This window comes from Thermobia domestica, chromosome 11 (assembly GCF_964235325.1).
Source record: "Thermobia domestica chromosome 11, izTheDome1.hap1.1, whole genome shotgun sequence".
NCBI lineage: Eukaryota > Metazoa > Arthropoda > Insecta > Zygentoma > Lepismatidae > Thermobia > Thermobia domestica.
In genome coordinates, this window is record NC_137464.1 from 29830298 (window position 1) to 29974476 (window position 144179).

The window sequence follows — 144179 nt, forward strand, 5'->3', positions numbered from 1 at the left end:
TCATCGCTGCTATTCTTACAATTGACGCCGTGTCTTAATTTTTCAGCGAACGTCTTTAGATAAACTCTTCTTTGTATATTATTTGCCATTGTATCTTTGTAGATAACCCACGCGTTGCAACACCACAAATCCACCACATGGTATAAGAAGTAGCTTGGCCGTTTTCTGGAAGGTCATTTGATGATATGTTTTTTCCCCCCATTTGTTCTAAAAGGTCTAATCCATATTTTCTATTGTTATAAAAAAATAAATATCTCAGATTCTTTTTCTGAGTAGGTAAAAATTAACATGAAATTATGCATAATACTAACAATGGAAACACTCTTATATCGTTTGCACTTACATATATACTTTAGTAGTATTAGCATACTCATTACGATTAATATTAGTATGATGTAACTCCTTTTCTTTCTGGTCCGGAAAATCTATAGGAAGTTCTCTCCTATTTTGTTCGATAGTATTGAGTGAACTGGTGTTTTTGGTTTTCAGAGTTTAAGCTACATTACCTGTTGGAAAGAAATTATCAAAACTAATATTTATCCCTTTGTTCTTCAAAGGATCAACCAAGGCTATCAGAACATACTCATCTAACCGTATATCTACTGCGCGCTCCAAGTCTTTAAATAATTAGGGAAATTCGTTTATTACATAACTAGGCTTTGCATCAGCTAATAATCTGAATTTCACTCCAATCATGTGGCTAATTAGACACAATGTTGAATAAATTTACGTCTTACTTTCGTGATACAATTGCTGAACTGAAGAATTTTCAGCGACAACATAACCGGTTTTGGAAAATGAAATCTATAAGTTTTACGTCCTACAGATATGCCGACTAGGCTAGAGAAGATGATGATTAAAAATGAAAAAAAAGGTTGGAATAAAGAAAGTGACAGGAAACGAGAAAACCCCGAGAAAACCGCCCGACACGGTGTTTGTCCACCACAAATCTCTCTCGGCGTGATCTGGGATCGAGCTAAGGACCTCATGCACCAGAGGTGAACGCTCTACCACTGAGCCACCGTGGGCCAATAACCGGTTTTGAAGTTTTTCAATAAGTGAGTTCTTTGAAGTCACGTTATCCTCTTCCACTTGTCATTCAATCATAAATGGGTCATTCTCATTTAACTCCGGCAGGTCATACAAGAAAAAAAGTCAGAAATCACTTTCAATAAATAACAAAAAGAACATTTTGTTATGATCCTTAGAACTTCTTAGTAAAGATTCCATATTTTGGAGTACACTTTTCATATCGATTTTACGAAAATTTAACGGTTTTAAGAAGATGTCATAATTCATGTCACTTACATTAACGTATGCGGTCCTTCACTAAAGCGAGTTATTTTATGCTTGTGGAAGGGTTTGGTTTGCAAAGCTAGACATGATATGGATTCTCCTTTAGCCTAACCGGCATAACCGTGGGACGTAAAACTTAAATGATATGCATTATAGCGTGAAATAAATACGAGCTATGCATTGTGGCGTATTTCTTAACGGCTTTTATTGAAGGAAATTTGCTACAATGTACGAAAGTAACATATGTGACAAGCAAGTAACATATGTGACATGTACGTACAATTACTGTACTAAAATTCAGATTTTAGTAGAAGAAAGAGAAGAAAATTAACTTCTAAAACACTTATCAGACTCTATATTGAAATTTTCCATTTTCTTCCGTCCCAGTATCTACCTATTTGTAGATAAAAACACCAAGTGCGCAGAAAAAGTTATGTTCTCTTCATTACGCTTTTAAATTAATTAACAATTCGTTTGCATTTTTAAAATATTTTTGAAAGTTTTCTCTTATATTTTAATATGAAAGAGTAATAATAATATACTGTATGTTTTAAATAATATTTCCGGTACTTGATACGTTTATAAAAAAATCCAAACAGGTTAGATTATACGTATAATGAAATGGTCCATAAGAAAGTCATGTTTAAGAATATGACCAACATTTAATTTGAAACATAAAAAAGACTTATTTGAACTTTTGCAGCAAACGCGCTTTCGCATTTAATAATTTCAGCACAGTAGTAGTTCAAAGAAATCAGAAAACTTAATTTTTATGTTTAAAAAATCATGAGCCAATCTGACGAATTTTACTGCAAATGCAAGTCTGTCGCTTTTCATTAGATTGAAAGTGGAAATTATTCATCACTTTGGAGATTGTTATTTATTGAGCTGAGCGAAGCGAAGCTCTTATACTCGGGTTAGCCGTTTGGTTGTCCGCGAACTCCTCCTAGACCGTTTGGCCGATCTCAACCAAACTTAGCACGCTGATAGAGTATGTCGTGCTGAGTGACAACATAGGTCGAAATAAAAAATCCGATGTACCATCGAGGAATAATCACCGAAAAACGCTTACTCCTAGACCGTTTGGCCGATCTCAACCAAACTTAGCACGCTGAAAGAGTATGTCGTGCTGAGTGACAACATAGGTCGAAATCAAAAATCTGATGTACCATCGAGGAATAATCACCGAAAAACGCTTACTCCTAGACCGTTTGGCCGATCTCAACCAAACTTAGCACGCTGATAGAGTATGTCGTGCTGAGTGACAACATAGGTCGAAATCAAAAATCCGATGTACCATCGAGGAATAATCACCGAAAAACGCTTACTCCTAGACCGTTTGGCCGATCTCAACCAAACTTAGCACGCTGATAGAGTATGTCGTTCTGAGTGACAACATAGGTCGAAATCAAAAATCCGATGTACCATCGAGGAATAATCACCGAAAGACGCTTCCTCCTAGACCGTTTGGCCGATCTCAACCAAACTTAGGACGCTGATAGAGTATGTCGTGCTGAGTGACAACATAGGTCGAAATCAAAAATCCGATGTACCATCGAGGAATAATCACCGAAAAACGCTTACTCCTAGACCGTTTGGCCGATCTCAACCAAACTTAGCACGCTGATAGAGTATGTCGTGCTGAGTGACAACATAGGTCGAAATCAAAAATCCGATGTACCATCGAGGAATAATCACCGAAAAACGCTTACTCCTAGACCGTTTGGCCGATCTCAACCAAACTTAGCACGCTGATAGAGTATGTCGTGCTGAGTGACAACATAGGTCGAAATCAAAAATCCGATGTACCATCGAGGAATAATCACCGAAAAACGCTTACTCCTAGACCGTTTGGCCGATCTCAACCAAACTTAGCACGCTGATAGAGTATGTCGTTCTGAGTGACAACATAGGTCGAAATCAAAAATCCGATGTACCATCGAGGAATAATCACCGAAAGACGCTTCCTCCTAGACCGTTTGGCCGATCTCAACCAAACTTAGGACGCTGATAGAGTATGTCGTGCTGAGTGACAACATAGGTCGAAATCAAAAATCCGATGTACCATCGAGGAATAATCACCGAAAAACGCTTCCTCCTAGACCGTTTGGCCGATCTCAACCAAACTTAGCACGCTGATAGAGTATGTCGTGCTGAGTGACAACATAGGTCGAAATCAAAAATCCGATGTGCCATCGAGGAATAATCACCGAAAGACGCTTACTCCTAGACCGTTTGGCCGATCTCAACCAAACTTAGCACGCTGATAGAGTATGTCGTGCTGAGTGACAACATAGGTCGAAATAAAAAATCCGATGTACCATCGAGGAATAATCACTGAAAAACGCTTCCTCCTAGACCGTTTGGCCGATCTCAACCAAACTTAGCACGCTGATAGAGTATGTCGTTCTGAGTGACAACATAGGTCGAAATCAAAAATCCGATGTACCATCGAGGAATAATCACCGAAAGACGCTTACTCCTAGACCGTTTGGCCGATCTCAACCAAACTTAGCACGCTGATAGAGCATGTCGTGCTGAGTGACAACATAGGTCGAAATCAAAAATCCGATGTACCATCGAGGAATAATCACCGAAAGACGCTTCCTCCTAGACCGTTTGGCCGATCTCAACCAAACTTAGCACGCTGATAGAGTATGTCGTGCTGAGTGACAACATAGGTCGAAATCAAAAATCCGATGTACCATCGAGGAATAATCACCGAAAAACGCTTACTCCTAGACCGTTTGGCCGATCTCAACCAAACTTAGCACGCTGATAGAGTATGTCGTGCTGAGTGACAACATAGGTCGAAATCAAAAATCCGATGTACCATCGAGGAATAATCACCGAAAAACGCTTCCCGATTACGTAGTTTAAGCTCGCTCAGCTCATTTCATTGCAATCGGATATATCCATTGCATTCCTAGTATCATAGTCCTATAGAATGACAATTATTAATGAAATAATTCTTGTTCAGAGTCATTCTTTAAATTCACAGAAGTAACTATGGTCATCTAAGTTACTAAGACATTTGGTAACGTATTTGACATTTTCTATATTTTAAAGGAAAACTTATCAGATTACTAACTTTGTATATATATATATATATATATATATATATATATATATATATATATATATATATATATATATATATTTAGCAAGATACAGTCCTGTAGCATTGGTAACTTACGTGACACTGTTTTAAACCTACTTATACATTTATCTACATGTTTTCTTAGACAAGATCAAACACGTATAACATCCATCAACGCTACTGATTACTCTGAAGCATGAAGCATTCAGAGAACAAAACTAACTGTGCCACGTTGTATTTTCAATCCTGCCATATGTTGGAAATTCATAGAACCAGAGCAACTTAAGTGACTTAAATGACCAGAGTAACTTAAGAGGACAGAAGGTGCATTTTTAATTAACATTTTAATTTCATATTTTTCATTTCTATAAAAATTTCTGATTACGATGTAATGATTATATTTTGAATCTCATACTTATCAATGTAGAATAACTACTTCAAACTTTGAAAATGCTATTGGGATAGTTAACTTATGTGACAAAATTAGTATTTTTTATATTATTTTAAAATAACTCTGAGATACATTTCCTTGCTGATTCTGTTCCAAGGATTAGCAGCAGCTATCCTGTCTCCCTTTAAAGTAGAAACTGGATAAATTAAATTCTGAACATCCTATACAATTGGACATAGCGTGCCGGAGTTAAGTGTAAATGACCCAAATATATACATTTTGATTTAATAAAACCTCTTTCTGGACAGTGTTTTTTTGTAATATGGTGGTGCAAAACTCTTCAGTTCACAGTTTCTTGATGTCAATTTCAGAAGACCAGTGGCACCCTCTAGATAAAAGAACATGAACGCTTGAATTTTAGAAAAAATTAACTACCAAGTAGAATTTCTTTATTTGCCTATGAGCTTCGGAAATTGTACATCTCTGGATGTGACGAAGCATTTTTCATCATTGCGAAGACGAAAACCACTAATATAGTCATCTTCCACAACGCTGCCCTTGGCATACGTTGATGTACTCAGAAATCTCGAATAATGTTCTCCTTGGATGCAGTAGCTACTTCTCTCTGTCCTCTTTCAACTTTTTTTCACCTAATTCTATCTAGAGCCACTCCTGTAACTCGTTCCTAGCATTTTCCTAACTAGCATTTCACTGACTCCATCATCCTCTCTTTGCGAGAACACTGCTCTTATATTAGAATACTATGTTGGCATCATGATCATAATCCTACCACTCTTAGATTATACGTTGACATCATGATCATAATCCTACCACTCTTAGATTATACGTTGATATCATGATCACAATCCTACCACTCTTAGATTATACGTTGATATCATGATCATAATCCTTCCACTCTTAGATTATACGTTGACATCATGATCATAATCCTACCACTCTTAGATTATACGTTGACATCATGATCATAATTCAACCACTCTTAGATTATACATTGATATCATGATCATAATCCTACCACTCTTAGATTATACGTTGACATCATGATCATAATCCTACCACTCTTAAATTATACGTTGACATCATGATCATAATCCTACCACTCTTAGATTATACGTTGACATCATGATCATAATCCTACCACTCTTAAATTATACGTTGATATCATGATCATAATCCTACCACTCTTAGATTATACGTTGACATCATGATCATAATCCTACCACTCTTAAATTATACGTTGATATCATGATCATAATCCTACCACTCTTAGATTATACGTTGACATCTTGATCATAATCCTACCACTCTTAGATTATACGTTGACATCATGATCATAATCCTACCACTCTTAGATTATACGTTGACATCATGATCATAATCCTACCACTCTTAGATTATACGTTGACATCATGATCATAATCCTACCACTCTTAGATTATACGTTGACATCATGATCATAATCCTACCACTCTTGGATTCTAACATTGACATTATAATCATACTTTTCGCCAATCTTCATATTTAATGGGGGCAAAACCAACACACAAGCGCAGTCGTGAATAGACACACACATATACACCCACATTTTGAAACATGCATACACTGAATACATTATATTAAACAACAGTTATTTATATAAATATCCTTATTAACTTAGTAATATTCCAAGAACTGAACACCGTTCGAAAATCTCGGGGCAACTACTCCCCTTTCCCCCGCTGCTGGAGGCCATGGCCGACCGTATCGTCAGGCAAATCTCATAGATTTCTTAGAAGCTCTTCTAGTTTCATTGCAGCTCAATATAGCACTTTCAACTGGTCAAGAAAACATTTACCAGGTGGAATGCATACGCACGGTTTGTATTATAGAAATAGATTAGAATCTTATGTTATTGAGTACAGAACTCAATATTCAGTGTATTAGTAGTGCTGATTAGCTCCATCGTGGCTAAGCGCTTAGAGTACGTACCTTTAGCGTGAAATACCCGCGGTTGATTCCCGGCGGGAACTCGTGTTAAAACGGATCTCACGTTGAGTTCTAGGTTCATGTCTCATATAGCCTTGCAGCAGAAAGACACACTAAACTCAAATTCGAAAGTAATGGTGATACACAACGCTTGGAAGAAAATATTTAGGTCATATTTAGAAGTCAATCTGAATTTTACATCCTATCTGTATGATTGTTTAAAGAGGTTCAAGTGGAACTTTGAACATTATGAGCCGCAGTTAAGATCAACCGACTTAAGTTAAGGCTCTATTACATTTTAATATCGGAAGCAGTGAAACGACTGCTTCATACTTCTGGGTGTAACCAGGGGGTAAAAGTGAGGGGGAACACGGGTGGACGTAGTCCCCCACTTCCAAAAAATATATATGGTGTCCCCTCACTTCCTAAAAAGTTACTATGGGCAAAGATAGGCACAGGGGATAGCGTGACGTCATGCGTCCCCCAACTTTTTCAGGTCCACTTTTACCCCTGGGTATAACCAGTGGCGTATTTAGGGGGCTTCCGGGCTTAAGCCCCTCCCGAAATCTTACTTACTATAGTAAAGTATATGAAATACCTTGCAGAATTTTCACATTTTCAGGCAAAGCCCCCTCCCCCCGAAAGTTAGCAAAGCCCCCTCCGAAACAAAATCGTAAATACGCCACTGGGTATAACTAACACTAACGCCACATATATAACAAATAAAGTTTGAAAATTAAAGAAAGAAGAGCAGTCTCCCTAAAATGATTAAAGAACTATGACAATTACATTTTTAAAAGGTTGTCAGAGTGATCACTTAATACTTGTAGTACTAAAAGTTTGCGCCATTATCCGACTTCAGGGTATCCCTGTTCTTGCAACTAATATCATCAAATGATAATAGATGTCAATGATTGTTTATTAATAGAATTGGTTTCAGTACTCGCTTTTTCTGTAATGTTTGTCACTTTAAACAAAGCATTAAGAATATAAATATTAATTTTTCTTTCCTAGCATTATGAGTTCTTAAACAGAAAATCTCAAATATGTTTCTAAAACTATTTCTATACAGCATTACTAAAAGTTGTGTTTATGTTGTACTATTTAATTGAAATGTAATTCGTGTAATCAATTTTCACAGAATGTCGCTATTTATTCCTCTTTACCGAGTAATGTTTTCCTTGTCATGATTTAATAGTATTAGAGTGACAGACAAAATAAGGTTAAAATCACACGCTGGTACGGAATATTCGTTCCGTCTTCACGACGGGATTGAGTGCCGCTTCTCTCACTATTGAATTGAGGAAGTTCTGTATTGACGTCAGGGGCGGATCCAGAGGGGGGCGTCGCTCCCCCCCCCCAGAAGAGGAAACTTTCTTATTTTATATATATAAATAAAACCCATCCCAGACTTTGAAGCTCTTAAAAGTAGCTCTAAGTAACAGTATGAAAGTCCCCCCCCCGCCCACCAGAAGTCGATCCTGGATCCGCCCCTGATTATTAATTTCTGGAAGTTGTAAAACAAAAAGACAGGAAAAGAAAAACTTTTCTGGTTGCGTCCGATCATACAGTAAACAAAAAAGAAGTAACGTATGGCAACAGTTATAAGCATACAATGAGAAGTTTTGTAAACTTAACAAGGCTTTCTCGAACATCGTATATTGAGCTTCTAAGCACCGTAAGAGACAAATTAACTAAAAGCATAATTATAAGATTCATATTTGTTCAGGAAAAAAGCTATAGAAAGCATAATGTTATTTGTGTATCTCTGTCTTCTACGTTTCTCAATCGTGATCTTTTTTTTTTTTTTTTTTTTTTTTTTTGTAACTGGACATTTCGAAATGATTTAGGTGAAAATTTATAGTCCGGCATGGAAAAAAAATATTTCATTTACATGTATTTATTTTAAAAGAAAAATCTTAATGGATCAGTAAAGCATATTCAATCAATCAAAACAAATCTTTGAGTGAAACGTCCCACAATTTTGCCCGTTAGGCTAAGGGAGACGATAATTAAGCCAAGTGAACGATCATGAAAGAATTTGCGAAATAAGAATATGGGAGAAAAGTGAGTACCCCGAAAAAAATCTCGGACACGGTGTTGTCTAGCACAACTTACTTGGCCGGGAATTGAAACAGGGACCGCAACGCACCAGAGAAGAGTAGTAACACTGAACCACCGTGTCCAACTATATTCTATCAATGTGACTTCGTGTAGATACTTCAGATTAGCATAAAAATAACTGCGATGTATACAGGGTGTAACATAAATGCATGGCCAAAAGTGACGAGGTGATTGCGGACATCCAAATAAGGAAAAATGTTCCTGTAAACATGGGTCCGATGTGGCTTCGTTTTCGAGATATAGGGTCGAATAGAGTCCCTCCAATGTCGAGTCCCTTCAATAGCCCGCCATCCGAAAGTGACTGGAAATGTTCAATATTACAGGAATAATACAATCAAGTGGTATTATGCCTGTGCAAATACATTTACACTGACATAGATAATGAAACTACAGTGTTACCAAGTCAGTACAAAGTATTATATTTTCAAATAGCATTAGACGTCCACACGTTATCATATGATAGTTGACAGCAAAACATTCATAAACATGGGGCAGATTCCGTTTTGTTTTCGAAAGACAAGGCGTCCAAGTGTGAAGTCAATTAAAGGCACAAAATAGGAAACAACGGTTCATGGATCACAACACTTGCGTGAATGTGATCTCTCATGTGTTATTATGTCGTTACAAATGAATTCGCATGAGAATAACTTACATATGAAGCCACAAAGTAATTAAATGTTAAAATCAACAAAATAATGTTATTGGGTAACAATGTTGTCCACTTCGTATAAAGGTTATATTGTGTTTACGAGGTTGGCAACACTGAAAACTCAATACCTCAAATGATGGTCAGTTTCATTCACTATGTTAGTATAAATGTATTTGCACAAACACAAATCCTCTTGATTGTGTTTTTCCTGTAATATTAAGCATTTCCATTCACTTTCTCATAATGAGCCATTCGAAGGACTCGATATTTGAACATCCTGTATGTCGGAAACAAAGTGGCATCGGACCCATGTTTATAGGAACGTTTTCACTTATTTGAATGTCCGCAATCACCTTGTCACTTTTGACTATGCATTTATGTTACACCCTGTAGTATTTCTTCTATTAAAGAGTCCAAGGAAAGCGAAGCAAACTTGCCGCAGAAAAAAAACTTAGGTGCCGAGGTTAGTGAGGCAAGCGTTATTGGAAGTTAATTTCACATACAGTAGAGCAAATATGCACAGGCACAGGTCATTCATAGGAAAATGCTTCCAAACCGATGATTGCGTGTAATTTGATTTGTATAATATATATAATTTATACCGGATTTCACGGTATTATAATGTGAATGTTTGGGAAATGAAATAACGGGTGCCAAGGGTGCCCGGGATCTTCATGAGTTTAACAAAATTCAAAGAAGCAGGGTGGAAGGTTCTATGAAGAGTTTCTAAAGTGATAGCAATAAGTGAATCGTTCTTTGGATTGAGATAATTCACCGTTCATGAGATTATGTATATATGTTTCGAAAATCCAAGTCAAATAATGGTATTAATGTTAAATTTCATCATAGGTGACACTAGCACAATTTGTTTACTAATTGGACATATTGAATGTCTCTCAAATAATGATAATAAATCTACTTTCAAAATAAACTAAACGTATCTTTTTCATAAAACAGCTTGAACATAATCAAATATTTGCAACCACAAAAATGGCAAAATAATTCTGAACCCTGATTTCTCCTCCTGGATTACCAACGCATTTTCTTAGGTTTCTCTCAAGATTTTCAAGTCATCTCGTATTCCCAGCAATTTGTTGTGTATTTTTTGAAGGGCACAAATGGGTGAAGTATATCCATGTCCAGCATATGAAATAGCGTCAGGGGCGTCATTTGGGGGAGGAAGGAATCTTTTGCCTTCCTGAGTTGAAGATTCACTTGCTATGTAATAGAATTGTATACTAATAAACCCGTGAAAATCTTATGTTGGTGGTCAATCTTGCCCAGTGTATTTCAATTAAGAATTACGACTTCAAAACATTGACAAACATACCATACTATTCGTTTGTGCAAATAGTGCAGCAAATTTTCATTTATTATACCACAATTCATCGGCGCAAATCTGTCTTCAACATTGGGGACGAGTAAGACCGTTCCCATAAATGTTTTAAACGAAGGAATGCTTTGAATTGAAAACTATAAAGTGTGCCTATAAACACTGAAACAGGAAATAAGTAGATCCCTTAAAGATGTGACTTTTCCTATAATTCTACTTACTAATGGCTATGAAAAAACAAATTCTTACTAAATAAAGATTTGAGATTCGTGTACCTAGACTATAAATAAAAATTGCAGATGAATTGCAAATGTCGATTGATGTAAGTTCAGCAAAGTCTTTCTTTTTCGTATAGTAGTGTTTACCATAAAGCTGGATCATCATTTAAAAATTGCTATAATTTTGTAATTATTGTACCACAAACGAAAATTGTTTTTGTACAATCGTGAAGAAATGTAGCACAAATAATTGATATTGTTTATTTGTCAAATTTTGAAAGTGGTGGTACCACATTCATATGACATTAATGTCTCTTGAAAGGCATGGATTTAGTTTCCTAAGTTGGAGAATTACGCTTTGGAAGAATAACCAAATAAATTAATTTTAAATTTCATTTTAGTCAAAATTTTATTTCCTTCTAAACGAAATTATCGGTATTTTGAAACTAAGAACATTGGAACTATGACAAATTATTTCCAGATGACAGCTCATGACATTTTCCAAATAACCCTGAAGAAGAAAATCTTTACGTATGGCACCATAGCTCCCCCCCCCCCACTTTAGAAAATTGAAACAATGACTAGGTCATTCCTTTGTACTACGTTTGTACCGTTTGTACCGAAAATATTTTCGTTTGTACCATTTTCCTTATAGGGTGACTTGAGAGGTCAACTGGGGGCTATCTTGGCGCCAAGATAGCCTCCTCCGTATCACAGCACAAGAAATTGAAATACACAATTCGAAAACAAATCGTTTGTACAATTTGTACCGGAAAAAGTTTTGTTTGTACCCTGATAGTTTTCGAGAAAGAGGGGATGACATGATGGCGCCCAGATAGCCCTTCCAAATATCATCCCCTCTTTCTCGAAAACTATCAGGGTACAAACAAAAATCTTTTCGGTACAAACGGTACAAACGATTTGCTTTCGAATTGTGTATTTCAATTGTTTGTGCTGTGATACGGGGGGCTATTTTGGCGCCAAGATAGGCCCCCCCAGTTGACCTCTCAAGTAACCGTATAAGGAAAATGGTACAAACGAAAATATTTTCGGTACAAACGGTACAAACGTAGTATAAACGAACGACCTAGTCATTGTTTCAATTTTCTAAAGTGGGGGGGGCTATCTTGCCATGCGTAAATCTTTGGCTACTCAGAATCTCTCTGTTCCTTAACGTCATGAATTCCTCCGTAGCAAAACCTTTAAATTGTTTTATAGGACTGATTTTATTTTCGGTAAAAGTTCACTCGAATGAGAATCCGTGTTGAAATGAATATTTCTTTTATTGGTATGTTTATTCACTTTCGACCATACTGTTGAAAAAATATTCATCTCCAAATTTTAAAAAAATGATGACATATACATTCCTTCATAAATATGACAAATAGTATATTCTGATATATAAAATTCTGTATTGTGTATGTTTTAACTTTAGCTAAACTTAATACTTTGGTTAAATAATCATTCCAGTATCAAATGCGTTGTGAAAGAATAAATTCAGAACCTATTCACATTTAATTTGTCTGTGATTTATTACTTTCGCATAGCAATACCAGTCAATAGATTTCGACAGTAATTAAATATCCTATGCGACTGAAGACTTCTGCCTTGTCTCCTACCAAAATACTTTTTTGATTGAAAAAGCTAGTTCCCCATCAGGATCCTGCCGCCTACAGTCGGACAGTTTGTCCATGCTGACCGGATGCCGTGTTCGGATTGCCGGCGCTGGATACCGGCGTCTTTGCGCGCGATTTTCGACCGCGATGAATAGTTGCGATGAATAGTCGGCAAACAGCCGGCAATGAGCATTAAATGCGCCGGCGCCGCCGTCGAGAAGAGGCCGGCACAAGGAGTCGGCAGAGGGTCGGAAAGAGGCCTTTCAGACTGTTTTGCCGACTCTGACGGTCGGCAACACTCGGCAAAGAGTCGGCAAAGATCATTTTACTTTACGATTTTCGAACGCTTGCCTCTTCGGCAAAGGGTCGGCAACTTTGAACAAGTAGATCGTCGTGCCTCCGGCGGCTCGTCACTATCGAAGGCGGCAATCCCTCTTTCCGACCGCGACTTCCTGATGGGGTTCTCTAAATTCCACCCAAGATAATTCCAATGAGCGATAATCAAATTTTCTCAACAGCTGCTGGCCATCCTCAGTTGTTTAAAGCCTAGGCAATGCTTTATTGGTTAGCAGAGTCCTGGGTATAATTCCCGATTAGGAATCTTGAAATTTAAACTCGTTATTGTAGTCGAATTCCACGCTACACTGTATATCGACGTCTTATGTACCCTTGGTGCTGAAATGGTTCACTCAACTTTATCGAACTAACTAATATCTGTAATGTCGTCTGCGAACACCAGGTTTCTTCAATCCTCCAAATAGTGTGGCCCACATTAACAGCTCCGTTTATGCTCATGGGTTAATAACTTATACTACGGTATTAAGGATTGACAAGAAACGAGACGAGACAGAACTCTTCAAATAGAAAAAAGATATACTTTTTGAATCTTAGTATCACTTTCACGAGACCTTTTCGAGACGAGGATGCTTGAACTCTTATCTCGTAAGCAACCATGATGTATTTAGACACGTAAGCTGCTGCCACTATTTTTTATTTAATTGGATTTTCATGATACCTACTTTTGTTTTGCAAAATAGTGCGAGATACAGAAAACAGTTCTGCACGACACTCTTAGCTCACGGTCTATGCGTTGAAGGCCCCTGAAGCACAATAAACATCTACTTCTACTTCATAGCGAAATACATCGATCGAGGCTACAATTGCTCAGAGAGTTCAACTCTGATGTGGGCTCCTTGGTTTGATGCAAGTCGAAATAAGTTTGCGGTCTACTTCAGTGGTTCGCTATTAATGTATCGGGTCGTACTACCTTTGGATTCCTGGTGATAATTTGGAATTTTAAAAAATCATAAAACATTTAATAATGAATTAAGAATGTGTAAAATTTACCCTGAAAAAGGGTTTGGTCGCGATGTTAAATCAACTACAGTCGACCCTGCCGATTTCAATTGAGAAATACTAACTAAAATAAGATTAACTAGGAAATGTGTCAATTTTAGACTTCTGCGATATGACGGTCACTGTTCTGAAGTTATAACATTTTTAAATTCAGTTTATTAGTCAATGGTATCGCCGTTACCCCCTAAAATGTTCGTCCTTTCTTACGTGTCAAATATTTTATTATTAGGTAGAATTAATCCTTTCTAATTTTCCAACCACTTCCTCAAAATCTCAATTAAAGTATTTTGAATGGCAATTGACTCTCATTCCTCAGTCATGAGTGGATCGAGAGAAAATAATGTTAAACGCTATAACGCTAAATTTAGTCATTAGGTTGAATAAATTAGGATCGGACCACAGAATAGTATGTAGGTACTTCAAGTTCGGAAACACACATGCAGATAGCAGGGAGAGCTTTTGTCTTATGCGACAGTGTACTGCCTTGCATGGGAATGTTGAATTTTCTTTTCCAGCTTTCTCGAATATTAAAGGCAAATACCATTCTCTTCCACCGAGTCGGTCATTTTAGAGTCTCAAAATCAAAATCACTGATATTTTATGATCTGGTCTTACTCAGCATTCTTTTCAACGTGTAGACTACGTGGATTAGTTCTATTTTCATACAAAACTTCAATATGGAACTTCAATCACTTCAACAAATGGTTACTATCAGTGTTGCCACAGTCCTAGCTCTGGAGTGGGCTGAAAAATAGTACCAAATTGAAACAAAAAGGGCTGAATTATAATTATTTCATACCAGTGTAATACATGGCTCTATAACACGAAACTAAAAGGGGTAAAGTTCTATAACACTCCTCCCCCTCTTCGAAGAGTCCAAATCAAGAAAGTGTTATTTTTAAAAATTACTTTTTAAAACCAACTAAATAGGAGGACCCGGTGTAGAACCCTTTTCTTGTAGAATCTTTGCAACGACACATAAATTACAGACTTACTTTAGCACGCACTGGTCTTCTTCAGAACATTCAACGTGTGTGTGTGTGTGTGTGTGTTTTTTTTTATTATTATTATTATTTCAAGTTAAAATTTCCACCACACTGCTTCTTTCTTGTCTTCATGCGCGGCGCGGATGAGCTCATCTAGCGTCATTTGTTTCCCAGTATATTTTGAATTACGAATATTCCACAAAAAGTTCGTAGCGTTATGCGGTTCAACGTCACAGAATGAATGTTCAACATCATTTTTTTAAGAGTCCAACACGCAGTATGGGTAACGTGAGATGTAGGAAATGTATTACTGACACTTTTGAAAATGTGACAAGTATTTGTTAAATGGAGCTGAATTGGGTAGAATTGTACCAACTTTTTCACAAAAGGGGCTGAAAATGCCAGCGTAGTACCAACGGGCCGATGAATGACAATTAGGGCTGAATTTGGTACAATTGTACCAAGTGTGGCAACAGTGGTTACTATATTTTATCCGGTGAATCAGAATTTCTTACTATTTTATTTTCTACTGTCATAATTCTATCCCTCTGATTTCGCTAACACACCATTCCATACATTTCCTCATCTTTCTCTGTTCTTTGTATTTCCTCTATTAGGCCTCACTTTTACCTGGAAAAATCTGTCGTGTACTCCATGAACTTCTCCTCATAATTTCTTATGTGTCTTCCTGCGTTTCATTTTGTTTTCGTAGATAATTATATTTTCTCTCACTTTTCCTTCCTTCATTTCCTTCAATATACGATACGTAAACTGTGTCCCTTAACTTTCTCTATACTCTGTGGCATCTATCCTTGTTTCCTAGAGACTCGTGCAGCATAGTTCTATATGTTCTCACAGCTTCTTGGTAATTTTGTATGTTTTTGGTTTTACGTACTTGTCTTCGAATTTCTGTACGAATCATTACTCACTTTTTATCTTTAACCTTTTTACTCCGCAATTCCCTCTTCCCTACTTTGAATTATGTCGCGTTTGTGCTTTCATCTAAACTTCATACAACACATCAGAAGACATCACATAACATTTCCAAGGGTATCAGATGAAATACCCGATGATGCATTGATAGAATTTAAAGTTGGTGTACGTTTGACTGTTTTCCAAAAATTTGGTGTACACCAATCCTTACACCCTCCATTATATCCATTATTTAAAGTCAGTACAGGATGAACTATAAAATTATTAGGTGGGTGCATGCCGTTTCCTCTTTATCCTCCCGCACATCCCTAGAAACGCAAGGTTTGAATGTGGTCTTCGTGTTTCTTGTCTTGCTTCATCTTGTTCCGTTCGGTACATCTGATCATCCTAGAGCGTTTTGCTGTAATATTTGTCTTCGGAGGTTTCTGAATTGATGTGTTCTATCTGCAGAAACTGATTATCGCTTTCCTCTCTTATTTCGTTCATGCAATCGACTATTGGCTCCTGTATTGTTGTCATGTCTGAAGAAGAGAAGAATCAGGGATAAAAGTGGGAGGGAACGCGGAGTGACGCCGTCCCCCGACCACAAGAAAACATGTACGTCCTCCAGTTCCTCAAAAATTACAATGAGCAAAGATAGGCAGGAGGACGGCGTGACGTCATGCCGCTACTTACCGTCTCGCTGCCTTTTCAGATCCACTTTTATCCCTGCTCAATATACAAAGCAGGCCCAGAAAGTAAGTTTCATTTGCAGATTATGCTGCAACTGCGCTGCAATCGTAAGATTGCGCTTGTTTGTAGAGTTCTTGGAACTATCAATTTTCCAGGAATATCAATTTTAGATTATGCGAACGTTATACATTTCGTAGTCGATTCCGATAATATTAAAGAAAATAATAAAACTCTCTAGCAGTTGAAATTCGCCGTTGAATTGATGAAGTGCATGGTGAACAGACCATCAGCGTATTAATGGTACGTAGATAAGTATAACAGTTTAACGAAGCACAGAACAATGTACATGATAAGGAACATTTACAGTGGAAAGAAAATTTCCTCATCATCCACATAGAATAGGTCTTATTTCGCTTGATTTTCCATATCCTTTCGCACCTCCTTGCTGGCCGGAGCTTCCAGGATGACGATGCATTTAAACAAGCTGTTAACAGCGTTTCATCATAGGCGGCATCCTTCGTCGATACGGAGATAAGAAATAAGGTGTTCCGTTTAGGATTATGATTAGCAATAGAGTTCTGGGTTTTCGGCATCTACGGCCATATCATCCTGTCACGTATAAGGAATGATGTCCCACGGTGATCACACTATCGGGGGGAATGGGGCAAAGAAAGGAATGGGAATGGAAGAAACCGCCTTGGGACCATTGTGTGAGATACAATCTCGACATTTCCCTGATGTAAATGAGGAAAAACTGTGAAAGCCTTATTCGGGAGGGCTTTTATATCTTTTCGACCGAACAACGGAAATTGAACCAAAGGCGAGTTCATCGTTAGGTACTATGCTACGCGGGCCACGGGATTCTGTTTGAAAATGAAATATTACAGCTTAACGTCTAACGATTATGCCCTTTAGGTTAAAGGAGACTGTGATATAAGGCAAGATAATGATGATGGAAGAAATTATGGAATGAGAAAGTGGTAAGAAATGGGCATACCCTAAAAGAGCCCACAGACACGATATTGTCCACCACAAACTTACTTAGCCGGGGATCGAAAGAAGGACCCCCTACTCTACCACTGAGTTGTTCCGTTTGAGGCAAGTATCACAATAGAAATGATAAAAATGTTGAAACGTACTACAATACCTGTGCTTCAGTCACTTCCGCGCTATGCTTCCATTACTTGTTTTTAACCTTTTCGTGCGCCAATTTTTTCTACAAGTGATCGAACGATACCTCCTCCATGTTACCCAACACGCATTCAAAACAACAGAGCAATCAAAATAAATTATTTCTCTAGTGCTATTCCCATTTCCATGGTGAAAACGACTCATTACCAATGGGAATATCGCTTCCCACTGGAGCAAAAAAGATCATACTTATGTTCCCTTGACGGGAACTATTCTTCCCATTGCCCACGAAAAGGTATTTGCCCACAGGACTTCCTCCTGGATCTCCATGTATGTTCAGATATATCACATGCAATAGGTCAGATACTAAAAAGGATTCGAAATAATATAAACATTATTAAATATATTTCTTGGGATGACTTCATCTGATCGAAGTCCGGTGGCAGTCGATGTCATTCTGCCGAGAAATATAACAAAGAGAAAAAATACGATAAGACATTTCAAGATGAAAAGTTGACAGAAGAGAAAACGAAAAATAAGCTAGTTCGAAGTTACGAATACAACCGTTTAAATCCAGAGCAAAGACAAAGGGATCAACTTAACCTTTGTGTGCAGCAAGCTTTGAAAAAAGCAGTAGATACACAGAGTAAACTCATTTAATTTGAAATTGTGTCTAGATAAATTCATTATTATGTTACTATTCACATCAGTTAGCCTAAAACCGGAATTATCGTATTTACACATAACACGTAAGAAGTAGATCTTTGGAATACGTATCACACAGAGGGAGTGCTATAGAACTGAAAGGTATACTTAACGCAAGGATCGATCAAAGAAGGAGTGGGTTGAGTGTGTGAAAGGAAGACATGACGCAGTGTGGTATCTCACTAGGTGTGACAAGAGATACTGAAAGGTGTGGATCATCGATCCATAAAGCTGACTCCAGGTAAGGGTGAGGTGACACTTAATGGATTATAGATGAACGTTTTTCTAGGATGAAGCAGTGGCGGATCTAGGCCGGGAGTGCCTAACCCCCCAGTTTTAAGCTATTATTTCTATATTTTTCGAAGTATATAGCAAACTTATGATATACCTACCATAGTCTGGATTCTGACTGCCTCCTTCCCTTCAGTTTTCAGCTCCTAAATCGGCTTCTGGATAAAAGATAAGTGGATATGTCAACAGTAGTCTTTGTCAACAGTACTAACTTTGAGTTTAACGTCCTGTTGCATTATCCAAGATTCTCCTTAGCTCCGTCCTCTACTTACGGTAGGTCGGACAGTTCCTACCTCCTGGTTCTGAATTAAGGTAGTGGCTCCTCTATAGAAGAATAATTGTACTGAAGCTTGTACATTATATACTACGAACATCTATAGAACCAGTTATAAACTCTTAAAATTAAAGTAAGAACTTCATGGGTTCTGGAGTGCCTTTGAAGGTCCCAGAGTAAAAGTTCACTAATCCTTTAATAAAAATGTTGATTTGTATTAGACCTAAGTCTGGTATAAAATCGTTGTGCTGTGATATCCCAGAGCACAAGAGCAAAACAGAAAGGGGCAAAAGTATGGCTAGATGGAGAGAAAATCGAAGACGTTAAGACGTTCTCTTATTTAGGAAGTCTAATATCCTCGGACGGAAGAAGTGAAAAATACATAAGTTCCAGAATAGCAAGGCTAAACAAGCACTCAATAGGAAAAGAGGACTACTAACATCAAGAAATGTGTCGCTGGATGTTCGTAAATGATTTATTAAGACACTAGTATGGAGCATGGCGCTGTACGGATCAGAGACGTAGACATTGGGAAAAGCTGAAATATCCAAGCTGGAAGCATTTGAAATGTGGTGTTGGCGCAGAATGCTGCGCATATTATGGACCGAAAGGAAAAAGAATGAAGACGTAATAAGGAAAGCTAATGAAGGACAACAGATCATGAACATAATAGGAAAGGAAAAAGAACAAACAGCATGCTTGGTCATCTTATTCGACACTCCGGTTGCATCACTGTGCTGTTAGAGTGAAAGGCAGAAGGAAAACCAGGAAAAGAAAGACCAAGGATAGAATATCTAGATGCAGTTACGAAAAAGAGGCCTTATCAAAATATAAAACAGCGCTCTCAAGGGAGAGAAAAGTTTTAAAATTTCCATGTTGCCCACCAACCTATGGTTGAGGTGATCAAGAAGTGTCCGGCCGGGAGACACAAAATCTCAAAAACCAATTGCTGGATCGTCATCAATTTCGGATAGTGCAGAGGATCAAAACCTGGAATTCAAGATCATTGATGGATGTCACCTATGCACTTGATCCCAATAGACGGACAATCAGAAATTGGTTCTCCATGTATTCTTAGGCCTACTGCTTGCTGGCAACGGCAACAGAACACTTGCCGGGCATTTGATTTTTACAATTTGACGGGATTGTACACAGTACGATGGACTTCCAAGAATGTGCTATTGCTCGTGTGCTAATGCTAAATTTAAGAAGGAAAAAAAGAAGAAAATGAAATGCTGGATGAATCCTATATACAATGAGAGACTGCTGAAGGGAAAATTTTACGTGCTAATAGTGACTTACCCAATTATCCCTCGAAGATCATTCCAGTTTCTTATAACAGTGAAACACACTTTTCTCACAATTTCTTTTTTTAATTTATATCTGAATATTCTTGCATACTTTTTTTATATAACGCTCGACGTTTCTTTATTTCCACCTTCATCGCAAATTTAAGATCTATTAAAAATTTCCATTGCAAACACTTATTTTTACGCTTTGCACACGGAACGAACTGTTGTGTGATAAAACTTGTAAGAAACATTGTGTTTTTATTTCCCGGCTTGGAGGCACCTCGGCAAACTTTCTGTTGCCATCGTCATAGTGATCGAACGGGAGCAGATCAAAACTCTCATAGCCAAACTCCCACACTCAGAAAATGTCAAAACGCCCACACAATCGGTCATAACTCCCACACAAATGGACAACTCTCCCAAATGCACGAACGGTCATAACTCCCACAGTCAAAACTTCCACACAGGTAAGCGGTCATAACCCCCAACGGTCATAACCCCCAACGCTCATAACTCCCACACAAATGGGCTAAACTGCCACACATAGCAACGGCCACAATCCCCACATAAATGGACAAATCTGCCACACAAATGGACAAAACTCCCACACGCAGAAATTGTCACAACAGCCGCACAAATGGACAAAGCTCCCACAGCCAAAACTCCCACACTCGAGAAATATCAAAACGCCCACACAATCGGTCATAATTCCCACACAAATGGACAAATCTCCCAAATGCACGAACTGTCAAAACACCCTTGGACTTCTTTTTATTATTTTCAGCGTGTGAAACTTACAAGACGTGCAACCAGGATCATTTCAAAGTGTGGGAGATTTCTCCGATTGTGTGGGGGTTTTGCCCATTTGTGTGGTGGTTGTGACAATTTCTACGTGTGGGAGTTTTGTCCATTTATTGGGAGTTTTGTCCATTTATGTGGGTATTGTGACCGTTGTTGTGTGTGGGTGTTTTGTCCATTTGTGTGGGAATTATGACCAATTGTGTAGGCGTTTTGACATTTCTTAAGTGTGGGAGTTTTGGCTGTGGGAGTTTTGACCTTGACCCGATCGAACTCCCATAAGACTCAATGTATTTTCAGTTGTTTCGCAACTGTTTCGTCACCAATCTGTTGCCCTGCTTGGCGACATCACGGAAACTTTTCTGTTGCGTCGCCTCAGTGAGCAGACTCCCATAAGACTCAATACATTTAGCCAGAGCAACAAGATAGTTACTCCACAGAAAATTACCATTGAGCGGTAAGCCTTAAAAGACTAATTATAGATACCATCCTTGCCTAATAGACTACCTGCAGTTTAGTTGAGATTAGTGGGATTGTATAATATTTAGGATGCCAAAGACTGATATGTCCGTGGAATAGAAAAATAAAATGAATATAAATTATTTTATACTCAACAGATCTATTAAGACTTAAATATTCACTCATTTTAAAGTACACATCATTTAATTTGAGCTAAAATACTATATTAAGGCTTAAGCTCGGTAAAATTTAGTTTGGTTTAATGAAAACCTAACCAAACTTTGTTATGTGGTACACACTATGGCGCTGTCGCTTGTTAATTACGTTACTACTGTTACTAGGTTTTAACTTTAAAAACAAACATAAATCGTTATATAAATACTCCTTACTAGCTTAGCCAATTCATTGAAAACTGTTCAAGCTCGGAAAATATAAAAGGGTTGCAAACGGTTAATTTGATGCTTACTAAACTGTAAGCAGATTAGTTAATATTTACGTAATTAATTGTGTTCCAGAAGCTAAAATAATCAGAATTTATTGCTGGAAAATATTATCCGACACTTTAACTCTATCTGTCCTCAGATTAGTTTTATCCTCTCAGCTTGAAATGAAAAGAAAAAAAAGAAAACTTTTCAAAATGTTAATTATAATACTTTATTATATCCGCTTTCGGACGTACTTAACGTTTAAGTTCTCAGTTAAGTTGGAACATGTGTATGATTTCCCAAACCTTTCGACGCTCTTCCTCAATCTCCCACCAAAGCATCTGTGAATCTTTCCCACCCAAACTTTCCCGCTTCGTTCCCCGTTCACGGAGCCGAGAATGTTGCAAAGTGGACTAAATCCTGTGGGATCCTCTTGTCTTCCGCTGGAAATCTTGCTGGATCAGCGCGGAACACGCAGTCAATTTGTCATACTTTCAAAGAAGCTGGCTCTAGGCGATATAGTAGTCCTATACCCTGAATGAAACTCAAATCTATGGTCTTTCCCCTCAAGACACACTAACAGAAATCTTGTGTTTTTCATTATACTAAACCAATCAGAAATATGCGTCAGCTTCTACAATATATTTTCTTTACTGACTTACTCAAACAAATCTGGTCGCCTTTGTATGTATAGGGAGAGTATATAAAACAAACATAAAACCCTCTTTACGTTTTTATCAAAGGAATTTCATTTGCAAGTCTATAGAAGGTTGCACCTTATTTGTAGGAAGCCATATGGAGATATTAGATGTTTAAAAAAATTATCAAATGGTCATATTATTATTGAAGACATAAATAACTGACTCTATTTTCAATGGAACCCGAGGGTTCAATGATACATTCACAAAATCTTTCTCTTACACTGCAAAAAATACAGAAACTGCTTTTAGACCCAGTAGGACACTGTAACACATTACCGACACTCTTTGAACACCCCCAGATTACACATATTCACCCCTTGTAGATACTGCGTTGTCCAAGTATGTCATAGATGTATGTACAAAATGTGCAAAAAGTATATCATTACTCTGTCTTCAAACTGTTTGCCGAGAAGAAGTGTTTTAAGAGGTCTTATCACTGCGAAATTAAAATACCGCTAATTTTACAGTAATTATGTGATATCTTCAAGTAGAAAAAAGATAATCGAAAAGTGGAACAAGACCTCCCTAGACAATATTATTCTGCGTGAGATACCGTTATTATGACTCATTTATCTGCTTTCGATTTCCAGCCATTTAGAAAATCGGCATTTATTTTCGCGTTTCTAAATAACTGCAAACGGAAAGCTACTAGGTGACTCATGACAACAGTACCTCATTGAAAATAACATCGTCTAGGGAGATCTTGATCCACTTTTCGATTATCTTTTATCTATTTGAAGATATCACATAATTACTGTAAAATTAGCGGTATTTTAATTTCGCAGTGATAGGGACTCTTAAATATGTCATACTAGATACTGTTTTTGGAGAATGGTCGCTTTTGAACACGTGAAGCACACTTTATAAACACACACTTGATATATTTCTCCCTCAGCATCTGTATTAAAACATTCAACGCTGTTTTATTTTTACAATGTGACTTCTGTCCTTAGCCAACTTGATCCACTTTCTACTTCCTATAGCATTTCTGTTCTGAAAGATACATCTGAGCCTAGGTCTTCCAAGTAGTCTTTTCCCAATTGAGTTTTCAGATCAGATTTTGAAACCGTTACTACTTTCTTCCATTCTAGCTATATGAGCTCCTCAATACCTAGTAGGAAAAATCGCTCATCCTTGGATAAACTTCTAATTGTACTTTTTACATTAACTTGAGAATACTAAATTCAATGCTATTATCTTTAAGCATTGTGATCACGAGAAAAATAATTTTAAAGCTTCGATCTTTAAAAAATTACTTACAAAAGTAGTAAAAGTTCCCACGTTTTTATATATTTCTAATTGCACTATTTACACTAATTTGAGGATCATAAGTCCAATGAAATTATTTTCAAACGTAGGCTATGTGTTCACGGGACTCCTCGAAAAATGACCTCAAATGCAAAATATAGACAAATATAAATATTTATTCATTTCGTTCCATTTATTCGTTCAACTATTACTGTATTATCTGCTTGTGTAAACCACTCATACTTGCGACGAAAATTAACCTCTACAGTGATCACTGATTTACTTTCAATTAACCAAATAACGCATTGTACGTGCTGCTTTCTCGACTAGATTCGGCATCACACTGCGCGACCGACACCGTGATACCAAAAAGTGTTACTTTAAGGCAAGTGAGAGTGAAACTTAATGGGACAACATAACTTTTCCAAAGAACAAATTCATGTGTTTCTTCACACTCTGCAAAAAGCAAAATGCATTACTTCAGCACGTAAGACAAATGCCAAACGTTTAGAATCCCATGATTCTTTTATCAAGGTGTAGTTGTATGTATCACTCCTAGGATTATAGGTGTTTATCAGAAGACAAATATAGATACTAGATAGTATCTGGTACTTAACAATGTATTATTTACGTACACAATACATAAGTAAACAATATGTTCGGATTCAATTTTCTGGAAAAATATGCAAAAGAATTAATAAGCTGGTTTCTATCTATTAATCTATTAATTGATATACCTAGGTATGTATATATATATATATAATAGTAAGACTATCCATGGCTTTGGATTAATTATTTTAACAAAAGAAACACTGACCAAAGTTTAAAACACACTTTATTTTAAATTACAATTTGTAACGGTCTGATTATTGTAACGGTAACGTTACAAATTATAATTTAAAATAAAGTGTGTTTTAAGCTTTGGTCAGTGTTTCTTTTGTTAAAATATATATATAATCTTTAAGTAATATTATACTAAAATAAAAATTAACATTTAAAATTAGTATATATTTTGGGTTCGTATCTCATCAAAAGTGTTTTTAAACAAGTATCTTTCTTTTTACAGGCTGAGACTTAGTCTCACACCAGCCTTTGTTCTGGAGTACGCTGTAAGGAAAATCAAAGACAGTAACCAGGGTCTAGTGCTGAATGGTATTTCACAGGTTATGGCGTATTCTGATTATGTGAATTTAATAGGAGAAGATAGGAGAACTATAGAAAGAAATGCAGAGCTCTTATTAAAAGCTTGTAGGGACATGGGTTTGAAAGTAAGTGCAGAGAAAACTAAATATATAGAAGTTCGTCGGGAACGTAATACTGAAAATTATGGATGTGTTAAAATATCAAATAATACTTTCGACAAAGTTAATATTTTCAGATACCTAGGATCAATATTAACAGACCAAAACTATATCTATGAAGAAATCAAATGTTGGCTAAAAGCAGGGAATTTGTGTTATTATTGAGTTAGAATATTTTGTCTTCGCGAATTCTGTCAAGGAATTTGAAGCTTGAGACATATAAAACCATATTCAGGTCTGTTGTTTTGCATGGTTGGGAAACATGGTCGCCTACTCTGAGGGAAGTACACAGAGAATAAAATCTTGAGACGAATATTCGTACCCAAGAGGAACGGGAATGGGTAAACGCGGGAACTTCATAATATATAATTTATACCGTTTACCAAACATTGTTAGGGTCATCAAGTCTAGAAGGCTCAGGCGGTCAGATCATGTAGCCAGAATGGAAGAAAGTAGGAACGCTTTCAAAGTTTTAACTGGAAATCTAATCAAAAAAGACCTAGGGCACAAGCTAGATCAATATTAAGATGGATCTCTCAGAAATAGGAATACAAAGGATCAACTGGATCCAGTTGGCTAAGTACAGAAGTCAATTTAGAGCTTTTGTGAACGCGGCATTGAACCTCCTGGTTGCATAGGCCATAGATTTAGTTAGTTACTTCATCAACTATAGTGTATAATGTCATTTTGCTATCGCAATAATAGAAAGCTGAATAAAGATATACTTCAGTTAAGAGTTTCATGTCAATAAGGAGAGTGGTAATCAAACAGCATATATTTTTTTAGGTTTAAAAATGGTTCTTGATTATCTCGAAAACTAAGTATGAAGATGTAACATGTTTCCAGATCTGCTTCTGTCGTCCAACCATTTGATACTTTAGAAACAGCTTAGCTTACCTGGTTAAGACATCGAAGAACATTTCCAAAAAGGAATTACAGAACTCTTCCCTGGTTGTTCTCAGGTTTCCACAAAGAAATGAGCATGAAACACCAAGAGTTTTGAATGTCTCGTCTCGAAATCCTCGTGGACGTCCAGAGGATCGCTCAAACTGCGATACGCTGTAATTCTATTCACACATGAGACGGACATTAAAAAAGTTAATTATAGGCCTATTTATTAGAGTCACTATATATATATATATATATATATATATATATATATATATATATATATATAAACAAAAGAAACAGTGACTAAAACTTCAAGGACGTACGCAAAGGGGTACCCCCGAAATTTTGACTTTTGTGTAAAGTTAGTCTAATTTTAGGGGCAATTTTTAATATAAAATAGCCTCATGTTGAGTTTGGACCAGCCGAAATAAATTCCTGCGTACGCTACTGTATGTAACGGTTTCGGATATACTGTTACATATTATAATTTAAAATACAGTGAGTTTGTAGGGTCAGTGTTTCTTTTGTTAAAATAATCAATCGAAAGCAATGGTTAGTATTGCTATGTGTATATATATATATATATATATATATATATATATATATATATATATATATATATATATATATAGAGAGAGAGAGAGAGAGAGAGAGAGAGAGAGAGAGAGAGAGAGAGAGTTTCAAAACAACACTGACGACGTTTGGAAGGTGATTCCTGACACCAAAAATTACAGACCAACCTGGGTGCACAAACGCGGGTCATGACTTCACTAAGGAACTAATATGTGCCCTATCCAAATATCCATGTTTCAGAATTTTGCGGTACTTCCGCAACAATTTTTATAGAGGCAGTTGGTGAGTACTTCAAATTATGTACCCTCAGCCAAACTATATAAATTTGTGTAGAAGAAAATGATCACAACACGATCACTGGTATGGATGTGGACAATTAACTACTTTGATAAACTTCACTTCTCAAAAACACATAATAGCCCTTGTAAATCTTTATAAGATATAAGCACGAATAAAATTTTGTATTTCGAAAACTACTGTAAGAACTTTTCTCACATCACTCACATCACATTGAGGTTAACACTGTGGGGTAACACTGGGAGTGGCCTCACGAAGTAGATTCCAGACTGCTGCGATGAGACTCCAACTAAAAATTCCCAGTGACAATTCACTGGAATGAACGCCTGCTGTTGCAATGTATGTAAAATCCAAATGGTTGATAGGAACCGATAATTACTTATGCGAACTTGGTCAAAGGACGGGAGAATTCACTAAATAGGGCTATTCGCTAACAAAGTCCTTGGGCGACTCTATTGTAACTTGTGCCACTTCAAGTAACTACTGTATATGACGAACCAAACCAGCATAGTGGCTGCGCCGATACGTAGAGAGAAACTCCCTGAGTAGAAATACTCGGGGTAAGAACTGGACTGACTAACTGATCAAGGTTGGTAGTTTATTTTAAAATATAATCTGGTTTTAGCAACCTGTGTAGATATGTAAATCAAACGTTAAAATAATCTGCGTTAATTCGCAGTTCACTGGTCACAATGTAGTAGAAGAGGTGATTAGGTCAAACGTGAGAACCTTGAGATAAGAAAGTGCTGGGCAATATTGATCGGCCTCGGTCAGACGTTCAACGCACCTGAAATGCTAGTATTTCCATAAATAATCGAAGAAAACAGTTAATTCAGTTCCAAAAAATACATGCCGTAGCCTATGCACATTAATGAGTAAGAAGTACAAATGTTCAGATACTCAAAGTACGATTCTCAAGCATATAGCTCAGAAAATGAATACCATCTTTGTTACTCACTGAACTCTTTTTACTGTGAAACAACGTTTCGGATACATCAGTGACGTATTTGGGGGGCTTCCAGGCTTAAGCCCCCCCGAAATCTTACTTACTATATGAAATATCTTGCAGATTTTTCACATCTTCAGGCAAAGCCCCCCCCCCCCAAACAAAACCGTAAATACGCCACTGGGATGCAGTATTGGTGAACGATGAAAGGTTCTTTTGTTCTTATTCATGAGAAAAAGTCAAGTTGTCGGTCGTTTCCGTTCAAGAAAAGAAATGACTTTCGTTACAGGAATACTATATAAAACGAAGAATGGTTTATGTTCTTAAAAACTATACAGAGCGTACAAAAAATACTTATATAACCCTGTAACGGTTACACTGAGAAAAATCCGTACTCCAGACAGCAGTATATTGTATATACAAATATACTGAATCCTCTTGCTTACTACAGAAATCTGTACGGAGCATACGTTATCCGTATGTTGCATAGACATTGCCCTTAGATGTTACATCATGCCGTTTCATGATGTCTGATATCTAACAGTCTCCCTTATATTACATACATATATGTATGTTACCTTCGTCAGCTATATTTTATATATGTCCATTTGCATGTGAAATCCTCATCGCCTATATTGTTTCATACGAAAAGTACGTATAGATGGAATACTTATACAGAAAATATTATAAAACATTCGTTTTCAATTATACGTTTGCTGTGCGTTAAGTTAAAAAAAAAACTACAGGATTTACAAATGTGACATACGATTTTAGGTACGCCACATACACCTTTTTCTCAATGTATAAAGATTTAAACTCATCCTCATCATTTTGATCAGTTTGATTAAATCTATTGACTAGTACGTAATTCGTCTTTTCATTAAAAGCTAATAATAATCTAAAGAATATCATAATATTAGACCCTACTTTTAAAAATATTAGTTACCTGTGCAAGTTCTATAGTTCCTTAACCTGATTTAGCCTCTTTTTTTGAGTATGTATGTTTAACAACTTTAATTTTTGGTAAAAGGAAAGCAAGAAAGTTTTTCTATCGTACTTATAATTTATTTATTTTAAAAACATATACTACTAGCAAATTGTCCGTTCTTCGAACGAGGAGGATGCGTTTCATTCTTGACATAAAGAGCAATGGGAGCTGAATTTGTATTTAAACAGCAACGGAAGTGATACTGTTCGTCTCAACGACCCCGCAAACTATGTATTCGACACTAATATCGATAATTTTTAATAATTTTTAAATATCTCCTCCCTCCCTCTTCCTTAAGGTCTACAGTGAAAGTAAATATTGATAATTTTTAATCATTTTTAAATATCTCCTCCGTCCCTCTCCCTTAAGGTCTACAGTAAAAGTAAATATTGATAATTTTTAATCATTTTTAAATATCTCCTCCCTCCCTCTTCCTTAAGGTCTACAGTAAAAGTAAATATTGATAATTTTTAATCATTTTTAAATATCTCCTCCCTCCCTCTCCCTTAAGGTCTACAGTAAAAGTAAATATTGATAATTTTTAATCATTTTTAAATATCTCCTCCCTCCCTCTCCCTTAAGGTCTACAGTAAAAGTAAATATTGATAATTTTTAATCATTTTTAAATATCTCTTCCCTCCCTCTCCCTTAAGGTCTACAGTAAAAGTAAATATTGATAATTTTAAATCATTTTTAAATATCTCTTCCCTCCCTCTCCCTTAAGGTCTACAGTAAAAGTAAATATTGATAATTTTTAATCATTTTTAAATATCTCCTCCCTCCCTCTCCCTAAGGTCTACAGTAAAAGTAAATATTGATAATTTTTAATCATTTTTAAATATCTCCTCCCTCCCTCTCCCTTAAGGTCTACAGTAAAAGTAAATATTGATAATTTTTAATCATTTTTAAATATCTCCTCCCTCCCTCTCCCTTAAGGTCTACAGTAAAAGTAAATATTGATAATTTTTAATCATTTTAAATATCTCCTCCGTCCCTCTCCCTTAAGGTCTACAGTAAAAGTGAATATTGATAATTTTTAATCATTTTTAAATATCTCCTCCCCCCCTCTTCCTTAAGGTCTACAGTAAAAGTAAATATTGATAATTTTTAATCATTTTTAAATATCTCCTCCCTCCCTCTCCCTTAAGGTCTACAGTAAAAGTAAATATTGATAATTTTTAATCATTTTTAAATATCTCCTCCCTCCCTCTCCCTTAAGGTCTACAGTAAAAGTAAATATTGATAATTTTTAATCATTTTTAAATATCTCCTCCCTCCCTCTCCCTTAAGGTCTACAGTAAAAGTAAATATTGATAATTTTTAATCATTTTTAAATATCTCTTCCCTCCCTCTCCCTTAAGGTCTACAGTAAAAGTAAAATAATCCCATTGCATCTATGTAGCAAATTTGATCGATATCGGTCGGGTAGTTCAGGAGTTATTTAATCACAATCATAGTCTTCTTAATTTTTATTTTTATAGATAGATTTTTAAAAAATACTATTCAGAAAATTAATTAATTGATCTAATTATTACTTTACAGAATCATATGACCGAATCATCATTTTGTGGATATTTTGCATGTAGGCTGCCTTAGTGCTGGACGGGTCGAAAAGCTAAGCTGTAGAATATCTAGACTCAAACAGAAGAAAAAAGATGTCGACAAATTCTGAGAATTCAATGAATTTGTGGAACATATACGATTCGTAAAATATCTATAGTACATTGAAAGAGTAAACTATACATTATTGAAGTTATTAACAGATAAGGTCTTCAAAGGCAAAATAGCGAAAACCGGATTATTAGCGATACACTGACTGATATATTCCAAAATTTAACGTTCGATATTTTAAAATGTATATACTTATTGTATACTGTAGTTATTGATAGTGCCAATGTGAAAGAACTTCTTAAACTTCAAATTGGTTTGAACGAGGCTAACATAATACACACGCTACGAACTTACATGTTAAAGCTCAGAGCTACCCCAGGATTCCTCAGCAAATTCATCATCCTCATCGATTTCTTCTCTCAACTATTACCATAAAGTCAAGAAACCTTTTCAGCACTTTATTGCTTGCTATAAGATGATTTTTTTCTTGTTTCATTTCGTATTGTTCTGTAGTTTTGTATTTTGTAATTTTATATTATACCCAGCCAACACATCAATACATAAATAAATCCTGTAATCCATCTAAAAATGAAACTACAAATAAATTACTCCTGGCTCAAGAGAAGGCATTCATTATCTTCTGCGGCTCCTCCATCTTCAGATGGGAATGGAATTGCACTTTTAAAAAATATCAATTAATTTACTACAAGTTAAATCTGTTTTTCTTGCAATTACAGTTGCTTTGAGAAATTATCAAATCATTAATTTTTTATTCCGTCATTCGGTTTTATTTTATCGTTGATCACTTTTGACACAAAACATTGGCAGCTTTTAAGGGAAGTCCTGCAGATAAAAATTTAAATTCTATCGCTGCACGCTAAGGGGGAAAATGCTTCATAAGGAATTAAACTTCAGAAGAACGCATGCAAAAATGAGTAATATGTAGCCCTCTTATTTCTCAATTTGTTGCTCGTATTCATTTTTTTTTCTTTTTTGCGACTCTTTGAAGAGACGTCACTGAACTTATACTCAAGTCTTACTTTCTGAATAGCATTAACAGCATATATATATATATATATATATATATATATATATATATATATATATATATATATATATATATATATATATATATATATATATATATATATATATATATATATGTATGTATGTATAGTGTGAGCCACTTAAAGTGACCCCTTGTTATAACTTTTAAACTAATTAACAGAAAAAGCTGAAATTTTGCACAAGGCAAATATCAGGAGGGTAAAGTAGTTTGACATATTCGATTATACCACCAAGCCAGCAGTGTTGGCATCTCAAAGTAAAGTTTTATTTTTTTTAAAAAAAAGCACTACGTCTGGTTATTACATATTTGTAATTGAAACAAAGGTTTAAAATATCATTCCTTTTTATTCAGTGTCGCGAACTAAAAGTGATAGAGTATCACAAATTTCCAAGTTTCGGAGCATTCTATAACAGTAATACAGCGCTGTGATGGACGGAACGATGCGTATCTAAAGTAGCTTAGTGTCGGACACTATGAAGATCGTATGACACATTTCGAATGAATATGAACAAAATTACAAGGAATTGAAAATTCTAATCTTTCACAAAGGATTTATTTCGAAAACCTGCTATAATAAGTACCGTATATAAGGAAGTACACAGTTTCCAATAGACAAAACAAGTATGACGCTATTTAGTATCTCAAACCGTTCCAGAGATATGATAAACATGGGTAGAGTTGGCAACACTTTTAAAATGACGTATTTATAGTAAATGTTTAAAGTTTCGTTGATTTTCTTTGATTCTAAGCATAACATTATAGCGATAGCTTTTTTCAAGTTGTAATTATAGTAAATCCTTGCAGTTACGTAATTTTAGATATGTATCGCCTGGTTCATCTCGCCTTCTTTATGACTGTTGTAGTGTCGTCCAAAATTTTGATTTTGTGCTACTGTAGCATTCTTAGTTGGTAAAACTGAATTAAAAAAATGTAGTAATGTACGGTTTCGTTATAATGTACATTTGAAGTATGTAAATAACCTGACGCAGTGTCATTTCAAAACAATAAAATTTTATATTGAGCTGACACTACTGTTAATCGAGTGATATGTCGAGCATGTCAAACGACCTTCTCCTGATATTTGCTTGATACAAAATTTATGCTTTTCCTGTCAATTTACAAGAAGCAGCACAGAATGTTTACATGAATGTTTAGCAACTACAAGAAGAGGTCACTTTAAGCATTCTACCCTATATATATAGGATGAACCATTTATCTTGATATGTCGAAATACATTTCAAACTAATGAGCAAAAAACACTGAAACTTATTAGCATGCAAATATTGGCAGAGGACATTGCTTGGCGTACTCTGATATCACAAGGTTAACAGTGTTACCAACTTAACATAAAGTTGTATTTTTCCAAGGGGCACTGCGTCAGGTTATCACATATTTCAAGTCCTAATGAACTGACATACAGTAAATAGGTACTTCCGGTTGATGTGGAAAGTTGAAATTTGGCATGATTGTAGTTTTCTGGGACCAACTTCCATAAAATTGCCGAAAGTGAATATTTTCAATTTTTGTGGAGCTCTAAAGGAGTAGGAAGAAATTTTTCATGTGACAGTAGAGCGTCGATTATCCGAAGTAATTGGGGGACATGGGTGTTCGGAAAACTGGTTTGTTCCGATAATCGAACTGTACTGTACTGTACTGTACTTCTACAGCCAGTGCTAAACCGACAGAAGTGTGCTGATTGTTGAAACACAGCGACTGGCGGCTTGGCCGGTCAGCAGCGCCTTATGAAGGCCCCATTAGAAGCAATGTTCCACCAGCGGTGGCTCAGTGCGGCGACTACTGTGGGAAACTTGTTTTGGGAGTGAGGGGGATGATGGACGGTAGGGTGGGAGAGTAACAGGTGCGAGCGAGTACACAGTTCGGTTAAGCGGTCGTTCGGTTGACCGACGTTCGGATAATCGACGCTCTACTGTATTTTAATAGGTCCTTTTTGAATCTATAATCTCATATTTTAAGAACTTGAAATTAGAATAAGAACTTGAAATTCGGTATGCTTGTACACTTTTCTTAGCGTTACCAAAGTGAATCACCAAAAATTAATATTTCCAACTTTAAAGTAGCTTTATGGGGAACTGAAAATTCTTTCCCATGTTATTTCTATGGGACATCTTCCACACCCCAAAATGTTTAAGCACTTCTGGCAGGATTAGAATGATGAAATTTGGCATGATTGTAGCCTTCCGGGACTAACTCACATGAAAATTGCGAAAAGTGAATATTTTTAGTTTTTAAGGGAACCAAATGGGGATAAAATTCCCATGTTATTTAAATGAGTGTTTTCTTAGGATACAAAATCTTATCTTTTAGATAATTGAAGTTGGAAAAGAAACTTAAAATTCCGTAGAATTGTGGGTCTAAGAGGTACAAGTCCGTAGGCCGAGCAAATGGGGGACCTGGGGGCGGAGCCCCCAGCTAGCCGAAGGCTAGTCTACATATAAAATTAAAACTTACAACAGGAAACTGATGACTCTACACGATCACAAACATCGAAAAACCACAAAATTTTGTTAAGGTTTACAACAGTAATAACAAGTAAAAACATGTGGAATAATGCACATCTAAACTACCTAATGTAGAACGCTATGGTCACCATATGGCGTATTACAAACAAGTAGAAACAAAAGTTAAAAGGAATTGAAAAACCTGATTTTTTTTCAAAAGATTTATTTTTCGGAAAAGTGCTTCAATAAGTATCACATCGAATTACGTACATGCCTTCCAATAGACGTAAATATTATAGTGTCATGGCATCTCAAACCATTCTACGATTATGAGAATTGCTTAAAATAGTGTATATTTGTAGGAATGTTTAAACCAAACGTTTAATTTGCTTTGCTTCTATAATATTAGAATACCTAAGCCCGTTAGCGTTATATCTTTTACGTGGGAGACCCGAGTTCGAATTCCTGTGGGAGTTTATGTGTTTCAAATTTCACGTTAAGCTGTAGTCGACATCTCATATAGCCTCGCTGCTGAAACGGACGCTAGATGCTAAGAAATCAACCAGATCAAAGGAAACAAGATTACTAAAGCTATACTCTCTTACGATGTTGACATCAAAATAGTCAAAACAAACAAGTAACATACTATACTTCAACAACCTGTATTCTTCTCATTCTCTAGCCTATCCTGTAAGCCCTAATATGAAAACATATCTGCTCTAAATCCAGGGTTGTCATTTGGGAAGTTCTCCCCCTGCACCTGGGTTTGGGAAACATATTATAGCCTATTATATACATTTTAATAAAGTGTATACTAAAATCGTATATATTTCAAGTGTGCCTCCGGAAAATATGTAAAACATACTTCGCTTTCATCCGCCTCCCTTTGATGGAGGAAATTCCTTTGCCTTTGGGAAAACAACTCGTCCGCCTTCAATTACTGAAGGATCTCGGCCACAACAATTTGTCCCTCCTCTTTTCAGGGAGATACGGAAAATCACACATCGACAGCAGCGCCAGTAGAGGCACAGTTGAAATAGAAAGTATTTTTTTTAATGTACTAATAAAAAACGTGAAACTTATCTCGGAGGACATTCTTGACCCCCTGACAAAATTTGAAATGACGCTACAGCCTAAATCCCCATGCATTTCTTTTAATATTTGATATGCAAATAACCACGAGCGTCATTTGGGATTCCAGGGGACAATTAACCCCTCCTCCGAGTTCAAAATCTATATACATTTTAACCAACAGAATAATAATATGCTAATGAGAAATGTGAAACTTTGTTCATATCGGAGAGTTTTTTCTCGTCTCCCCTAAGCAAATTCGGAAAAAGACGCTGCTGCTCAGAGTTTACATACTTTTCCTGCACAATCTGGTAACACTTATTCTAACATTTTTTTCCTTCCTTTTTGCTTACATTTAATCTAATCTTACTCGTCTGAATTGAATTCAACGTACATAACACACTAATAAAAACTCCAAACTTTCGGCGATTGTTACACCCCTCTTTCGTTTTAGGTGAAACGGGGGGAGAGTCACTAATTAAGCCCGTCAGTTAATTGCGCTAAAATGATTTCATGCTGCCTTCTATACTTTGCCACCCTTCAACTCGTAGCCCCTTTTACTCTTCTTGTCTCAATGAACATCACAACTGGTTCGTTTGGTGAATCTCGTTATTTAGTTCTTGTGAAAAGGTAGACAATCCACCAGGGGGTTGGCTGCTCGTTTAGGGTTGTAGTCATGGGGTGGTTGCGCATTGATTGGAAAGTGAAAGGGTTGCAATGCGGGCGGTCGATACACTGCAAAGAGGTAAAGGCTAAAAAGAAAGGAAGTGAAAAAAACGGAAGCACTTTTTCTGTTGTTTACTGAAGTGTGAGATGTTCACAATCATTACTACTAATAATATCAACTATTGAATTGTTACATGCATACACTGACAATAGTATTTGCCTTTTGAGCATAGCCGCTTGCAGTGGGAGCAAAGGGGGTTGGTTGCCACCTGGATTTTCGAGAAATATTCAGTTCTTCGAAATATATATCGAAACACCCTAATTTTTCTTCACTTATTATATTTATACTAGCACAATAGCCGTTCTTTTCATGGGAAGGATAGTTTAATTTTGGATAGAAGATACCGAGGACGGAATTTTGACTTAAATGGCATCAGAAGTCTCAGTGATAATCTCATTGACCCTGAAAACTATGGATTCGACACTAATATCGGTCATTTTCGATCATGTTTAAATATACCCCCTCACCTCCCTTAAGTTGCACCGTTAAAGTGAAATGATAAGTAACATCCCAGGATCGAACCTCATTTATGTTGAAAATTTGATCGAGATCGGTCGGGTGGATTAATCGTTATTATGTCGCAAACATAGTCACTTTCATTTTATATGTATACAGATTACAGTATTATAATTTGTTCACTGTTGTTAATAGGGGTACCTGCGTAAATAATTGTTTTATATGACTTATGTGTACTCGTATATCAAAGTGTGTGTGTATTCATAACTCTGTGTGCTGATCATTTGCTTCCCCTGGAAAAATAATCTGGGCGTCCCTGCTTTTGGATATCCAATGTAAGTCACATTTATGTTCAATAGTTGGGTACTGAGACTAATTTCGATTATCTACAGGTTAAGTTCTTTTTCAGTGTTTCGCTGAACGCTGTTCGTCTCCACTCACTTGATTTTCTCAATTCTTCCATTTAAATTCACTTACATTATTATCTCTTTGTCTTCCATAACGTACACGAAATATCTAGAGACAAATTAATTTCATTTTCAGATTTATGTTATTATTTTTTTCTTTGTATTTTTGGTATGTCAGTATGCCTTTTTATCGTAGGAACATTAATCGATATTTGGTTTGATTCGAAAAACGAAATGAAATCTAAGTTTTACGCCCCACAATTATGCCGGCTAGGCTCAAGAAGATAGTGATGATGAGTTTTGAAATGAAATGGTGGGATGAAGATAGTGGAAGGAAACGGGAGAACCCCGAAAAACCCACACACATGGTATTTGTCCACCACTAAACTCATTTAGCGCGAGCTGGGATCGAACCGAGAACCCCATGACCAGAGGTGAGCTCTCTACCACTGAGCCACTACGGCCCCAGATTTGATTTGAGTTTTTCGTCCTTTTCATCATCAAGGCTATGTAAAACGTGGACCTACAATTAAAAGTTCAAATCTGAGGCAACATAATGTGTTCAAATTTCAAGGCTTCTCGGGACTGGGAATCGATCCCGTGACCTCAAAAGCGCGCGAGATAGCAAGTAGATAAGCGAGGAGGGCATTCATCGCTTTTGCAAGTTAATAATCCGTGTCATGAAGAAACGCACTGCCCAACTCTACTGTAACAAATATAGGTAGTATCAAAATTCCCTCCGGGTTTTCGAACATTGAATCAACCGAGAGACACACACACACATATATATATATATATATATATATATATATATATTCTAGAAAATTGCAGAATTTGCTCCAAGGTTGCATTAACTAGGAGCGACATGAAGTAGTTGTAGATTTAGCCACTAGAGGGCAGGGAACAACAAACTAGGAATGGCCACTTTCTTTCGGAAAATATCTTCATCTATTAAAATATCAAATAATACTTTTGATAAAGTGAATACTTTTAAATCTAGAATAAATATTAAAATACCAAAATCATACTCATGAAGAAATTAAATGTCGACTAAAAGCAGGGAATTAGTGTTATTATTTACTTCAAAATATGTTATCGTCCCGAATTCTGAGGGAATTTGAAGCTTAAAATATATAAAATGCTGATCATGCTCGTTGTGATGTATTGTTGCGAAATATGGTCACATATTCTGAGGAAAGAGCGTAGACTGAAAGTATTTGAGAACAAGATCCTGAGACGAATATTTGGACCCAAGAGGAACGGGAATGGAGAATAGCGCAAAATTCATAAAGTGAACTACATAACTTACATCGTTTACCGAACATTGTTAGGGTCAACAAGTCTAGGAAGCTCAGGCGGGCAGGTCATGTACAGAAAACGGAAGGAAGTAGAAATGCCTTCAAAGTTTTAACCGAAAATCCAATCGGAAAACGACCAATAGGAAGACCTAGGTGCAAATAGGAGGACAATATTAAGATGGATCTCGCAGAAAAGGGAATACAAAGTAGAAACTGGATCCAGTTATCTAAGGATAGAAGTCAATGGAGAGCTTTTGTGAACGCGGCATTGAACCTCCAGGTTCCATAGGCCATTGAGTTAGTTAGTGTGTATATGAAAGAGGATAAGATAAGGTATTAAATTTTACGTATGGAGGAATTTTTCCAATGTAGAAAACTTGATTACAAGTGTAACGTTACTAGTGGAAATCATTACAAAGGCTACACTAGGGTTAAATTAATGAGTGCATTAATTTAACCCTAATATATTAAATTAATTAGTAGGGTTAAATTAAAGACGACTGTATAACGTACTGATTTCCACCTGTGAAATATGTCTGCACAACGTAGGAAAAGTATATTTTATGTTTCCTAGTACAAAATAACCATTAACATAATGCTTCAAACATTGACACACAGACTCTTAACAGTGACACAAATACTTTTAACAGTATCACATATAATTCTAGCAGTGATGCCAATACCATTTACTTTTTGTCTTCACCTCGTATATAAGAAAGAAAGAAAAACTTTAGATGTTTTTTTTTTAACAAGTAATGCATGGGAAAACAAAATAAAATGGAAAATAAATCAATGAAAGATTGCATTATATGGATTACATGGTTGATATTTTTCTATATCCACTTTCTGTCAGAAAGATCTCATACCATTTTCCCTTTAACCATATGAGAGTAAAAAGCTCAGTGCCACAGGGAGTTAGATAGAAGAGTGGGTACCTAAAAGAAAAAAAAAGAACAGGGAGGACTGTAATAGGCTTTCGTAGATCAAGGGGACGGTAGGAGACAAATGACTTGTCGAATCTGTGACAGACGGGGTCCATCTTCTAAGTCCAGTATCCCAGTCCCTCCTTCCCGACCGTACGTAATAGCTTATATGCTCTCTACTCCGCTACACATATATGTATACACTTTCCCCCTCTTCGCTGGAGGGTGGATGTTGCCGTGTATCCTGGGAACTATGTCACCTGAGAATAACGGACGATCAGCTGGAAAACAGATTACTTTCAGATTATAGTAACGTGGTAAATCTTCTCTAACCGAGGGGCTTGGAGGAGGATTTGCCACAGTCGCTATCTCTTTTTTAGCCTATTCTACGGTTTACACAGGGTCAACCGTAGTTTTTTTGGTTGTTACTTGCTGATCCTTACGGAAGACAGAACACCATCCTGTTCAGGAATTACTAGACGCGTCAATTGGATTTATGTTTTTCTATTATCCGTACTTTTTGCCCTCTCTTGATACTTGTGTGTTGTGTCTATTTGCTTTCTCTTGTTAGACAGTCCAGGATGAGATTTTCTCAGAGAATCTGTCAAAACTCAAGCTATAATAATAAAGAAAGGAATTCTGAACTTTCTATAGATACATCTTATTGTTCCTGACGTCATCGGCTATGGCAGCTGACGTAGCAAGAATAATTGTTTCCGACAAAGCAGATGATTTGCCAATTTGATGAATAATTGCTTACAAACCTACTTTTAAATAGATTAGATACCTAAATTCAATTAACCAAATCATTAAATATAACTGCTGTAGCTCATACAATACAAACTAATTTATTATTAATTACTATTTTAAATTACTTGAGAGGCCGTAAGTTCCACTTTCAGCATGAAAGCGTCGATGGAACTCGTGTTGTGTTTGCCATACGTTTCTTAAGTCAAAGTCACCGGTTGGACTTGAGCCCTTAAGGCCTTCAAGGCCAGAAGTTTTAGATTTAAGTGCCACTTAGGTACAGAAAAATGTGAAATAACATAATACTCTTACCTTTAGATTGGCAGTAACTCTATCGCCAGCTATTTATACAAGTTGGAACTGTTGTTGATTTGTTGTTTAGGTCCCTTTCCAGTGCCGATGCTATGTGAAATGTGCCTTATAACTTTACTGGAGATTCGAAACATATGAGGGGGGCGCGGTGGTTCAGTGGTAGAGCGTCATCTTCGGTGCTTGAGGTCCCTGGTTCGATCCCAGCTCGCACCATGGTGACTTTGTGGTGGACAAATACCGTGCTCGTGGGTTTTCTTGGGGTTCTCCCGTTTCCTCCCACTTTCTTCATTCCACCATTTCATTCATTTCTCATCATCACCGTCTCCTTTAGCCTAACCGGCATAACCGTGGGACGTAAAACTCAAAGATTTCGAAACATATGAGGTGGCTAAGCGGTTAGCGTACGAGCCTTTGGCGTGGGAAACCCCAGTTCGATTCCCGGCGGGATCGCATGTGGTTCGGATTCCACGTTAACCAGTAGGTCCGTGTCTCATATAGTCTCGCTGCTGAAAGGGACGTTAAACTCGAAATCAGCTTAACTCGAAACATATGAGCTCCCACTAACTTCAAACCTGGGAAGGGAGCTTTAGCTGTAAGATAGAAGTAAGGTTCAAGTTTTTGCCACTTTAGTGAGCATTTTTTGTTGTGGTTTAAGTTTAGTGTCCTTTCTCAGTTCAGAAATTATATAAAACGTGGAATTTCAATCACCACAATGCATTCAATGTTCTTTGGCGCACTCTAGCCACTTGACTAGCGAGGAAGACTGAACTTACGTTTTCTTCTTCCTCTTAAAGTCTTCTTTTGTACACCAAGCAATACGTTGTTGTTTATTGTAGATTATGTAGCGTGGGCTGCCCAGAACTAACAGCTTCCGAATGAAAAAGATGAAATGAAATTTTTGAGTTTTACGTCCCACGTTTATGCCAGCTAGGCTAAAGGAAACGGTGATTTTAAGAAATGAATGAGATGGTGGAATTAAAAAAGTGGGAGGAAACGGGAGAACCCCGAGGAAACCCACGCACACGGTGTTTGTCCACCACAAAGTTCACTTGGCGGAAGCAGGGTTTGAACCCCATTCGCCAGAGGTGAACGCTCTACCACTAGGGCACTGCAGCCCCAACAGCTTCGGAATGAGTCCCCGTCGCTGGTCTATTTTCTAGTGCCCTGTAAGACGAGGTGGTTAGCAGAGAGGTTACTATCAACAACTTAGAAGTCGATGATGACTATGAAGGTCAGCAAATAAGTAGATGGTGGCCGAGGAGAGCGCCTAGGATGTCGACAGAAGGTTGACAGGAGGTTGCAAGTGGTCGAGGTGGTCGACCATGAAATTGATGGTGACCGATGAAATAAATCGTGAATTGAAAGGGTGTTGGAAATTGACGAAGGAGGATGTATGGAAAACAAAGATTGTGTGTTTTTATGTAGACCGCAAAGAATGTTGGGAAGGTTGCTGTTGAATTATAGTATTCTTTGAGTTGATCATATTTTATTGTCATCTTTTTGGTAAAATGAAGTTGAACATTGAGATACTCGTATCTTTTTGATGGGTGCAAATACTAGCTGTTCGCCTTGTGTAAGTTTTGTGATTATTTTACATACGTTGTTGATACTTGAGTTTGAAACTAAGAGAGACAGCTTAACGATGAGACATGGAGCCCATCTCGGTTGAAGATCACACACTCCATCCATACATACATATGTACACTCATGTTCAAAATGATTGTTGCATATCTATAACTGTTTTCCTGTAAGAATATAGTTTGTTAATGATTTTGCAGGGTACTTTTAATACTGACACCATGTGTATAGTCGGGAAATGTATATTTGTGGTAAATTTCATAAGAAAAGAATTATAAATACGAACATTAGAATGAGTAAAATAAAATGTTGCTAAACGGACAAGAAAAATTTATTTTCGCTTTATTGTTCTTACTTACTGCTCGTGTGACATGAAATTTGCCACATACGTGTCTTTGCCGATTATACATATACTAACACTACAAGAAATACCAGGCAAAGTAGTTATCAAATTATATTCCTACAAAACGTATTTATAGGCATGCAGAGCCGTAGCTAGATATTTCGGCACCCGGGGCGAAGTAGAATTCGGCGCCCCTACACTCATCTTACTAATCTTACCAATCATTATATATATAAGAAAAGCAGCTTTTGTTGTTATGCTACGCTGAATTTTTATAAATCTTCTTGGAAAGACCATTGCAACAACTAAAAACGATCATTATGTATTCTTTTTCAAATAAGAGCTGTTTTCAAGAGTCTTATTTTGGGCTTTTTGTTAAGATTGACAAAACTACGTTTGGTTGTATACAAATTCACTAGGAGAACAGTTCAGGAAAATTACTACTATGTACAACGTTTAATACTATCGATAAGAAATTATATTTCAATACATTAAAAACTATGTGCTTCTAAATTGTTCGAAATGGGTGACAGTATTAATTTCCAATAATAATTGTAAACATTTTAATTTTATTCTGTATGTGACCACATCAATAGCATTTTAATTTCGATCTTTTTACGGTAAAAAATATTTTGTGAAATGTAATGGAAATTCAGAAGGAGCCTTCTTTGTGAATTTCTAAATATTGATCGATGGAGGTGAAGAATATGTTCAATGTTTGTACTTAAAATCCAAAATATACTTTGGCTACTACATATGTCTGAAATTATAGTAATTACTTAATTTCTTAATGAATGAAAGTTCCGAATTTAAGCTACTTACTATTAATTAACATATTAAAATACACTAACACGTACTTATATTAAGAGTGTGCCTACTTATGTTTAGTAGTTATGTAGATAGATAAAAAACATCACACAACTAGACACGTATGCACAAAATAATATGCTGACAATACAAAAAGTTGATGAAAAAATGACCCCAATAAATTCCTTCAAACTGGAAGAATTTCATATGTTAATGGAATTTAAAAATAAATCATTGGTAGTGATTAGTATCTAAAAAAGTTGAACTTCTTTGGGCTAAGTTCTGATCCCTTAAGTCACTATTCTACAACTGCTTGAAGTTCGAAAATGATATTGTTCCCCTCGTTTACCTTTATTTTTAATATTATCGCACAAACAGCAGCTTGAATGTGTCTCTTCACTCTTCTCACTTTCATACCTTCATTCTCACCGTCGCACAGTGGGGCCGAACCAGGCAATTCTTAGCAAAAACTTGAAGAATGAAGTAAAAGATTGACTTGATATAATTTGTTATAATGAAGCCTTAATAGTGTACACGTAAGATAGTGTGCAGGAAAATAAGTGATAGCAATTTACAATGAACTCATGGGACGTGTAAATTTGGTTATCTGCTGAAGCCGGAGAGAAGATAGGAAATTGATTTTGAATGCGACTATTTCTACATTGCGTGTAGATATTCAGTGACTGGTAAACATGGTGACACGACCGACATGTATGTATCGTTTCGTATATTTAGAATATTGATGTGATGTGTAGTCAATAATCATATTAGCAATGATGCTAATATCATTATCATATCCTTATGATAATCCCCTACTTAATATCATATTTGGAAAATGCTGTGGTACTGAAAGCATATAAAGTATGGTCAAACAATAGAATGGCATTTTACTAGAAAATATGGCATAATATGTCTGTGATTTTTTAATATGTCGTAACAGAGACATTGTTCTTACTGTATGCAAAGAGAAAACCTGCACATATTTGCACGTTTGGAAAATATAGCACATGAAAATGTTTGAGGAAAACCGCATTCTGGATGCAATGCTGCTTTTGAATTGAGCTGGGATTAATGTGAGAACCAAGTGTTAGGTTATTAGACATGCACGCAGTGACAAAGTTGAATATAGGTCGATTCTGGGAATTTTTCCCCCAGACCCATCTTGTTTCCAACATCTAGTCATACTTCTCTGTCATTCACCAACAGAACTAAACTCTAGTCAAACATATTTGATTAATGGTGGCGACATTTTGAAACGCCAATGCTAAACAATCTATGAACCATATTAAAATGGTGTTGATCAATTCAGTATTGTGTTTTTGTGATGCATGGACAGAAGTGACATTGGAATCAACTGCAATCCGCTCGCTCCAGCTCAGAGTGTTCCAATCAAGCTATGAAATGAGCTCACGTAATGCACGATGCAATATATGAAACAACCTGAACAGGTTACTGATGCTTGTAAATCATAATATGTTTAATGTATGTGATAATATATTCATATCGAGAACTTGTGATGAGATAATTTTTATGTATTGAAGGTCCTTGCATCTTCATTGTCATAACGAATCCTCCACAACTTTGAAATAATTTTGAGAAGCAAGAACATTTCTTCAATTTTATTACTCTTCAGTTGTAAAATGAATAAGTACACTCTTTCCTTTCATACATAAGAATATAAGCCAATCGTAAATTGCCAAATCAAAGCATATTGTCCACGCGTTTCTTTATGCCAATTATATAATCTGTTATATAATTTAGGCGCGAATATAAGGGATATTTCCTTTTATGATGTAAAACTCTATGTTTTTGATTAAATAATGTCGAAATAACATTATTGTAGCCACTGCATACGCCGAACTAATTGATTTCAATTTTCCGCTTCATATTGCGAATTCTTATTTTTGCCAAGAATTCAGTGCTTTGGCCCCACTGTGCGTCGTGATTAATCCGATTGGGTAGAAAAACGTTTTGAAGTCAGCAAATTCATCACTGTCAAAACGCCGAACACGACTTTGCTCGTTTCTGATTTTGAAAATGCTCATGCGTACTATAAGTCATTACTCGGCACCTTGTATACCACATGTCATTAAGAAATCATGTATAATAAATCTTCAAGTAATAAGTAAAAACTTGTTGTGACTTATTTAAACTCTTGCATTGCGAGCGAAGCGAGCAAGAAAATTTTTAAGAAATCTATGTATTTCATTGATAACCTACAGAAATATTTATCTAATAGGGCGCCAATATTTTCTGGGGGCGACTCGTCTTTTACTCATGTTCAACACCACTTTTTCTTTTTCCTTGCTCGTGCGGCGCCCCCTTGCTGTCAGCGCCCGGGGCGGGCGCCCCGCTGGCCCCCCCTTAGCTACGGCTCTGTAGGCATGCGACAATAATTCTGGACATGAGTGTACATATTATTCTCTATAGCCTCGTCAATACAAATCTATCAATTAAATTACGTGCTACTAGATTATGAAGCATGATGACACAGTCAGCTGCAGTTAAACGCCTACCTCCATTTTCAATAAAATGTAAAACAGGTAACAGTGCCACGTGTACACCACGTGAAGAAGTTTGGTTTGTATACAGTAACGTTTTCTCGATTAATATTAACACCGGAAGTAGTAGTAGATCTCTATCGTTTCCGGTTTAGTATGCTGTTGTGGAGATGCAATACATATTTATGGTTATCTGTTGCAGTGTCTCTCAGTAGCGATCAAGGTTGAAACCGAAAGTGGTTGATCTCTACTACTTCCGGTTTCAATAGAGAGTTAAGGTAGAAGATGATTCGAATTCTGAAAATGCAAAATTGATTGTAAAAGCGAACGCTTTTTTCAGTATCTACTGATATTAACATTTTAACTCTATATAGTGATTGTTAAAACCGGAAGTGGTTGATTTCTGCCATTTCCGGTTTCAATAGAGAGTTAAGAGAGAACATCCGGAAGTTGTAGTGGATTTATATAATTTCGGTATCAGTAGAGAGATGAAGATAAAGATGAAACGTATTGTTGGTAAGCTTAATCGATTGCAGGGAATGGCTTCTCACTATATAGCTACACTGAGAAAAAAAAATTGTAGGTGGCATACTTAAAAAGGTGGATTACATGCGTAATTCCTGTAGTTTTTGGACTTAATGTACAGCAAACGTATAACTGAAAACGCATGTTTTATAATACTTTCTATATAAGTGTTCCATCTATACGTATTTTCTGTATGAAACAATGTAGGCTGTCAGGAACTCACAAGCTGACGAAGGTAACATAAGTATATATATGTCATATACGGAAAACTGTTAGATGTCAGACATCCTGCAACGGGATGATGTAACATCTAAGGGCAGTGCCTCTGTAGCATAAGGATAACGTATGCTCCGTACTGATTTCTATAGTAAACAAGAGGATTCCATATATTTGTACAATATGCCGCTGTCCGGAGAACGGATTTTTCTCTAAGGACTACTGCTTTTTTCCTTCTATAGAGATCAAAGTTAAAACCGATAATGATTGATATCTTCCATTTGTGGTTTGAATGCCATCTCAATCAACGAACTCTTTTTTTTTATTTTTTATTTTTGGCCTTCTGCAATCGGGCTACAATTCATACTGATCCATCAAATTGTTCGTCAGATTTTTTTTTTTTTTTTTTTTTTTTTTTTTTGTCTTTCGGGCGGAGAACTGAAATGAACTGACATCGATTATGCCTGTTAGGCTAAGGAAGAGAGATGATTAAGGCAAGGGAATAATGATGAAAAAATTTGGTGGAATGAGAATGTGGGAGTACCTCGAGAAAATCCACGCACACGATGTTGTCCACCAGAAATTTATTGTACTACTGAGTCACCATACTCCTAAAAATTAAATACAAAAAGGAGTTTTGGTAAACCTAACTCTGTGATAAATAATTACTCCTTTTGCCACCACAGCCAGTCTGGGTTTTGTCTACCTGATTCTGAAATATAAATGTGTCTTTCTCTTAACAGCTCTCCAATCTATAACATTACAGATAGATGTTTTATGGCGTCAGCACTAAAAAGTAATATATATTTACTGAAGACGGAAAGATTCATAGGATTCTACTATTATATGAAACTACTTCGTTACTAGAGAATTTAATGTCCAAGTTTGTGGCTATGAACATGTCTGCATGAGTCAAATAATCTAACACGTGTACTATTTACATAAACTGCACTGCATACACACACATATTATCACACTTCAGTTCATCTTTGTGGGAATTGTCATTAGTTGAGAGTATTAATGGTGGCAATTGCCCGGATCATGTGGCTGGACTACCACTAATTTGTTAGACACATACAGGCATGTGGTTGTCCATAATTTGAATATTAAGTGCATAAGTAAATCCCCTATTATGTAAATGAATAAAAGCAAGACATTATATACATACTTGTTAAGAATGTATTCTGCATATAAAAATGTGGTGATTGTATTTAGTACATACGAGTAAATCAAGTATTTACTTAACCACAGCTAGGCGCTGTACGTTAAAAAAGTATTTATTGAGGCTTTTACCCTCATATGGCCTGTTCCTAATAAGATATGCCTTCATCATTAGCCTTTTACTTTAGGAAATACTTGTAACATTTTACAAGTGTTATTCGTATGTGTACAACTATTATTATACCGGTACCACTCACAGCCCATAATATCTTGTTATTGAAATTACTAATATAATGGCCGACTTCCACAAGAAAATTGAAATATATTCAAATATATATTCAAATATACTTACAAATTTTTTATTAAAAGAATACACTTTATTTAGAACATATTAATTCAATCATATCGTCATTTCGTTATATATTTGTGTTCTAAGTAGCAAATCAAGGATGCCTTTGAGAAAATTTGACAAAACATAGGTCTAATCCCAAAGTTTGATAGCTCAGAAATCGGGAAACAAAGTGCTGGAGATATTTGTACTAAGCTTGTCAAGCTTTATAACCATACAAGGTTTGGTCTACATCGCATGAGTTCCATCGATCGTGTACATTATCTAAAACTAGCAGGGGCGGATTCTGGGGGGCGATCGCCCCCCAGAAGAGGAAACTTTCTTATTTTATAAATAAATTAAAAAACATCCCAGAGTTTGGAGCTCTTAAAAGTAGCTTTAAGTAGCAGGATTACAACCCACCACCCCTCCCAGAAGCCCGTTCTGGATCCGCCCCTGAAAACGAGAGAGGATCAGAAACTAATGTTACAAGGCGGATATTTCTGAAGTTTCGTCTGTTATAGAAGAATGAGGATTGTGCGATAATTTTAATACATGGAGTTGGTAACTATGCAAAATTTTCAGTAAGCCACCACCAACGGCTCTAGTTGTAGATAAACACAAATGGAACTCGTTTGAAAAACTGGTCTTGTGAAGAAGTCCACTCAATTATTCGATTTCTGTGTTCGAATCGTGTAACTGTTGCTGAAATTCCCCAACAACTGGTAGAGGTTGACGAAGAGACTGTAATGCCTCGTCAGTATGACGCAGAATGGTGTCGAAAGTTTGCAGCTGATTGTGAAAACGCGTACAGCCCCAGAAGACCATCACGCTGTTCAAGCAGTTTCGCTGCGATATCATAGACTACCTTCCCTACAGCCCGGACTTCGCTCCAAGCGACTTTTACGTGTTCCCGCACTTGAAAGATCGCCTAGGAGGCTGTCGCTTAGCTTCAGACGAAGTGGTGAAACACTTCGTGACAACGTGGCTGAACAACGCAAGGAATGAATTTTTGCCAGGAGGAAGTCCTCAAACTCATCCCACGATGCGACAAGTGCCTCAACTCATGTGGAGACTATGTCGAAAAGTAACCTGCTGTATGTATTACCTGTTGGCTGTATTGGTTGTGTGAAATAATATATATGTTTCACTGCAAGCTTGTAACCTTACTCTCCGATCACTCCTCGTATTTTTATTATTGATATTTTTTTTTTGAAAAGACAAATGAAGGATTATTACTGCTTTTTTTAAAAAAAAAAAAAGAGAGAGAGAATATTAAAAGGAATGATTAAATGCAGATTAAATATAATATAAGAAGTAATTATAATATTTTCTTATATCTTATTGATGTTAATGTTTACTGCCGTCGTGCTATTATCATATCATAAAAGTATTGATGAGAGGATGTACCGGGTGTTAATAAACCATACCGACAAACTGTAAGAAGTGATTTCTCACATAAAAAATTAATAAATAAAATAAATTGTAGGGAGTAGTGCATAGTTTCAGTGGAAGGGTCATCCAAAAACATGGACAGCTCACTCAAAGTTAAGCCGTTAGCCTTCACGGATTCAGTGTGAGAGAAATCTGGATTCGATTCCCCGGAAGAAGGTCGAGTGTTGCGGATCCCATGTTAAGCTAGGTCCACGTCTCATATAGCCTCGCTGTTGAAAGAGACGCTAAACTCAGAAACAAACTATGTAAAAAAAAATACATTGGAATAAGTATTATTTTGACCGCTTCCGAATTTACATACCGCACGAAATTTGTTGCCGCTAATCAACAATTTTTATATATATTTTTACTATAAATTAAAAAATAAATACAAGATAATTGTATACCAATAAAAGAGCAATTAAGCACAAAATTACGAGACGTTTACGGAAAATAAGGTTACAATGGCTAGTATGAAAATTTCTGTTAAAATAGACACTGTGGCCATATTTTTTAAAAATGATAAAGGTAATTTTGATGGTGTTGATTCGATTGATTTTGGTCTCGACTTAAAAAAGTGGCCACTATTCTATCAAATTCAAGGTCAAAAGTAAATTAGTTGAGGCACTATATTCACTCCAATAAAGTACATGACACCAAGAATGAGTCTACTTAATTCAATCCAAAAGGCGCCACCACTTAACGTGTATTTGGCGTTTATGTTGTCCCCGGCTACTTCCAAGTTCAAATTCCTTCGGCAAAGTTGCCAAACTATTTAAACGTTATTGGCGATATCTCAACTAAGCATTAATCAATTTCAATTTTGAAAAACTACTTTCTCTAGATATCACAGGCTCAGAGATTGTCAAGAATAGCATATATTGCAAACGTATGTTTGTGTGTGTTTGTCAACCGAGAAGAGATTACATTTGAGCACGGAGACTGTTTCAAAGCAATTGGCTTAAGGGTCCCGCCTTGCTTCCGATAATATCATATAAATTTCTTTTACTTGCAATTCAAATAGCTCTCTAGGGGCCACGGTAACTCAGTGGTAGAGCGTTCACCTCTGGAACATGGGGTCCCGGGTTCAAACCCTGCTCCCGCCAAGTGAACCTTGTGGTGGGCAAACACCGTGTGCGTGGTTTCCTCGGGATTCTCCCATGTCCTCCCACTTTCTTCATTACACCATTTCATTCATTACTCATCATCACCGTCTCTTTTAGCCTAGCTGGCATAACCGTGGGACGTAAAACTCAAAATATTTCATTTTTCAAATAGCTCTCTCCAAAACACTAGTTGTAACTGTTCAGTTGAATTGAGTTGATTTTGAGTTTAACGTCCCTTTCAGCAGCGAGCTTTATTATTTATGTTAAAATAGCTTTCACTGTCGATAATATTCGATTTCGCTTTGCACATACAGTATATCACTTGTTTTCTTGGCACTGCTCTCTAGCTCATACATAATTTAAAATGTAGCAGTGTGATATGTACAGCACGTCAATGAATTTGGTTTGTATTGTGATATTTTCTCAATTAATATTGAAACCGGAAGCATTTCACTACCGGTTTTAGTAGAAAGATTATAGCGGATGGTCTATATTCTTGGGACGCTTAATTCACTGCAGAAAACTGCTTCTAGCGATCTAAAACCGTTTTACTCTATAACAACCAACTTTAAAATAAGAAGTGGTTGATTTCTACCCCTTCTGGTTCGAATAGAAAGTTAAGAAAGAAGATTGCACTTATCCTTATAATGCTAAATTGATTTTAACAAACGCTTCTTGCTATATCTTATCGTTTTTCATCTATGTAGATTAGGCCCGTAGCCAGCCCAAAAATTTAGGGGGGGCCCGGTCGAAGTTTGGGGGGGGCCGATCCAACCACATGATAGTTCATCACCATATTATAGTTCACTTGTAAGCCTACCGTAAAAATTTTAGGAGGGACCAGTAAAAATTTAGGGGGGCCGGCCCCCTCTAGACCCCCCCTGGATACGGGCCTGATGTAGAGCAGTATTGAAACCGGAAGTTGTAGGGTATTTCTATCATAGAAAGATCGAAGAGTCATAAGAAGCTTATATATGAACTAACAAGTAAGTGTTAGAATAGGGGAGAAAATGACAGAAGAGAGTGGAATTGGAAAGCGAGTGCAACAGGGATGTTGTCTCTAGCCTACATTTTTAAATATCTATCTAGAAGAGATTGTGAAAAAGAGCCTACTAAATGAAGATGGAATTCCAGTAGAAAGTAGAATGATTAGATGTATAAGTTTTGCAGATGATATTGTGCTTGTTGCAGAATCTCAAGAGAAAATCAATAAGGTATTAGAAAACGTGAGGAAGGGCTGTGAAGAATAAGGGATGAAAATAAATGTTAGAAAGACAGAAATCATGGTGATTGGATCGAAAGGGTCGGTATCGTATATGGAAGTAGGAGGGGAGAAAATAGAACAAGTGAATAGTTTTCGTTATCTGGGTAGTATTATTAGTAATGATATGAAATATGTACGTGAAATAAAAGCAAGGATAGGAATCGCGAAAGAAGCCTTTAGGAGGAAGAAAATTCTATTTTGTGGGACCTTGAATAAACAGTTGAGAGAAAGACTCATAGAGTGTTACGTGTAGAGTATTGTTCTATATGGGTTAGAAACATGGACATTACGCAAAAATGATGAAAAATCACTTGAATCTTTCGAAATGGGGATGTGGAAAACAATAGAATGAATTAGCCCAAGTCGAGCGAAAAATGAATTAGATGGTGTTAGGAATGATAGGGGAGAAAAGAACAATAAGGAAGAGAAAGAGAAACCGGTTGGGAGATTGGATAAGAAGGAATTGAATCATGAGGGACGTGCTAGAAGGTATGGTGGCAGGAAAGAGAGGGAGAGGGCGAAGGAGACTACAATTAATGGACGGTATCAAAACAGAGAAATCATGCCTGAAGACGAAGAGGTTAGCGGAAGACCGTAGAACATGGAAGCTTCTCAGTTGCAACAAGTGACTTTCCAATAATTACGTATACCTATGATGATGATCAGTGGCGTATTTAGGGGGAGCTTCCGGGCGTAATCACCCCCCCCCGAAATCTTACTTACTATAGTAAAGTATATGAAATATCTTGCAGAATTTTCACATTTTCAGGCAAAGCCTCCCCCCCTCGAAAGTTAGCATAGAACTCCCCCGAAACAAAATCGTAAATACGCCACTGATGATGATAATGATGAAGCAGGTTTTAGTGAAGAGTTAAGGATGAAGGTGAAATATATTGTTGAGACGTTTAATCGATTGAAGCAAACCACTTCTTCCTATCTATTACAGTTTTAGCTCTACCGGAAATGATTGACTTCTACGTCTTCCGGTTTAATAACAACTCCACCAACGAACTTGATTCCTAATTTTTGACCCTCTTCATCGTGCCCAAAATTGTGCCCAAACGGACACACATTTTTGTCTTCCAGAAAGACAGACAGACAAAAAGTTTTGATTTGTAAACCAAACACTTTAAAAAAATTATAGGTGGTAGAAATGACAGTATAAACCACATAATAAAGAAATTTAATACACAATATTAATTACCCTCTTGTGGTATAAATGAAGCCTTACTTTGAAGAAACGAGTACAGCGCAAATAACTTAAACGGATGACGCCTTCCATACTTTTCACAGATGATCTGTGTACACGCCTTGGTCTTTTAATTACAGGGGAAAGATCAAACTCTTGCTATCAAAAAGTCATTAATTTCTTCCCGTCTCTGCTGCCAGAGGTCTCTAGTGAAGCATCTTAAGAACTCTTTTCATCCAATGGGATCAGTGCTCATTTTTCTTAATTATCGTTTTGGGTGCGGAGGGAAAGGGAACGGCGCGAGGGAAAGATTTGCACAACGAGCAATAGGAAAAGACAAAGTTCTCTCCATAATTAAAGTGAGGGGAGAAAACTCAACCCCTGAAACTTCAAAAAAAAAAAAAGAAAGTTAGTGTTGCAAACCGCAGTTTGCAATCACCACAGGAAAAAACTAAATTAAATGTTAATATGCTCAATTTCTCTGTGTAAGCATGTAGAACTTTACCTGTATTTAACATAAAGAAATATATTTCTGAATCAGGGGCGTCATTTGGGAAGGTCAAGAATGACAACTCCCAACTGAGTTTGATAAATATATATATTTTTATAAATTGCATACTAATTTATCTATAAAAACGGGAAACCCTTATGCTGGTGAACAGAGGCGTACCCACAAGGAAGTCCACTGGCTCCGAATCCCCCAAAACTTCCTACTTCAACATATGTTTGTACACTTTTTCAATAAAACTATACTTCTTTAACATGGAAGTCATTGCAGTAGCATGAAAATTTGGTCTTACACTTCATCTGCACTCTTTCTCTTATAAAAACAATCTAGTTCTATCATTATTTTTTCTGGAAATATAGGTGGAAAGATTTTACAATTACTTATAGTCTTTTCAGGTGAGAATAATACATGTTCAATACCACATGGACGTATTGGACCTCTCCTCAAAGGTTCGACCCTTTTCAAAAAAAAAAAAAAAAAAAATCTGGGTGCGGGAATGCCGGTGGAAAATCTTGACGCCCTCTCCAAGTAAAACCTAAAATGACACTGCCAGTTCTGAATAGCCATAGGCCACCTGATGCTATACAAAATTTTTTGAAGAGATCCAAATTATTAATTTCCAGACTCGATCATCTGTGACGTCACACTTTTCTTCTTTTATTCGCAATAAATAGTGGTGGATCTAGCCCGGGGCTGATGGAGCCTAGATCCCCAGTTTTTTTAGTGAAAAAAATTAAGCTATTATTAATATATTTTTGGAAAATTTATAGTGAACTCTTTGTGTGCCTATCATAGTCTGGATTCTGGCTTCCTCCCCCTAGTTTTTACCTTCTAGATCCGCCCCTGGCAGGAAACCAGACGAAAGCATCTCATAGTAGTGAAGAATTAGCAGATGACGCTAACAAATTCTATTACATTGGAAGCAAGTTTGTTCACTAAAACTTCACTGTTTAGTTCAAAACTATCTTAGGGTCGGTTTAAAGGGACAAGTTTTGACAATAGATGTCACTACAGTCTTCGTATTCTTTCTCTTGTATTTTTTACCTCTCACGAAAATTCACGATTTCTCTTACAACTTTCAATCTAGAGACTTTCAAATTTTTTGAGAAGGAACCTCATAAGCTATCGAAGGCAACAATCCGTGCCGATTTTTTTATTTAGAATTTCCTTCATTGTTAAAATGGTTTGATTGTTGAAATGGATATTAAAATCTTTGACAATATAACTGTTTCAACAATGAAGAAAATTCTAAATAAAATGTCGGCACGGATTGTTATCTTCGATAGGTTATGGAGTTTCTTCTCTAAAAATTTGAAGTCTCTAAGATGAAATTTGTAAGAGAAATCGTGAATTTTCGTGAAAGGTAAAAAAAATACACAAGAGAAAGATTTAAAGACTAGTGACATCTACCGGCAAAGCTTGTCCCTTTACACCAACCTTAATGAGCAGATTCACAATTTAAACATACTTACGAGTTTTTTAAAATTTTATTTTATTTGTTATTTTACACATTGACTGCTGTTCTAGAAAAAATCATTACTAAGGGGCCATTTTATTTTATCTCCGAGAAAATAGGTTAAGTTCTCGGAGGACAAAATGACCTTTCTACTTTCTATGAATATATATATATATATATATATATATATATATATATATATATATATATATATATATATATATATATATATATATATATATATATATATATTGATGTATGTCTGTGAGTTGTTCAACTGCATGGTTTTGCCCAGTCAGGGGGCCAACTATCAGATTACATAAATGTCACTATCAATGCACAGGCGCATACCCAGAAATTTTTATTAGGAGAAGTTCAACCCTGGGGAGGGGAGAGGTCCAATACTATAATTCAATATGTCTGTTTAGTATTGAACGGGTTTTATTCTGCACCCGAAAAAAACGATAAATAACTGTGAAATATTTCCATCTATTTTTTCAGAAAAATATAATAGGACTAGGCTTTTTATATAAAATAAAGAGTACAGATGAGGTGTAAGGTCGAATTTTCATGTACAACAATCATTTCCCTGTTAAACAAGTACACTTTCTATTGAAAAAGTGTACAAATGTAGGCTATGTTGAGTTGGGAAATTTTGGTGGATTCCGTACCCAGTGGACACCTTGTGGGGGCGCCCCTGTAGCTTGATTCACCTGTATTCCACGCGGCTTCTATGTTAAAGATATATTTAGCTTACGAGACCCCCGGCTTAAAATTAGTGAGACTTAAATTCAACTCATATGGCAGTTACTGTGCTAAAATTCTAAAAAATTCAGACATAACAAAACAGACTACTGCCTGATAGAAACAAATGTTAAAGTATACTCGAATTCAGCACGAAAAAATACTTCTAGATTTAGTTCACTTTGTTCCTGTTTAAAAGAGAGGAACTCAATTTTTGGCCGTCAGTGTTATTTAGAAATTTACATATTATGGTAGCACTTTATAATTGTTGCTATATCAAATTGAGAGTACGTTTTAAAAAAAATACTTGTAATCTTCTTAGTACTTTAACTTGGACTCTACCTACTTTTATGTTGCATTTTTTTCACTTTTCTATTATTGTGTAATGGCAATTATGAAATAACATGTCTCTACAGTAAAAGTTCTTCAGTTCATTGTGATGATTTATAATAATAGTTCCTTCAAATCATATCTTTTACTGGCATTTTTGAGCTTCAAATTCACACGCTGCAAGTATCTAACTTTGAAGTGTTTTCTTGTTTCAGATACTTGGCAACACTGAACGAATACCCTTGCTGCCATTGTTCGTTGTCTAATGTTGACTGATGATCCAAAGATTACGTTTTGCGTTTTATCAAGAAACCTTGAGAAGGTGCTGAGTTGTTATACACGCAAATGCCACAAAAGAACTACAAAATACTATGAAATATTTCACTTATCCTGTTTGAAGTACTTGTAGTTCACATGCTGTTTCGAGAGCGTTGGTACTATTCCACCTTATGCAGAGTCATTTTGGCGTATGATTAGCGTCATACTAAAAGCATGACTACTGCAGGAAACATGTTAGTAGAACACTTTAGTATGACCCTAATCGATCGTCAGAACGACTCTGCATAAGGCCCATTATGTTTTGTTAATGACTTCTTCCATTTTTTTTTTTTTTTTATTTTTGGCAGATTTAACTTTTTCAAATTATAAAAAAAACAGAATACCTTTATATCTGAGGAATGTTAATTGATAGATACGCATACATATATCCTACGAACACGTACCAGTTTAGTTACAACCATAGGCATCATCAGGGTCGCCCATGTTGTGGTTTGCAAGGGGGGCAAGTATATAAGCGACATTTCAAATATAGTTTCAAATTTTGCTGTAACTATTCTAAAAATTCTGTTGGGTTTTCTATATTCCGAAGTACAATTCCTTCTAGGGGGTGCGAGTGCCCCACCTTGCCCACTAATGGGAGCTCTTTGGTATCATTAAAAGGGAGCAGAGGGTCAATTGCCTTCCCTTGAGTTTGAGGTATCGTCGTTGCGCTTCGAAGAACCGGTATGTTAAAAAAAAAAAAAAAAAACTTTTCAGAAGCAAAAAAACATTCCAAACTCTTAAAATTTTGCCAAATATACACGAAAAAACGAAAAATATAATAAAATAGGTTCTGCGTATATTATGCACTGGACATTGTTGTAACTTGCGTTGATTTTAGTTGAGTTCATTTTAGTTTATCGTCCCTTTCAGCAGCGAGGCTATATGAGACGTGGACCTACTGATTAAGTGGAATCCGAACCACATGAGCTCCCGCCGGGAATCTAATCTAGGTTTCCCACGCCAAAGGCGCGTACACTAACCGCTTAGCCATGAGGGAGCTCTATTGTAACTTGCATCAACATGTCGGTTTATGTTTTGCGCCTTTATAAGCACATAGAGGACCAATACATACGTGATGAGAACTTGATGTCTTTAATTCCAATCTATTATTTTTTACATTGTTGTGGCGAAACAATTGAATATTTATGTATCACATTATAAGGGACGTTGCCTGACAGCTTTCAGGTTTATTTGTGGAAAGAACTTAGTGGGTTCTTCGAGGCGCAGCGACGATATGGTTCATCAATATAATACTAATGAAAAATGTTTTTATGGTTATATCGCTAGAGAATCTTGTCTCCTTCCCCTGAAGCGATATCTGAAATTAAATTTCTAGTTTAACGCCCCATGTTACGCCCTTTAAGCTAGAGAAAATGAGGGATAATTAATGAGAGTGAGTGATAATATAAGAACTGGTGAAGTGCAAATGTGTGAAGAAACCGGAGAACCTTGAAAAAAACCCGGAGCCAATGTAGGCCACCACAAATTGATTCATGTAGCCTTGGATCGAACTAGGAACCCACTAGTAACAGAGGTTAGTGTTCTAACACGAATCCATCGTGTGCTCCAAAATGGCGTTCCTACGCATAACTTTAGCTTACAATAATGATTTATTCTAATTAACGTTGTTGAATTTGTCGTATATCTTAATGACACATTATATAACTAAATGCATGATAAGCATATCGGTCATCGGATAACGTACGATCAGGCCGGTAGCCAGCCCCAAAATTTAGGGGGAGCCCGGCTGAAGTTAGGGGGGGCCCGATCCAACCATATTATAGTTCATCACCATATTATAGTTCATTTGCAAGCCTACCGTAAAATTTTTAGAGGGGGCCAGCAAAAATTTAGGGGGGCGCCCCCCCTAGACCCCCCTGGATACGGGCCTGCGTACGATTACACTTAAAATCAAAGAAATAAAGAAGATTGTTTTTTTTAATATATATATATATATATATATATATATATATATATATATATATATATATATATATATATATATATATATATATATATATATATAGTAGCTAGTGACCAAAAATTAAAATTGATAGCAGAAGAACGTACAAAGGATTATGGCCACCAAGAGTGCTTCTGCCTTTCAAAGAAGAAAATGAAGAAAGAATACTGTAAAGAACAACCCTACTGTTCAATGTTTGTATGTTGCCAGTTTACCAATGCCTCCACCAGAGGGCAGAAATGATGCCCTCTAACAGTTACATTAATTATCCTTATTTTCTTCTGTATTGTTCTTGTTTTGTGCAACGTTTCCTCTTTAGTCCTTCCAAACATACGGTTTTTATATACAATGTTTATTCTTGCTTGTTTCAATTCGAAAAAAAAAATGAGCTGTGTTTCTCGTTTTCTTTTGCCCTTTTGAAGTATTTTCTTATCGCCCTTGTTCAATTTTCCTCTCTCTCTCTCTCTAAAATATAATTCCTTAGAGACAGTGCAAATATAAGTTATGATTTGTTGCTATTTCTTGAATAGCTCCTCACTAAAAAAAAAAAAAAAATAAATAAATAAAAATAAAAAAAAATAAAGAAATACGACAGGACGACGAATCAGATTCAAAACTCATCACGTTTCGTAGCAGTCCTCAACCCACAATAAAAGCTGAAGAAAATACTAATAGTGTCCCACACATGATCAGCGTTGTCCTTCGTAATTGACAGATTCTGGGTTCAAATCTTGCAGACTAATAGAGAGTTCTCCGTTAATTTCGCCAGGTGAATGACAGGGTGTTATTTCCAGATATCATAGATTGCCTTGGTGCTGAAAGAAAATATTAGATTGCCAAAGAATCAATGCACTAACCCAATTACTTAAACATGCTGAAGGAGAAGCGATGGCTCAGTGGCGCATGGGGTCAGTGGTTTGATTCCAGCACGTGCCAAGTGAGCTTTGTGATGGGACAAACTCCGTGTGCGTTGGTTTCCTTGGGGTTCTCTCGTCCCCCTACTTTCTTCATTCCACCATTCCATTCATATCTCATCTTCACCGTCTTCCTTTAGCCTAATCCGCATAATCGTGGGACGTAAAACTGAAAGATTTTATTTCATTTTTTAAAGATGCTGAGTTAACACTAAAAGTTATGTGTACTTATTGACTATGCAACCCAATGCCATTCACACCAAAGGTACGTAATAACCTTGCCATTACATAAAAATTATTAAAAAAAAAAAAGGACGTACTGTGTAATTTTTAATCCTTATCCTCCTATCGGGCAAGACTTCTTTTTTGTGTTTTCTATCCGCTGTCACTACTTTTTTAAGATGCTATGCACGCCCACAAATCTTCAAACTTTGTTTCTTTCTTCATCAAGTTAACAGACGCGTCTCTCTCTCTCTCTCTCTCTCTCTCTCTTTCTCACTTACTCTTCACTTTTCCGCTCTCCGATTCTCGTTTCTCAAATCCCCACCCATTCGTCTCTTTTCCTTGTGTCTTTGAGTGTCTCATGGTTTGTTACGCCATTGATCTCCTGTCTTCCATGTTCCCTTTACACTCGAGTAATCGCAGCCATTTCTCATTCTCACGTACATTTTCTCATTCTGGCTTTCTATTTAATCTGTCTTTCTATATCTATCTCTAACTATACTTAACCTGAATGATTACACACGTTTTAACAGATTATAAAGAAATTTACTACATTTGTAAATAGTATGTTCCTGAAATAGCTGTCTCTGTACAGATAATATTTATCAATCGCTTCGAAACTAGGATTACACTTGTGATAGACAAACTATGATCTGCGACGTGATTCCTCATCTAACGAATGAAAAGAAGAGTAGGTTAGTTCTAAAGAGTTGTCAGTTGTATTAGAAACAGACGGACAAATGAGCGTTTGACTTCACTTACGAGAATCAGTGAATCAGCAGTTCGAACTAGATTATGAGAAACTGCAATTACACTGGCTTACAGTGGTTTTGGTGCCGGGTGTTTCTTAGCTGATTTGAAGTAGAATTGGGACGCTGAATCCAAATATGGCGTTAGTTTTCCCCTAACAGCTTTAGTTTTTGAGATATAGGAATTGCAAGACTGACCTGCTACAACGTTGAAAATTGCATAGGTGCTGTTTTACTGTAAGTGAAAAGAAAACTATGACATTTAAATCTGTTATTTGGAACTCTTTGAAAATAATGAAAACCATATAAACACAAACATCAAGTACATAATAACTCTGTAACTACATTTTATAATAGTTTTTATGAATAAAAAATCAAATAATTTGTTCAAAACGATCTATTCAACACTTCGGAAGCTTCGTTTTCGTGACATCCTTGAATGTTTCTTTGCACAGTCTCTTTTTAGGTTCCAGCAGTAATCTGCCATCATATGGGCATCCCATCTTCCTTGGTAGCGGTCCTCCATTGTTTTAATATCTTGGTGAAATCTTTCACCTTGTTCTTCACTCAGACTGCCTACGTTGTCTGGGAAACGGTCCAAATGGCTGTGCAGGTAATGAATTTTGATACTCATATTACATCCAAGTTTTTGGAATGCATTAAGCATCTGGTTCACTAGCTCAACATAGTTATCAGCTTTATTATTGCCAAGGAAATTCTTGATAACTTCTACAAATGAGGTCCAAGCTCTACGTTCAGTCTCATTCATGGACTCCACGAAAGCCGGATCTTTCATGAGTTGTCTTATTTGGGGACCATCAAATATTCCAGCTTTTAATTTTTCTGTGCTGATCTGAGGTAGCTTGTTTCCCATGTAAGCAAAGCACGGCCCGTCCTTATTTAGCGCCTTTACAAACTGCTTCATCAAACCGAGCTTGAGATGTAGAGGTGGCAAAATGATTTTGTCACACTCAACAATAGGCATGTTAATAATATTTTTCTTACCAACAACCATGTCGTCTCTCTGCGGCCACTCTTTTTTTGACCAATGGTTTGCTTTGTCTCTGCTATCCCACAGACATAGAAAACAAGGATATTTTGTGTAGCCACTTTGCTGTCCAAGAAGAAAGTTCACCATCTTTAAATCCACACAAATCACCCACTGATGGTCCTGATATTTAATTTTTTCCATAACCAAAGCAATTGCTTCATATTCTTTCAGTCGTGTTGAATGAGCGATTGGAATTGAGCCATATTTATTGCCATTGTGTAGAAGGACGCATTTTAAACTTCGCTTGGAGCTATCAATAAACAGGCGCCAATCATCTGGATTGTATTCTGGAAGACCCATGTGTTCTAGGAGACCTCTAACATCGTGACAGAATACGAGATTTGTGTCTTCAGTGAAAAATGGTAAAAACTCCTTTTCCCTTGTTCGGTAGAATGTGATTTTAGTTCCTTGTTCTAGTACGTTTTTCTCCTTCAATCTGGAAGCAAGTAATTCAGACGATTCTTTTGAAAGATTTAGGTCCCTAACTAGATCATTTAGCTCATCTTGATTAAACTGTTGAGGAATTGTTGACATTCCCTCATAATCACTGTCACTTCCATCATCCATGTCACAAGAATGTTCACTACGTTCGTTTTCAGTCTCACAAAGCTCTGGCAAGTGGTGAAACGTTGGGATAGGTATTTCATCGGAATGAACAACTGGACGTCTTGCTGAAGGCAGATCAGGATATGTCCACTTGTTCCGGTTATTTCTATTCATACCCGTAACATTTACCAGGCAGAAATAACAGTCATCAACATGGTTTGTGGGTTCCCTCCAAACCATTGGAACACCAAACTTAAGACTTTTTCTTTTTCCAGTTGTCCACTGTCGCAAGTGTTCAGTACACATTTTACACACAATATGTGGAGCCCACGTTTTATCTTGGTCCCCTAGGCGTACACCAAAATATGCATGATATGCTTTTTTTACAAAGTCACTGATATGTTTTCTATTGTCTTTAAATGTGTACTCACCACATATGTAGCAAAACACATCAGGATGGTTAACACAACTTCTTCGACTTGAACTCATTTTATGTTCAGGCCACTAACACGGATGTTAAATATAAAGCCTTAGTATACGCGATACAAGTTATGATTTCAGAACAAAACTCACATGTTCCAACATGTCACTCCACCTGCAAGACAACAACTACGATCCACTAGCCAAGTAGAATACCAATGCAATCTAGTGGACGTTCCTGGAACTACTATATGACTAGTTTCCGTTTAGTACCGACAGATAGCAGCACTAATGAGAAAAGAGCGCCGTTCTTCCAAATAGAAATCTCTATAGAGCACAGTAGGATTTATTTGAGTTGCAGAGTTTATAAGATCATATTCAAACTTGTTATTACGAGAATATTTGTATTTCTTTTGCTTATTTTGTATACTATTGCAAGAAGCATGCAGAAATAGTGGTTACATCATTTATAATTTACATATTTATTTTGGATTGTAATATTTCTTCCACATACATTGTAACGTAAATAACACTACTGGTACAGTAGCCTGTATCTACCAAAGTAGAGCTGATAGATAAAAACTGCTTACATTATTGGATTCAGCGCCTCACACATAGTTAAAATCAGCTCTAAAATTTTAGGCACCAAGAAAAAATTTTTTTCTGTAGGCCTGTGTTATTAATAGAGTTTGGTATTATAATAATTTTGTAAAATATGCCATCGTTGTTCTAAATATATTATAGAAATTCAAGTTAATCTTATCACTTAGAGCCTGTTTCTCGAATAAATAAATAGTTAGTCGCAGCCTTCACATAAAGGGAACCGGACAAACGCCCGAAGCCCCGCTTTTGGAATGGCTCCCAGATGCAGAGTAGTACTCTTGGTTTTTAAAACGTTTATGGACAGCATATTGGGCGTCACTCAATAAAATTCTGAAACTTACTATATCCCACAGTAGTCAAATCAATTAAAGTTCCCTGACTGGCTCATCTGTAGGACACCGACGTAATTACTCTATTTCCATTGTTACTTCAACTTAAATATACAATCTCGTTTCCTTTCAGCTCATCTAGGATTGTTGCAAATCAACACTCATTCTAGAAGTGCTCTGAGACGTCAACAATATATTCTATTTAACTCCAAGGAAGCATCTAGGTTTAGATCATTCAGATGTTAAGACAATCTGGTATACCAACCAAGTAGGGAATTATCAAAATAATAGCAACTTTATATAATATACAAAGGTTTCGGACAGTGTTGGGCTTCATACCTTCCCATGTTTCCTGAATAATATCATCAGCAAAATCTTTGTGCATTACTTTCTCAATTTGCATAAATTACAACCTGCTTAGTTTAGTGTCTCAATCGCTATAGTGCTGCCAAAATGTCTTGAACCGTAGCAAAAATGCGAACTAAAGCTCACACCATCGATACACCCACGCATTGAGCCAATAAGGGCTCAGCTGTTGCTAAGCGAGAGAAAGGGATTAAAATTCCTTCAGCCGATAGCAACGCTTGGAACGGAAGACTAGGTGCCAAGTCAAGGTGGTATATCTAAAGTTGGTGAACGAAAGAAAATAGCGACTGCGAGTTCTGTATTCTAAGGAAGATTAAGTTATATGTATGTTATACTGACTACTATTGTCATAACCGTCTCTGATTTACGCCACTTATCTTACAGAATTCCCTCGTGACTATGTTTAGCGAGGGAGACCGGATTCGATTCCCACTGAGTTCATGTGGTTCGGACCGTACATTAAGCTGTAGATCTACGTTTCTTATAGTCTCAACGCTGAAAGGAATTGTCCTAGAAACACGCGACGCTAAGCATATTAAAGAATTTTACTAATCAAAATGACAATAATTCCGAATAAACTGATTTTGTCAAAGATGAATTTAAAAAAGTACAGAATAACTCAAAATATCTCCTTATATTCTGAGAACAAATTATATTTTAACATAGTGATCTATCGTCAATCCACTGGTAGATGGATGTTCCTTGAACTTTTCTCCATAATCATCTGTCTTTGGGAATTCTTTTCCATGTTACTATGGTGCTTCTAGATTTCAGCACATCACCTTGTACAGTCAGTGACAGAAGTTCGTTTTCGTTTCATGAAATTAGTTTCGTAAATAACTTCAGAATGGAAGGACAATATGAGGGTACTGATTTCAGTAAATTAAAAATAATGTAATTTTTCTGTACGTTCCAGTCATACCTCCGTTATTCCCAAAATATATTTTACCTAAGGAAAAGAATTTTGTCGCTGACTGTACAAGGACGTATTTTATTATTATCCTTGTCCCTTGATATATAATCAAGACTTACTTTTGTCCACCTATCAAAAATTCTTCTTTCAATATAACCGATCCACTGCCACTGCAAAGCTTCATTATTGTGATTATATACACCACTTTCGACATGTTTCTAATTCATGTTTTCTTTACCTATATTTTCGACTTGTTCTCAGCATACCTCTCTCCATAATTCATTCTGTCTGCAGATGGCAAACGTCTCGAGTGGATCCCGCGTACATCTGTCCATACTTCGTTCTGTCTGGAGTGTCTGCAGATGTCAAACGTCTCGAGTGGATCCAAGCGTTCATCTCTTAATACCTTGTTCATAATCATATTGGTATAATGGGAAGATGAGAACTGATGGAATGTGATGACACTCGTTACACCAATATGCTTCTATATGCATTTTTTTAAAAGTGGATACCTAGCTGAACGTTTTGAACGGTTTGTAACTCCCAAGAAGTTTGCCTTGGGTCTTGATGGTGCGAACGTTTGTGATCACTGTGGTGCGCCATTTTTCATTCGGTGTTCATGGTGCAAGTTGAATATCAACGATGTCCATTTTGTGAAGTGTAATACATACATCACATAGAAGATTGATCTGTGCACCTTCCGGACACGTATTTTCTGTCGCCCTCCTAATGCACATGTTGAGCCACTAGCAGCAAATATTTTTCCTGTTAAAATTGTTCACACTACACTTTCAAATGAGCCTCACTAGAGATTGCACTTGCGACCTCGCACTCAAGGATTCCTTGTCAGAGTTAAATTCAAACTGAACAACAATATTGGAAATATATTTTAGTTTCTATTTATTAGCTATTCTTCAGTTCCTAGCCTTATACAGTTTAGCATTCATCACTCATGTAGGAAGACATAAACAAATGAATTTAGAGAACTCACGGCAAAGCAAAAGCAATAATTTAAAACAAGTTGTTAAAAAACAAATACCACTCCAAATTTTTTTATTATACACGAGATATTGCGATTTGTAAACAAAACACTACTGAAATCAGGAAAAATTATAATTTGCTTAACGATATTTGACGAGCGATATTCTGTCGTCTACAATTTTAGATTTGATATTATGCCATTTTAACAGAGAAAGGAGCGCGAGCGGTCCCGGCTTCCATTCCCGGTGGGGGCACTCGGTCGAAAAAGTGTAAAAAGCTTTTTCAGGCCAGTCATCCTGAATGAGGTTTTTCTACGTTTTCCTCATTCACACCAGGCAAATGTCGGGGTGGTACCTAACTTATAGGTCCCAGGCCGCTTTCTTCCTTCCCTTTCCCCAGATAGTGTGCTCGCCAGGGGACGTCATCCCTCATGCGACGGGATAAATGGCCATAGATGCCGAAAGCCCAGAAATCTAAATATTAAATTCTATATCATCATAGACAGGGCCCCTGGGAGATCCCTCGCCCTAGGCACCACAAAGGCTAAGGTTGCCTCAGCAAATGGTATTGATTATTCCTTTCACATAAGTAATTCTGCTTGTTTTGAACAATCCTTAGCGTTATTGTAAACCGACTGTCTAGAATTTTCGTCAGGTTGAACTGTGATATATATATTCCAAGGTTTAACGCATTGACTGCCATATGTATGGAATTTCATACACACAACTGTCTCGTGCAGCGCTGTGTGTATGATTTTTCGTACACAAACCATATAGTACACTTTTGTCGCGTTCGTTCTTATAGATGTGTATACATATGGGTAGAAGTCAACGTGTAATGTCCACACAACGTATATGCAAAACCATACACACAAAAAAAATATACATTTATGAGGCTAAAACAAGGGCGAAAACAAAATATTAACGGCAGACTGTTGCCCGTGGCGCACAAGTGATAACGGTCAGCAAATAAAATGCCAGTCAAGCTTTAAAATACAGCTTTTTTCATCTATTTTCAGGATTGTGAGCGGGTGCCGCTAAGCTTGTCTTTCAGATTTTGTAACTCTATACGTTACTACTACTACTACTACTACTACTACTACTACTACTACTACTACTACTACTACTACTACTAATAATAATAATAATAATAATAATAATAATAATAATAATAATAATAATAATAATAATAATAATAATAATAATAATAATAATAATAACACAGAATTATGAATAATAATTTGTGAGTTAAATCTTTCATATTGACTTTATTTCTATTTCTAATTGTTTGTGGCTTCAGATTGCTACACTGCTTTATTTGCCAGTTAATAAATTAAAACAAACAATATTTGAATACTGTAATTTTCTGGTTTAATAAGTACAGCCAATCGAATAGCTCCATTGAATAAAGGTAACACATACCGTGGTAAGTTGTTACGTCCAGAAAGCGGATTTATATATCTTAAACACATTACGTGCATTATGATTTTTAGCTTGGTCTTCCGAACAATTTCGTTGTCGTATTTTGTCAAATATTCATGTTACATTTTCTTCTTTTTTTTTCTCTTTCTCCGCCATCATCGAAGTAATATTCTTAGCTTAGAATAAGGGGAAACCATTATGCACAACTGAACGTTGGCTGTTCCTTACACAGTCTACGGGATCTTGTTGTCCATAACCAGAAACGAAATATCACCCAAATGATCTTAAGAGACATGTATAAGCCCATAACACATAGTTGCCGCAGTTGCCACTGTGCACATTAAATAAACGATATGCGAAGTTTTTCTCTTGTTCTAAGAAACAGAAATCAGAATAGATGGAGCTAGCGAGCACTTAGCAGAGACAGCCTCCACCAGTGGCGCTGCAGTCGAGGTGCGTATATTATATTAGGCTGACATGTAATGTTCTTTATACGAGTACGTAAGAAACTTGCGTACATGTAATACGAGACAAGGAAATTAAATTTTCCTCGCCAACAACTATTAGAGAAAGAAAAGTTTATTTTTCTTACTTTTTTCTTCTGTAACTTTTCTTTTGTTTATTTCTTTAATTTATTTTATAATGTTTCATTACGTTTTCTGCTCCATTTTCTCAGTATAGGACTTTCTCGTTAAAGAAAAAAGCTACATAAGAAACTAACTTTCATACTGTCGTATGACGTATCGAGCACAATAATTAAACTCAAAGTGGTTACAGTACGAATTTTAATCCAGTGGTTCCCAACCTTTTTTTTTTTTTTTAAATTGACGACACAATTTTCTGAGCGCCCACGACTTCACAACACCCTTACTTGATTTCCTTTATTAATAATTATGTAATAGGCTATACAATAGCGTGAGAGTATATGTTTCTAAAAGCTAGCGACTTGATGTAGTACTCGTCATTGTATATACACAGGTCACATGAAGGGCCTGAATGACGTCAAAAAGACATGATTTACAGGTGAAAATCACGTGAGAAGACGTCATTTCTATCACGTGTAAAAGACGTCATAAAAATCACGTCATGCTTCCGGACATTTCCACGTGGGAAAATACGTGTAAACCACGTCATGTTCGGTGTATTTTACGGTGTTTTACACCAAAAAAAGCACGTCTTTTCGACGTCGGTGTGCTGCTTGGGATGTGCTGTTGGAGGAGTTGACCAGTACTGTCTGCATCAAAATGTATTTTTACTAATTAAATTAAATGCTTTATTATTTTGAAATTCTAAAATTTCGCGACACACCGGTTTGAAAATCTGTAAGTTTTATGTCCCACGGTTAGGCTAAAGAACACGGTGATGAGGAGAAATGAATAAAATGGTGGAATGAAGAAAGTGGGAGGAAATGTGAGAAAACCCAGAAAACCTCATGCATACGGGACATACAACTTTGTAATCATTGTTTTAATCTATATTTTGCACTATAATATGCACTATTAGTGGCATGTAAAGACAATACCCAATATACACAGTAAAAAAGACGTGTTGATGTACTCCATAATGCTTATATCCACCGATAGGACGTCCTCTAACTGGTTCAAGGGTTCTTCCAACCTCTGTATAATAGGCATAATTGGAGATTTTAAAAAAATAGCATCTAGCTTTTAAATAAATATATCTACTGATAAACAGTAATTACTACTGCCAACACTCTATTTTCAGTACTCCCTTTCTGTTCTGGTGCTTTAATTTACCTTTCCCATTTCTTGTTTTCAAGACATTAAAATTTGTAGACACACACATAGCAAACGCTACACAGAACTAATCACAAAGCAAATATAATGTTACAAACAGATAGGTCTGCATGATAAACACTTCACTAAACTAGAAAATGTGTTCATTAGTAGATATTACGAACCGATATCTTACTTTATAGTTAAATATTTTGCTTCATGTATGTGGAAATACTGCTTTTGTAAAGTTAGGTGCATTCGAAAATCGGGGAAGCATAGATCGGTGAATGTTTTTCATACACGAAACAGTGTATCAGAAAATTATTCTGATATTTAATATATATATACGAACATCTTATATCTGACACCATACTGAAAAATTGATATATTCCTCTGGATTATCATTAGTGAAACCTGATTTAACCTACAATAGATCGTTGCAAATATAAAGAAAAGGTGTAAACATCGCAGTTTATAGATTTCCAAACTATGCTATGCATAAATATTGGGAGTCCAAAGGCTGAATCACACATACACTGAAAAAAGTTTTGTAATTAAATTGCCAAACATCAATGTAAAATCATTTATACTTCCTTTTGTAAATTGATATACGTTTCCTTATATCAAATTACAAAATTTCCTGGTTATTTTTTTTTACAAATTTACAGTAAATTTACAAGAAAATGTTATACTTTTATTAACAAAATGTAATTTTACACTATTTGATATTAGTAATTTTATTTTATAGGTGTAAATTAATTTATATAGAGGAGTGGCAAACAGATTGCCAAAGTTTTTTGTAAATTTATCTATGATTTTTTTTACAGTGTAGGATGCCGTCCTCATAACGTTTCTCTGACATATTCCGCCTCTGCCAAGGCCGAGATCACTCACATATACCAATGCCATGCAGCAGCAGCTTTCTATACCAGTTTCCAAGATGGACTGCAAGGAGAAAGATGTCCATGTGTTTCGTGTCATTTCGTGTGGTCCGAATAAAGCCGAAGAATCACAGCCGACGAGCCATTTCGACGGGCCTCTTCAAGATGGCCTGTCTGGGCACGGTATGGGAACAGCAGTTTATAGAACGGCTTCGTTCTTTCGTCTATACACATGTATCGGAGCAAAAGCGGTAAAAGATATCGAGAAACGGTATTTTGGAATCGATTTAGGTGTATTTAATGGCTCCGTATCTCATCCGTTTACCCCTATTCAAACCGGAAGTGGTAAAAACAAACCGCTAACAGGTTGCAATGTTGATCACCATCGATCAAAAACAATAGATAGCGACAAGCAGTTTATTGGAATTGACTCAGTGTCTTAAGAAAATGTACTATCGCCAAAAATCGTATCATTCTAGTAATAGCGGAAGTAGTAGAAATTTTTTACTACATCCGGTTTCAATATTGATCTTCATTAAGGAAGAATTGTAAGAGATAGCAACAAGCTTTTTTTCTTAAATCGATTCAGCTTCCGAACAAAAGATGCCACTTTTACCCATAACATTTTACTAAAACCAGAACTTGTAGAAAATTATTTTACCCACGGTTTCAATATTGATTTTTCATCAAGTTGACCATTCTCAAGTATTTCATAGCTTTGCAGTTCATCCATTTTCACTGAGCTGAGGAAACTTTGTAGTAAATTTGAGGTGACAGAAAGTATGAGCCACCTTCCAAGCCAATTACCGAATTTTCCTGCCTCTTACATAGGCAAAATAATAAAATTTTCCAGTGAGCAGTTTTTTTTAAAAATCCAAATCCAACAATAATTCTTTAAAAAAAAACTTTTATTTGTTATTTGTTTTCACATTTTGATTACAATATTTAAAATTTACAGGCGAGCAATATCTATCCCATGACATGTACCGTACTTGATTGAATGTGATTAGATTTTTAATAAATGCAGTTTTAATAATAAAAAAAATGGCTGTTTATTACACAACTACCTTGTCCTCAGGTTTAGAGTGTAAATACGCAACTCAACAGAGTATATTATACTAAGAAATGTACAGTTTTCTTTCGTGATATATTAATTTATCCATAAATTTAAAATTGCTATAACTTTCAATCACTTGAAGATAAAATAATCAAAAATATTATAAAATATTTAAAACTTCTTCTGTGGGGACTTCTCTCTAAAACTTGCTCTCTGAGACGCTAGAAGCCTAAGTTTGTCTTTCAGTTTAAGGTCCCATGATTATGCCCATTATGCTAAGTAAGACGAATAACACTAGTTAACAAATTTAAACTTTTTGTTTGTTACATGAGAAAAATCACCTGATCTTAAAGGAACTTTTTGCGCTGAATTCGAATATGCACTCGGTTTCTCTCCATCATGTACAGTTTTCCCGTAACAGAGGGATTTTCGGGAAATTCCCTCAAAAATTTCCCTTTTTCAGATATTTTATTCCCCTAGCTCCTGTCCCCTTACATATAGTAACATAGAAATTATACCTAAGTATACCTTGATTTATATTTAATAAACCCTAAAAGTTTCGTAAAAATCGCTTTGTTCTTTCTAGAGAAATAAATATATTTGTATGTATACTGTGTGCACTGTTTATTGCACCTGATAGTAATGCTTTCAGATCTCCTGAGTTGGGGTAAAAACGATTTGTTTTATTACTACAAACACAGACATAAAAATGAATATTTACAATAGTCAACAACACACTTGTATTGCTCTCTGTAAATTAGAAACGTGTATAAAAATAGAATGTACTTCCAACGTATATTTTTTTAAACGTACAGTATATGTATATCTTAATACATATATATACAATTCTCCAAGTTTTTTCGTTTTGTTCATGAAATGGTTATCAATATTTGTTATCAAATGTAACAGAATGCAAAAGAACTTCCACTTCCCGAGCCCCCTACCAACTGGGAAGAGATATGGCCAAAAGACTCTGATGATGATCATGACCTTGATGAACCATCGACATCAACATGTACATCCAAGGATCCAACGTTCATCTCTGACTGTGTTCGCGAGCCACATTTCATCCGGCAATGTGAACTTAATGACCTACTCCGTGATTTGCACCTGACAAAACAAGAGGCGGAACTTCTAGGATCAAGGCTCCAGCAGTGGAACTCATTGGATGCAGAAACGAACATATCAGTGTACAGGAAAAGGCATGTTCAATTTTCAAGCTATTACTCAATGCAAGATAATGTGTGCGTATGTACGGATATAAATGGGTTGATGGCGGAGCTAGGAATTCCTTACGTTCCAGAAGAATGGAGGTTATTTATCGACGCGTCAAAGCTCAGCCTTAAAGCTGTCCTTTTACATAATGGAAATAAAAAACCTTCTATACCACTTGCGCACTCAGTGAAGATTAAGGAATCCTATGACGCCATGTCAACTTTGCTAAATCTTATAAATTACAAGGACCATTGTTGGCAAATATGTTGTGATCTCAAGGTAGTTGGTATTTTATTAGGACTGCAGTGCGGTTACACGAAGTACCAATGTTTTTTATGTTTATGGGATAGCCGAGCTGATGACAAACATTATGAAGTGAAGGAATGGGAACCTAGAGTGAATTACGTACCTGGAGAATGCAACGTCAAATACGCTCCTTTGGTAGATCCTAATAAGATATTACTACCGCCACTTCATATCAAGTTAGGACTTATGAAAAACTTTGTCAAAGCCATGGACACATCTGGTGAAGGTTTCAAGTATTTGCAAGATAAGTTCCCTAATTTGAGTGATGCTAAGATTTCAGCGGGAGTGTTTATTGGTCCCCAAATTAGGAAATTAATGCTTGATGATAGCTTTGACAGCAAGTTAAACAGTGCTCAGCTAGCTGCCTGGACAGCATTTAAGTGTGTTATGCGCAACTTTCTGGGCAATAACAAAGCTGAGAGTTACACAGAAATCGTACAGGACATGATACAGAAATACAAAGAGTTGGGTTGTAGGATGTCTTTAAAAATCCACTTTTTGCACTCCCACCTCAGCTTCTTTCCTGCTAACCTAGGTGCTCTCAGCGACGAACAGGTACCAGGGACGATGGGATCCTTCAATGATGGGGGACTATTGTTGGGGTCTTGTTAGAGAATGCAACATTTCTTACAAAAGAAGGAAGTAGTGTACGTTTTTGTAACCCAATGGAAGTTTCATATATTGTGATAGTTTTGATTGTCTTTTCATGACCTTTTGGTACATTTGTATTATTGTTTATTGTAAATTGTCACACTTGTAAATTATATTGTATTATATTTTATATACGTGTTTGTGATAATAAAGCAAAACGTTTTACCTCAACTTAAGAGATCTGAAAGCATTACTATAAGGTTCAATAAACAGTACACACAGTATACATACAAACATATTTATTTCTCTAGAAAGAATAAAGCGATTATTACGAAACTTGGAGGGTTTGTTAAATATGAATCAAAGTATACTTAGGTATAATTTCTATGTTAGTATATGCAAGGGGACAAGATCTTGGGGGTGTAAAATAAACGAAAAGGGAAATTTTTGAAGGATTTTCCCGAAAATCCCTCTGTTACGGGAAAATCGTACGTGATGGAGAAAAACCGAGTGCATATTCGAATTCAGCGCAAAACGTTCCTTTAAGAACAGGTATTTCCTTTTATGTAATAAAACCTTTGTTAACTAGTGTAATTAAGAGGCCCCATCATGGCGAAATTAAAATACCGCAAATTTTATAGAAATTATGTGATATCTTCAAATAGATAAAAGATAATGGAAATATGGAACAAGAGCGCGTTATACAATAATATTTTCTATGAGGCACCGTTATCACGAGTCACCTATAGTACTCGCGCCCAGTCGTGAAGCTTGGACTCTAAACCAATCATAGAAATATTTTGCTTGAGCTCCAACACATCGAAAAACTTCGGTACAATTCGTGGAGCCGCTTCCCGAGCACACACTTGGGCAAACGTCAAACAGCTGAAATTCACCAACAATGTTGCCAAACTTTGAAGACATAGTAAATTAATATTTTAAAAAAGCATTTAAAAATTACCAATAATAACACCGCACAACACTAACCAGTGTAACAATTATTCTAAAATGGTAACAATAACACGAATAGTAACAACGAAAATATAACGCAATAAAAAAGCAATTAACAAAATGGAACTTGACGCCAATCCGACAACACTGTACTCTCGCAAGATGTTTTCCGTGTAGCGCGAGAGAAGACACTGACAAAATCTGATGGGTGGGGGTTGACGAATGGAACACACCCTCGCGTTCTATTGGGTGGTGAAATCGGTAGATCTAGGTCAAGCTTCACGAGTGGGCGCGAATACTATAGTAGTTTGCCGTTACCAGACATTTAGAAACGCGAAAATAAATGCCAATTTTCTAAATGCCTAGAAATTGAAAGCAGTGAGTCGTGATAACGGTATCTCATGTAAGATAATATTGTCTAACGCACACTTGTTCCACATTTCGATTATCTTTTATCTATTTGAAGATATTACATAGTTTCTGTAAAATTAGCGGTATTTTAATTTCGCAGTGATTAGGCCTCTTAAGGCAAATGAATGCTCATGGAAGAATTAGTGGAATGCGAATGTGGGTGGAAAGTCGAGTTGACCTCGATGAATTTCACTTGCCCCAGATCCCAGTAGTTAGGCTTACACCGCCTCTGTGCTTGGGTAATAGCCATTTCATTAAAAAAGAAAAAGAGTTCTACAAATACATTTCCTACTTTATAAACTAACCAAGCGTAAAAAATTTGTTGAATTGTGATTTCAAGACATCTCATTTTCTGTGCTGAAATCAGTAATTTATCCGTATCCTAAAATGGACTACATTTGTCTTTACTTCCTTGTCAAAGATTTTTGTCTTATTTCTTCTTTAATCTTCTTGTGATTGTCCTATGGAAGTCCGATCTGCTTCATTTCCTTAAAAAAAAAAGAAAAAAACAATCAACTTTGGCGTTAGATTACAAAAAAAGGTTTTATTCATTCAGATGTACGGCACCAGATGTCAGGATTCACACTCCGTCAGTTTGAGAGGTTTACCACCAGGTGACGCAGCAGACACAGGCAGAAGAAAGTGTAGAATCCTCTGAGGCGTGAATTCTCTGTCGATCGTCACAGTAGAATATAGCAACACTGTGCCAGGAGATTTTCAGCTCTGGAGAACTTTACAGGAGGGAAAAATTGAACGTTCTCTCCTTGGATCGAAGCAGTATGAGGGTACATTTCCACTGAGTTGGAGGTTGGGGGGGAGGAGTGTCACAGCATGAGATTAAAAGGGAAAAGACTCTACCTATAATTTTTGCCTACTTGTGTCTCTGCATTTCTGGTCTTCTCTATGTGCACATAAACTTTGAAAACAGATGTTGGTGGTTAGTTTGTTTCCTGCGAAAACTTTTCCAGGAAATGACAACTTTTATATCTATGTAAACGAAGTTAATTTTATACTAAATAATCTAATATTTGCATTTTTAGTTATTCTTGCAATGCCATTTTACATTGAAAACCATAAGCAATTAATCTTGGGAAGGGATTTTTGCAAGGAAGTAGCCTAGGATTGGTTATACTAAAGCACCATCATTTTCCAGGTACAATTGAGGAAAAGCAATGGATGATATTCGTCATGGAAATCATCAAATGTCACCAAATATATTATGGACAATTACACCTGCGTGATTCGAGGCCATGACCTCCTGACAGCAAGGAAAGACAATAACCGATTGAAATATCCCTCAGACTTTACTTAAGTTGGCAGTAAGTGCCTGGGCATTGAACGATACTCAACTTTCACTAAGGGAGAAAGGTAAAAATGTTGAATCATACTAACGTAAGTAGAAGGAAAAAGATTATTTTGTCTTTCAATTCAGTGTATAAAACCAAAAATATAAAAGATATTCACGAAACAATGGCAAGGATTTTTTTTTTAATTAATCGGGTTCAGCATATACCTTCATAAGCAGAAACATCTAAGTTTCTGATGCGATCACGTTAGTAAGCATTTCATGTTTTCTGTGGGGCCAATCTGTAAGATACCGCTTTTAGCATGTTTCGTTTTGAAGTATCGGGTATAGAGTGTTTCGTGCACGGTTCAATAAAAACGTCATATAATTGCATGCAGGTGCATCAGTTCCTTATGTATGAATATTAGACCTGTTCGTCTTGCCAGAGAGTGGAACGTGGCTTCATCAACAAAAGATTAATCTCTTCATGAAACCGCCTTCCCCCATTTCCAAATGCTTTCCCCCGTAAAATTTGAAGCTTGCACGGCTTAAGGCACAAATTCTTTCCATACTGTTGATTATGGCATGCCAAATTCTCTGTTTAATTTAGTCACTGTGTAATACTGTCTTTTACCTTCGCATAAATATTTCAAAATTATCCTATTTGGGTTGCGAAACCAATCTGGTTAGGTAGAGCCGAATCTACAAACTAATAGCTAAGTTCTACCCTGGCTACAATGTACTTCTGAACGATTAAGTGTTGTTTGCCACGGTGTCGTTTGCCACGACTCGATTTTGCTGTTTGCCATGGTGTTGCTTTCTCTGATTTATCCTATATCATAATCGTAAATATTTATACAAAATTGACTCATAATCTGAGAGTTGCCAGCAGTGGCGTATTTACGATTTTGTTTCGGGGGGGTTTTGCCTGAAAATGTGAAAATTCTGCAAGATATTTCTTATACTTTACTATAGTAAATAAGATTTCGGGGGTGCTTAAGCCCAGAAGTCCCCCTAAATACGTCATTGGTTGCCAGATGACTATATTATATTATCTCCAAAGGGACTTTAGGAGTTCTTTAATTTATTCTCAAAATTTAAATTATATCTGAATGTTCCACTTCTGACTTTGACCGTTAGTCATTTTAGTGGATGTATGTTTTTGCTCGTTTGACATTACTCATAACATAAGCAGCGTTGCATAGCAGTACTCGATTGCTTATTAATTAATGTTTTAATAAGTTTTTATAGGCTGATTATATTGAGATACATTTATATTTAAGCATAGTTTGAAAACTTTTTTCTTCCCAGAAAGGTATTGTTATGCATTCATAGTCACGCCAGGAAATATTATCTTCATTTCATCAGTTTGAAGTGTGAACTTCCGTTTACATTTGTTATTATGGATGTTTTCTATATACATATTTGCATGTTATTTTTTTATACTATCAGAAAATACTTTAAAATATGGTATCTTTAAATCTGAGTTAAATAAATGGCCCTTCGTGGAACAAGAACTTCTTTTAGTCTTTGGAAGTATAGTTTTTTTAAATAATATTTTAAATATTTTTTATGCGATCGTGCATTCCAAGCAACAATTATAAGATATAATAATAGGAGTTTTAGTTTCTACTAACAGAATATCCGTTCTTCGCACGGGGGGAATACGTTTCATTTTGGACAGAATGGACACCAAAACAGACACCAATCAAATTAGGGACCCCAAAAACTATGAATTCGACACTAAAATCGATCATTTTTAGTTATTTTTACTTGTCACTATCCTCTCTTAGAAGGACTAATGGGGGATAAATTTGGATTTAAAGGGCATCGGAAGTGACACTGTTCATCTCGTTACCCCGAAAACTATATATATATATATGGCCGGATCCAGGATTTTGTGACGGGGTTGCACCAATAACTACCAGTACATTTCAATTAAATTAGAAATTTTTTAAAATGCCCTTAGGCATCTGTGGTGTGAATCCCTGAAGATGCTGTGTCTGCTCTCAGTGAATCTTTTTCCTTCAACTTTCACAACGTTGACTTAAACTATTGATTTTGCAGAATTTCGCATTCTTTTAATTCCAAACGGAAGCATGACAGCAGAAATTTTCGGAAAGTGTTGCTATTTTCACTCCTACCTTCTCACTTTAGGTAGTGTATATTTACAACAAAGGGGGGTACACGTGCACCTTTACAGCCTCTGAATCCGGCCCTATATTTATATATCTATATCTATATATATCCTCCCCTCCCCAAGTTGCGGGGCGGAATTTGGAAATCTTCAAGATTTACGTCCCACGTTTATGCCGACTAGGCTAAAGGAGACGGTATGGTGAGAAATGAATGAAATGATGGAATGAAGGAAGTGGAAGGAAATGGGGAAACCCCGAGAAAACCTATGCACATGATGTTTGTCCACCACAAAGCTCACTTGGCAAATGCTGGGTTTGAACCAAGAACAGGATAAGAATTCGAATTTAAACGGCATCAAAAGTGTCACTGTTTGTCTCAGCGACTCCGAAAACTATGGATTCGACACTAATGTTGGTTATTTTTGATCAATCTTAAATATATATACCCCTCTCCCCTTTCAATATATCGCACCGTTTGCAAACTTTGAGCCTACTTCCGGTTGGAGTTTCTAATTCATGTATGACCGGTGTTCCTTCTTATTACATGCAGTATGTAATAAGGAAATACATTACACACACAATTGATTATAATGTCAGTAATATGTGTTCATTGACTAAACACTTCAAACAATAAAGATTCATCTTAGACAGGAGAAATAGTTATCTTTCATTTTTCATTATAATTTGGATATGAAACAAACGCCTGAGAGATATACAACCCTGTATACAAATATGTGGTGTTGGGATGTGTAACTCGTAGAATATGGTGCTTTACTTTTTTTTTTTTTTTTTTTTAGAATTTTAACACTTTCAGTGTACCGCTAGAAAGTATAATAAAGAAATAACGGTCACGCTTTTTAAATATTCAATTAGAACTTGACAATCTATACAAAATTTGGATTTGAAATTGGACAGTAGCAAAAACGACACGTATCTAGCACTTGTGGTTTAAAAGATCTCATTGTCGAAAGGATTAGAGACAAACATATAAACTATTCTTTGGAGACATATATACATATAAAGCTAACATTTTAATAAATAGATAGTATGTTATCCGTATAGAAAGCCTGGAGCGGGATATCAGAAATGAGTTAGAAATAGCAGAAGGACTATATGACGTCAACTTTGATTTCGTATGTTAACATATATATACTTGTATTTCAATTGACTTTTTGTAACTTTTCATATTCTTGTGACCGCCTGAACTATTATATATAAGTTTCACACTTTTTAAGTATATACGAACAAAGCTATCTCAGTGGCAAAGAATTCACTTCTGATGCTTAGGATCTTTGGTTAGATTCCAGCTCACGCGAATTGGGTTTTGTGGTAGACAAACACCGTGCGCGTGAGTTTTCTCAAGGTTTCTGTGTTTCCTCCCACTTTCTTCAATACACTATTTTTCATTCATTTTCATCACCATCATATCCTTTACCGTACACGGCATAAGCATGGGACGTATAGAGGAATATTCCATTTCATTTTTCTTAAGTACATAAAATCCAATTCTTTAATCGCGTAGCATAACGGAAACAAAACAATATGTAACAGAAGGTGAAATTAAGAACTCCGTTAAAAGAGAAAATGGAATTGTATCAATTTACTAAGTTATTGTGATATTTTAATAATAATTTCTGTTCATTTATTTGTAGCTTAATGTTCTTATTCAGCAGTGAGTGTAATGAGACCTCTGACGTTCCAAAGGCGAGAACGCTTACCACTTGTTTCACGAAATCAAAAACAGAGGTACCTGGAAACTCTTCCTTTTACTCCAAGTGTGTGTATGTGAATCTTAACGGTAATGAGATCTGATAAGATCGGAATGCAACTACTACGGCAAAATCGTGGCAAACAACACCGAAATCGAATCGTGGCAATGAACACCATGGCAAAGAACACACCACCTTCTGAATGGGGGTTCAATACAAAGGAGAGCATTGGTTTTAATAGCAAGATCACGCGATACAGTGAGAGGGCGAAGAAGTTTAACATAATAGCAGAGCAAAAGAAAGAAACGAAGATGTTATAACAATAAGAAATAAAGTGAGATGTAGGAAATGGAATCAATACCATTAGTTATTTGTATATTTCCAGAAACATCATGTTCTTAAGAGTTACTCCGCAGACAAAGAAAAAAAACTAGATATTTTGAAAGTAACTTTATACCTTAACGTAAGTGGTTTTGCTCTCACTAACAAAAAGCCAATAGGTATATGAATATGCAGAAATAAATACATACAGAACATAAAGACCAGGGTATCTAACCTTGTTTACCTGGCGCTTATCTTTCGCGAACCCTGCTTACTTCAACCTAGCCTCCTTGCTGTTCGTTGATCTGAACTCTTCTGCAATTTCAAATGTAGCATTGATTTCGCTACCTTTACTACCACTACTACTACTACTACTACTACTACTACTACTAATAATAATAATAATAATAATAATAATAATAATAATCTCACAATTTATATTTTTTTTCCAGGAAATTTACCGCTAACCATTCTAGTGCAGTTCTTTCTCTAACCACCTTTGTTGTAATTAAAACCAGAATACTTACTCAATATTTATTTGTGTTTGCTACTTCATTTAACGTCTCAATGTTACAACATTCTTATTTGTAATTACAAATTCTATCAGTAGCTTGTGACCTCCATGTTGGGAACCACGGCAATAGATAAGTTAAGAACGAAATAGAATCTATTTTTGGGGTGCTGATTATACTGTATATAAGCAAATATACTTTTTTCCATCTATTAGAGTCTTTGTTCTAACGTATCAACATTAATACCGAAAAGTTTAGTGGATTTCAACTATTTCCGGTTTTAGAACGGCTATAATGATGGACAAAATAGTATTTGAGACGCTTAATTCATATTTTTTTTAATCACTCCTTTGATGATTTTGCTCTTTAGCGATCAATACTCAAATCGGGAACGGTAGGTTTCTTTCGGTTCTGGTCAGGACGATGCTAGAGAGAACAAGTGGACCGAATGCTCCTTAGTAGCACCACCCGTCCAACCCCCATGGCTGCCTCCCAAGCATGTTGATTAGTATCGTTGTCAAGTAACATAAAAGTATTATTTTCGGTATAGAAAAAAATAGCTGCCCCCTCCCAAATGAGTCTCTACTCCTTCGCTTAACCCCCTCCAAAAATCAAAACTGGCGTCGTCACTGCTTCCAGTTAGAATGGATAGAAAGTATTCTTGCAGCCCTGAATCGATGTGAGAAAACCGTATATCACTGTATTTTATCGTGTTTGCTCTAATATCTGTCGATAGACAGCTGGTCATAACCATTCTATAAGAAATCTTTCAGTTTAACGTCCCAGGGTTATGTCCTTTAGGCTAAGGGAGATAATGATTAAAGTAAGAGAAAGATAATGGAAGAGTTGGTCGAAAGAGAAAGTGGGAGGAAACTGGAGTACTCCGAGAAAACCCACCGACGCAATGTTGCCCACCACAAACTTACTTGGCGGTGTATCGAAACAGGAACCCCACGTACCACAGGTAAGCACTCCACCACTGAGCCACCTACACTGAGAAAAAAATTATATGTGGCGTACGTAAAATCGTATGTTACATGTGTAAATCCTGTAGTTTTTAGACTTAACATACAACAAACGTATAACTGAAAACACATGTCTTATAATACTTTCTCTATAAATGTTCCATCTAAACGTACTTTCCGTGTGAAACAATATAGGCGATCAGGATCTCACATACAAATGGACGTGTATAACATGGTTCATTCCCGTTGTGCCTACTTCCCGTTCTGCCTACAGACCCTCCAGCACTTTAAAGAAAATATTTTTAATTATCTTATCTCTAGGCAGAACGGTAATTCCCGTTGTGCCTACTTCCCGTTGTGCCTACTCTTTCGAGACGGGGAATTATGTGCAGGGAGGAATTTTTGTAGGGAATATTTCTTTAGTATTTCTAAAAGCTTCTGTAAAAACAACCACCACCTCTACAAGTTTCATCATACATGGAAAATTGGTTGACTCAGTTGCAAGAATGTTAGACATTGTATGTGAAACAAACATTAAAAAAAAAAAAAAGATCTAATATCAAGCAATTTCAGAACAAAATTTTATTTGGGTTTCCAGTAGTTTACCTCCAGCATGCTAAGACTTGCAGTACTAAAAAATGCCACAGTTCACATCCCCAAGACATGTCTGGCCAACTATTAAACAAACAACGCAAGAGGATGCATAAGGCGGCCTTTAAAAAGAGTGTTTGTCTCCATCATATCTCTTTCCTCGAATTGATTGATTCAGTTGCCAGTAACCCGTTTGACATTGTATCTGAAACGAACACGAAACAGACTTACTTCGGGCTAATATCAATTCATTTCACAACCGAATTTTAATCGGTTTTCCAGTAGTTTATCTCCAGCATACTAAGGCTTGCAGTACTAAAAAGTGCCACAATTCACATCCTCAAGACATGTTCGGCCATACATTAAACAAACAATGCAAGAGGATGCATAAGGCGGCCCTTTTGAAAAAAAAGAGCCTTTGTCTTTTACATCACTGCTCCTTCTTTGGCATTACCTTAACAGGTAATTTGTCTTCTAACACGATTCTATACTACATGCAATGTTACATATACTTATATTGTCAATGTAAATACTACATATCGTCAATGTTAATACCATATATCGTTAATATAGCCAATATATTTAAAACATCTCACCATCACTGTTCTAAATGCAAACAGTATGCAACTGCATCTGTGTAAGCCACCAAGTCTATTACATGTGATTCCAGACGTGCCTTCAATGATTTTATTTTTTGTTCAGTTCGCTTATATTTCAGCTTTGGTTCCTTCGGCTTTTTTCCTACCTCCAACATCAGCATACAAGCTTCATTCTCACTCTGTTCTTGCTGCAACAGCTGTACAAATGTAAATATTTGGATGTTCTCTTGTCAGTTTTCTGTTTAATTTAGAGTGCCAGCCCTCTACAACATTATTTGTTCTTCCCTCAACATTATCATATTGGTTCCATATATCTCTGGAAAAGAGAGAAACATTAATTACATAAAACAAATCAAAGCTTGACAATAGACATTCAACAACGATTGGAAGTTGCATGTTAACGTCTGTCGTAGATAACGTTAAGGATAACGTCTGTTGTTTGTTGTTAGTAACACGGTAAATTTATAAGTATTCAGTTTTGTAATCATTACACTAGTATAGAGTTAATTTCAGATCTCTGGTATGAGCAGATTAAAATTTCGTATTGGCATGCAGATCTCAGAAATGATTTTTTATGGAATGAGAATAATAATTACGCTTACCACACTCCATTAAAGACACTATGCACCATTTCATATCCAGACACTTCTGAGCTCACAATTGTAGAACACATAGGCAATACAACAATGACAAACGAAACTAATGGAAAAACATAAAGGACTAAAATGACCGAATGAGTAGGCCTATATATGAAATACTAATCACTGCTAACGTAGATTTCGTTTCCCAAACGAAAACCACATATATTTGAAAAAAAAAAAATCAAACGAAAAACAGATAGTGAAATAGCGTAGAAAATAAGGTAACTACTATATCGTACTTACTTTGTGAAAATGGCGTCTGCATCGTCCAGCCATGTTTCGACTAAATAGTCATGAAACTTCTCTGCGTTTTGTACTTCCGGGGCATTTTCCTGGAGATGCAGGAACATGTCACCCACTTGCTCCACTGGCACAAGTGGTAGTGCAGCAGCACGTCTTATCCACTTCCTGACCTCTTTGTCTTCTTCATAAAAAGTGGACAACCCCAATGACTGAACTTTCCTCCATAAACATTGGGTGTAATGGAAGAAACACCCACGAATGGCTGCATCCGGAAAAACACCAGTAACGGCATTGATTACCGCTCTTTCAAAGTCTATAATCACTGTAGTAGGATTAAAGGAAAGACCATTTGCAGAAGCCGCATCTTTAATGAGAAGCAGCATCCTACGATAGTCTTCCTCTTTCTTAGAAGGCAATAAACAAAATAGAAACGGAAAGGTCTGCCCCAAATATGTCCCATGTATGGTGTACAGCTGCTGATATATACGGGGAGCTGCTTTAAAAGTACCATCCATCCAAACTGTCTTTGTGGTTGAAAGCTTCCGTAAATTTCCGGTTGTCCCAAAGACCTGCAGAATATAATATTAATATTTAGCTCCCCTAATATATTGATAATTATTAGTGTATTAGCTAATTAACATATTAACAAACTTATTAAATTCAAACAAAATATATATTTAATATTGAATTTTCAGACATGCTGCAAGCTTGAAGTGTGATGACCAGCATACTTAATTCTAGCTAAAAATTTAAGGATGCATACTTGAATGTTAAAGTTATCTAAAGCTCGTGCCCAGAATATAATACAATTGAAATCCCTTATTTGAATCAGTTAATTGTATCAGTACACCTCTGGCTCCAAAACTAAACTTTGAGGATCCTATTAAGTAAATTCAAACTAGATGATATTAATTAATGTCTGTAAACTTAACACTGCTAACATTAAGTACTTTACGAAAGTTATTGTAATTAAAATTGAATAATAATAAATTCAGTTACCAATAATCGATCAGAATCAACACCATCATCAATTAAGAGAAATTCCTCTCCTGTTAATGTCTGTCTCCACCTGCCCTCTAACCTAATACAATTTCTTGTTGTGGGAAGTTCAGGCCTTTCTGCGCTTCTACAGTTATACAGGGTATGTTTAATTCCCTCAAATGTTGGCAAAGCGGCTGCAACCTCTTCCTGTATCCCTTCCTTTGCAATCGCTTCTCTGAAGATAGAAACAAATGAAATAAATAAAAAAAATACATGAATAGTTTCGTTAAAATTTACCTGCAAAATACATTCATCTGACTAGTGCAATAAGCTTGAAGTCAAAACTTGTAAACTGAGATTATTTGTACTGCTAACTTGAACTTGTATCACACGACTAGCGAGATACTAGGCCACTACCTTCAAGAAACTGACTTCAGTTTACCCAGATCAACTATTTGGTGTCTCTTAACGTAATGTTAAAAAACGAAAGAAAAAAGTAGTTAATTTTTAACTAGAAGATAGAACTAACCAATAAAATAACTACTCATTTAAAAAGAAAATTTAGTCTTACCTGTAAACTTTTGGAACTGCATCTACAGGATTCTCGGACACTTTACACTTCATCCTGTCTATTAAGCATCTTGCTTCAATTTTGCTCCTTTCTGTTTCATGAGAGTGTACTCCACTCTTTGATAAAACATCGTCACCCAAAACAACAACTGTCGCTTTGCACCCACGTGTACATTTCCAATATGTCTTTTCTTTACTACGTCTATTAATCCGGTATAAGAACCCTTCGTACGCGAGCACTTTCCCCCCGTATTTCGAACTGACAAATTCTGCCATTCTGTGCTGCTTACTATTCCTATTGATACTTATAAAGTGACAGATTAAAAATTTGAATTGAATTTTATACAGATTACTGTCTCGATCTCAGAACTTTCACTTTTCGAAGCCGTCAGGTGTTCTGAACGCTGATTGGCTACCGGTGAACACAGTAGCCAATCACCTTCAAGAGTACCAAACTGAAACAAAATCTTATAAATCCCTTTCCCTCCCCGATTATCTGACCTTTTGATTTGAGTTGAAACTCTACAAAAACATTCAATTATGATATTTGTATTTTGTATTCCTGCTATTTACATTGACAATATAAATATGAAAATAGAAGTATGTATGATATTATGGCATATAGTATAGAATCACGTATAGAAGACAAATCAGCTGATAAGGTGATGCCGAAAAAGTAATTTTAATGTAGGAGACTAAGACCCTTTCTTAAGGGCCCCCTTATGCATCCTGTTGCATTAGCCCTATTTGTTTAATATATGGCCATCAAACATGTCTTAAGGATGTGAACTGTGGCACATTTTACGTACTATGAGTCGTAGCACGTTGGAGATGAAATACTGGAAAACCGAATAATTTTTTTTTGTGAAATGACTTGATATTAGACCGAAGAAACTTCGTTTTATGTTCGTTTTCGTTTCAGTTTCAATGTCAAACTGTTTTTTTTTTTTTTTTTTTTTTCAACTGAATCAATTTTCCATTTTCCTGTAGGAATTAAAAAGAAATAATATTCATATTTACTAAAGTAGATGCAAACAACCCTGCTAATAACAGAACTATATCCCAGCAATTTTTCCCAGAAGAAAAAGTAGAATAACATCTAAAATTTATGATGAAACTTGAAGAAATAGTTATTCTTCTTACATAATTTCTTAGAATTACGAAACAGATTATTGCGAATGCAAGACAAAACCCATGGAAAATTTCTGATAAAACTGACAAAATTCAAGGAACAGAATCATAGTTGCAGTTTAATAAAGAGATTTTTTTTTTTCAGCGGCCATGCATCTAAAATGTTATATATAATTCTTCACTTTATTGAAATAACATTTTCTAAATACTGAAAACCCAACGAAACACATAAGACTGTTATAGTAATCAGATGCGTAGCTAGAGGGGAACGAGCGGGGCTGTTGCCCTGAGCGCTAATAGTAGGGGTCGCCGAACAAGCAAGAAGAAAGAAAAAATATGGGAAGTCAGTAAACGACGCGTCGCCCTGAAAACGTATTGGCGTCCGATTAAATCAATATTGTTAGTTTGCAAAGAAATAGATATGATAAAAATTTTCTTGCTTGCTCCGCTCGCAACATAAACGTTTGCTCGCTACATAAGTACGTTGGCTCGCTACATAAGTACGACATATTGCGTGTAATACAGAATCATGTATAGAGGACAAAGCACCTGATCATATATAGAGGTGATGCCGGAAAAAGATCTGTGATGTAGAAGACAAAGGCTTTTTTTAGAAAAAGAAAAGAGACCGAATTATGCATCTTCTTGCATTGTTTGTTTAATATATGGCCAAATATATTTTGAGGATGTGAACTGTAGCACCTATTACGTACTGCGAGCCTTAGAATGTTGGAGATGAACTACTGGAAAACTGAATAAAATTTTGTTGTGAAATGACTTGATATTAGACCGAAATAAGTTTATTTTCTTGTAACTGAATCAATTAATTTTCCATTTCTCTGTAAGTATTAAAAAAACACATCTCTACTAAAGTAGACGTGAATAACGCTGCTAATAACAAAACTGTACCTAGTCATTTTTTCTGAGAAGAGCAAGTAAGATAACATTTAAAATATATGATGAAATTTAAAGGAATAGTTATTCTTCTTACAGAATCTATTAGAATTACTAAAGAAAAAATCCCTAGAAAAGATCCCTCCCTGCACAGAATTCCCCGTCTCGAAAGAGTAGGCAGAACGGGAAGTAGGCACAACGGGAATTACCGTTCTGCCTACAGATAAGATCATTAAAAATATTTTCTACAAAGTGCTGGAGGGCCTGTAGGCATAACGGGAAGTAGGCACAACGGGAAGACACCGTATAACATATAACTGATTAAAGTAACATACAGTACATATGTGTATGTAATATAGGGAAAACTGTTAGATATCAGACATCCTGCAACGGCATGATGTAACATCTAAGGGCAGTGCCTATGTAGCATACGGATAACGTATGCTCCGTAATGATTTCTGTAGTAAGCAAGAGGATTCCGTATATTTGTACAGCGGGGGACACTTCTAAATGGTACAGCCATATGGAGATTTACGGCTAAGGTGTACCATTTAGAAGTGTCCCCTGCTGTACAATATACCGCTGTCCAGAGAACGGATTTTTCTCAGTGTATAAAAGTTCCCAAATTTACACGTATAATACTTCGAAAGTATTTTTAAAAAAGTGTTCAATAGAAGTGGTTGAAAGGTCGATCATATGAACTGACTCAAATAGAAAAAAAAAAAAAAAAAGATGTGAATTTGAATTTATCCATATAACCTATATAGAAAGTAAGAACTTTCAAAATTAGTACACATCAAACTATACTTTCGCAAGTTCTTTGCATTAGTTTTACTCAGTAGCTTATAGAGTGCACACACGAAGTACAGAGATAGGAGGTCAAACGTCTCGCTGCTTGGGGTTAAATAGTGGAAGGATTTAGGTCCCTTATCTAACTTTTTCTTGTGTTCGAACTCCGGTCACGTAAGTTTCAAGCAGGAGCCTTCGTTTCTCTTCCTTTTACAAAGACTCTTTCCTGCCTCTTCAGTCCCTTCTCCAACAGTATGAGAGAGAGAGAGAAAAAAAAAAGACAAAAGATGAACACATCAAAACAACGTGCCTGGTAGATATTGCATCGTCCGAAAAACACAAAGTCGAAAACGAAGAAAACAAAAATTCAAAAAGAAAGAGAAAAATATAGCTGAATGATAAAGGAACAAAATTACTTTCCATCTAGGACTAAAGAGGTTGAAAAACGGTAGGGGGAAAACCGCAGGTAGCTTTATATCAAGAGTGCATGTGATAGATATACTGCTGAATTTACTTTAAAAAAAAAGAGAGAGAGAGAAAATGGAAAGGAAAGACGTAAACATTAAATAATGTAGCTTCTCAGAAACCACCACGCTTTTGTAATATATTAGTTTCTAGAATTTCTAGTTTTCATTCTTTAAACAGTTCCAGAATTTTAATTATTTTAATTTGCCTCAGAATACTAACTATTACCTTCAGAGAATACTAAGAATCAACTTCTTGATAAATACAGTAATGGAAAAATGAATAGCAACTCCATGTAATTTTATGTGTTTACAAGGTTTAATAAGAAAAAATGAAGTGGAATGAAATCTTTTGAGTATAACGTCCCACAATTATGCCTCTTAGGCTAAGGGAGGCGATGATTAGTGTAAGTGGATGATGATGGAATGAAAAAGTAGGAGGAAACGATAATATCTCAAGAAAACCCACAAGCAAGATGTTGTCCATCACAAAGCTACTCGACCGGGGATCGAACCAGGGACCCAACGCACCAGAGGTAAGCTTTCTACCACTGAGCCACCGTGACCCCAGGTATAATAAGAAGTTTCTACATAAGTAAGCATAAACACACATTAAAATATACCCAATTCATATATATGTAGGGTCTTTCAAAACAACACCGACAACGTTTGGGAGGTGATTCGTGATGCCAACATAAGACGAAAATTATAGACTAACCTGGGTGCATAAATGATTTCTTTCGGAGTTATAGGGTATCGGAAACACGAAAAAATAAATTTTAAAGGTCCATAGCTCACTGTCAGCAACTATGGAACCTACCACAGTCGGGTCAAGACTTCACTTAGGAACTAATACGTGCCCTATCCAAATATTCATGTTTCAGAATCCTGCGGTGCTTCCGCAAAATTTTTATGGAGGTAGTTGTTGAGTACTTCAAATTATATGTCCGTCCGTATCCAAACCCCCTCTATAAAAATTGTTGCGTGAGCACCTTAGATTCCGAAACATGGATTTTTGGATAGCTCACATATCAGTTCCTAAGTGAATTCTTGATCCAACTGCGGTAGGTCTCATAGTTTTAGAGCTATGGATCTTTAACGTTTATTTTTTTCATGTTTTCGGCAGCCTATAAATCCAAAAGGAAGCATTTGTGCACCTCGGTTTGTCTATACTTTTCGTCTTATATTGGCGTCAGAAATCACCTCCCAAACGTTGTCGGTGTTGTTTTGAAACATCCTGTATATAACTAGTTAATAACACTTATTCTCCTAATTTAAAATAGTACACTAAAACTCACCTTTAATGTTCAATCATTACAAATATTTTAAGTATATATCAACAGGATTACTTTATTACATTGTTACACAAGAAGCATTAAGAATCTAAGTACTACCTCAATTCAAATTAAAAATAAATCACCGGAGCACATGTGGTTCGGATTCCACGTTATTCAGTAGGTCCCGTCTCATATAGCTTCGCTGCTAAAAGGAACGTTAAATTCAAAATCAACTCAAACTAAAAATAAATCACGCATAGATTGAGAGTATCTCAGCCACCATATTATAACCACAAATATATCTTCTTTCTTATTTTCAAAACTTAGCTACCAGTACTTTGAAGGTTCATGTTCTTTGAAAGTGTATATTCTTAGGAAAATTTGTAGATATACGTGTTATAAATATATTGATTTTTGCATACTATTATACTAAAGCTACAAATATAACACTTCCTGCACCAGAAAGCTCTTAATGACTTTTAAAAAACCGTATCCTCCTATTACACTCCTTCTATCATTTGCTGTACATATTAGCAATTGGACACCACACACCCGTGATAAACTATTCGTATGTTAATAGTATAAGAATTGTATAATATAGCGTATTCACTCTTTTACTATACTTCCACAAGGGAAATACTTCCGAGGTCACTGTGGTGGTTCGAGGGTGAAGAAAGCTGTAGCGAACAAAGGCAGACTAATAATACAAATGGTTAGGCAACCGAAATAGGATTAACACTCAGAAACAATATTAAGTATAGTTGGAGGAATAAGAAATGATAGCTCGAACCTAAATTTAATATTGTTTCTAACTGTACAAGAGAAGGCTTGAAAATTTTGCTTCTGACCTAGGCGTCTGTTCTCAAAAATGGGCACCATTATATTCCAAATACAATTTGATACATGGGCTTAGATATATTTTGCGTTATCTAGGTGCCAGAATCATATTTCCAGTCGCCATGTCTATCTGGCGCCCGGGATTTTTTGAGCCTGAACAAGAGGGACATTAACACAAATTCACTATGTATTACATGTGTTATTACTTTGAAACTTGAGCTTTTTATTTTTAACAACACACACCATAAATAGTCATCTGAACACACGTATTTATATTTTTTTTTTCTCTCGTCAGCTCTTAGTGGGAGTAATGTTTGATACATGGAGGTACACTTGTAAACGATTAGATTGTGAAAGTATTGAGTTCAGAGTATTGAAGAGTTCAACGCTTACAAGAGTGTGGAACTCATTTTTTTTAAGTACTGAGTTCAGAGTATTGAAGAGTTCAACGCTTACAAGAGTGTGGAACTCATTTTTTTTAAGTACTGAGTTCAGAGTATTGAAGAGTTCAACGCTTACAAGAGTGTGGAACTCATTTTTTTTAAGTACTGAGTTCAGAGTATTGAAGAGTTCAACGCTTACAAGAGTGTGGAACTCATTTTTTTTAAGTACTGAGTTCAGAGTATTGAAGAGTTCAACGCTTACAAGAGTGTGGAACTCATTTTTTTTAAGTACTGAGTTCAGAGTATTGAAGAGTTCAACGCTTACAAGAGTGTGGAACTCATTTTTTTTAAGTACTGAGTTCAGAGTATTGAAGAGTTCAACGCTTACAAGAGTGTGGAACTCATTTTTTTTAAGTACTGAGTTCAGAGTATTGAAGAGTTCAACGCTTACAAGAGTGTGGAACTCATTTTTTTTAAGTACTGAGTTCAGAGTATTGAAGAGTTCAACGCTTACAAGAGTGTGGAACTCATTTTTTTTAAGTACTGAGTTCAGAGTATTGAAGAGTTCAACGCTTACAAGAGTGTGGAACTCATTTTTTTTAAGTACTGAGTTCAGAGTATTGAAGAGTTCAACGCTTACAAGAGTGTGGAACTCATTTTTTTTAAGTACTGAGTTCAGAGTATTGAAGAGTTCAACGCTTACAAGAGTGTGGAACTCATTTTTTTAAGTACTGAGTTCAGAGTATTGAAGAGTTCAACGCTTACAAGAGTGTGGAACTCATTTTTTTAAAGTACTGAGTTCAGAGTATTGAAGAGTTCAACGCTTACAAGAGTGTGGAACTCATTTTTTTAAGTACTGAGTTCAGAGTATTGAAGAGTTCAACGCTTACAAGAGTGTGGAACTCATTTTTTTTAAGTACTGAGTTCAGAGTATTGAAGAGTTCAACGCTTACAAGAGTGTGGAACTCATTTTTTTTTTCGTCGATACACTAACTTTGGCTCTCTTCCAGCCGCTTCTAAAAAAGAAACAAAGACAGGAGTATGCATAGGGAACGGAAAATGGCAGTCTTCAGTTTTACATACAATGATTATAGCTTCTAGGCTAAAAGAGAAGATTGTTCGATGAAAATAAATGATTATGGAAGAAAAAAATGAAATGAATTTTTTTCAGTTTTACGTTCCATGGTTATGCCGTATAGGCTAAAGAAGACAGTGATGATTAGAATGAATGAAATGGTAGAATGAAAAAGATAAAAGGAAACCGGAGAAACCCGATAAAATTCGTGTTCACACGATTTGTCCACTACAAAGCCCGTTTAACGGGAGCTAGGATTGAACCAGGAACTCTATGCACCAGATATGAATGCTCTACCATTCAACACAATACCTCACATGTGAATAGGAAATAATAGTAATGATAATAATTTATTAATTGAAGCTTAGCTTCCCTTTTCAAAACCAAAATGAAATGAAATGAAATATTTAAGTTTTACGTCTCACAGATACATCGGTTAGGCTAAAGGAGATGGTGATGATGCGAAATAAATTAAATGGTAAAGAAGAAAGTGGGAGGAAACGGGAAAACCTCGACAAAACACACAAGCAGGTGTTTGTCCACCACAAAGTAAATACGAAAAGAACTGGGATCGAACCAGGGACCCCAAGCACCGGAGGTTAACGCTCTACCAATGAGTCACCGCGCTTCCCCTTTTCAGAACCGAAACTATATACAGATAGTTATCAAACTAATACAACCACCAGGAGTTAAAAACACGTCAAATGTTTAGCTTGACAACTTGTGGTAATGGTTCATTACAGGAGACTCCGTACTACGTGAGGAGCAGTAGAACCCCAGTATGCAATAAACTTAGCAGATGGAAATAATGTAAAATGGGTTGCCTCTCTAACTTCCAAGAGGGAAAATTGTTGGAGCCTGTTATGTGGTACGAATGGCAACTGCATTTCATGTGTGCAAGGATCAGTGTCCAACGTGATGGCAGCCTATAAAACTCACGGCAATACCACATCGATGAAGAGGAACAGTGATCAAAAAAAACGTTTAGTGAAAGTTACCGCTGAGAATTAAAATGGATTGTCAGTTAGTAAAGTCGTTCAAGCGCAATGCAAGTAACGAAGGAACTCAGGCTGAACCTCCCACATCTTGTATCGATAATCGCATTCCAACGCGACTTACATGCCATGGACGTTCGAGGTCGAGTTGTACGGACAAAACCGCTGCTAAAGGACCATAACGCTTTATCAAAACGCTAGTAGTGCCGCAAACACGCAACGTGAATCGCTGATGAGGACTGGGAATGATTTATGTGATCGAATGAATCGTCCTTTACCTTATTTCAAAACCACGGACTGTGCTTTTGCGTGGCGAATCTCAAAGAAGATTATGATCCGTGGTGTCTGCGCTCAACCGTATAACTTAACGGTGGCTCTGTGATGCTGTGGGTCGCAACATCCTGATTTTCAAAGGGTGCTGTGACATGCTTCCTTGAACCGGTCGCGTCACTGCCGTAGTTACATACCCATTCTAGGAGCCGATGTGTATCCTGTTTGTTTGTATGTTGTTTCCGAGCAATGACGAGATATTCCAGGATGATAATACTTCCATTCACACAGATTAATCTGTTGTGGAGTGGTTTGAAGGGCATCGGAATTAAGTTGAAAAGTTTCCTTGGCCTGCCCAATCCCCGGATCTGAACATAATTCAGAATTTATGGTATGTTTTATTTATTTATTTATTTATTTTGTAAACAAATCCGGTGCAGATTTCCGCCTCTTTGACGGCACTAAATGATACATTGTACGTGGAATGGTGTAAGATTCACGACCTCTATGAGTTCTTTCCACTTCGCAAATGAGCTGTTCTGAGAGTGAAAATTGGTCCGTCCAGCGACATATTAATCTGGTACGTTACACTTTCTATAGGTGTTTCCATAATAAGTATCTATATATAAGCAACGAGATCTACACTGAGAAAATCCGTTATCTGGACAGCAGTATATTGCACAAATATACGGAATCCTTATGTTTCTTACAGAAATAAGTACGGAGCATACGTTATCCATATGATACATATTTTTCCCGCTTAGATGTTACATTATGCCGTTGCAGAATGTATGACATCTAATAGTCTTCCGTATATTACATATGTATACGTATGTTACACACGTCAGGTACTTATTAGATACGTTCGTCTGTATGTGAGATCCTGACCGCCTACATACAGTTTTTTCGTTCGTACGGAAAGTTCTTTTTATTCGGAATGCTTGCACGGAAATTACGTATAAAATATACATTTCACTTATATGTTTGCTGTACGTTAAGTCCAAAAACTACAAGATTAACAAATGTAACCTAAGTTTTTACGTACGCCACATAGCTTTTCCTCAGTGTACTGTTTCACCAGAGATTCGAAATACCACTCGGATTTATAATCGAGGTAAGTATCCCCCTCCCTCGATATCTAACCGTTACCGCGCATACTAACCTCGTATGAACAATGCTGATGATTTACTTCAGAGAGAAAATGAAACGAATAATTCTGATTATTTTTTCCCCTAAGACTTCTCTTATAGTTCACCTGTAGTCAAGTTTTCTTGTAGTGTATAACACACCAATTAATACCTTCATCACGCTTCGGATAGAACTGAGGTATTCACATTGAGAGATTTTGAAACATATACTGGCTAATTACTATCCCAAGAAGAAACAAGAAGCTCTCTTCGTATTGGCAACAGGCGTAATGAATAGAAAATCTAGCAATATTCTCTCTCGCTCGCTCTCTTTGAAGGTAGCTTTATGTGGGAGCATTATTAAAACGGAATCAAAAGGTCAAGTAGTTTTGCTAGTGAAGTCTGTAACGAATAAAGAAAATTACAGAAATAGAGCACTATGAAAGGACAGGTGCATTACTGTATATTTCAATTAAACTAGTAAATATACAAAGTACCTCAGAATCTCGTTACTATCTCGCTATTAATAATTGTTTCCCCGTAATTGAGAATTCATTATGTGGGTACATCTTTGAAAACTGCGTTGTTCTCATGACACATGGAAGGAGAAATAATTAAAACAATTAGGAGAACGGGGGATAAATAAGCCGGATTCTCTCCTTCAAAGCGTTTAAAGGACCAACGATCAAATCCTTCCCTTTTGTAGGGCTCAATCAGAAAGCCCTTCTTTGAGAAGCAGCGACCAGACCTAACTTAGCATCTTCAAGGGCTCTTTGCAACTCTACCTGATCACTCCTCTGTACAACACACATACATAACACTCGCATACACCCCCCTCCCCCACACACACACACTACCTTCTCTTAATTCAATTACTACAATCCGGTTAGCTCCCGACGTAACGTGAGATTGCAGCATCGTCTCTGTATTGTGAAGACCTCTCAAATCATTGCTGTACATTTTGAGGTCTAATTTTGCATCTGATGTGCTGCGTACAATAGACAATCATAGCTATGAAAATATCCACAAATTCTATTAGCAAAATGTTTTCCCTTTCAAATACATTTCAATTTTTTTTTTCTTGTTGCTTTAATTGAAGGTTTACCAAACTCAGAGTGATTTAGCATATACAAGTGTGTAATACGATTAGTAGCTATTTTATTAAAGCTTTTAAATTAAGTAATATTTTATCTTGTATTACGCAGCCTTATATATAGGTCTATTCCAATTATAATAGGATTAAATAACCAAGCACCGTACTCAAAAACGATCGTTTTAATTAAATAATTAAATGTAATAGAAAGGATATCAATTCAATAGCTGCGAGTCAATTATTAGTAATATTATTAGTTAACCAGTCAATTCAATAACTGTGCTATGCGTGTGATGTATTATAATATCATTTACCCATAACTAAGCCCTACCTTTCTACAATTAACACCGTAAGTTTAAAATGCAATATATGTATAAATGAGTTTTATGCCCTATTTTTGTTCAGATACGAGTCTCTTTCTTCATATCGTCGCATGTGAACCAGAGGAACGTAACTCCAAAAATGCGGTTTTCGTTTCTTTCATGTTTGGACATAATTTTGAAAGCCCCAATTGGTGTAAATGGAACGAAACGCCATCTGTTCTCCTTGTCGATCATCTGTTGTAATGTAGCTCAATTACCATCTTATTAAAAACACATCTTTCTAAGAAAATAATATTTTTGTCCTCTCGCCTGTAAACCTAAGAAATTGGAGTTACGTTCTTCTGGCTCTCATGCGACGATATATATGAGATTATACATATACATTAATATGTTATTACTTAAAAGAAATGAAATGAAATATTTTAGTTTGACGTCCCACGTATATGGCCAATCGACCAAGAGAGAAGGTGATTAAATAAGTGAATGATGATAAAAAAAAATGGTGGAATGAAAAGTGGGAGGAAACGGGAGTACTCTGAGAAACCTCACGGACACGATGTTGTCCACCACAAGCTTGCTTGCTGGGAATCGAATCAGCAACCCCACGCACCAGAGGTAAGTATTCTACCACTGAGCCATCGTCCCCCGCACCCCGCATTACTTAAAAGAAAATATTTTAAAGACAAATACAGTAATTTCCCAATTATCAACAGAATTGGATGGCAATAGCAGACAATCCTCAAAATGGTCGACAAAGAACACAAATCAACACACAATCACAATCAAAAATGCTTTTAAAAATGTTCATTTATACTGTAGGTAGAGTCAAAATAACGTACACGGAAAGTTAACCTTTCAGCCTTTTATTATAAAAATGTCTTATACAGGGTGATTCAAAACAACATCGACAACGTTTGAGAGATAATTCCTGACACCAAGATATGACAAAAAGTATAGACCAACCTAGGTGCACAAATGCTTCCTTTCGAAGTCCTAGGTAACTGATGGAGGAGAAGGGTAACTAGTGTCCTTTATAGAAGAATACAAATGCCAAACATAAAAGTATATACGAGGGTAATTTAAAAACCAATGTCTCTAAGCCTACTACTTGGCCAATAGTACTGCCATCATTCTGAACTGTTTATCATTAATGCACTGATGTTTAGGCTATAGAATGTCACTTGTTTCACCTTCCTATCTCTTTCCGTTCCAGAGTTATGGAGTAATTCATGGCAGCGAGTGGTGACGTCCGGTTGAAACAGTGGGTTGTCATTGAATTTCTGACTGCGGAAGGTCGTGCGCCCAGGAACATTTGTCCTCGGCGACGACTCGTGGATACACCATTACAACCCGGAAACGAAGCGTCAGTTGATGGAAAAACGTCAGAGCCCTTTTCTACACCAAAAGATTCAAAGTTGTGTCATCTGCTGGCAAAGTATTTGTTGATATTCTGCCTCATCCTGTCTATAGTCCGGATCTTGCGCCCAGCGACTTTTGGCTCTTCCCCAAACTTAAGGACCGCCTTAAGCTCCAACGCAACAGTTGTGATCCTGAGATGGGAGCAGAAGTTCGCAATGGTGTCGCTAGCAGCAACCACAATTCTTCGCCGACGACAGCATGAAAAATCTTGTTTCGCGTTGGCATAAGTGTGTTTGTTGCCCGTAATGAAATCTATGATGAAAACTGATGCTACCATTTATAACAGATATTGCAAGCTATCCACTGATACCTGTATCGGTGTTATCTATTAAACACAAATAAAGGTATCAGCTTGAATGCATTACTTTCTGAATCACCCTCGTATTTGAAAAAGAATGCTTTCAGTACATCATATGAAATTTAAGTAGAAACTGAAATTCATATTACGCCAAAGAATATGTTTACAATGCTGTTTACCTTATACAAGCATTTCTTCACTTTAAACTGAAAATTGTACAGTCATGTCCAAAATGATTGTCGCATATCTATAATTCTCTTCTTTTGGGAAATATAATTTGATAATGATTTTGCAGGATACTTTTAATACTGATACTATGTATATAATCGCGAAATATATATATTTGTGGTAAATTTCATAGGAAAACAATTATAAATACGAAAATAAGAACGAGTGAGACAAAATGTTGCTAAATGGACAAGAAAATTTTATTTTCATTTTATTGTTCTTATTTACTGCTATTTTGACATGAAATTTTCCACATACATGTCTTTGCCGATTATACACACACTAACATTATAAGAAATAACGGGCGAATTCGTTATCAAATTATATTTCTACAACAACATATTTATAGACGTGCGACAATAATTTTGAACATGACTGTACATGTATATACGTATATGTTCTTCTTCGGTTCAGAAATGAAAACTTTATATCGCTGTTATCTTCCCGAGCAAACCAAACAATCGTCAAATATTGGCTTTCCTTTTCTAGGAAGTTTCCCTTTTTCTGCATTGGTGAACATATTAAAGTGCAATCGTTGGTAAACGTGCACATGCCGCGTATAGAGTACGTCAAAGTAAAATGAAATGTCTGTCTAGGTTCTCGGAATTGAATTGGAATAAAAATAAATATACAAATATAAAATCAATGAGAGAAACTCATACATGTGACAAATGTTGGACACAAAATGCTAGAATATTCACTCCCCAAAATATGTATTTCAATGCAGATGATAAAAAAAAAAAAAAAACTAGGACAAACATTCAGAGACACATGGTGAGCTGCTATTGCAAACCTATATTTTACAATGGCTTTGCTTTACTCCTCCCGGAATGTATCCAATTTGCTTATATTATGTTTCTTTACCCTTTTTCCTGTACCATTCATCTCTACCAAAATTCTTCCTACCCCCTCTTTTCTTTTGTGTATTAAATCTGACCGTTTTAGTCTTTTGAGTATTTACGCATCATTCTTGATACCACGGGCTGCAAAATAAACATTGTATTCCAAACATTTGTTCTTTGTCTTCGTTTCGCAAATTCGATTTGGTACCCTCCAGTGTTAGGACAAAACATTTTCCCCAAATGTTTCTAGGTCCATTTCTCGCATCTTTTCATTTTTTTGTCATTTTATTTCCTTCTTCTTTATTCCATTCGGTGATCTTTCCTTCTCTCTTGTTTTCTCGCAGTAGATTTATCATATTCCTTCTTCCTTGTCTTCTCGTTCCTTTCTCACAAATTCCTTTATTCTTTAGCTGGTTCGATGACATTTTTGGTTACCAGGGCGAGTTGCTAGTACTCCTAACATCAAGAAGAATGAAACAAGGGGAGATGAAAGAAACGAAATAAAAGAAAAAAATGAAACAAAAAATACGGAGAGATTGAGATGCGTTGAGTTCTTTTTGAAAATTGGATTTAGGCATCTACCACAAGAAAAACCAACAGCGAAAAGAGACAAAACATATTTGAGAGGAAGCTGAAGATGAAAAAGAAAGACAAAAAAATATATATGCCCAACCCTCCCATGCACGCTTGCATCAGTCTATCAATGAACCACCCTATTCTGTACTGGCAAAACAGCAAAAATAACATTTTCTTCACATCAAAGCAGTAAGAGATTCCAAACGATAGGGAGAAATAAGATACTCTATATTTTGCTATGATACTGTTTCCAGTAACTGGATAAAAAAAAATAGGTGGGGGTGACGAGTAAGTTTCGTTACAAGCAGAATGGGGGAGAATACTTCTTCTGCCATCGCAAATGTTAAAACAAGAGAGAAAAAACTGTACGAGGAAGTTCTCAACTGAGGACAAAGTAAGAGAGAGAGGAATACAAGGGGAAAAAGGATGAAGATGTATCTTTTCTGAATGATTTTGACTGACCATCTCCAGTGTGCACACACCATACAGTGGGATCAAAAACGTAAGAAAACATAACACAGGCCGGAGAATGTTGACATAGGAAAGCTGATGGTAAGCCATATCATCTTATTTTAACGTTCCAGATTCTTCAAACACACACACACACATTTATATAAATTGTGAGTGACGTAAGTAATGAAATTTTGAGAATCTCGTGTTTTATATATATCTCTCTCTATTTCTATCTATCTGTGTGTGTGTGTGTGTGTGTGTCTTCCGCCGTCCTCAATCCTGTCACAGTTTTCCAATCTTTTGGACAGATTTCCAATAACACTGACGGTACGCATATGAATGTTAGTGTGTGGGAAAAAAGGTAAAAGAAAAATAGAAAAATTAATTTTCCTGATAACAGACTAGAACATATGACAGAAAAAATATTTTCCTTTTCGTTAAAGTTGAAATTATGAGCCTTTATTGAAATACAATTTTCTCTCATAATCCTTGGATTAAAAGTAAAACTGAGGTAATTATTTCTGCCATGCTTTTGTAAATCATTCAAATATGAATTTAAGAAAACAGAAAAACATGTCGCTTCCTCTGGTGCACTTGGTACTCTAGCGAGCGCCAAAAATGTCTTTGACACAACTTTAAAGCTATGAGATTTTCAGAGTGCGAAAAAAAAATCCTTGACACAATTATGAGGTTATAGGATTTCCAGAATAAAAAAGAGTATTTCTTTGACCCAACTCAAAATTTATAGGATTTCCATAATGCAAAAGAGAGTTTCCTTGACACAACTCTGAAGTTATAGGATTTCCAGAATGCAAAAGAAAATTTCCTAAAATAACTCTGAAGTTATAGGATTTCAAGAATGCAAAAGAAAATTTCCTTGACACAACTCAGAAGTTAAAGGATTTCCACAATGCAAAAGAAAAATTCCTTGACATAACTCTGAAGTTATAGGATTTCCAGAATCAAAAAGAAAATTTCCTTGAATAATTCTGAAGTTATAGGACTTCTAGAATAAAAGAGTATTTCTTTGACGGAACTCACAAGTTATAGGCTTTCCAGAATGCAAAATGAAAATTTCCTTGACACAACTCAGAAGTTAAAGGATTTCCAGAATGCAAAAGAAATTTTCCTTGACATTATTCTGAAGTTATAGGATTTCCAGAATGAAAAAGAATATTTCTTTGACACAACTCACAAGTTATAGGCTTTCTAGAATGCAAAAGAAAATTTCCTTGACTCAATTCTGAAGTTATAGGATCTCCAGAATGCAAAATGAAAATTTCCTTGACACAACTCAGAAGTTAAAGGATTTCCAGAATGCAAAAGAAAATTTCCTTTACATTATTATAAAGTTATAGGTTTTCCAGAATCAAAAAGAAAATTTCCTTGAATAATTCTGAAGTTATAGGACTTCCAGAATGAAAAAGAGTATTTCTTTGACGCAACTCACAAGTTATAGGCTTTCCAGAATGCAAAATGAAAATTTCCTTGACACAACTCAGAAGTTAAAGGATTTCCAGAATGCAAAAGAAATTTTCCTTGACATTATTCTGAAGTTATAGGATTTCCAGAATGAAAAAGAATATTTCTTTGACACAACTCACAAGTTATAGGCTTTCTAGAATGCAAAAGAAAATTTCCTTGACTCAATTCTGAAGTTATAGGATCTCCAGAATGCAAAATGAAAATTTCCTTGACACAACTCAGAAGTTAAAGGATTTCCAGAATGCAAAAGAAAATTTCCTTTACATTATTATAAAGTTATAGGTTTTCCAGAATCAAAAAGAAAATTTCCTTGAATAATTCTGAAGTTATAGGACTTCCAGAATGAAAAAGAGTATTTCTTTGACGCAACTCACAAGTTATAGGCTTTCCAGAATGCAAAAGAAAATTTCCATGACAGAATTCTGAAGTTATAGAATTTCCAGAATGAAAAAAAAGAGTATTTCTTTGACACAACTCTGAAGTTATATTATTTCCAGAACGAACAAGAGTATTTCTTTGACGCAACTCAGAAGTCGGGACCCCAAGCACCAGTGCTGAACGCTCTACCACTGAGCCACCGTGGCCCCCCATTTATACTATTTGATGCATTATATGTTGTGTTATAATATTTTCATTACTACAAAGTATGTGACTTATCTCAGTAAGGAGGGTTCGGAAGTCTCCAAATACGTCAGCAGTAAAAAAAAAAAGTTAGAAAAAAGGTAGCGGTGTTATGTGAAAATCGCGAAAAGAAGTTTGGTTTGTGTAACTTTTTTTTTTTCAATTAATATTGAAACCGGTATCAGAAGAAAGACTAAAAATGGAAATGTGATATATTGTTGTTAGGCTTTATTCAAATGAAGCTGTTTCTTGGTACCTGTTACCATTTTTACTGTATAGTAAACAACCTTAAAACCGGAAGAGTTTGATTTTACCACTTCCGGTTTGAAGAGATTGATGGGATTTATTTTCATATAACGTTATATCGATTTAAAGAAAACAGCTTCAAGCTATCTCTTTTTCATTTTCACTCTCTATTGCAATACATCAAGATTGAAGATATCTCATTATCATTTTCACTCTCTATTGCAATACATCAAGATTGAAGATATCTCTTTATCATTTTCACTTTCTATCGCAATACATCAAGATTGAAGATATCTCTTTATCATTTTCACTCTCTATTGCAATACATCAAGATTGAAGCTATCTCTTTATCATTTTCACTCTATATTGCAATACATCAAGATTGAAGCTATCTCTTTATCATTTTCACTCTCTATTGCAATACATCAAGATTGAAGCTATCTCTTTATCATTTTCACTCTCTATTGCAATACATCAAGATTGAAGCTATCTCTTTATCATTTTCACTCTCTATTGCAATACATCAAGATTGAAGCTATCTCTTTATCATTTTCACTCTGCAATACATCAAGATTGAAGCTATCTCTTTATCATTTTCACTCTGCAATACATCAAGATTGAAGCTATCTCTTTATCATTTTCACTCTGCAATACATCAAGATTGAAGCTATCTCTTTATCATTTTCACTCTGCAATACATCAAGATTGAAGCTATCTCTTTATCATTTTCACTCTGCAATACATCAAGATTGAAGCTATCTCTTTATCATTTCACTCTATATTGCAATACATCAAGATTGAAGCTATCTCTTTATCATTTTCACTCTATATTGCAATACATCAAGATTGAAGCTATCTCTTTATCATTTTCACTCTCTATTGCAATACATCAAGATTGAAGCTATCTCTTTATCATTTTCACTCTCTATTGCAATACATCAAGATTGAAGCTATCTCTTTATCATTTTCACTCTCTATTGCAATACATCAAGATTGAAGCTATCTCTTTATCATTTTCACTCTATATTGCAATACATCAAGATTGAAGCTATCTCTTTATCATTTTCACTCTATATTGCAATACATCAAGATTGAAGCTATCTCTTTATCATTTTCACTCTCTATTGCAATACATCAAGATTGAAGCTATCTCTTTATCATTTTCACTCTCTATTGCAATACATCAAGATTGAAGCTATCTCTTTATCATTTTCACTCTCTATTGCAATACATCAAGATTGAAGCTATCTCTTTATCATTTTCACTCTATATTGCAATACATCAAGATTGAAGCTATCTCTTTATCATTTTCACTCTCTATTGCAATACATCAAGATTGAAGCTATCTCTTTATCATTTTCACTCTCTATTGCAATACATCAAGATTGAAGCTATCTCTTTATCATTTTCACTCTATATTGCAATACATCAAGATTGAAGCTATCTCTTTATCATTTTCACTCTATATTGCAATACATCAAGATTGAAGCTATCTCTTTATCATTTTCACTCTCTATTGCAATACATCAAGATTGAAGCTATCTCTTTATCATTTTCACTCTCTATTGCAATACATCAAGATTGAAGCTATCTCTTTATCATTTTCACTCTCTATTGCAATACATCAAGATTGAAGCTATCTCTTTATCATTTTCACTCTATATTGCAATACATCAAGATTGAAGCTATCTCTTTATCATTTTCACTCTATATTGCAATACATCAAGATTGAAGCTATCTCTTTATCATTTTCACTCTATATTGCAATACATCAAGATTGAAGCTATCTCTTTATCATTTTCACTCTCTATTGCAATACATCAAGATTGAAGCTATCTCTTTATCATTTTCACTCTATATTGCAATACATCAAGATTGAAGCTATCTCTTTATCATTTTCACTCTATATTGCAATACATCAAGATTGAAGCTATCTCTTTATCATTTTCACTCTATATTGCAATACATCAAGATTGAAGCTATCTCTTTATCATTTTCACTCTCTATTGCAATACATCAAGATTGAAGCTATCTCTTTATCATTTTCACTCTATATTGCAATACATCAAGATTGAAGCTATCTCTTTATCATTTTCACTCTATATTGCAATACATCAAGATTGAAGCTATCTCTTTATCATTTTCACTCTATATTGCAATACATCAAGATTGAAGCTATCTCTTTATCATTTTCACTCTCTATTGCAATACATCAAGATTGAAGCTATCTCTTATCATTTTCACTCTATATTGCAATACATCAAGATTGAAGCTATCTCTTTATCATTTTCACTCTCTATTGCAATACATCAAGATTGAAGCTATCTCTTTATCATTTTCACTCTATATTGCAATACATCAAGATTGAAGCTATCTCTTTATCATTTTCACTCTATATTGCAATACATCAAGATTGAAGCTATCTCTTTATCATTTTCACTCTATATTGCAATACATCAAGATTGAAGCTATCTCTTTATCATTTTCACTCTATATTGCAATACATCAAGATTGAAGCTATCTCTTTATCATTTTCACTCTATATTGCAATACATCAAGATTGAAGCTATCTCTTTATCATTTTCACTCTATATTGCAATACATCAAGATTGAAGCTATCTCTTTATCATTTTCACTCTATATTGCAATACATCAAGATTGAAGCTATCTCTTTATCATTTTCACTCTATATTGCAATACATCAAGATTGAAGCTATCTCTTTATCATTTTCACTCTATATTGCAATACATCAAGATTGAAGCTATCTCTTTATCATTTTCACTCTATATTGCAATACATCAAGATTGAAGCTATCTCTTTATCATTTTCACTCTATATTGCAATACATCAAGATTGAAGCTATCTCTTTATCATTTTCACTCTATATTGCAATACATCAAGATTGAAGCTATCTCTTTATCATTTTCACTCTATATTGCAATACATCAAGATTGAAGCTATCTCTTTATCATTTTCACTCTATATTGCAATACATCAAGATTGAAGCTATCTCTTTATCATTTTCACTCTATATTGCAATACATCAAGATTGAAGCTATCTCTTTATCATTTTCACTCTATATTGCAATACATCAAGATTGAAGCTATCTCTTTATCATTTTCACTCTATATTGCAATACATCAAGATTGAAGCTATCTCTTTATCATTTTCACTCTATATTGCAATACATCAAGATTGAAGCTATCTCTTTATCATTTTCACTCTATATTGCAATACATCAAGATTGAAGCTATCTCTTTATCATTTTCACTCTATATTGCAATACATCAAGATTGAAGCTATCTCTTTATCATTTTCACTCTATATTGCAATACATCAAGATTGAAGCTATCTCTTTATCATTTTCACTCTATATTGCAATACATCAAGATTGAAGCTATCTCTTTATCATTTTCACTCTATATTGCAATACATCAAGATTGAAGCTATCTCTTTATCATTTTCACTCTATATTGCAATACATCAAGATTGAAGCTATCTCTTTATCATTTTCACTCTATATTGCAATACATCAAGATTGAAGCTATCTCTTTATCATTTTCACTCTATATTGCAATACATCAAGATTGAAGCTATCTCTTTATCATTTTCACTCTCTATTGCAATACATCAAGATTGAAGCTATCTCTTTATCATTTTCACTCTCTATTGCAATACATCAAGATTGAAGCTATCTCTTTATCATTTTCACTCTATATTGCAATACATCAAGATTGAAGCTATCTCTTTATCATTTTCACTCTCTATTGCAATACATCAAGATTGAAGCTATCTCTTTATCATTTTCACTCTCTATTGCAATACATCAAGATTGAAGCTATCTCTTTATCATTTTCACTCTATATTGCAATACATCAAGATTGAAGCTATCTCTTTATCATTTTCACTCTCTATTGCAATACATCAAGATTGAAGCTATCTCTTTATCATTTTCACTCTATATTGCAATACATCAAGATTGAAGCTATCTCTTTATCATTTTCACTCTATATTGCAATACATCAAGATTGAAGCTATCTCTTTATCATTTTCACTCTCTATTGCAATACATCAAGATTGAAGCTATCTCTTTATCATTTTCACTCTCTATTGCAATACATCAAGATTGAAGCTATCTCTTTATCATTTTCACTCTCTATTGCAATACATCAAGATTGAAGCTATCTCTTTATCATTTTCACTCTCTATTGCAATACATCAAGATTGAAGCTATCTCTTTATCATTTTCACTCTCTATTGCAATACATCAAGATTGAAGCTATCTCTTTATCATTTTCACTCTCTATTGCAATACATCAAGATTGAAGCTATCTCTTTATCATTTTCACTCTCTATTGCAATACATCAAGATTGAAGCTATCTCTTTATCATTTTCACTCTCTATTGCAATACATCAAGATTGAAGCTATCTCTTTATCATTTTCACTCTCTATTGCAATACATCAAGATTGAAGCTATCTCTTTATCATTTTCACTCTCTATTGCAATACATCAAGATTGAAGCTATCTCTTTATCATTTTCACTCTATATTGCAATACATCAAGATTGAAGCTATCTCTTTATCATTTTCACTCTATATTGCAATACATCAAGATTGAAGCTATCTCTTTATCATTTTCACTCTCTATTGCAATACATCAAGATTGAAGCTATCTCTTTATCATTTTCACTCTATATTGCAATACATCAAGATTGAAGCTATCTCTTTATCATTTTCACTCTCTATTGCAATACATCAAGATTGAAGCTATCTCTTTATCATTTTCACTCTCTATTGCAATACATCAAGATTGAAGCTATCTCTTTATCATTTTCACTCTATATTGCAATACATCAAGATTGAAGCTATCTCTTTATCATTTTCACTCTCTATTGCAATACATCAAGATTGAAGCTATCTCTTTATCATTTTCACTCTCTATTGCAATACATCAAGATTGAAGCTATCTCTTTATCATTTTCACTCTATATTGCAATACATCAAGATTGAAGCTATCTCTTTATCATTTTCACTCTCTATTGCAATACATCAAGATTGAAGCTATCTCTTTATCATTTTCACTCTCTATTGCAATACATCAAGATTGAAGCTATCTCTTTATCATTTTCACTCTATATTGCAATACATCAAGATTGAAGCTATCTCTTTATCATTTTCACTCTATATTGCAATACATCAAGATTGAAGCTATCTCTTTATCATTTTCACTCTCTATTGCAATACATCAAGATTGAAGCTATCTCTTTATCATTTTCACTCTCTATTGCAATACATCAAGATTGAAGCTATCTCTTTATCATTTTCACTCTCTATTGCAATACATCAAGATTGAAGCTATCTCTTTATCATTTTCACTCTCTATTGCAATACATCAAGATTGAAGCTATCTCTTTATCATTTTCACTCTCTATTGCAATACATCAAGATTGAAGCTATCTCTTTATCATTTTCACTCTCTATTGCAATACATCAAGATTGAAGCTATCTCTTTATCATTTTCACTCTCTATTGCAATACATCAAGATTGAAGCTATCTCTTTATCATTTTCACTCTCTATTGCAATACATCAAGATTGAAGCTATCTCTTTATCATTTTCACTCTCTATTGCAATACATCAAGATTGAAGCTATCTCTTTATCATTTTCACTCTCTATTGCAATACATCAAGATTGAAGCTATCTCTTTATCATTTTCACTCTCTATTGCAATACATCAAGATTGAAGCTATCTCTTTATCATTTTCACTCTCTATTGCAATACATCAAGATTGAAGCTATCTCTTTATCATTTTCACTCTCTATTGCAATACATCAAGATTGAAGCTATCTCTTTATCATTTTCACTCTCTATTGCAATACATCAAGATTGAAGCTATCTCTTTATCATTTTCACTCTCTATTGCAATACATCAAGATTGAAGCTATCTCTTTATCATTTTCACTCTCTATTGCAATACATCAAGATTGAAGCTATCTCTTTATCATTTTCACTCTCTATTGCAATACATCAAGATTGAAGCTATCTCTTTATCATTTTCACTCTCTATTGCAATACATCAAGATTGAAGCTATCTCTTTATCATTTTCACTCTCTATTGCAATACATCAAGATTGAAGCTATCTCTTTATCATTTTCACTCTCTATTGCAATACATCAAGATTGAAGCTATCTCTTTATCATTTTCACTCTCTATTGCAATACATCAAGATTGAAGCTATCTCTTTATCATTTTCACTCTCTATTGCAATACATCAAGATTGAAGCTATCTCTTTATCATTTTCACTCTCTATTGCAATACATCAAGATTGAAGCTATCTCTTTATCATTTTCACTCTATATTGCAATACATCAAGATTGAAGCTATCTCTTTATCATTTTCACTCTCTATTGCAATACATCAAGATTGAAGCTATCTCTTTATCATTTTCACTCTCTATTGCAATACATCAAGATTGAAGCTATCTCTTTATCATTTTCACTCTCTATTGCAATACATCAAGATTGAAGCTATCTCTTTATCATTTTCACTTTCTATTGCAATACATCAAGATTGAAGCTATCTCTTTATCATTTTCACTCTCTATTGCAATACATCAAGATTGAAGCTATCTCTTTATCATTTTCACTCTCTATTGCAATACATCAAGATTGAAGCTATCTCTTTATCATTTTCACTCTATATTGCAATACATCAAGATTGAAGCTATCTCTTTATCATTTTCACTCTCTATTGCAATACATCAAGATTGAAGCTATCTCTTTATCATTTTCACTCTCTATTGCAATACATCAAGATTGAAGCTATCTCTTTATCATTTTCACTCTATATTGCAATACATCAAGATTGAAGCTATCTCTTTATCATTTTCACTCTATATTGCAATACATCAAGATTGAAGCTATCTCTTTATCATTTTCACTCTCTATTGCAATACATCAAGATTGAAGCTATCTCTTTATCATTTTCACTCTCTATTGCAATACATCAAGATTGAAGCTATCTCTTTATCATTTTCACTCTCTATTGCAATACATCAAGATTGAAGCTATCTCTTTATCATTTTCACTCTCTATTGCAATACATCAAGATTGAAGCTATCTCTTTATCATTTTCACTCTCTATTGCAATACATCAAGATTGAAGCTATCTCTTTATCATTTTCACTCTCTATTGCAATACATCAAGATTGAAGCTATCTCTTTATCATTTTCACTCTCTATTGCAATACATCAAGATTGAAGCTATCTCTTTATCATTTTCACTCTCTATTGCAATACATCAAGATTGAAACCGGGGAATGTAGTGGATTTCTTTCACTTTTGGTTTTGGTAGATAGTTCAGAATAGAGATAAATGCATTCTTGGGACGCTTAATGGATTCGACGAAACCATTTCTGTCTATTTAGTACTGCTTTCATTCTATGGTAGTCAACGTTAAAACCCGAAATTGTTGTTTTTCACTATTTCCGGTGAATGTATCACTTTCATCAGCTACTTTACAGTAACTCAGTTCCTATGAGTAAATGTATACAATTTGACGTAAACCAGGTGTGCACGCAGAATTTTTTTGTTGGGTGGGGTCCACACTTGGGGAGGTCCAATACTACGAGCTACTATGTCTAAGTAGTAATGAACAAATATTATTCTGGACCCAAAAAAGACGATAAGCTATTTTTTTAAATACTACAACCCGGGGCCGAATCCAGAATTTTCTGAGCGGGATGCACTAATAAACTACCACTACATTTGAGCTGAATTTGATATTTTTTAAATGCCTTTAGGCATCTGTGGTGTGAATTGGGAATATTGTTTTGCTTGGTGAATCCTTTTCCTTCAACCTTCAGAAAACCGACTTAAGCTATTGTTTTTGCAAACCTCCGCATTCTTTTATGCTTCAAACGGAAACATGACGTTTTTAAAAGTTTGCAATTTTCCCTGCTAGCTTCTTATTTTAGTTAGTGTATATTTATAACGAAGAAGGGTGCATGTGCATCAGTGCACCTCTAAATCCAGCCCTGCTTCCACTTATATTTTCAGAAAAAATGATAGAACTGATTTTAGAAGAGACAGATGAAGTGTAAGATTAAATTTTCATGCTACATCACTCATTTCCCTGTTAAAAATGTATAGTTTTATTGATAAACTGTAATGTATACTGAGTTAGGAAGTTTTTCTTGAGAGGGGATCCGGACCTGGTAGACCCCACGTGGGGGCACCCCAGATGAAAATCAATACCTTTATAAAGTGGCATTGATTTCTTACGAATTTTCACAGAAATGTATATTTTCATTGGCTTTATTTCATTCGTTGAAGTTTGGGGTAGATCCTCAAGGGAGACACGTAAGAAAGATAAGTAGACAAAGAGACGAAAAGGAAGCCATCTATTAATTCTCATCGCCCATTTACGGAATTCAATCAATTCACAGACAAAGACGGAGGAACGGGGTAGAAAACGAAAGTAAGGAACTTAGAAAGAGAGGACACAGTATGATGACGGTGATGATGATGATGAGAAGGTTAGATAGATTTTTGTGTGGTCTTTTATTTGCGAATGACTACGAACTTCGTGTTGCTCCTCCCCCCTTTACTCATTACCTCGCCCTATCGTTTAACACAACCTCCCCCTGAAGGCATTCCTTTCCCTCACTTTCTTCCCCTGCATTAATGGCAATGACATTTCGACTTGAAAGAGTGCAACTTAATCGACTTTATGTATATCTGAACCTAAAATCTTCAAATATTCACCCCATCTCGTACATTTACTAAAAAGATTTTATCTTCTTCTTCTTTTCCTTTTTTTTACAAGTTTTGATCCAATAATCTCAAAATGAATATTTCTTCCATCCCTTACACCTATGGCCACCCTTTTTTATTTTTTCTTTAAATTTAAACCATTTGAATCTTTTAAGTTATTATTACTATTATTACCGTTCTAATTTTCAGCTATCTTTGTAAAATCAGATTTAATCTTAAAGACTTGGTATATGATGGTCGTTTATTTTCTTCTTTGGATGATATCTGACAAAGTTTCTTTTTAAAAAAAAAAAAAAAAGAAAGAAAAAAGAAAGAAAAGAAAGAAAGAAACGTTTTATATATCTATCTACCTATGTCAATGATGTGATAAGGCAAGTGAAAGGAAAGCTTTAAAATTTCAATAACCTCTTATGTTTTTAACAAATAATCTACGACGGCTGTCCAAGGGCGCCAATCCTGGGGGGACGAGGGGGCCCGGGCCTCCTAAAGCTTATGTGGGCCTCCGCATTTTAGTTATGAATATACAATATTTGGTATAATTTGAATGCAATTTGTCTTGAAATCTTCATATATATGCCTTCTGGATGTGAATGGACCCCCTCAAATTACAGAGAAATCGGCGCCCTTGGGGCTGTCCATAAAATAACAAACGATTTGAAAATTTTTTAAAAAAAAGCAACAGAATGAACAAACCACATTGTATTATATACATTTGAAACGTACACTTTTAAGGTTCCCCCCCCCCCACATAATCGTGATGCAAATTAAGGCATTTATCATACCGTGGTACAAGTTTATCAATACCGTCGCGTTAGAAATTTGCCGCCTCCGATTTCAACCACTGGCTTACACTGGCGTGCAGTTCTTCGTTGGTTATAAAATATATTACATATTGTTATATTTGTTAGAAACAACGATCCGGCTCAGCCATTTATCTGTCGCGTGTTCGAATCCCGTTCAGGACACGGTGTTATTTCTTTACCTTTGAAATGAAATGAAGAAAACCACACGAAATGTTGAACTTAATGTCCCACAGTTTGCCTTTTAGTGTTAAGCAAACGGATGTTTTTTTTTTTTTTTTTTTACAAAAAAGTGAATAATTTTATTTTAAAGTATTAGCGGAATGAGAATGTGAAAGGAAACTAGAGATCTCGGAGAAAATCCACGAACGCGATGCTGTGCACCACCAACTCACGTGATCTGGGATTAAGGAGTTTTTTTTTTTTTTTTTACTATTAATTTTATCATTCATTCCTCATTGTCTCCTTTAGTCTAAACAGCAGAGCCGTGAGGCATAATAAATAAGTAAATAAAGAAATCACAATTTGAAATTCGTTTACGCGTATTATATCATTATATTTAAATATTTATTTTAAGGAGGAAAAGAAAGAAAAAATAATAGGTAAGGAAAAGTGAAAACCAGTAGTAAACAGGATGATTAATAAGTCGATCAATTGAATAATTTATTTATTTGCTAATTTGTATTTTCATACTTTCTGACAGCTGCAGAAGAAACCTGTATATAAAGTGGAATTTTGACCATTATAATGCATTCGATGCTCTCCGTCGGGAATTTAACTCTAAACCTTGTGCATCAAAGACATATACTTGAAATTATATCTTTCGGTTTTACATTCCTCCATTATGTCGTGCAGGCTAAAGAAGATGGTGATAATGAGAAAGGAATGCAATGGTGGAATGAAGAAGGTGGGAGGAAACTAGAGAACCCCAAGGAAATCCACGCACATGGTGTTTGTTCACCACAAAGCCCGCTTGAAGTGAGCTGGGGTCGAATCAGGAACCCCGCGCACCAGAGGTGAACGCTCTACCACTAAGCAAAAGACATAATAAATAATTCAAACAGTAAGAGTTATAATAGTGCTGTCTAACCATATGGGAGGCTATATTCCTTTTATGGTTAGACATTTAAAAGAGGATTGTAGTAGATATTATTTTGGCTAGCAGTATATTTCTGCGCAGTATACAAAGCTGTATTTTCAGTTTAAAAATGTAGAGCTATTATGCTAGTGTAAAATCGTTAGAAGTGTTATAGGAGTTCGTATTACTGCAGAATCCACATTTAAGTAGTTGTAAATGCAAGATACAAGCACTAACCTAGCCAAACTATCCTACTAACTGAGTCTCTCTACTAACCTCCCTTATTCTACTTTACTCTAACCTAGCAATCGCTCAACCCTATTTTACTCTACTAACTTAACCTAACCTCATCCAATGCTTTAACCTACCTTAACCTACCCTAACTCTCAGTGTGACCACCGTTAGTATTTTCGTACTAGATCTAGTATCTTTTTTATAATATGTTAGTGTTCTAGCACGTTCACTAACAAATCGAGTATTTTTCTCCTCTTCTTTTCTCATAAATACATTTGGGAGAGAAAGAGGTATCTCTTGAAAATTTGGCAATGTACGACAATTTCACTGCTTCTGGTAACTTGTTTCTGCTTTTTTTTTTTAAAAGTGGTATTTACAAGATCGGAATTATTAAGAAATCGATTTTCTCAATAAGCCCATTTTATGAAATTTCTTTTCCTCCTCTACTATATTTGTCATATGAAATCCTCTATATGTGTCATACTTGTGTTACTTTAGTGATTTAGCAATGAGTTCTAATACGACAATTAACCCTACAGTGCATGAATTTTTGATTTTTTTCCTTTTTATGATGATCTTATTCTGAAAGACCGTAACACAGATAAATAATTTTAAAATTATCTTCCTCATAGTTATTGATTTTACGAAATGTTGAGATAATCTAATCTTATTTTTAGAAGTAATACCACAACACCTTTGCTTCTGCTTCTGAGCCATTAAATTTGCGAGAGAGAACAAAAGAACCTTCCATTAGACGCTGTTATCATTTAGTATCTACGCGCTACCAAATTCAAGTACAAGAGATCTAGTGGGGAAAATTACAATTAGAACCACAGCAGAGCATAGTATATGTATGATATAGCCGTTAGGAGTTGTACTATTGGGCTACAGCAAGGTGTATAAAAGGTAGCCAAAAAATAGCAACACCATGCGCTGAAGGTCAAGCAGGGATTCCGCCAGAATTTTTAGTTTGGAGGTGTAAAGTCAAAATTGGGAAGGTATATGTGGTTTGCATTCTTTGTATCGAATTTTGACTGTAAAAAATTTAAAGTTGGGGTTTTTGTCAAGGGGAAGCTTCCGGAGATCTTCCAACAAGATATTAAGATCGTAAAGTGTCATAAAAATAGGGTGAAACGGGAGCAGATACAATTTTAGCACTTTTCCCCAAGATCTAGTACTTTATTTCTGTATAGGTTAGTACGAAATATTTCTGCTGGGTAATCACACTGTCTACTCTATCGTAACCCAGGTATAGCTGCGTGTTGTTTGCATGAAAAATGGCTCTCATAGCGTATCAGTTTGCAATTTGGATGCGCCAAGAAAATAGCATTCCAGAATGTCTTAGAGAATTATCCAAATCAAGAAAAATTAAACATTCTTTTTATTCCTATTATTATGATGAACTATTCTAGACTTGTATGAGAATTTGAATTAGTTATGAAAATGAAATAATTTGTGTCTCAAATATTTCCTCTCATTCTTGATACCCAGTGGCTTTTTTGGTACTAACTGCCTGAATATGGCCGCAGAAACGAAGTGTAGCAAATACTTACGTACGTATAGTGATGAATACAAACGTGGATATAGCTGGTATCTCATATTACCCTGTTTATCATATAAATGTTGAGATGTCAAAAATAAAAATTTCTCACGTAGTGTAGGTTAAATAAAAATGGTCTTCTAAAAGTTTCAAAATGCATGAAACTGCTTGAGAGTGCAGCAAACATGACATGAAAAACATCATTTGCTACATCCTTATCCTTACTAATATATATAAGAATTTGTGCGTCGTTTGTGTGTGTGTGTGTGTGTGTGTGTGTGTGTGTGTGTGATCAATTTTTTTTGTATAGAAAGAACTAGAGCCACTAATTAGGATAGATCTTCACCAAACCTAATCATGTAAGAAACCGGTTTCTCTACGATTTTCGATTCGAGCGGCAGGCTGGACGGAATTGAGGGAATAAAGTTTATGCAAGAATTATAAGTAACGAACCATAGTACCTGTGAGAAAGACAATGCCGAACAAGTGCTCATCGTTATATCTCTCACACATCTCTTTATTTTCAAAGATTTTGTATAAACATCATTCTTACTGTACAAAGAACGGGAATAAGTGCTAATAAACAGGCCCGGACTGGCCCCGGTGGCTAGGTGGCGATTGCCGCCCAAGCAGGGACCAAATTAAAAGGGGGCCAAATGAAAATTTCAATAAAGAGAAAAAGTCAGAAGTAACAGGAAAAAAATATGGAAAACGGGTGCGACAACTAACATTCTTGTGAACAGTCATAGCGGCAATTTGCATGCACGGTGGCAATCTGCCCAGCTCTTTGAGCGTTTCATTAAAATTTTGTTACGATTCACGTCTCCGATAAAGTCAGAATGGGCCATGCCAGCTTCAGAGTCATGTCGGTGCAAGCAAAAACAATAGTGAAATCCGACACACTTCCTATCGCGGAATGTAAAAGCGAGCCGAATACACCCGTTCTTGAGAGTCAGATACACCGTCTGACAATACCGTGTTTGAGAGTTTAGTTTCTTGGCTCAGGAAAACAATTTGAAACCGAACAGAAAGAGATCTTAGATCACTTTCGTAGTTGATGATATCATGGCGTCACGCCGTCCTCTATGTCAACGTATGGGTGCAAAAAGACGTCGTTGTTGGCGCGCCCACCAAACTTCGTACTCTTACTCTATGTAACAAGATCCCTTGGTTTTGGCATTGTTGAGTCACTCATGAGTGTTTGCTTTCATTATTCAGTAGTTGCCAATTTTATCAGCCAAGAAGTCGAGCCGCTGTCAGTTATTCGAAATCTTGTTACTGTGAGGTAGTGTATGTCCTTATCGTGTCGTTTCGAAAATTACCATGGGAATGGAGGTTAATGCTATTATAACGAGTAGATTAGAAAGTCGGACTTCTTGAATCTACAGCATTGGTGAATAAAAAATTATTACATTCTTTGTATGTAGGTGTTTCTCTTAAAGAAAACTGTGGTTGCTGTTAAATCCGGTTTCATGGTTGTCGTTGTGTGTTTATATACTACACAGACAAAAATCCGTTGTCCGGACAGCGGTATATTGTACAAATATACGGAATCCTCTTGCTTACTATAGAAATCCGTATGGAGCATAAGTTACCCGTATGCTACAGAGGCACTGCCCTTAGATGTTACATCATGCCGTTGCAGGATGTCTGACATCTAACAGTTTTCCGTATATCACATACATATACTTATGTTACCTTCGTCAGCTATATGTTATATACGTCCATTTGTATGTGAGATCCTGACCGCCTACATTGTTTCATACGGAAAGTACGTATAGATGGAACACTTATACAGAAAATATTATGAAACATGCGTTTTCAGTTATACGTCTGCTGTACGTTAAGTCCAAAAACTACAGGAATTACGCATGTAAGCTATCTTTTTAAGTACGCCACCTACATTTTTTTTCTCAGTGTACAATTGCTATTACAGTAGGAACTGTGAATATACACACAAATTTGGAATAAAATTACGTAAATCAAAATGAAACTGTATTTATTACACTTTCTTGGGTAGGGAGTGGAGCACTATCGAATGAGGTTTAAAATTTCAAAATTGGTAGAGGTCCCCATAGCCGAAGTGTCCCCACTACTTTTTGGTAGCAATATTAAGATTTACTAATGATAATGTTTTTACTACTCTTTTATCACGTCACAACCATAGTAGGCAATTCCATTGCGACCACCCTGTAGACCTGTACGTGCACATGATTTGCATAAATCCACCCAATCTGGGTGCTGGATATAGTTCGTAGACCACAAGTGCTTACTGCTATTCATGTCCTTACGAGAAGATTTTGTCGCGCTTGTTCCGGAGAGTGTATCCTCCTCGAAAAATATTTCGGGCTACTTGCAAGAGACGCTGTTTTGCAGCGTTGACTTTAAATTAATTTGGCGTAGTTCCTTATCAACAAATTACAAATTTCAGCCCAAGGAGAGATGCAAAACAGGGGCGTCATTTAGGGGGGGGCAGGAGGGGGCAATTGCCCCCCCCCAAGAGTTTGAGGAATGCATATAATTGAATGGATTGTCCACTAATATACTAATACGTAATGTGAAAATCTTATGTCGGTGGTGCTCTTGCCCCCCTCAAGCGAAGTCTGAAATGACGCTCCTGGATACAAAAAGAAATATGCTGAAGATTACTAATTTACTTATATAAGATGATGTTTGGTTTGATAAACTGGACAGTTTTGCACATGATTACAATTAGACAGTTGGAGTAATGATGATTGGAAGGGGGACTGGGAATTCGGGGGCAACTAGTAGCCAGTCCGGTCCTGCTAATAAAGAATAATGAAAGAAGACAAAGTTAAGCGTAAAGAATACAAGATTTAAAAAATAGCTTTAAAAAATAACAAACGTTGAAACGTTTTTAAAATACGGATATAACAAGTACAAAATTCAACTTTACAGTCTTTTTGTGTACAATTAGACTAAAGACATAACTAATACAATAAAGACTATGTTATTGTGACTAACAATTAAGTCACACAATTATCTTATTGTGATAGACTATGGTATTGTGACATAGCTAATAACATAGTGAGACAGAAAATGCACATGCAAAAGTAGAGAATTAAATTTAATATCGATAATACATGAATAGTCTAAACTTAAATAATTTTGTATTCCTTCTTTCCTTTTTATTTTAAGTTACACTCCTTACTAATACTCTTTGACAGAGTTCTACGCATGGACATCTAATTAAGAACGTACTTTGTCTTATTGCACTGCCCTCTACAAACCTCCGTTCTACTTCCAGAGTCTCACTTTTCTGCAGTTTCCATGATCGTCATTTTTAATCCTTGCTAAATTCGAGAAAACTTAAAACGTTATAGATGCAGTTCTGTTATATATCTCTCACACATACGGAAGTGTACATGGTAACATTGGATGACGCATTGGTAGTATATTGTCTCTGAAACAGTGTTGCTATTCGGTGCCTACTATATAATGTTACCAATAGGAACTAAAACACTAAAAGTGCTATTCGATCACACAAGGCAGAGAAAGTGAGCTAGTGGGCGTTTCACAAGAAACAAAAGACAAGTTGTTGAGTCCTCAGAAGTTCCTTAGTTTAATTCGACATCGAAAATATCATATTCAGAAGTATCTAAAGTCTTACAGTCTCTCTTGTCCGTCTGTCAATATATGTTAAAGCAAAAACGGTCAGAAATATCAAGAAGCAGTTTCTTGGAATCGATTTAGTGCCTTATGAATGGGTTTCATCTCATCCGTTAACTCACCATTCAAACCGGAAGTAGTGGAAATTATGCCTTTCCGGATTCAACGTTGATGACCAGACATCAAAAACGGTAACAAAGAACATCAATGGTTTTCTTTTTTTTTGCGCAATCGATTGAGCGTCTCAAATTACAATACTATCTTCACCGGCATCTCTCTACTAAAACCAGAAATGGTACCAAATTTCACAAAATTAAATCCCCACGTTAAGCGGGTTTGCATATCCAGGCTCCTAACTATGAAAACATTTACGCTCAGTCCAACCTCAATCATTTCACGAATTCAACCTGTTTTACGTATGTTATTAGGACATAATATCGATTGTGATTGATTCTAAAAACACTTTTATACATTGCAAGAGCTGTAACGTCCAAATATTTACTGAGAACTCATAGTCGTATCGGAATAAACAAAAGCGAGTATGGAACAGTAAACTGCTTTCACAAAAGGCAAAAGAACATGTGCAAAAGGCCTGCAAAACGGTCGAGTGGTTTGGGTCGATACACTATCAATCACATGTTTGTGGATTCAAACCCTGTAGCAAGTTGTTTCTTTTTTAAGTGTCTTCCTATTTTCACCCGGAGGCTGAAAATATTTCTTTGAGTAACTCATTGAAAACTTCTTTTGTTTCAAATTCGATTAGAACGGAACGTTATATGAATTGCGAATCTTAAATCCATAGCTAAAAAACAAAAAATGAAGTATACTCACTACTCCATTATCCTCTGATTTGTAACGAAAAACTATTTATAAACAGTGGTGACTTCAGAAAATTATTCTCGGGGGAATTTCAATATGCGGGTGGAGGGCAAACATTGGTAGTCCGCATTGAGCACGATCGAATATATGGTCCTGAAGGCGGAAATTTCTTAGCTTGAGAGGGGTCTCAAATTCTCCCTCAGATCACGTCCTGAAAGCATCATTGCTTAAAAGCTTTTCGTAACAAATATAATATTACACTTGTTTCTTGTTCTACATTTAGAATTGGTAAAATCATAACTTATAGAGGATTATAATAAAAGCATAAAAATTACAATACCGATCATGCATAAATTATCCTGTAAGTTACCAACTTTGAGTCAGATTAAAACTCAAATATTTGTTTTCGGATTGCACTTAGAAGTAAGTCCTCTCTATATAATCCTGATTGGAAAGCCATGTTTAACACTAATTAATTAATCAATATTTATACGAATATTTTTTTATTTTACTATTTTTACTATTCAATATTATATACACTTCATTTCCAAAATCAAAATCTCGAAAATGTATATTGTACGAGTGCAGACTCGCAAATAAATGATTATTTATCATATATATTGGTCTCTATTCGAAATTCTAATTAATCGAATCCGACAGGAACACAGACAGAAATATCGAGAACAGGTGACAAAAAAGAAAGAGAAAAACGTTGTACCCGGCGGGGACTCGAAGTAAGTTCGAATGGTTCTTTATAAGCCGAACGCCTTAGACCACTCGGCTATGGTAACAACTAGTAATTGTAGCAAAGGCTTCAAGTAGTAGTTCTTATTACAGAATAACATTTTCTATTGCCTAAAATTTAAATCTAATTTACTTTGACATAATATATCTATTAATTTGTTTCATGAACGTTTTCCTTACTTTGATGAATGATGTATGTTGTTGATATAGATTCTATTACACGTTCTTTCGTAAATATTATAGAAAGTATCAGGGTTATTTATGATCTTTTATGGAAATTGACTGGCGCATGCGCAGTACACAGACAGTTCAATTGGAAGGCGAGGAATGAAACGCTTACACACTGTTACAATGTTTCCCTCGCAAGCAGTAGTTCCCAACCGAGGGACGGCGGGACGCACTTCCTCCTCCTGGGGTGGCGTGAAGGATTTCCGAAGTCCCTTCGTTGTCTTATATTTCTTGAATGATTATACACAATATCCATTCACATCTTCTACACATTTGGAAGTGATAAATCGTAGTATAAATAAACCGTCCTCCACATACAGTGATTGTTGCTTTTCCAAGATTATAAACTGAAACACTTTTTATTTCAATAGAATATAAAAGTTTCAATGGGAGGGGTTACAACCCCCTCAACCCCCTGGGTCTTCGATATGTCACCGCCTAAACTGTAACTTTCAAGTTGGAATCAAAAAATGGAGACATGTGACCTACTAAATATATTTTTAGTAATTATACATTTTCATAAATAAAATATCCACAATTACAGTGACAGTAAATGCTAAGTAATAATTGTAAATCTTTGTACTTTCATTTTCCCCTCTTTCTTCTCAACTGAGTTTGAAAAATGTAAAAATGGGAGGTTAAGAACTTCAAATATCACGTATATTTTAGCGTATTACGAAATTATATTTAATAGAATCCGGTAGGATCACAAACAGAAACGTCAAGAAGAGGTAAAATCAAATTGTACTGTGGTGGGATTCGAACTACTCTTGAATGGTGCCTCAGACTCTCTAATCGAATGCCTTAGTCCACTCGGCTAATATGACAAGTTGAAAATATAGGAAGTGTGTTTCATGTTCAATCTTTTGTTACAGTATGAAATTTATTTTGTATTCTCTGAAGTTTAAGCCTATTTTGGCCTGATTAATAGTCTGTTGAAATTGTTTTATGTTTACGGTATTCTTTACTTTGACGAATGATGTTAATATAGGTTCTATTACGTATTCGTTCATAAATATTACAGCAATTGTCAGGATTATTTATGATCTTTCATGAAAATTGACTGGTGCATGCGCAGTAGAAACAGAAAGATGCACTTTACCGACATTTGTCATACACGCCAGAACGCAAATTTCAAACAGGTTCTCAAAATGCCTCGCTCTAAAGGCTGTGGAGAACTGTCTGTTGCTCTGAGAGGAGAAATCATAGGCCGAGCAAAAATGGGACAAAAGTAGTAGAAAATGGATCGATCTGGATCAGACCTGAGCCAGTTTTAATCAACTCACAAGCCCCTGGGAAAATGACCACCTTGCACCATGAGCCCACGGTCTTTTACGACCTCCATTTTAGGGGTGAATTCGTTCCCTTTTATGACCACTTTTTAAGGGGTGTATTCGTTCTCTTTTACGAGCACATTTTAGAGGGTGAACTCATTCCCTTTTATGAGCATATTTTTCAACCCCTACGAACACATAACAGAACATCAGCCTACGTAACATAACGAACATACAGCAGAGCAGATTGAACTCGTACCCTGTTATGAACACTTTTTCAGGGGTGAATTCATTCTCTTTTATGAGCATATTTTTCAACCCCTATTTTAACATAGGAGATAACACATAAGATTACGAACACATAGAAGAACAGATAACACGTAACACTACGTAACACACAGCAGAGCAGATAACACATAAGACTCGTTCCCTTTTACGACCTCCATTTTAGAGGGTGTACTCGTTCCCTTTTATGAGCACTTTTTCAACCCTTATTTTAACATAGGAGATAACACATAAGATTACGAACACATAGAAGAGAAGATAACACATAACACTACGTAACACACAGCACAACAGATAATACATAGCACAGCTAATAAAAGAGCATGGCGTATTTTCCAACCCCTATTTTAAAATAACAGAAATTACGAACACATAGTAGAGCAGATAACACATAACATAGCAAGGGTGAACTCGTTCCCTTTTATGAGCATATTTTCCAACCCCTATTTCAACATGACAGAGACTACGAAACATGGCGGACATAGCACAGGGGGTGTATTCATTTTCTCCACCCCTAATGAAATTACATAGGAGAGCAGATAATACATAAGATTCGTTCCCTTTTATGATTACTTTTTCAACCCCTATTTTGAACATTTTAACATAGCAGAAATGACATAAGCATGTCCTCAAACTACTGACCATCGTAAACAAAGGTCAAACTCGAAAACAGAGCCACATTTAGCAATAGGTCATCAGGTACTACATGTCCCAAAATTAGTGGTCATCGAGGTCAAAGGGCAAAATACTTAAAACCAAATAACTCTTAAATGGATCCACATATTGAGATGCTGTTTCCAAATCTAGTAACTGGTCATCAACTACTACAAGTTCCAAAATAGTGGCCATCGAGGTCAAAGGTCACAGTACTTAAAACCTAATTACTCGAAAATGGATCCACGTATCGAGGTGCTGTTTCCACATTTAGCAATTGGTCATCAGGTACTACAAGTTCCAAAATAGTGGTCATCGAGGTCAAAGGTCACAGTACTTAAAACCTAATATCTCGAAAACGAAGCAACATATTGAGGTGCTGTTTCCAAATCTAGTAATAGGTCATCAACTAGTACATGTTAAAAAGTATTGATCATCGAGGTCAAAGGTCAACATACTTAAAACCTAATAACACGAAAACTGAGCCACATATTGAGGTGCTGTTTCCACATTTAGTAATTGTTCATCAACCACTGCAAGTTTCAAAAATAATGACCATCGAGGTCAAAGGTCAGCATACTTAAAACCTAATAACTCGAAAACGGATCCACATATTGAGATGGTGTTTCCAAATCTAGTAATTGGTCATCAGGTACTACATGTTCCAGAATAATGACCATCGAGGTCAAAGGTCAGCATACTTAAAGCCTAATGGCTCGAAAACGAAGCAACATATTGAGGTGGTGTTTCCACATTTAGTAATAGTTCATCAATCACTGCAAGTTCCAAAATAATGATCATCGAGGTCAAAGGTCAAAATACTTAAAACCTAATATCTCGAAAACGAAGCAACATATTGAGATGCTGTTTCCACATTTAGTAATTGGTCATCAGGTACTACAAGTTCCAAAATAATGATCGTCGAGGTCAAAGGTCAACATACTTAAAACCTAATAACTCGAAAATGGATCCACATATTGAGGTGCTGTTTCCACATTTAGTATTTGTTCATCAACCACTGCAAGTTTCAAAAATAATGACCATCGAGGTCAAAGGTCAGCATACTTAAAACCTAATAACTCGAAAACGGATCCACATATTGAGATGGTGTTTCCAAATATAGTAATTGGTCACCAACTACTACATGTCCCAAAATTAGTGGCCATCGAGGTCAAAGGTTAGCATACTTAAAGCCTAATAGCTCGAAAACGAAGCAACATATTGAGGTGGTGTTTCCACATTTAGTAATAGTTCATCAATCACTGCAAGTTCCAAAATAATGACCATCGAGAGCTTGTAAACGGAGCAATGGATAAATTTTGTACAAAGCAGAAAAAGTGAAGGAGGAATAAATTTGAGTGGCCTATTCAATTTTGTACCAAGGAGAAATGTCATTTTAACTAGCTGAGAACTATATGTCTTCTTGTACTAATTAAACAAACGAAGGAATATTGTACCAATGAGAAATGTCATTTTTTCAAGGCCATGTTCTAATATTTAAACAAACGAAGGGGTGAATTTGAGTGACCTATTCAATTTTGCACCAACGAGAAATAATTGCGTATTTTAAACAAACAATCGAATAAATTTAACCGGCTCAGAAGTTCAATACTATTTTGTACTCTTGAGTGAGCTTTCCAATTTTGTAGCAAGAAGGACCATTTTTTAAACTAACTCAGAATTTCATTTCATTTTGTAATACTCAAATTTGGATGGAGTGTTTAGTTTTGTACAAACTAGAAACATTTGATTGGATTATTTCCTTATGTACCAACTGGAAAAAGTGAAGGGCCATTATTCAAATAAACGAAGGAATACCAACTAGAAAAAAAAAAGAAGTGAAGTATGAATAAAATTTAGGTGGACTATTTTCTTTTGTACCAACTGGAAAAGAGAAGAAGAGCTACTTTAACTAGCTCATTATGTAAGAATAATTTCGATGTTCTACTTTTTATACCAACGAGAAAAAAAATGAACTAGCTGAATATTTAAATATACGAAAGAATAAATTTAAGTGACCTATTCAATTTTGTACCAATGAGAAATGGCATTTTTAACTGGTTCAGAATTTTACTACTCAAATAAACAATGGAATATTGTACCATTTTGGAGTTTTATAATTTGTGTCAACTTCAACAAACAAAAGGAAAAAGCAAAAAAGGATCATTTTAAACTAGTCTATTTAATTTTGTAGCTGAGTATTTTAACGAAAGAACAAAATTGTACTAACCAGAAAAAACCGAAGAAGACACACTTTAACTAACTGAGAATTTCTGTACCTTTTTGTACTATTTAAACAAACGATGGGATAAATTTGAGTGGCCTGTTTTTTTGTACTAACCAGAAAAATCGAAGAAGGTACCTTCTGTACTAGCCCAATGAACGAAAGGACAATTTTGGGTGTTCTACTTTTTTATACCAAACAAAGAAGAACCATTTTGTACTACTCAGATCTTTATACCATTTTGTGCCATTTAAAGAAATGAATATATACATACGGATGTTCTATTTCCTTTTGTACCAACGAGAACCATTTTTAACAGGCTTAGATTTTTAATGCCTTTTTGTAATATTTGTACTAAACAAAGGAATAAATTTGTAATAACCACAAAAAGCGAAATCTCATTTGCAGGCCATGTTTTACTATTTAAACAAACGAAGGAAGCGAACATGAACTCAGAATTTTATATCATTTTGTAATACTCAAATTTGGATGGATTATTTAGTTTTGTACCATGCAGAAAAAAGGAAAGAAAGGTATAAATTTGCACTGATCAGAAAAGCGAAGACATTTATTGAGGTGTCCTATTTCCTTTTGTACCAACGAGAACCATTTTTAACTGGCTTAGAATTTTATGCCTTTTTGTAAAATTTGTATCAAATCGAAAAAAGCAAGGAAATACCATTTTTAAATAGCTCAGCATGTTATAACTTTTTGTGTTTTTGGTCTACCCTATTTAAACAAACTAAGGAATAAATTGGTGTGACCTATTCACTTTTGTTACAAGCAGAAAAAGGAAAGAATAAATCAGTTTTGTACTAAGCAGAAAAAAGCGAAGAAGGTAAAATTTAAATAGCTCAGTATTTACAACGAAGGAATAAATTTGGGTGTTCTACAGAAGAAAACGGGGAAGGGCCATTTTATTTAATTTTGTAGTACTCAAAATATACAAAGATATAAATTTGTGTGAACCATTCAGTTTTGTACTAAGCAGAAAATATGTTGGTTTTTGTGCTCTACAAATAAACAGAGGAAAAGCAAAGAGAGACCATTTTATGTGTCTTTTGTAACGAAGAAACAATCCTGCTGCGAGTAGATCAATATGGCATTATTGCGACTTTCATTTTCGAATACATACGGATTAAGCCACTATGGCAAAAAATACTACTCTCTCCTTATGCTTTAGAAACCCGCTAGTAGGGCGTCGATTCAGTAATCCATATTGGAGTATACCTTTTATACAACAAAACAAGCTTCTTAGCCCCACTCCAGAAATTAGAAAACAAATTCTTTCTTCTACGGTCTTCGGCAGCAAGATTCGATTCTCTCGATCTTCTGCTTTATCCTGCAACTTTACTTGGAAATTATCCACATCTAGTAAAAGAAAACGAATAGATAATTTTGAGACAGTTCCATATGGGTAAATACTGTAGTAGTAGAAACGATAGTTTTTTTTTTAATTAAGTAGAGATAAAGAGAGAGTGTGAAAAAATGGATAATTAAATTTTAAATCATTATTATTATCATTTTAGAGGTCAAAGGGAAGAATAAATGAATTTGAGTGGCATATGTGCGAACAAGATATGTCATTTTATTATATTATCGTGTGCTGTTTAAACAAATGTATGGAAATGCACTACTCAAATAAACGAAGGAATTTAGTTTTGTACCGGGCAAAAAATTTGAATGGAATATTTTTTTTGTACCAGCTGCGAAAAGTGAAGTAATATTTAGTTTTGTACCATTGTATCAATTTAAGTATTTTGTACTATTTAGTACCACCGAGAAGGTGTAGGATATTTAGTTTTGTACTAAGGCTTCTTTACTTTTGTATTAACGACTAAAAACTTTAACACATACTTGGTTGTGTGAGTTACTGTTTTTTCATTTCCCTGTGGTACAACGTAATGGTCTACAATTAGATATTTTCGGTTACATAATGGTATACAGCCATGTTTTGTTGAGCATAATGCACACTATAGCGATGTGGTAGAGAATTATTTGATGGATAGATATTATCGCTTCTTTCGCTATGGGGGAACGCAGGACACTTTGGATGAGTTATTAAAGTTTTGGAATCATGTGTGCGAGTTCAGGCCAAGTATCCAGACTGCAGATTTACTTGGTTGCTTTACACGATGTGGTAAAACTGGCCTTTTTGCGGTATCTCCTGATACCTATCTGTTGGACCTCGCGGTATTTGGAAACTTGGTGAAAAAGAATAACAAATGTTTTTCCTCACAATAAAGCTATACATACAGAATAATCCATTATGGCAAAAAAAAATTCTACTTTCTCCTTATGCTTAGTTGAAGTAGACTTCGATACTGCACTTATAATAGTCTGTAATAGTGCAGTTTATTTTTCGAATGAGAGTAGGTTTTAAAGGTGTATTGTAGTCTACCAGCAATAATGATCTCTAAGAGAGTTATTAGGTAAAGATAACAATTACACCGCCATTCTGTGAACACATTTATACGATCCAATTTCTCAGATTTAAGGCTAAATTAAATGGGCAAGAGATGTACAGTATTTGGGAGATATAACTAAGAAGTACTAGGATGTGCCAATAGAAAAATTTCAGAACTTCTATTTTAATTTTGGGGTGGAAAAACATGCCTATTAACACTATTTGTAATAACGATGATTCCGTGGATGACAACTATCTAATTGATTTTCTTCATTGTTCAGACAAGCGTTTACAGGGTATTACGAGATGTGAAGCAATTATCTTTAACCACTATACTGATGAGTGGATCCAATTTTACACATCAAAGAATATTTACAGATGCTTATTGAAGTTGCAGGATAAAGCAGAAGATCGAGAGAATCTAATCTTGCTGCCGAAGACCGTAGAAAAAAGAATTTGTTTTCTAATTTCTGGAGTGGGGCTAAGAAGCTTGTTTTGTTGTATAAAGGTTATGGTCTCTCTTTGCTTTTCCTCTGTTTATTTGTAGAGCACAAAAACCAACAAATCTGCTTAGTACAAAACTGATTAGGTCACCGAAATTTATTCTTTCCTTTTTCTGCTTGTAACAAAAGTGAATAGGTCACACCAATTTATTCCTTTGTTTGTTTAAATAGTACAATATGGTTAAGAAATTGGGTAGACCAAAAACACAAAAAGTTATAACATGCTGAGCTATTTAAAAATGGTATTTCCTTGCTTTTTTCGATTTGATACAAATTTTACAAAAAGGCCTAAAATTCTAAACCAGTTAAAAATGGTTCTCGTTGGTACAAAAGGAAAGAGGACACCCCAATAAATGTCTTAGCTTTTCTGATCAGTGCAAATTTATACCTTTCTTTCCTTTTTTCTGCATGGTACAAAACTAAATAATCCATCCAAATTTGAGTATTACAAAATGATATAAAATTCTGAGTTCATGTTCGCTTTCTTCGTTTGTTTAAATAGTAAAAACATGGCCTGGAAATAAGATTTCGCTTTTTGTGGTTATTACAAATTTATTCCTTTGTTTAGTACAAATATTACAAAAAGGCATAAAAATCTAAGCCTGTTAAAAATGGTTCTCGTTGATACAAAAGGAAATAGAACATCCGTATGTATATATTCATTTCTTTAAATGGTACAAAATGGTATAAAGATCTGAGTAGTACAAAATGGTATAAAATACTCAGCTAGTTAAAATGATCCATCTTCGGTTTTTCTCTATTCCTTTGTTTATTTGACTAGTTCAAAATGATATAAAATGGTACATTTTGCTTTTTCCGACTCATACAAATTTATTCCTTCGTTTATTTAAATAGCACATAAAGGTATAAAATGACCCTTCTTCGCCTTTTCTGGTCAGTATAAATTCTTTTCTTTTCCTCCATGTTTTTTTCATTTGTTTGAATGGCACAAAAGTACAGAAATTCTGAACTAGTTAAAATGATCCTTCTTCGGTTTTTTTTTTATTTGAATACTACTGAGCTGGTTAAAAAGACATTTCACGCTGGTACAAAAAGTAGGACACCTAAACAAAACGTATATAAATTCTGAGCTAGTTAAATTGGTCTTTTTCCTTTCGTTTATTTGATTAGTACAAAATGGTTCTTCTTTGTTTGGTATAAAAAGTAGAACACTCAAATTTGTTCTTTCGTTCATTGAGCTAGTATAAAGGTACCTTCTTCGATTCTTCTGGTTAGTACAAAAAACAGGTCACTCAAATTTATTCCATCGTTTGTTTAAATAGTACAAAAAGGTACAGAAATTCTCAGTTAGTTAAAATGGACCTTCTTCGGTTTTTCTCTGGTCTCACTCATGTTTATGCCTTCGTTTATTTAAATAGTTTAAAATGGTCCTTTTTGCTTTTTCTTTTGTTTGTTGAAATAATACAAAATGGCCGTTTTTAGAGTTGACACAAATTATAAAAGTCCTTTGTTAATTTGAATACTCCAAAATGGTGCAATATTCTTTGTTTTTTCTCGGTGGTACAAAACTAAATACTCCATTGTTTATTTGAGTAGTAAAATTCTGAGCCAGTTAAATGACTTTTCTCATTGGTACAAAATTGAATAGGTCACTTAAATTTATTCTTTCGTATATTCAGCTAGTTCATTTTTTTCTCGTTGGTATAAAAAGTAGAACATCGAAATTATGAAGTTGTTAAAATGATCCTTCTTCGGGTTTTTCTAATTGATACAAAAATAGAACATTTCAGTAGTTCAAAAGTTACATAATGCTCAATTTTCGTTGTTTAAAAGTACATAATGAGCTAGTTAATGTAGCTCTTCTTCTCTTTTCCAGTTGGTACAAAAGAAAATAATCCACCTAAATTTTATTCATTCTTCACTTATTTTTTTCTGGTATTCCTTCGTTTATGGGAGTAATGCAAAATGGTATAAAATGGCATTTCTCATTGGTATAAAATTTATCCTTTCGTTTGTTTAAATAATACAAGATGATTTAATATTCTCAGATAGTTAAAAATGAAATATTTTTGCTTTCTTTCTCGAAGTAAGCCAGTCATATTTATTCATTCTTCACTTCTCTCTGCTTGGTACAAAACTGAATAGGTCACACAGGTTTTGTTTAAAGTTATTAAGGCTTAAATATTTGACCATTGACCTCGATAGTGAGTACTTTTGGAACATGTAATAGTTGATGACCAGTTACTAGATTTGGAAACAGCACCTCAATACGTTGCTTCGTTTTCGAGTTATTAGGTTTTAAGTATGTTGACCTTTGACCTCGATGATCAGTACTTTTTAACATTTACTAGTTGATGACCCATTACTAGATTTGGAAACAACACCTCAATATTTGGCTCCGTTTTCGAGTTTGACGTTTGACCTCGATGATTAGTATTTTGGAACTTGTAGTAGTTGATGACCAGTTACTAGATTTGGAAACACCACTTCGATATTTGGCTCCGTTTTCGAGTTATTAGGTTTTAAGTATTTTGACCTTTGACCTCGATGGCCACTATTTTTGATATTTCTAGTAGTTGATGAACTATTACTAAATGTGAAAACAGCATCTCAATATTTGGCTCCGTTTTCGAGTTATTGGGTTTTAAGTATGTTGACCTTTGACCCCGACGATCATTATTTTGGAACTTGTAGTAGTTGGTGACCAGTTACTAGATTTGGAAACAGCACCTCAATATTTTGCTCAGTTTTCGAGTTATTAGGTTTTAAGTATGTTGACCTTTGACCTCGATGATCATTAATTTTGGAACTTGTAGTAGTTGATGACCAGTTACTAGATTTGGAAACAGCATCTCAATATGTGGATCCATTTAAGAGTTATTTGGTTTTAAGTATTTTGGCCTTTGACCTCGATGACCACTAATTTTGGGACATGTAGTAGTTGGTGACCGATTACTAAATGTGGAAACAGCACCTAAGTATGTGGCTCTGTTTTCGAGTAATTAGGTTTTAAGTACTGTGACCTTTGACCTCGATGACCACTATTTTGGAACTTGTAGTAGATGATGACCAGTTACTAGATTTGAAAACAGCATCTCAATATGTGGCTCAGTTTTCGTGTTATTAAGTTTTAAGTATTTTGACCTTTGACCTCGATGATCAGTATTTTAGAACTTGTAGTAGTTGATGACCAGTTACTAAATGTGGAAACAGCATCTCAATATGTGGCTCAGTTTTCGTGTTATTAAGTTTTAAGTATGTTGACCTTTGACCTCGATGATCAGTATTTTAGAACTTGTAGTAGTTGATGACCAGTTACTAAATGTGGAAACAGCATTTCAATATGTGGATCCATTTAAGAGTTATTTGGTTTTAAGTATTTTGACCTTTGACCTCGATGACCACTAATTTTGGGACATGTAGTAGTTGATGACCAATTGCTAAATGTATGATATTCGTACTCAGCATGGTCGAAAACCCCCATATTCCGAGTTCCATCCAAATCGGTTCAAAGAGCGTATCGAATCGCTATGTTACATAGGTATTCATTGTCGTAAAATAAGGGTTGGAAAAGTAATCATAAAAGGGAATGAATACACCCCTATAATGGAGGTTGTTGTGTTTATTATCTGCTCTGCTATGTGTTCATAGTCTCAGTGTAATTTCTGCTATGTTAAAATAGGGGTTGAAAAATAAGCCATGTTCTTTTATTAGCTGTGCTATGTATTATCTGTTCTGCTGTGTGTTCATTGTCTCAGTGTAATTTCTGCTGTGTTAAAATAACACCTCTGCTATGTGTTCGTAAGGGTTGGAAAATATGCTCATAAAAGAGAACGAGTTCACCCCTAAAATGAAGGTTGTTATGTGTTACGTAGTCTTATGCTCTGCTGTGTGTTCATAGTCTCAGTGTAATTTCTGCTGTTAAAATAAGGGTTGAAAAAATATGCTCATAAAAGGGAACGAGTTCACCCTTGCTATGTTACGTAGTCTTATGTTCTGCTATGTTAAAATAGTGCTATGTGTTATCAGCTCTTCTATGTGTTCGTAATCGTATGTGTTATCTCCTATGTTAAAATAAGGGTTGAAAAATATGCTCATAAAAGAGAATGAATACACCCTTAAAAAGTGTTCATAAAAGGGTACGAGTCTTATGTGTTATCTGCTCTGCTGTGTGTTACGTAGTGTTATGTGTTATCTGTTCTTCTATGTGTTCGTAATCGTATGTGTTATCTCCTATGTTAAAATAGGGGTTGGAAAATATGCTCATAAAAGAGAACGAATACACCCCTTCTATGTTTCATATTCTTATCTGTTATCTGTTCTGCTATGTGTTATCTTCTCTTCTATGTGTTCGTAATTTCTGCTATATTAAAATAAGGGTTGATAAAGTGTTCATAAAAGGGAATGAGTTCACCCCCCCTAAAATGGAGGTCGTAAAAGAGAACGAATACACCCCCTAAAAAGTGGTCATAAAAGGGAACAAATTCACCCCTAAAATGGAGGTCGTAAAAGAGAACGAGGTCACCCCTTAAAATGTGCTCATAAAAGAGAACGAGTTCAATTTGCTCTTTTGTATGTTCGTTATGTTACGTAGTCTGATGTTCTGCTGTTTGTTCATAGGGGTTGGAAAATATGCTCATAAAAGGGAACGAGTACACCCCCTAAAAAGTGGTCGTAAAAGGGAACGAATTCACCCCTAAAATGGAGGTCGTAAAAGACCGTGGGCTCACGGTGCAAGGTGGTCATTTTCCCAGGGGCTTGTGAGTTGATTAAAACTGGCTCAGGTCTGATCCAGATCGATCCATTTTCTACTACTGACAAACTGTGCCTCAGATTGCTAGAGATCTGGGATGTGACAAGAAAACGGTCAAGAAATGGGTTCAGCGACATGAAGAAGGTGGTGAATGGTTCAGGTCTCGGTCAAGAAGTGGAAGGCCAAAAGTGACAACTTCAGCTCAAGATCAAGCTTTAGTTACAGAAGTAGTCAACAGACCTCTATGCCACACGTCAATCCTCTTGGACAAAGCCAGAGAATATAATTGTTCTCACGAAACAATAAGAAGAAGATTATTGGGGGCTGGTCTACACTGTTCAAGACCCACTAGGAAGACTCTTCTGACTGAAACTCACAAGGCCAGACGAATGGAATGGGCACAGAATAACATAACCCAACCTCACTCATATTGGGACTTAGTCATATGGACCGACGAGAATTTTTTCAAGTCTAACCAACAAGGCAGAGTTATATTGTATAGACCGCGCGGAACCAGGTATGCTGAACAAAATATTATCAGAACTTCTTGTTCAGGACGAATATCAGCACACTTTTGGGGATACATGACGGCTGCTGGTCCTGGAGATTTAGTTGCGGTGCCTGAGAGAATGAACAGCAGTGTTTAAATTAATATCCTCGAAAATACGTTGTTACCGTCCTTAGAAAGAAACTTCCGCGAACAGGAAGAATATATATTTATGCATGACAACAGTGCTGTTCACACTTCCCGGCAAACACGAGAGTGGCTAAATGAACATCTAGAGTTAATTTGTATTGAGTGGCCCCCTCTATCCCCAGATTTGAACCCAAATGAACGTCTGTGGGCCTACATGGTGCAAGAATGGGAAGAGAGACGTGAAGACAAAGACCAAACGTTTCTTCAAAATCATGTTATGGAACTGTGGCGACATTTTCGTGACACACCGTCGTATTGCTCGAGACTTGTATCTAGTATCCCCTCCAGACTTCAAGAAGTTACTGACTCTGGAGGTGACTACACTAAGTTACTGACTCTGGAGGTGACTACACGAAGTACTAGTGTGTTATTTTTTGTGTAAACATTTATGAGAGCAATACTTTCGTTCTTCATTCTTTTCCTTTGCTTGTTTACTTATTAGTTCGTTAAAACGTAAAGGAAGAGTAGTATATCTTCAAAAAGTATTTGTGAATTTACTTTGAACGTTTCTAAGGATACATTTACTTTTTTTCCTTACTCTATATCATGCCCAATATTACTTTCATTTCAGTTAATTAATAACTTTATTTCACATCTCGGATAAAAGTATTATTGTCTTTTTAACGATATTTTTCATTTTGATTGTGAAATTTCTAGTTTCATTGAATTATCTCAATTCTAATGAATAAATCACATTTTGTTTATTGTCCCTTCCTTAGCTAAGTTCGAATTCGAGAACAATTTGGTGTAATATACGTTCTTTATTCTTCATATTGTGCAGTAATGACAATATTAATTAATTTTCATGAGTCCAGTTGATTAGTGAGAACTTGGACAAACATTAACGTGGTGATTCTTTACGCAATGACAAGCGTAAAATACATTTTAGCTATTCTTTATACTTCATAGCGATGAAACATTCTAACAGTCTGTTAGCGTTTCCTTCCTCGCCTTCCAATTGAACTGTCTGTGTACTGCGCATGCGCCAGTCAATTTCCATGAAAGATCATAAATAACCCTGATACTTTCTATAATATTTACGAAAGAATGTGTAATAGAATCTATATCAACAACATACATCATTCATCAAAGTAACGAAATCGTGTTCATGTAACAAATTAATAGATATATTATATCAAAGTAAATTAGGTTTAAATTTTAGGCAATAGAAAAATGTTATTCTGTAATAAAAACTACTACTTGAAGCCTTTGCTATAACCACTAGTTGTTACCATAGCCGAGTGGTCTAAGGCGTTCGGCTTGTAAAGTACCATTCGAACTTACTTCGAGTCCCTGCTGGGTACAACGTCTTTTTCTCTCTCTTTTTTCACCTGTTCTCAATGTTTCTGTCTGTGTTCTTGTCGGATTCGATTAAATAGAATTTCGAATAGAGACCAATATATATGATAAATAATCATTTATTTGCGAGTCTGCACTCGTACAATATACATTTTCGAGATTTTGATTTTGGAAATGAAGTGTATATAATACTGAATAGTAAAAATAGTAAAATAAAAAAAATATTCGTATAAATATTGATTAATTAATTAGTGTTAAACATGGCTTTCCAATCAGGATTATATAGAGAGGACTTACTTCTAAGTGCAATCCGAAAACAAATATTTGAGTTTTAATCTGACCGAAAGTTGGTAACTTACAGGATAATTTATACATGATTGGTATTGTAATTTTTATGCTTTTATTATAATCCTCTATAAGTTATGATTTTACCAATTCTAAATGTAGAACAAGAAACAAGTGTAATATTATATTTGTTACGAAAAGCTTTTAAACAATGATGCTTTCTGGACGTGATCTGAGGGAGAATTTGAGACCCCTCTCAAGCTAAGAAATTTCCGCCTTCAGGACCATATATTCGATCGCGCTCAATGTGGACTACCAATGTTTGCCCTCCACCCGCATATTGAAATTCCCCCCGAGAATAATTTTTTGAAGTCACCACTGTTTATAAATAGTTTTTCGTTACAAATCAGAGGATAATGGAGTAGTGAGTATACTTCATTTTTTGTTTTTTAGCTATGGATAATGTTCCGTTCTAATCGAATTTGAAACAAAAGAAGTTTTCAATGAGTTACTCAAAGAAATATTTTCAGCCTCCGGGTGAAAATAGGAAGACACTTAAAAAAGAAACAACTTGCTATAGGGTTTGAACTCACAAACATGTGATTGATAATGTATCGACCCAAACCACTCGACCGTTTTGCAGGCTTTTTGCATATATTCATTTTCCTTTTGTGAAAGCAGTTTACTGTTCCATACTCGCTTTTGTTTATTCCGATACGACTATGAGTTCTCAGTAAATATTTGGACGTTACAGCTCTTGCAATGTATAAAAGTGTTTTTAGAATCAATCACAATCGATATTATGTCCTAATAACATACGTAAAACAGGTTGAATTCGTGAAATGATTGAGGTTGGACTGAGCGTAAATGTTTTCATAGTTAGGAGCCTGGATATGCAAACCCGCTTAACATGGGGATTTAATTTTGTGAAATTTGGTACAAATGTATCACTACTTCCTGTTTCAATATTGATTTCCATGGAGCAAAAATGGAAAAAAGATATCGACAAGTGGTTTTCTGTAATCTATTCAACGTCACGACAATAAGTTGCATCTATTTTCTCAACCTTCTATTCAAACCGGAAGTGGTTGAAATTAACGTTGTTCGCCATTAGACAAACACAGTAATAGATAGCGACAAGCAGTTTTCTTTTAATTGACAAGGGGTTCCAAGAAAGGATACTATCTTCACCCGCATCTCTCTCTCTACTAAAACCGGAAATGGTAGAAATTTGACGTACGATTTCCGGTTTGAATAATGATCTCCGTGGTGCAAAAATAATAAGTTATAGTAAGTAATGGCTCTTTGAAATGGATTCAGCGTCCGTTCAAGGAACAGGTGATATCCTTTTATTGCAACCGTAAGTTATAGATGTGCACTTCCGGTTTCAGAAGTGAAGTAGCATAGTTATTAAATCTATCGTAGTTTCCCGCTGTGAAACAAACTCGCTTGTATACTGAGTAGTCTCTAAATACAAGTATATTTTGATGCCTGTGTAGTAGTCCTTTTATACTGTAGGCCTGTATTCTGTTGGCAAATTTTTCTTTGGCAACACCCTGTAAAACTCAAGCCGGTGTCAGAAACTCTTGTGATGGGGCTGGGTGCATCAGTGATACTGGTAGTAATATTCGAGTGATCTAAGGTATTCGTCTATGAATAGCAAAGCACTGCAGTAGAGTGCAGAGCATGAGCATTTTTCCCTGTCGTGGAACCTTCTTTGTTTATGTCTCTGTAAATAAATCTCTAGAGCATGAGCATTTTTGCCTGTCGTGGAACCTTCTTTGTTTATGTCTCTGTAAATAAATCTGTAGAGCATGAGCATTTTTCCCTGTTGTGGAACCATCCTTGTTTATGTCTCTGTAAATAAATCTCTAGAGCATGAGCATTTTTGCCTGTCGTGGAACCTTCTTTGTTTATGTCTCTGTAAGTAAATCTCTATAAATAAAAATTAAAGTGTGTTATGTTTGTGATTTATTAACCCTTAAACCATCGGACCGATCGCGATCAAAATTTCAACATAGATGAGGTTCGAGCTTGGAATGACTTTTATCATTTCTCTTTGACGGTGCAACTTAGGGGAGGGGGAGGAAGAAATATGTAAAAAAAAATGATCGAAAATGACTGATATTATAGTGTCAAATCCATAGGGATCACTGAGATGGGCAATGTCACTTCCGATGCCGTATAAATCCAAATTCAGCCTCGCAACTTGGGGGAGGGAAGGGGGAGATACATTTAAAAAATGATCAAAAATGACACCGAAATTAGAGCTGAATCCATAGTTTTCAAGGTTACTGAAATGAACAATGACACTTCCGATGCCATTTAAATCCTGATTCAGCCTACAATAGTAGGCCTAATATTTAATTTTTAATTCTATAGATTACTTATTACGAGTATCTTCTGATTTTCCATTATATTTTATTCATTTCTATCGATTTGAGAGAGCTTCAGTAATATTAAAAAGTAACTAACAGAACATCATTATAATTCAATTCATACAACTTGTCCCCTGTGACAGTTGCTTTCTTCTGTTTTTTCCTCTCCTGCACGTGGTCATAACAATCAGCCAAGAAGGACTGTCTCTATGGCAACAGCACGTTCAGCCAATTATAGTGGCTCATTCCTCTCGCTCTGCAGTGGTAAACGTTCCACCTTCTCCGCACGTTGCCAGTTTGAGTATAAACAAATACACATTGTTTTAGTCAAATGTCGACTTGAGTAGTGGATCGGCTGGTTATTGAGAGCAATCTTTTTAGTTCTCTTTTGTGTCATTTAATTTTATAAAACTGAGATTTATTTGCAGTGAATAACTTGGTGTTTCGTGTATACTACTCGTGTAGTTTCAATATCCGACGTAAAAGCTGGCAACGCAGCATAGAGAACCACGTGCGTGCAGCGAGCTGTCAGAAGGGACAAGTAGTATCAATTGCACTGGACTAACTTTTGTTATTTTAACCCAAGGAAGTCGGTAATTGACGCTAGTAAATAAATAAATAGTGTTATAAATAAATAAATAAATAAAGAGTGAAATCAAGAAGTAATCCTGACTAGAAAAAACAAAGAAACTATTTTTAAAAAATGCTCATTTCACCAGTTAACTTAGAAAAATTAGTAGCGCGCTCACCTCTACTAACACGGATCCGTGGTTCAATCCGGGACCCTGTGAGATTGTGACGGACAACATTGTGTCCAGAGGCGGATCCAAGGGGGCTATAGGAGCTATAGCCCTTCCTTGACGCTCAGGTATACACTGGATAAAATGGGCTTCAATCCTACTTTACACTGGATAAAGCCACAAACTATGGATTAGCCCCTCCCTTTATCATATCCTGGATCCGCCACTGATTGTGTCTGTATTTTTTCTTGAGGTTTCTTCTTACATTCCCATTCCACCAATTCTTTCATGATCAAATAGCCCTACGTAGCGTAGTCGCTAATGCTCTCGCATTTGGTGCGAGCGGTCCCACGTTCGATTCCAGGTGAGGACACTCAGTCGAAAAGATGTAACAGCTTTTTCAGACCAACCATCCTGGTGGTGAGGTTTTTCCTGGGCTTTCCTCATTCACACCAGGCAAATGACGGGATGGTACCTAAAATAATAGCCTCAGGCCGCTTCCTTGCTTCCGTATTCCTTTCTTCCATTCCAATTCCTGTAAACAAATAAATGGGTTGCGGGCAGTGTGATCACCGACGGACGTCATCCCTCATATGTGTGACGTGCTAACATGGTCATATAGATACCGAAAGCCCAGAAATCTAGTTCCTAATTCAATCTTTTGTAATCATTTATGTTCATTAATCGTAATATATCTCTTTTAGCCTAAAAGGTATAAACTTGCGACTTTTTTAATTTCATCCCTATTTTCACGCAGACCAACCATGATAATATCAAGTTCTTATTAGCTAATTAAGTAAAAGAATATACTTTTGCTAAAGCTTAATTATTATTAAAACGGCCAAAATTACATAATTCATCCGCCAGTTAGAAACTTCGAAAATATTTTGATATTTTCACTTTCAATGATTCTTCAGCAATAGTAAAAACGTTAGCACTTTATTTTATTGGAATACCACAATTACCGAGCACTTTAATCAAAGATAAGAATGGCATAAAAACTTTTAAAAAGAAAACAATATTAGCCAATTTCAACAACAGTGATTAAAAAATGGAAAATTACAAAAATATTAAAAAGTAGAAAATAATAAAAACACTAAAAAGTAGAAAAATAATAAAAGCACGAAAATGTATAAAATAATTTTTAAAAAAGCACTAAAAAAGGAGGGAAAACGCTAAAAGTAGAAAATATTTATACACAAAGGCGCTAAAAATTAGAAAATAAAAGCTCTAAAAAGTTGAAAATAGTTGAACCTCTAAAAGTAGAATTCAATTATACATAAGGGCACTAAAAGTAGAAAATATTGAGCTATAAAGAGTAGAAAATAATAAAAGCGCTAAGAAGTAGAAAATAATAAAAACTCTAAAAAGGAAAAATAATAAAGTGCTAGAAAGACCAAATAATTTGTTATTATTATTTATAAAGGAATCGAAGTCTGTGTCAAGGCAAACTAATTAGAACAAATTATTGTAGAAGGCGCGCCATATAAATAACATAGGGAAGATTTTTTTCAATTCGCCAGAACACCCAATCAAAGTTAGAAATTTTTATTTTTGGTGATTTACTTAGGCAACTCGAACAAAAACGTTCAGGAATACTGAATTTCAAGTTTTTATTCCAATTCTAAATCCCTAAAAAATGAGATTAAATGTCTGAAAAACGCCCATTTAAATAACATTCGAAATTTCTTCATCCCTCCTTTAGACCCCTTAAAAATTGAAAATATTCACTTTTGACAAATTTTATGTGGGTTAAGTCCGAAAGTACTTGTTATCTTATGTCAGTGAATGAGTGAGTTCATGTAGTTTTATATATAGTTAGGATTAGGATTAGGATATTTAATACAACGCACGGTGGCTCAGTAATAGATCGCTCGTCTCTGTTGCGAGGGGTCCCTCGTTCGATTCCAAACCATATGTCATGGGTAACATTGTTTTCGTGAGTTTTCTCGAGGTTCTTCCATCGCTCTCATATTTATTAAGCATGCACCTTCATTAAGTATCCGTTTCCTTTATTGTATGGGCATAATCGTGAAATTAGAAATTCAATTTCATTACTATATTTCCTTTCTAACGCTAACAAATTAAAGTAACTTTCTATAAACAGTGTGTCTCTCTATTTAGTAGTATATTGAACGTAAAACCAAAATAAAATAATGGAAGAGATTCATATAATCAGAAGAAATGAAGCTTTAAAATGTATCCTGTACCTTCTAGGTTAATTTATATAAGTCTTTTAGTGAAATGTCCTAATGAATCACGATTTCTCTCAGACTCTGAGGTTCAATTTTCCAGCTTTTAAAGCCGGCTGTCTGCTTGCACACAGAGTTTCAGATAATCTCGCCTTTAATCTTACCAGCGGTTTGTAATCGGTTTGATTCAGTCAAAACAAATCGGTTCGACATACTCTAGCGTACCAACACAGAGGGAAAAAAAACTTAGAATGAGGGAGAGGGTTTGGCTGGACTTCACTCTTTCTCTGTCGCTCTCTTTTTTCACGCTTTCTACCTATCTTCTCTTCTTTATCATCATTCTCTTTCTAATGCCAATACGCATCTTCTGCTTTTATCTGAATCTTCTTTTCCCCTTTAAGGGGAAGACATCAAATATCACACCCTCCCTTCCGCCATCTCGTCGTCGAATGTACAATCATCCTCTTTCTGCCTCCTTCTCTATCTTGTTTTTACTTCCTTCCTTTCTGCCTCTTTCCCTTGCTCCTCTTGCAGGATTATCTCTCGCTGTTACTTCATCTTCAATTTCACAGCTGTCCTGATCTATTCCAGGTTGGTTGCCAAACCACAGGGTTTTTCTGCTTCCAGAGTTGGAAGTTTAAACCTCCCAAAATTATCACGCTGTTCAGTCAGCAGTAACCGTATCTCTGAGAAGAACAATAATTGTATTATTTTAGCACTTTTTGCTTCTCTAGTGGATAGTCCACGAGTTCCTTTGTTCGATTCCCGGTGGGAGTACTTTGAAAGGGTCTATCGGGTTGCAATGATGTAAACAGACTTTGGGAGAAATAGTTGAAATCAGGCTCAAATGTAGAAGAGGCTATATAGATTCTTTATTCCAAAAGCAAATTGTCCTAAATTGGATGAAACATAGCCAAACAACGCACAAAACATTAACATTAATGGCAATGGAAAATCAATGAACAAAAATGAATTCGACGACATCTCAAAAACTATAATAAGGAGATGGTTAATTGAAAGCTTATTGGAAAGACATAATGAAGAGCTTAAAAACGATGTATAACACGTAAAGTAAATATGGATGAAACATTGTCAAACATCAAATTGTTTGAGTAAAATAAATAATAATAATAAAGTTTATGCACACCTTATTCGAATTACCCAGGGCGCCAAATGTGGTGATTATGTGCATGATATATATATCTCACATCTGGATTTGGAATGTCCAGACTTGATTAAGGAAGGTACTTGACTTTTGACCTAATCACGTGACATAGTCTACAGTCTTATGGCAAACCTGGATAGGCCCCTTGATAGCATTACAGTGTTTGGACTCCACCTTAACTTTCATGTCTTATATAGACTCAGTGCAGAAAAAACACTCTACTAAACTCCAAGAAACCAAAAACTGAAAACTAAAATAAACATAATAATAATAAATAAGATTCTTATAAATATTGTATCATAACGTATATCACAATTTTATTTTTTACACTCAGAGTGAGTAACATGTAATACTAATATGTCAGTTACAAAATGAAAATCACGTCGTGTTAAAGCCGGCCCGTGCCTAAATTCAGCATGACTCACGCGGCGCAAAATAAAGTGAGCCCTGCCTACACCTAAGAATTCAGCCTCAAATAAGTAATTTTGTTGAACTTGATATGAACTATACACTGTGAAAAAAAACGTAAGCGGCGTAGGTTACATGTGTAAATCCTGTAATTTTTAGACTTAACGTACAGGAAACGTATAACTGCAAAAGTATGTTTCATACGTACTTTCCGTGTCAGTGTTCCGAATAAACGTACTTTCCATACGAACGAAAGAACTGTTTATCGGTGGTCAGGATGTCACATACAAATGGACGTATGTAACATATAGTTGACGTATGTAAGATACGTATATGTATGTAATATACGGAAGACAGTTAGATGTCATACGTCCTGCAACGGTATGATGTAATATGGAAGGGCAGTACACGTATGGAATATGGATAACGTATGCTCCGTACTGATTTCTGTAGTTAACATAAGGATTTCGTATATTTCGTACAATATACCGCTGTCTGGAAAACGGATTATTCTCAGTGTAGACTAATGTGTGTCTTATATTTAGACAATATTTCAGTGAAATAGTTATTACAGTTTAAGAAATCTAATGATTTTAAACTACATCTTATTAACAATAAGAAGTAAACTACTGTCATCTTATTAGTGTCATAATAAAAGGCTTAATGAGCTTATATTCCCGTATTAGTCAGTGTTGCTAACCCGCGGGAAAAATCATATATTTAGGGATTTTTTTCAGTGATTTCTCAAAATGGGATGAAGGGAATTTTCGTAAAAATTGGCCAGATTTATAGAATTTTTCATATATCTATTATTCCATTGACACTAACAAATTTGCCTATGGGCGACTAAACAAATGATCTTCAATAAACATGATATTAATGCTATAGTTCACACGAAAACAAAACCAACTTTTTCCCCTTGAACGACACAAATTACTGGTGGCAGTATTAAAGGCAAAAGCAAGTCAGTCTTCTTTGTGCCTCTTGATGACTATGCCCAGTGGCTAACCCTTTGTAACAGTGGGAAAAAAATTGACTCATTGGTAGTCTCCACGTGGTCCTAATAGTCTTCTGACAGTTTTACTGCTGATGAGAAAAGTTGGGTTAGTTTGTAACTCTTCTATAATTATCAAATTTTGATACTATAAAATGCTTTAGTGTTTTATGCAATGACATTTGAATCTAAAAAAAATGCGCCAAGGAACATTAACTGTACTCTGGTATTTTAAAAAAAAATAAACGAAAGGACGGAATTAACGAAAGAAGGTAAAATGACAAACCTCAGCTTTCAAAACTTCCCATACGAAATGATTAAAGAATGAAGTTTATATCTAGTTTTATTACATCCAGTGAAAGATCATGACACAGAAGGGCGATGGAAATATTAAATTCACAACAAAATGTCTATATTTTAATATAGCATTTTGAATTGTATCTTTCAATAAATGAAAATACGTGTTCATAAGCTGTTTGATAAAACGTTTCGATTGGAATATTTGGATCATTTACTCATATATTAAAGAAAATGACATATTTATACATTAATTTCATTGTTCATGTTTTCTAAGTTTGGAAACGTTTGCTATTAGTATAGTTTGGGTAATTCAAGAGGAAAATGGGAATTCCTGTCTCTCAGAGATGGAATTTTATAAAGTTTCAGGTTGGCACCACTGTCACCTCTATAACTGATATGGTTCTAGTATAGCATTAATTTTTAGATTTCCAAATTAATTTGAATTTTTCTATTTTCTCAAAATACTACTCATGAGATTTTATACGTATATGTATCAGTAAGGACTACTCATTTTGGTGAATGCCTCATCATTCGACAATATTTTATTAAATGATGAGAATATTGCAGAATTTTCTGTCATCTCTTTTGGCGTACAAAAGATGACACAAATCAACTACAGAATATAAATCCCTATTAATTCCAAAGTTTGTTACTGGAATTTCACTATGAACAGTGTATTTAAATAAAATATTCTTTGGTTTTAAGTTTGTATGATCAATTTCATTTAAATGCATATATTCTAAAGAATTTATCACTTGAACTCTGATATTTGCAACTAAACCTTTGGTTCATGTGTTATTAGTTCAAATGTTAGTGATTTTTGATTAATACAACTATTACATAGCCTCCAAAATAGAGTTGAAGTTAAAGCTGGACAAAAGTAATAACAAAAAGAAACCACTTAGGTTATGTGCAGTATGCTTTCCAGAACATATCCTGAAGATTTCCACTTTCTCCCACTTTGAGAAAAATCCGCCATCTTGGATTCAATATAAAAATATCTACTTAGAAAATTAAACTAGAAGTTTCGTTCTTTTGACAGTTTCAAGAAAATCATAAATTAAGAAATGCAAGTTTGCATCCTTCTATGTATTGCAGACAGACTGAAAAATGGCGGTCATTATGTAATATATATATATATATATTGCTTAATTGGGATCGTAGCAAGTCTTATGCGAGAGTAGTAAGGAATTGGGGATGCACTGACGAACTAACATTTGAACAAATTAAATGAACAGATTCAAATTTATACCTTTTAATATACGAATTTATTCACTTCCTATCGAGAAATTAGTCTATTGGCCTAGGATGAAAGTCATATCATACTCAGAGAGACCTTGTGTACATACCTCTTTTCCTGTCCATACCGGGCCCACTATTTCTCCTTTCGTCAGATGTCTTTTCACTTAAGATCACAAAGACGACGAACCGAGGTTCTAACCAGAATCATCCTTAGCCTTACTGTCGTCTGGATTTTATTCAGAAGTCACTTCCTAGGTTCAATTCAGCAGTTTTCTATCATTGAACCCGGCAGTACACTAAAGAATGCGGAATCCAGACAGGGTGGTATGATCAGGACAGAGCAATGTACTCAAAGAAAATACTGTAAAACTTCAATGGCTCGTTCTCTCCAAGTATGATACAAACATTCTCCCGGTGGCCATCGAATACCAACCGTATTCGAATTTCATATATAACAAGAAAATAATAATAAAAAAATAAATAAAATGAATACAGAATAAGAAATATCACTTCAAAGTTCAATGGTTAAGATAAAATAAATTAATGGCGTCCATGGTCTGAATTGATAGTTCGCAGACATACTATTGCTATACAGTCTATGCAGATGTAGGAAAACTGAATTGAAATGTTAATATACACTGTCTTGCTGAAGCATGGCATCACTGAATTAATTTTAAAAAGAAAATATTATAATAATCACAAATTAGTAATAATAATTATCACCATCACCAAATATCACATAACACTGTCACACTAATGTTTCAATCACAGAGAGCAGGAATAACGTTATCTCTGTCCACTATTAAGAACACAAGGATGAGTTTAATTCTAAAAACTTCATTAGGCTGGTGGTATTCATGAAAGTTCATAAATACGTTTTTGTACCACAATTGATGGAAACCAGTCTGTGTTGTTACCAAAGATCTTATTCACGAGCACACCGGTCGATATTAGCGCAGTCTATGGTGAGTGAACACAAGACGTTATGCAGTGATGATAATTCTTAAATATGATAGTCACATATAAATCTAACAAAGATATACATAGTTCCATAACTATCTCTTGGGCCAAAAGGGCATCGGAGTATGCACCACAAAGAGCTCTCAAAGTACACATAACTCTCACCGTTAGGCCAAATAAACTTTATGACACTTGATTAAGATGAACGAGAGAAGAAATTTCAGAGTATGCCTTATTAATTATTACTTTAGGTTCTAAATAATCTTCGTATATAGAAAGGGGTGGAGGAAGGCATGGCAATGGAGAATCTTGGTTTGATATAGGAAAAGAATCCGTTGTTGTTTTAATTACTGGCCGAGATATCGTTGGTTTAGGACGAGGTGATTGAACTGTTTTCGTTTTGCAAAAGCAACAGAGATTTCTCAAGCAAAATCGAAAAGTAGAGAGAAGCAGGAATGCAAAAAGAAGGAACAGTAGTACTGACCAAGAAATTGTGGAGGCCAAATGAGCTGGTTTGTCTAATAGAAATGTACTAGCCCTAGATATTACACAAAACGACGCCAACACACGATGAAAATTCAGCAAATAAAGGATTGCTATGATGAGCAAAAAATTCCATATAATCAACAAAACAGTTGAAGCATCAGAATGCAAATAAATAGGAATATGAAATAATGCTTGGTAGTGGTCTCAAATAGATGCCAGAAATTACTTGCATATGCTGA

The 144179-nt window shown here is 35.5% G+C and overlaps 1 protein-coding gene across 1 annotated transcript; it reads right to left on the bottom strand.

Annotated features, from left to right (window-relative positions):
• Positions 1–82497: 82497 nt before the first annotated feature.
• On the bottom strand, positions 82498–84328 carry LOC145665095 (uncharacterized). Its single transcript, XM_081732368.1, has 3 exons — positions 84054–84328; positions 83501–83717; positions 82498–83070 (listed from the first exon to the last, which is right to left on the bottom strand). Exons 1-3 carry the CDS (start codon positions 84326–84328, stop codon positions 82498–82500), a joined length of 1065 nt encoding a protein of 354 aa, XP_081588494.1.
• Between the last annotated feature and the right edge of the window lie 59851 nt (positions 84329–144179).

Excerpts from the sequence above, each read along its gene's own strand:
- LOC145665095 (XM_081732368.1), bottom strand. The coding sequence starts at position 84,328 with ATGGCAGAATTTGTCAGTTCGAAATACGGGGGGAAAGTGCTCGCGTAC. Across the intron at positions 83,718-84,053 it reads GCAGTTCCAAAAGTTTACAG|AGAAGCGATTGCAAAGGAAG; the intron begins GTAAGACTAAAT and ends TTCTATCTTCAG. Across the intron at positions 83,071-83,500 it reads TTGATTCTGATCGATTATTG|GTCTTTGGGACAACCGGAAA; the intron begins GTAACTGAATTT and ends TATATTCTGCAG.